Genomic DNA, 144,179 nt, shown 5'->3' with positions numbered 1-144,179 from the left:
TGGTACCTGGTTAAATACAAAGTATACATGTGATTGTGGGTATAATTAAACCTACTTTATGAACATTTCCGTACAAGATGGTTGTTCCCCACCCCCTCCCTTTCTTTATGTTGTACCCCATCCCCCCCTCCTCCATTTTTTTTTGTTGGAAAAAAATACAAGTTATTATTTTTTTGTTTTTTAAGATGATGCTGCTCCTTGTATTGGGTAAATGTGTCAAAGTTTGTCTGTGAGCTTTTGGACAAACTTTTCAATTTCTTTGCAAACTAGCTAATGTTTGTTTGAACCTTTTGTTATGCAGAAACAATGCAGAAGCATACAACTCCGCTACTATTTTGGCTGTTATTCACTGCAAGTTTTGTTTATTGAAACAGAACTTTTTAAGTTCACTTCACTTTTAAGCAAATTTTTGGTTTTGCTTAGTCGCAATTTCGAATCAAATTTTCTTAAAAAGCATATATAAAAAATATAGACGCAACATTTTTTGAACTCCGGTGAATTCACTTCACTTTTGCATCAGATTCGAACTTTGGCAAAAAGGTCACCCATCTCTAACATTAACCTAAATTATCGGCCTTTAATTAAAACACATTATTCACTAAAGTCAAATAACATGACTTTAGCCAGGATTTACACCTGTTAAAATAGTAGTGTTATGTTGAACGGCCATTAATCTTCACGAGACATTAATGAGGCTAAATGATACTCATCAATTCCCTAAACTCTGTTAGGCTTAACACCATGAAGTAACATTATGTTATTTAAGTCATAATTAAATCTGGCATAACACACCAACACAGCCCTGAAATAGGGCCTGGAGAGGAGTAAGTATACCATGACTAAATCATAAAGTTTCATGAAATTTGAGGCATCTGTTTGTGCAATAACGTTTGCTAGATCTGTATACTTGCAGCTATAGCTACTAACAAAATATATTTTTCACTTTTAATGTTTCTAGGCCTGCTATGAGATCTATCTATGAATAGCATATGCATTCACATAAACTAGAAATTGCACTATAGCAGTCTAAATGATAAACAGTGTGGTGCATTGTTAAATGTACTCTGGTTTTTCAGTGAGGAATTTTCGAAGGTCTTTACTTTATGTAATAGGCAGAAAAGTGGTAGTAGCTCCAGGCGAACACAAATAGACAAAGATGCATATTGTAGGGAAAAGGAAGTGCCCAAAGTCTCTCTATTGCTGTGGCGGTCTTTACCCTACTGTAGATTCCATGGAAGATCCTAAAATCTTTTAAATGTGGAGCATTTTGCACTGCGCTGTTTTAATATTAATAATAAGAGAGTGTTCATGACAACTGTAAAAACAACTTGAGAGCAGCACTTGACTTTTTTAAGAATGGAAATATATTACCTCTTGTTTTAATAAACTCACTCCTGTTTGAATGAATAGTACATGTTGTGCCTTCCAGCTATGGATGTGAAGCTGGCGCCATTTCACGTGCTGTTTTTGTGGTGCCACAAATTTACAGTGAGACTGTGAATAATAACGCTTGTATGAAGCTTTTTCTTGCTAGCACATGTAGATTATAATTTGTGGTTTTTGCCAAAAATAAAAAAAAGAGATATTCCTGTGCTTCTTGCTGGCTAGAAGCAAGTTTTGTTTGACATTTATCTGGATATTGTTCTTTTGTTTTGGATTCTTATTGATTCTCACAAATTGTCTTGAAGACAAGCCCAGAAAGTTGCTGGGTGGTTAAAGCTTGCATTGTCAGAGTTTCAATTTGTGTTGGCTCAATTGCCAACTTGTTCATTGTTCTGTCACATGGCATTTCTGATTTTGTTATATGTATCTGTTAATATTTTTGACCTACCTAAGGTCATCTGAGAGTCATGGTCTAAGCAAAAAAAACAGCTGGTAGAGGACTGAGACTATACCTGTAGTGGGAGATCTTAGAGAAAAATAAACCAATTATATATATTTTTTTTCAGGAGAAATGTTAGAATACTGTTAAACATATGTCCACTATAAGAAAAGAGGGGTTCTTTCTAATATCCACAAATGCCCAATAGTTAGAGTGCTAAAGCACCTAAAGTATGAAATGGACAGTTAAAATCACATACCATAAAAGGTTGTGTAAAGTGTGTAAATAAACCCACACCCATATGCATTATAAAAAAAAACCATCATTGTCAACATGGGCCATTCAAAAATCTTTTCAATTAAAAAGCCATTATTCGAGGCTGTTTGATTGAAACAATTCAACTTTGGAATGTCCATCTTATGAACCTTTTGTGTGCAGGAGGTTATTTTTTAGGAATTGGCCTTTGACTAGATATTGTAAGTGTCATTGAAATGTTGTCAAAGTGTGCAATCACATCCACAGGAAGTCAGTTCTAGTGAACCACATGTTTGTAGTGGATTTATTGTAGATAAAAGAAAAAGTGAGTTAAAATCTTTGACATCTAAAGAGTGCATCTATATATCTCACACAGGTTGCATAAGTCTGTCCATATCAATCTATCATCTATCTATCTATCTAACACTGCCCCCCCCCCCCTTTATGCTTTACTGTGGAGGGTTTTTGTCACTTTTTTTACCCACCATAACCTTAATAAGTGTGGTGATTACCGACTCTTATCTCATTTGAGCAAATGCCAGCAACCAACCTCACACTGATGATACCCATCAAGTTTGAAACATGTCTGTGAGTGGGTTTGCTGGCTTTGCATCTCCCAAGCCCTTGCTTAAAAGCTGTGTCTAAAGCAGCATGCATTGGCTAAGGGTTGCTCATGTAATGTGAGCTTGAGATAAAGGGTGGCACTTTGTGCTCATTTGCATGTCATTTCCCAGAATCCCTTGCTGCAGTGGAAGTGCTGTGTGCTGGGAAATAATGGTGAAAGACAGGGTTGCAGACCTGTCTAAGACATGCAAATGAATATACAGGAATATTTACAGTTGCTTTATGCTTTACTGTGGAGGGTTTTTGTCACTTTTTTTACCCACCATAACCTTAATAAGTGTGGTGATTACCGACTCTTATCTCATTTGAGCAAATGCCAGCAACCAACCTCACACTGATGATACCCATCAAGTTTGAAACATGTCTGTGAGTGGGTTTGCTGGCTTTGCATCTCCCAAGCCCTTGCTTAAAAGCTGTGTCTAAAGCAGCATGTATTGGCTAAGGGTTGCTCATGTAATGTGAGCTTGAGATAAAAGGTGGCACTGTGTGCTCATTTGCATGTCATTTCCCAGAATCCCTTGCTGCAGTGGAAGTGCTGTGTGCTGGGAGATAATGGTGAAAGACAGGGTTGCAGACCTGTCTAAGACATGCAAATGAATATACAGGAATATTTACAGTTGCTTTATGCTTTACTGTGGAGGGTTTTTGTCACTTTTTTTACCCACCATAACCTATATATATACAACTGTTACAAAATATATATATATATATATATATATATATATATATATATATATATATAGTAATATTTTGTAACAGTTGCAGGAATGTACTTTTGATGTTGACTGTATATGGAAGAAAGAGTGTATACAGTATTTTCTAGAGGGTTTCACTATTGCAATGCCAGATCATTCACGTAAGGTTGCTTGTACATAGTCTGTCGAAATGATTCAGGCATGATAAATAAATATTGTTGAATAGTCATTAATGAGTTCTAGAATTACATGCTTTATGTGCAAGTATTCAACACAAAAGCTGTTTTTATTTCATACCATATTGAAAATGTCTTAAATGACTATCATTAGTTGAACTAATTTCCAATTCTTTGTTCTCTTTTGAATTTATGGTAGAGTATCTAAATATTGCATATGAGTTTAATTAGTATAATTCTTGAAAGATTGGCTAATGCATGGCAACTCTTAATAAAACACATACACTGTAGCTGTACTTGTAACATGGTTAGTATTATCTGCCTGTCTCTTCTCCTGTAAGGCCTTAGCAGTATAAGGCCTTGCGTCCTAGCAGCACGTGCATGTTGCTTCACCACGATCTGCAGTCTGTAGGTACAGCTCAACCCCATTATAGCACGATTCGCTAGAACGCGAATCAGCTTATAACGTGGTCTGAGCATGGTTCCCGAATTTAAAACCTCCATTTTGCCGCGTAAGGATCTTACCGGCATCTCTCTCCTCACTTCATAGAAGCTCTCCTCTCTGCAGCTGTCGTGTCTAGAGTCTTTTTTTTTTAAACATTCAATTAAATGCTTTATTGACTAACAGACACACTCAAATTGAACATTAGTACATTTTGTATAAGACACATGCAGGGATTGAACTCAGGACCTTCCACTACAAATGCCTTACCTCTTACCTCTACACCATAGGCTGGGTGTGACTCTGTACTCTTTTAACGGTTTAAGTTTATTTCTAGATGTTTGTGACATCACACGGTCCCTGTGGTGTAGAGGAAAGGTTTGCTTAACTAGTATAAGAAAGGTCCTGCGTTCTAGTCCTGTATGATATAGTATAATTAAAATGTAAAATAATTATTATTTTATTTTTATTATATTGTATAATTTATAAATGAATAATAAAGAATAATACATAATAATAATAATAATAATAATAAGCCGGTAAGGTCCTTGCGCACTGCTGGCTGCACTGGGGACCTAGCCTAAGGGTGTGACAGGCCAGTTTGTGGGGTTTTGACACCCTCCTGCTCCCTTTTGAGTAATAGAAGGTTGTGGTGACTCATGGCCTGGTAACAGCCTATCTGGTATAGGCACAGACCTTGAGCCCGCCACTTCTGGTTCCTCTGAAGGGAAGAACCAAAAGTTAGTGAGTTAGTCTGATTCCCTCCTTCTTAGGAGGTGGATGTGGGTTCCCTCTCTCCCAGTTGAGAGGGTGAGGCAAGCCATGAGGCGCCATATAAGATCTAAAGGCTCCAGACTCAAGAGAATGCATCATACAGAAGCCTGGAATCTTCTGAAACCCTGTACCCACTGATATAACTATGCAGTGATGCAATAAAGTCCCTGTTCTATTATATACCTGCCTGGACTGAGTCAGTGAGGAGGTATATGGGATAATGCTTCAGATGGAGACTGCCTCTGGTTCTACCAGAGTTCCCTGAAGCTGGAGGGGCTGACACCGGACCAGATGACATCACAAGCCTGTCCTGATCTCCACTACACCACAGGTCCACTCAGCTCTCCTGGACCAACAGGTATGCCTCAGCACCACACAGAGACAGTAACTAGCCATGTATCTCCCAGTTGGGGCGGCGACATGTGCTACATACTGATACTTTAAATGTATTTGTATTGATATAATTAATTAAACTTTATCTGTTGAGGAGCATTTGATGCATTTTATACATACTGTTTTTTTATGATTTTGTTGATCAAGCAATTGCACTTTTCTTCATTTCTCTACAAGGAACCTCTATTTTTATCATGTAATAGCTGAGACCATCCTTGAGTTATTCATTTATTAAATCCAATAACAAACGTATATACTGTTGCTTAATACCTTTATATTTGTAATGTACATTTACAATGTGTGTTTATTAATGTTATTGTAAATGTACTATTCTTCTAGCATTGGAAATGCAATGCAAGTAAAATGTCTACTCAATAATTTACTACCTTTTTTCAGGGGGGGAGGGGTACCTGCAGTGTCTGATTGGGATATGCATTTATGCAACAAATTAGGTAGAAGGAGTCCTGAAAAAGAAGCCTGTGAGGTTTCAAAGTATGTAGTTTATCATCTATTTGGTGCTATAATAAAAGGAGTGATATTACAGTACCTACTGATTCTCTTTTTATTTGTTACAGTACTTTAAAAAAGCAGTATGCAATAAAGTCCCTGTTCTATTATATACCTGCCTGGAATGAGTCAGTGAGGAGGTATATAGGATAATGCTTCAGATGGAGACTGCCTCTGGTACTACCAGAGTTCCTTGAAGCTGGAGGGTTTGACACCGGACCAGATGACATCACAAGCCTGTCCTGATCTCCACTACACCACAGATCCACTCAGCTCTCCTGGACCAACAGGTATGCCTCAGCACCACACAGAGACAGTAACTAGCCATGTATCTCCTAGTTGGGGCGGCGACATGTGCTACATACTGATACTTTAAATGTATTTGTATTAATATAATTAATTAAACTTTATCTGTTGAGGAGCATTTGATGCATTTTATACATACTGTTTTTTTTAATGATTTTGTTGATCAAGCAATTGCACTTTTCTTCATTTCTCTACAAGGAACCTCTATTTTTATCATGTAATAGCTGAGACCATCCTTGAGTTATTCATTTATTAAATCCAATAACAAACGTATATACTGTACTGTTGCTTAATACCTTTATATTTGTAATGTACATTTACAATGTGTGTTTATTAATGTTATTGTAAATGTACTATTCTTCTAGCATTGGAGATGCAATGTAAGTAAAATGTCTACTCAATAATTTACTACCTTTTTTCCGGGGGGGAGGGGGACCTGCAGTGTCTGATTGGGATATGCATTAATGCAGCGTTTCCCAAATGGTGGGTCGCGACCCGGCACCGGGTCACGGCACCAAAATTGTCGGGTCGCAGCGAGGCTGGCCGCGCGGTGTCTCCTGTCCCCCCCGCTCAAGTAAAAAAAAAATGGCGACGATTCCCCCCGCGCGCTTGCGCAGGGCAAGCAGGGCCCGCTCCCTTCCTCCCGCCCGCTCCCAACGTGGGATGGAGGAGGAAGTACCAGCTCCTCTGCGGCCCGCACGTTACGTGGTACGGAGGGGGAAGTACAAGCTCCTACTGCGGCCTGCTTTCCCCCGCGGCCAGCTTCCCGAGCTCACCTCCCGTGGCACCCCCTCCCGAGCCCACCTCCCGTGCCCCCAAGCCCACCTCCCGTCCCGGGCATCAGGGGATATCGGGGGCAGCAGGTGAAAGCGTCCGGCGGCAAGGTAAGTCACCCACCCAGTCACTGTCACCCAGTGACACTCTCCCACCCAGTCACTGCCTCCCACCCAAGTGTCCCTGCCCCCCCTCCCTCCCAGTCCCCCCCCCAGTGTCTCTGCCCCCCCCTCCTTCTCAGTCCCCCCCCTCCCTCCCAGTCCCCCCCCAGTGTCCCAGTCCCCCCTCCCTCCCCATCCCCCCTTCCCTCCCAGTCCCCCCTCAGTGTCCCTGCCCCCCCTCCCTCCCAGTCCCCCCCCCCCAGTGTCCCTGCCCCCCATCCCTCCCAGTCCCCCCCCCAGTGTCCCTGCCCCCCCTCCCTCCCAGTCCCCCCCCCAGTGTCCCTGCCCCCCCTCCCTACCAGTACCCCCCCAGTGTCCCTGCCCCCCCTCCCTCCCAGTCCCCCCCCCAGTGTCCCTGCCCCCCCTCCCTCCCAGTACCCCCCCAGTGTCCCTGCCCCCCCTCCCTCCCAGTCCCCCCCCAGTGTCCCTGCCCCCCCTCCCTCCCAGTCCCCCCCCCAGTGTCCCTGCCCCCCTCCCTCCCAGTCCCCCCCATCCCTCCCAGTGTCCCCCCCAGTGTCCCTGGTCCCCCCTCCCACCCAGTCCCTCCCCCTCCCACCCCCTCCCACCCAGTCCCTGGCCCACCCCCTCCCACCCAGTACCACCCCCTCCCACCCAGTCCCTAGCCCACCCTCTCCCACCCAGTCCCTGCCCCCCCAGTCCCTGGCCCCCCTCCCACCCAGCCAGTCTCTGAACCCAGTCCCTGGCCCCCCCTCCCATCACTCACATCCGTCGTTGTCTGTAATTCACTGTTTGTGTCTGTGTGCGTATAGAGGAGAGCGAGTGTGTGTGTGTGTGTATCAGTGGCTGTGTGTGTGTGTATCGGTATCAGTGTTTGTGTGTGTATATCAGTGGCTGTGTGTGTGTGTGTGTGTGTGTATCTGTATCAGTGTCTGTGTGTATATCAGTGTGTGTGTGTGTGTGTGTGTGTGTGTATCAGTATCAGTGTGTGTGTGTGTGTATCAGTATCAGTGTGTGTGTGTATCAGTGTCTGTGTGTATCAGTGTGTGTGTGTATCAGTATGTGTATGTATCAGTGTGTTTGTGTATCAGTGTGTGTGTGTGTGTATCAGTATCAGTGTATGTGTGTGTATCAGTGTCTGTGTGTTTGTGTGTGTGTGTAGCAGTGTGTGTGTGTGTATCAGTGTGTGTGTGTGTGTTTGTATCAGTGTGTGTGTAGCAGTGTCTGTGTGACTGCGTGTGTGTCTGTGGCTGTGTGTGTGTCAGTGGCTGCGTGTGTGTCAGTGGCTGCGTGTGTGTGTATCAGTGGCTGTGTGTGTGTATCAGTGTGTGTGTCAGTGGCTGCGTGTGTCAGTGGCTGCGTGTCTGTCAGTGACTGTGTGTGTGTGTATCAGTGGCTCTGTGTGTGTGTATCAGTGGCTGTGTGTGTCTGTGCAGGCCCTATAGGCCAGTATAGGCGATAAATTTTTTAGTGGGTCACGAAGGAGACGTTCAAAAATAACCGGGTCACGGAAAAAAAAGTTTGGGAAACCCTGCATTAATGTAACAAATTAGGTAGAAGGCGTCCTGAAGAAGAAGCCTGTGAGGTTTCAAAGTATGTAGTTTATCATCTATTTGGTGCTATAATAAAAGGAGTGATATTACCTACTGATTCTCTTTTTATTTGTTACAGTACTTTAAAGCAGCGGTGTGCAAATTGGGGGGCGCAGGAGATTTTTCTGGGGGGGCACAGGCGGTTGCAGAGGTCCCGCGCTCTTCCCCAATGCATTTAAATTAAATGCCAGAGGATCGCGTGAGGCCTCTGTGACTCAACTAACCTTGATTAAGAAGGCTACTGTGATGCGTCGCCATGGCAAACGCGGCATCAAACGATGCCGCAATGCCATGTGACATTGCGTCACATGACCGTCACCATGGCAATGCGGCATCAAATGACACCGCAGGATCACGTGACCCCGCTGCGTCATTTGACGTCGGCACATGAGGTGAGGTGGGCGCGAGCACAGAGCGGGGGGAGAAGGTAGGGGAGGCACAACTCTAATAGTTTGTGCAGTCCTGCTTTAAATCATGAAGAAAGGACTAATACGCTACTCACCCTTTTTTTCTACAATGAGTGCGATATGTTGTAGAACTCAAGTGGAGAACCACTGCGCTATAATACGATACTTGAATAATATTCTTGAAATTATATAATTGAATACAGTTAGATATTTTAACTTTTCCAGATTCCCTTCAAGATAATGTTTTTAATTAAGGTAAGGTCTGAAAGTTATACACAAGTATTTGGGTTTTGGGCCCAAAGATTAAATATATTCCCATTTTCAGCTTTCACTATTAATAGTCAATTCAAGTGAAATCATTGTCTGCACAGAAAATGCCAAAGTACAACAGTTTTGTTTGACAGTGCAGTCATAGTTATAAATCATGAATATTCTGCCTTATGAATGTAAACCTGTTTTGAGTTCGATTATCTATTCTTTTATCTCAAGTCAAATGTGAATAGTGTTTTTTGTTGCACAGACATTGCTGACATAGTTGGAATATTTGACCATGATTGTACCAGAACATAAATAATCCTCTCATAAATGACATCGTTATAGTAAAGCACTTTATTGTGGTCAATGTCCTATACAGTGCACATACATTGGAACTTATAGTAGAACTCTAACAAAAATGCATCTGCTAGGAAACATTGAGTTCAAAACATTCAGTGACAAGAGAAACACTTATAAAGATGTGAAACTTTTGCTGGTTTACTGACCACCAAACAAATCAATAAAACTCTTGTGAAGTCAAAAATCCATGTGAGGAAACTTCTATAAAAATGTATTTTTCGTATCACTTTAGGTATTACAATTTACAGTGCATCCACAATTCTTCAACATCACCACAGCTACTAAAGCTCTGGACTGTTTCATTATGGAAACTCATAACATACATAACAGATGATGAGCTTCATTTATACTTGGCATACCAACAGATTTTCTTGCCGGAGATTTTACCTTACTCGGATCTTTGCATCGTTTTCAGTTGTGTAGTCTCTTTATACAGATTTAAACATCCTGAAAGCGAATTTTTTTTTCAAAATGGACATGTCAGTCAAATCGTTCCTCCACCATCTCCTCCCTCTTAAACAAACGAGCAAGAGAAGAGTCAGGGCCCTTCTGTGTCCAGCAGGATAAGATATTCCTGTCAATGTGTAATGCCTGTGACTTTAATAAAGAAGATACAGCTTAACATACTTAGAATGAAATTATGAAAATAAATATCTTTAAAAATGGTGATAGGAGAAGGCAGCAGGCCTTCCTAATAAGTCAAGCCTGCGGTCCCCATTACTAGAGATGAGCAAACCTGTCAGAATCCAATACTGAAGATTTTTCTGGAATTTCCAGCCCAAATCTGATCCTCATGCTGAAATCTGAAGTCAGATTTCATCCACTTGAGTCCACCATTTTAGTCTTTAAAATCCATCCATGGGGCTTGGATTCTCAGATTTGTACAACACTATGGCGTAAACTTGACACCACTATTTATTTGCTTCTACCCATATTATAATTCAGTTTGACGGATTTGGATTCAGTTTGCAGGTTTGGATTCCAAATTTGTCAGAGGGATTATCAGTAATAGGGGGGGAAATTAATCTCGAGGATAAAAGAGATGATAAATTGTTGGGAAGTGATATAAAAGAGGGGTTAGAGAGGCAATGACTGAGAACCTGGAGAAAGCAGGTTATGTGACATGTGGGAGAAGAAAGGAATGTTGAGGGAGCATAATTAAAGTTAGGTTGAAAGAGAGAAAGTGGTGATTAGAGAAAGGGTAAGGAATATTAGAGAGGTCTAAGAGAGTTAAGATGAGAATATACTGTAATGCCAATAGAGTGAACTTCATGGTTAATAGAGCAAGTGCATTAAGTAAGAAGAACAGTGGGGATTAATAAGAGCAGTTGTTGAGAAGCAGAGATTGGGTTTGTTAATAGGAAAGTTAAAATCTCTCAGAATTATAGTAGTGATTGTAGAGGGAGAAAGGGGGTGGCCCGGTATTAAAGGGGTTGCACCCCATTTGGCCATCCCCTGACCTCACCAGGGAGATAAGGGGTTAACTGGGCTGAGGTCCAGAACTGTGATTTAACCCTTGTTATAACATGTAAATGTATTTTCCCCTGTTCCATTGTAATGTCTGGTTTAATCAGTGTCTGCATCACACACACACTAGAATCCATCCGGGAGCACAAGGGTTAATAGTTCTTTAATGATTATAGCTCTTTGTGTAGTTTTCCCGCTTTTTCAGGCACCATTTTGCAGATCCCCATTGGCCGCCATTAGGGCTCAATGCATTTCAATAGAGAATTGTGCTGTTTTAGTCCTGTTTCCTGTAAAGACCAGCAGGTGGCGTCCGAGAGGGAGAGCGGCGGTTTCCCATTGAAAGTCAATGGGCCCATTGACTTCAATGGAGATTCCTCGAGGTAACTTTCGAAGAACGAGTTGGCTGCCGTCCAGACCGCAAACCGCAAAGCGGATACAATGTCCTTTAAAAGGGTTAAAATCACTTGAGTCAAGTTCAACGTCAATTGGCGTGGGAATAAACAGTTCTAGAGCACCTAGAAATAAAATTATTTTTGCCCCTAGTTCCTAGGCTTCCCCCCACTCGACCACAACTGGGTCCCTGAATCCTGGACCCCAGATAAGGGTCAAACCAGATAGAGTGGGTCGCGCCATAGGCTTTGCCGGCGGCGGCAGAAACGGCTCAGAAAAACGACTAAGTGGAAAAAGCTGAAATTTAGTACTCCATATCTCCGGTTCCGGAGGGCCCAGCAGATCAAGGTTTGGGGTATCTGTAGTCACTGTTCCGGCATCACTGCAGAACCATCCTTGACCCTTTTTGGACCATATGGTGTCCCAGTTCCGGCACTGAGAACTGGGAAGTTTGGACCTGCTAGACCCAACGGAACCGGATATTTTAATACGTTTATGTTTTATGTGTAATACTGTGTCCCAAGGTATGGAAAAGACCCAGAGGAAATTCCTTTGCATACCAGGATAGCAGATGGCCCTAGAGGCGACCCAATGTCTAGGACTTAAGTATTGTTCAAAGGGTTTTTTCACCCCCACTGTTTACCTGTGGGCGGAGAAGGCTCAAACCAGAGCAGTTTTTAAGTGTTCCATTTAACACCTTCCAACAAAGGTTTTCCTGCCAGAACTCAAAATGGGTAGACTCGCTGGCATTCCATTTGCATATGTGGGGCTACAGAAATGAGACCCCAAAGTTCTACTGCGCCTGTGTCAGCTAGCAGGGGGGCATGTGTTAAAATATGTTCCCATGTTAAAGATTGGCTGGAGGTAATTGAAAACCAATCACAGGTACTTAATGTTAAGGATGGAGGGACAAAAGGTTTATAAACTGGCTGTCCACCCTACTGCACCGACACACTTTATTCGAGCAAATACCCAGTATGTACCTGGCAGATACCTGGAATGCGCCGCTCCTCACCTCTGACAAGCCCTGTTGCGTTTGCCTTCCCAGCCTGGGTTCATGCCTGGCTGACGGGCGGCTGATCTGTTAAATGATAATGATTAGGATTTAATAGGCTGCAATGCTTTGCGTGTCTACCAGATGGCATAAATTCATGAATTGTAATGCAGTATATATATATATACTGTGCAGTATTTCAGCCAGCGGGAATAAAATGCTTCAATCCCTGCCTGGAAAATACCTCAATGCACTCGGGCAGAAAACAGTCACAAACCTCAATACACCCGGGTATACCCGAATTCGTGGGACTAGCCGAGCTCGAATAAAGTGTGTCACCAGTGTATATCCTTTGTCTTCGTTTGCTGATATGGTTTCCTGATATCATCTTAATGATTACATGATTGCTGAGAGAAATGCTACATCATACTACTTCTCATTCCCCAACCCCTAAGTAAGTGTACTTCTTGTCTTGTTACTGCATTATTTCGTGTGTTCACCTATCCTAAGGAATAAAATCACTTTATTATATCTTAAGCCTCGTTCAGTTCAAACCCAGTTATTTTTGTGTAATATTAATAGACCTGTGTAGGCTATCGTCACAGTGATGTCCAAGAAAAGAAAATGTGGGAGCCAAGCATGAAAGCTAGTTATGTAATTGCATTAAAGGGATAAGGACTCACTTAATGAAATCTTTGAATAGGTGTTAGTTTGTGATTTGTTTAGCACTATGGAAGTTCAGTCCCTATTATTATCTCACTCTTGCAATTAAACTAGTGACATGATGGCACATACAGTAGTCATGAGACTAAGGAGGGTCAATCTGGTACCAAAATGGTTTATGAACACCCAATAGAAGGCTATCATTTGAATAAATGGGGGAGACACACTACACTTAGATAAGGGGTGTAACGTTGATGCCTTCAACCTATTAATTTGTGGTAACAATACAGAACCAGGAGGATAGCTTTCATTTTAAAAATACCTATTTTTCCTCTGTCTCCTGTGTGGTAACTTTGGTTAACCTTGTCTTTGCATCAACCATGAAAGATTACATTGAATTTTAAAACATGATCACTCTCTGTCTCTCTCTTCTCTCTCACTCTCCGCTCAAATCAGATGGAATCCTACTCTGAGTCCTGTCTTTGGAAAGTGATGCCAAGTGTCTGTTAACAACTCAACAAGTGCCAAATGCCAACTAATGGCAAAGTTTGAACACCTAGATCTCTAATTGTAGGCTGTTCTACACACAAGAATAATAAACTTTGGGGAAAGGGATAAGGGAACCTTGCACTGCTCATATAATTTAAATGAGTATTTATGTAGGTTAGGTGCAAGCGCTGGTTCGGTTCCTATTTATGTTGTTCTATTTTAAAATGTATATGTCCGTTGTCTCTAGGGTCCGGCTATTATAAATACTGAGCACTGTAGTAGACTTCAATAGCACAAGGAGGCTTGATCAGAGAGCATACAAAGTAACAACTTGTATACACTATCCAATATCCAGCACAGGCACCTTACAAAAAAAAGGAATGTCAGTCTTGAAAAAAAAAAAAAAAACTGCACACTCTTGGAACAAGAATATGACAGGATAATACACAAATTCCAGTGCTAATGCACAACTATTTAATCCTAGTTAAGATTATGATCTTTATACACAGTATAATTATTTACAACATTGTGATAATAAACCTTTAAATAAAAAGTCCTGCAGCCTAGAGCACTTCCGAATTGTCCAAATCCATCTAATAGATGTTGAAAACAATAGGACAATTGTTTGCAACATCTCTTGGCAAATAGGGGCCATGCATCCTAAACGCATCCCCTCCTTGCATAGACTGAAACAGAGTGTGGGTTGCATTGCTAAGAGAACAAATGTTAGCGAGAATCTGTGTGTGCCAACTAATTGTGAAATGTAATAACCTAGATGTCCCATCATTGACTGTTAAACACACAAAGAAGATAAGAAACTGATTGTTCATTCATTATTTAGTGCACTGTAAGTGGAATATACAGTGCACTAAATCATGGACTGTGAGCTAAATGAAGAACGTTAAGAGACAAATAATACAAATGGGGGTTTAACAACCAGCCTGCCTATGACGCACACAGGAAAGGAAGTAACTTACTCTAAACCATCCCGGTGCACTCTGCGTGGCCGTGACTATATTCTTCCTACATATGAGATTGCACCAGTGCCTGCACAATGCTGCCATTCGTCATTACTCAGCTCACCATTAAAAACAATACTCATCTGTTGTTATCACTTACTACAGTATTATTATTATTATTATTATTATTATTATTATTATTATTATCACCATCATTTATTTATAATGTGCCAACATATTCCATACTGCTGTACAATAGGGTTAGAGCATTAAAAAACAATAAGTAAAAAACATTCAGTGTTACAGTAGGTATGGAGGGCCATGCCCCAAGGAGCTAACAATCTATAAGGAATAGTAAGTGGAAACATAAGCTACTGGTGGGTACATAGGGTATGGGGGATGAGAAGGTTGGTGTGTTTTTGATAGCTGCTTGTTAATTAAAAGGCTTGCGTTTGGGAAGATGTAAGTGGGATTATGCGGAGGTAGAGCTGTGAGTGCAGGATAATGTCTGAAGATGGAAATGCTTAATATGCATCTGAAATACCCTACTTCAACCAAATAATCGATCAGCTGTACCAGCAGCCAAATGACAGCAAACGGTGACACATTTGGCTGCCCTTTGACAGTCGCCAAAGGCAGACACCATTGGGGGGACTCAGGTGTTATGTCCCAGCGATTCTTTGGTAGAGATGAAAACAACAGTACAAAGTACCTAATGGCAGACATTCAGGGGGAGGGGCTACTGAACTCCAGGTGATCTTTGCAGTGCCTCTTTTCCTCATGCTTTTAATCCCATGTAAGATGGCTAAGTGGACAGGGGCAGGGAAAGCATATTGGGGTCCTCTCTTAGGGAGACACCTATGGCATGACTCAGGTGTTATGTCCCAGATTTGTTTTTGTAGAAATGCGGTAGTAGCAGCTTTGCTTGTCTCTGTCTCATGCAATCATTCATCATCACACTACTTCCTACTGCTAGTTGCTGCTAGTGCAACTAACTACTACTTTTTAAACAATTAGGTAATTGAACTTGTCAATATTATTGTCAAAGTTTATAGGAAAAGTTCTTTAAATGATAATCATCACCGAAGTTTCTCATCATCATCATCATCATGATATATTAAGTTAAACAAACTAGTAGTGAGAGGCTGAGAGCCTGATTTTGGACTCTGTTACCCATGGATTTTAAATTTATTGTATCAGGTTTGTGGTTTGATGTTGTAGGGATAACTCCCTTTTTGTTTCTGTTGCTCTGCTATTTATTATAATAATTTATTTTTGTAAAAAAAACATGTAAGATTGGCCATAGTGAGCACATGTTTTTCTGTCAACAACGAAATAAATTGTATGCACATTCCTACGCTGAGCGAGGAAACAAGTGACTATTAATTAAATTGAGTATATGTGCTTGTCAAGGAATGTGTGTTAATCATGCTGTATGTTGCCTTGTTTTAACCAACTCAAATAAATGGACTGTAAGGTGTCTTCCCGGGCCAGAAGAGGCCTCAAGTCAGAAGACTGCTTATTATATGTGCTTCTCATCACTGAAGAGGGTAGCATGCTTTGTACAGGTATGAGCACTCAATAAGAAGTATAGTTCAAAACTAAGTACAGCTCAACCCCCTTATAATGCTGTGCGTGGGATCTAAAGAATCACTTTGCGCTATATGCGGATCGCATTAGAAATAATGTACAATAAAGTATTTAAGTGTAAGGAATCTGGTGTCTCAGCGCCGTCAGCGCGACCATTGCTCATCTCCCGTCGGTACTCAGGCGTCCAAGCGCCTGCAGTGCAATTCCCATATACCCCCGTTGTCTGCCACTGGCATTCTGGCTCCTCGCCATCACAAGATTGCACCAACCAAAGAGGTGCCTGTTGAACCGCAGCCTCTGCGTGTGTCTCCGGCTCCGTGCTCTATGCGCACACGTGCGTCTGTCACTGACCCCATCCGCATACGCGCATCAGTCACCGAATCCACGCACATACGCACGCCAGCCCCAGATGTTATGTGCATGCATTCCCAGCTTACAGAGCACACGCCTAACAGAGCACTTTTAACCACTGCTCCTGCAGTAAGGCGTCACCCCCAAGCATCACACAGTTCCATGCAAATCAATGACTACACTCAACTGGGCTGTAACACCTCCCTCCTATCAGGGAGGACTCCTTGCAGTCCTCCAGGCCTGCCCCCTTTTCCCATTGGCCTGCCCTGCCTTATTATGCCTGTGCTTCCCATCACTCGTCGCTTGACATATTTTTGTATGGAAGCATTTGACTATTCTCTCAGTGACTCCTCAGGTATTGATGCAGATTGGGCGGCTACCCCCTCTGGCTCTCGACTTCGGCTCTACTTGGACTTCGTGACTTCTGGCATCCCTGATACATGGCTTATACCTTCGACCTTCCGCAATTCTCCAATCCCTGACCTTGGCAACTGCAATAACTACTCTTCCTCTACTACCGGTACCGGCAAGTATTGTCTTCCTTGCTATACCTGGCCTGGCAACACTAACAAGTCATTTAAGTACATTTTGCTATATTTCCCTGGAAGGTTTGAGAAGTATCCTGTTGGGTAACATTATTTATTTTCATTATATTTATTGTTTGAATTTGATCACAACACTGTGTATTTATTAGGGAACTGTGGCGCCTAGGCAAGTCATTTAAGTACATTCTGGCAACACTAACACCACACTCCAGACGCGCTCCCTTTGCTGCGGGTGCGTGTATCCCTACGTCCCACCTCAGCACAGGGGACGGGTCTGGTCTGCGGGCAGCACCGGCGTAACATTATGTCGAGCCTACAAGACGCAGACCAGACTGAATTAAGTATGATTTCCATGAATTTGCTTCAGCAGAATCAAGTCATGGCCGATTAAATTGTGGCCGCACTGTCGGTTCAGGTACCTGACGCCTCTGCGCCCACAACCTCCACTCAGTTTGCCGGGGTAGCTACCACATGCTCCTCCGATATGTGGATTCCTAACCTCAAACCTTACGCAGGTGAATCTCAAGATTTTCAGGGCTTCATTAATCAATGTGAGGTACAGTTTGAGATGGCCCCCCACCAGTTTTCTACTGACCGAAAGAAGGTGGCCTACATTTATAATCTGTTGACGGGTAGTGCACTGGCTTGGGCCTCCCCCATCTGGGAGCTGCGAGATGACCTTACCCAGAATTACTCAGCCTTCAAGACGGAATTCAGGCAGGCGTTTGATTCCCCCGCACGTCGGGAGGTGGTGTCTTCTTCTCTTTTACAGATTACTCAAGGGCGAAGACTGGTGATTGAATATGCCATAGAGTTCCGGACCCTTGCCGCAGAGACCAACTGGGAACAGGAAGCCTACATCGCCGTATTCTGGCAAGGACTGTCAGACAGCATCCAGGATGCACTTGCTCTCCAACCCAGGCCAGGTCTTTTGGAGGATCTCATCCCTCTGGCGATTAGAGTGGACCAACGTATTCAGGTACGCCGCACGGAGCACCAGCGCACTCGCTCGGTAACCTCTTTGTCTCCCTCTCTCAGCACTACTACAGTCCCCAGGTCCACTACGCCGCCCTGTCCTTCCTTGGAGTCATCCGAAACCGATGCAGTTGGGGGTTCAATGGGTTCGCACACCAATATGGCAATTCCGCCGCGCCGGGGAATTGTGCTATTATTGCGGACCCTGCAAAAATATCTGACCCAAGAATGTCCTCCATCTCTGGAAAACGGGAACACCCAGTGAGTATGAAGGGGCTCTCCCTGGGTGTTATGTCTCCTCGTCCCCTTCCCCAAAAAGGATTCCCTAAGAAACTCACTATACCCGTGTGCCTCTCAGGCCGTAAATTCCGCGTCTCCACAGTAGCCTTCATAGACTCCGGAGCCGGAGGCAATTTCGTGGATCATGAGTTCGCCAAACACTACCAGATACCGCTCGTGGAGAAAAAGATCCCCATCGCCTTGGTCGGAATTGATGGGCATCCACTCAAGCCGGCATTTACCTCATTAGAGACGGTTCCAGTTGTACTTTCCTCTGATAATCACAAGGAGACCCTGACCCTTGACGTAATCCAGGCTCCTGGAACACCCATAACCCTAGGATTGCCATGGTTGCAACTACACAACCCACGGATCAATTGGGCATCCACCAACCCCATCACTTGGGAACCAAGGTAAGGCGAACCACAGCGACTCATTGCGAATACCACCGTTCCTGAGACGAACCTCCCTATGGTTTACCACCAGTTTCTGGACGTATTTAATAAGGTACAATCTGACCTTCTACCCCCACACAGGTCATATGACTGTCATATTGACCTGATTCCTGGTTACACGTTACCTAAGTCCAAGACTTATCCTCTGTCTCTTCCCGAAACTAAGGCTATGTACGAGTACATCCAGGAGAACCTGAAGAAAGGTTTCATTTGCCCGTCTACTTCACCAGCTGGAGCAGGGTTCTTCTTCGTAAAGAAGAAGGATGGAACTTTAAGACCTTGTATTGATTATAGAGGGCTTAACCGCATCACCGTAAAGAATCGATACCCTTTACGATACCCTTTATCACTGAACTTTTTGATAGGTTGCAAGGTGCCAAAGTCTTCTCCAAGCTGGACCTCAGGGGAGCTTATAATCTCGTACGCATACGTCAAGGAGATGAATGGAAAACGGCCATCAACACGCGTAGTGGCCACTACGAATACCTTGTGATGCCCTTCGGACTGTGTAATGCTCGGCCGTTTTTCAAGATTTCATTAAAGCTGCAGTTCAGTCAATATCCTGCATGTGTGTTTTTTTTAATAAATCAGTTCTGTAGTAAGAAAAAATACTTTTAGCATTTTCTGTTTTTAAAAAAACAACTTTGAAAGACCATTTTTCTTGTATTCTATTTTAACAGCCATTTGCTAAGGCACTGCCCCTTCATGTCCTGTCACAAGCCCTGGCACACCCCTTTGTCAGCCCTGCCCTCCCTCTAGCACATGTCAGTGCAGGAGTGCTCATGAATATTCATGAGCTTCCACTGACTGACAGAAGCAAATAAAAACATATGCCAGCTCTAATTATGTCACCAAATTTCGCCTATCAATACATGAAGAACGAATTGACTGGCAGCTATACAGTTCTTTAGGTAATTAGAGATTGCACACATGAAACTATTGAAGTAAAAAAATACATTTAAAAAAAAAAAAAAAAAAATTGAACTGCAGCTTTAACGATGTCTTCCGCAAAGTACTCAACGACTTCGTCATAGTCTATCTGGATGATATCCTGATTTTTTTGAAGGATTTACAGGACCACATCTTTCATACATCTTACGTGCTCTCTCGCCTTCGTGAATATCGATTATATGCCAAGATGGAGAAATGTACCTTCCATCAGACTTCGACCCAGTTTCTAGGCTACATTATTTCCAGCGATGGTTTCATGATGGATTCAGACAAATTAAAAGCTGTTACTAACTGGCCTAAACCCGACTCTCTTAAATCCGTCCAGCGCTTCCTGGGATTTGCGAACTACTACCGCAAATTATCCGTGATTTCTCCAGAATTGTTGCACCTATCACAGCCCTTACGAAGAAGGGGGCCGGTCCGTCGGTTTGGTCACCAGAGGCCATTACCGCCTTCAACACTCTTAAGGAGGCTTTTGTGTCCGCACCGGTTCTCCATCACCCCAACACTGATCTCCCTTTCGTGTTGGAGGTGGACGCCTCGGATTCTGGCGCTGGTGCCATTCTATCCTAGAGACCTTCACCCCAAGAAAAATTGCATCCCTGCACATTCTTTTCAAAGAAATTTACCTCAGCGGAGAGGAACTACGACGTGGGGAACAGAGAGTTACTGGCCGTTAAAATGGCACTTCAAGAATAGAGGCATCTCCTGGAACGGTTGAGTGAACCGTTCACCATCCTCACCGACCATAAGAATTTATTATATATAGAGAACGCTCGCCGTCTGGGTCCACGGCAAGCCCGCTGGTCTTTGTTCTTTTCCAGATTTAATTTCCAACTGTCGTATATTCCTGGGACTAAAAATGTCAAAGCCGATGCGCTCTCAAGACAACATTCTTCTGAAGAGAGACTAGAAGATTCCATGGAGACCATTTTACCTCACGAGAAGATTTTCGCTGCATCTTCCTTCAGAAGCTTTGACAAGATCGTCAAGTCACAAAGGTCCATTCCAAAGAACCTGAAGGTCCCTAGGGGCAAGCTCTTCGTGAGACCTAATTTCAAACCCGAGGTTCTGGATTGTGGACATGCCTCGAGAGCAGCTGGTCATCCTGGCTACAAAAAGACTTTGGACCTTATCCGTCGCAACTTTTGGTGGCCCAAGATGTCCAAAGACATTTTTGAATATACGCACGCTTGTCCGGTCTGTGCGCAAAACAAGACAATTCATCAAAGGCCTCATGGTCTTCTTCTTCTTCTTCCCATCCCAGAACGTCCATGGTCACACATATCAATGGATTTTATTGTGGAGTTGCCCTGGTCCAAAGGGATGAATACGATTTTAGTGGTGGTGGATCGTTTTTCAAAGATGGCTCACTTTATCCCGCTCAAAGGACTTCCCACCTCACCCGCCCTTGCTGATATCTTCACTGATCATATCTTTCGCATTCATGGTATTCCTTCGTCCATCGTGTCTGACAGAGGGTTACAGTTTGTTTCCAGGTTTTGGAGAACTTTTACCAAAAGACTAGGGATCTCAGCTTACCATCCTCAGTCCAACGGTCAAACAGAAAGGGTCAATCAGTCCCTGGAAAAATACCTAGGGTGTTTCATTTCCAATACTCAGGATGATTGGGCAAAACTTTTGCCATGGGCCGAATATGCTTTTAACTCCGCTACCAACGAGTCCACCCGAGAGTCGCCATTTTTCATCAATTACGGTTTTCATCCCCCATGTCTTCCCGTCTCCAACATTCCTTCCGGAGTTCCGGCTGTTGACGACCGCGTCTCATCTCTGTAATCAGCATGGTCCAAGATTCAGTCTGCTCTTCTTACCGCCTCTCAACGGGCCAAACATCAGGCGGATCGCCACCACCGCCCGTCACCCAGGTACAAGCCAGGGGATATGGTATGGCTGTCCTCAAGAAACATTTATTTGAAGGTACCTTCCCCAAAATTGGCGCCGAGGCTCCTGGGCCCTTTTCCGATAATTGAACAGATTAATCCGGTAGCATTCCGGCTTCAACTTCCCAACAGCATGAAAATACCAAACGTGTTTCACACATCTCTACTCAAGCCATTCGTATCCAGTCATTTCTTCCCCAACCATAACCGAAGGCCTGATCCGGTTATTACCCAGAATAGGGAAGAGTATGAGGTCCAGTCCCTGCTGGATTCTCGCATATCCAGGGGTCAACTGCAGTTCCTCGTGCACTGGAAGGGTTTCGGCCCAGAAGAAAGGTCTTGGGCTCCACTTCGTGATATCCACGCTCCGGTTCTTCTGAAGACTTTCAGGAAGAAGTTTCTGAACAAACAATTTAAGGACCGTCCTGAGGCCATTCCTGAAGGGGAGGGGGGGGTACTGTAAGGAATCTGGTGTCTCAGCACCATCAGCGCGACCATTGCTCACCTCCCGTCGGTACTCAGGTGTCCAAGCGCCTGCAGTGCAATTACCACATACCCTCGTTGTCTGCCACTGGCATTCTGGCTCCTCGCCATCACAGGATTGCACCAACCGAAGAGGTGCCTGTTGAAACGCAGCCTCTGCGTGTGTCTCCGGCTCCGCGCTCTATGCGCACACGTGCGTCTGTCACTGACCCCATGCGCATACGCGCGTCAGTCACCGAATCCACGCACACACGCACGCCAGCCCCAGACGTTATTTGCATGCATTCCCAGATTACAGAGCACACGCCTTACAGAGCACTTTTAACCACTGCTCCTGCAGTAAGGTGTCGCCCCCAAGCATCACACAGTTCCATGCAAATCAATGACTACACTCAGCTGGGCTGTAATCCTCCCTCCTATCAGGGAGGACACCTTGCAGTCCTCCAGGCCTGCCCCCTTTTCCCATTGGCCTGCCCAGCCTTATTATGCCTGTGCTTCCCATCACTCGTTGCTTGACATAGTTCTGTATGGAAGCATTTGACTATTCTCTCAGTGACTCCTCAGGTATTGACGCAGATTGGATGACTACCCCCTCTGGCTCTCGACTTCGGCTCTACTTGGACTTCGTGACTTCTGGCATCCCTGATACACGGCTTATACCTTCGACCTTCCGCAACTCTCCAATCCCTGACCTTGGCAATGGCAATAACTACTCTTCCTCTACTACCGGTACCGGAAAGTATTGTCTCCCTTATTATACCTGGCCTGGCAACACTAACACCACCGACCCCTTTGCTGAGGGTGCATGTATCCCTACGTCCCATCTCAGCACAGGGGATGGGTGTGGTCTGCGGGCAGTACCGGCATAACATTAAGATACCAATAATCGTGTTGTAAAGTATTCATAAATACGAAAATTGGGAGCCACGGTTACATCGCGCTATAATCGGATTTGCGTTGTAACGGATCGTGCTATAACGGGGTTGAGCTGTATAATGTGACTATTATTCTAGCCACCAGCTGGTTTAGCTCACACTGCTAGAGCTGTTGTTCTGAATAACAGATATTATGTAGGTTCAATGTCTGATCCTATTGGGTCTTAAACCATACCCCATTCCTAAGGTGCCTTAGACTTGTCAACTCAATAACACTTTCTGTGCTGTGGGAAGCAAGCTGAATCCGTTCCTGCAGTTTGTAGAATTGTATTTATTTTTAAATAAAGTATTTCAATTCAGTGTGTGTCTGACACTTTGGCAGATGGCACCGTGAATATGTACAGGGCCGCCAACAGGGGGGGACAAAGGATACTGGCATCCCGGGCCCGGGCCCCCCTGCTCCGTCGGGCGCCAGTTAATTACATGAAATTTTTTTTTTTAAATGGCGGTGATTCTCGTGGTCCCCGCACATGCGCAGGGCAAGCAGGGTGTCCTGCCTGCTGCCTGTGGGCCCGCTCCCCGTTCCCCATGTGGGACGGAGGGGGAAGCACCAAGACAGGCCCCGCGCACACAATCCAGCCCTCCCCGCTCCCAACTTGATATGGAGGAGGAAGCGCCAACTCAGCTTCCCCCTTGTGCGCCTCCTGCCCTAGTCCAACTCGCCCCCCCCCCTCCCCAGCTGCCCACCTCCCGCGCACAACTCCCGCGCACGCAACCCAGCCCCCCCGCTATCAACTTGATACGGAGGGGGAAGCTCCAACTCAGCTTCCCCCTCGCACGCCTCCTACCCTAGTCTGCCTTGCCTCCCCCTCCCCCCAGCCGCCCACCCCCTGCACCCTCCTACCCCGAGCCCCCCTCCCGCCCCTGGCAGCTGCCGGTGATATCGGGGGCAATAGGAGGAAGTGTCTGGTGGCAAGGAAGCAGCACCCACCAGTCAAGGTAAGCAAAACCGTCACCCACCGTTACCCACCCACTGTCACCCACCCACCCACTGTCATCCACCCACCCAGTCACTGTCACCCACCAACCCAGTCAGTCACTGTCACCCACCCAGTCACTGTCACCCACCCACCCAGTCACTCACTCACCCACCCAGTCCCTCACTCACCCACCCAGACCCTCACTCAGTCACTCACTCACCCACCCAGTCACTCACTCACCCACCCAGTCACTCACTTACCCACCCAGTCACTTGCCCACCCAGTCACTCACTCACCCAGTCACTCACTCACTCACCCACCCAGTCACTCACTCACCCACCCTGTCACTCACTCACCCACCCAGTCACTCACTCACCCTCCCAGTCACTCACTCACCCTCCCAGTCACTCACTCACCCACCCAGTCTCTCACCTACCCAGTCACTCACTCACCCACTCACCCACCCAGTCACTGACTCACTCACCCACTCACCCACCCACCCCATCACTGACTCACCCACCCAGTCTCTCACCCACCCAGTCACCCACCCAGTCACTCACCCACCCACCCAGTCACTCACTCACCCACCCAATCCCTCACTCACCCACCCAGTCCCTCACTCACCCACCCAGTCACTCACTCACCCAGTCACTCACTCACCCACCTACTCACTCACCCACCCACTCACCCAGTCACTCACTCACCCACGCAGTCACTCACTCACCCACCCAGTCACTCACCCACCCAGTCACTCACTCACCCAGTCACTGTCACCCACCCAGTCACTGTCTCCCAGTCACTGTCTCCCACCCACCGTCATTCACTGTCTCCCACCGTCATTCACTGTTTCCCACCTACCATCATTCACTGTCTCCCACCCACCGTCATTCACTGTCTCCCACCCAATGTCAATTACTGTCTCCTACTTACCTCCTCTCAATGAAACTAATAAGGTTAGTTTGGCATGACCTACCCTTCATAAATGCATGCTGACTATTACTAATAATTTGTTAACCATTAGGTACAGTAGTCTTGAATATTATCCTGCACTAAACCTTCAAGAAGCTTCCCCACTATTGATGTCAGATTTACAGGTCTGTCATTTCCCAGTTGTGATCTCGCTCCCTTTTTAAATATAGGCACCAAATCTGTTTTACACCAAACTTGTGGTACTGAGCCTGTGGAAATTGAGTCATTGAATATTAAATTTAATGGTTTGCTTATTACTGAGCTTAGCTCCTTAAGAACTCTTGGCTGCATGCTATCGGGGCCAGGTGCCTTATTTACTTTAATTTTATCAAGCCACCAATAAACTTCTTTCTCAGTTAACCAATTGTTTGTTAATATAGAGGTTGTGGCTTCCTCCTGCGGCACTATTATTGCAATTGATTCTTCCATCGTAAACACAGATGTCTATTACACTAGAACAATTAGAGGTCTCTGCTTCTTCTGTGCTAGTGTAAACCTTGCCATAGTTTTGGAGAATTTGCCATATGGGCCACGACTTTGGCTACTGGCACCACCACCACCAAAATCCACTTGACTTAAGGACTGACTCTGAGAGGAAGAAAGCGGTGATTGTGACCACTGTGTTGTTGTTGGTTTCTGTGTTGAATGTATGACCACTGAGTCTGCCCTCTGAAATCCTTCATCGTCCTCCTCTCTCTGCCTTTCCTTCTTTTCCAACTGTGCCTGAAAACAATCAGTTAGATTTTCCTTGCAATTAGCCACAGTCTTTTCCCAATGGGGAAAAAAAGTATTTTATTCTGTCTCTGAATCAAGGGTCTAAAACTGTAGGCTGAAGGTATTCCTCTCTCTGTTTTATACTTATATAATTACATAGTTACATAGTAGATGAGGTTGAAAAAAGACATACGTGCATGAAGTTCAACCCATGCTAAATTTAGACAACAGATACTTTACCCTATATTTGTATTTACAGTATATTGATCTAGTCAAAGGCAAACAAAAAATACTGACATCATGGGGATTATTCAACAGGCATTCAAGCAATTTGCCAACATGTCATTATAATCATTATCATTGTCGCCATTTTTATGCTGTATGCGATTAATGTTTTTTTTTTCGAGGAGGAATATTAGAGGGATGATCTGAATTATGTTAGCTTCATTACTGTTTGTAAGTACCAAGCAGGGAATGTATCACACTTTGCAGGCCCACGGTAGATAGCTATGCTGACTGCAACACCTGGCTTCCCCACAGCCTATAATAAGGCACCTTTCTATTAGGTGTGCTTCACAACTCCTTTGCTTCTATGGAGACAAATTGTGCTGCTACTCTGCTACTAGTAAAACTCCCTGGCTAGTTTCCAGCTTCCGCTAAAACCTGGTACCGATTACGGCTTTTTACTCTTCTGCCTGCTCCCTGCTCTGACCCTTGCTTGATTGACCATTATTTTGCCTTCCATCTGCTCTTACCCCGGATTGCCTGACCACTACACCTGCCTGCTACCTTCCCTGGACTTTTAACCGTCTGTCTTTTCTGTAGATCCAAATTCCTGGTTCTAGCTAACCTCAAGAACCCCAGGTACTTATAGACTCTCCTCGTGTATTTCCCTGTTATTTCAGAAACTGCTCACAAAAATTGTGACTTCTTCAAAGGGCCTCAGCAGCCTGCATAGCTCTCCCATCATATGCCACTATCTAGACTGCAGAAAGGCCTGATCTAGCTACCTGGCATGCTCCATGCCATAATCATTGACTGCCTTCTGCTGCTCATGGAGGCGCTCAAGGCTTCCATATAAGGTGGATTTCCAGTGTGTTGGCACCTACATGTTTGGCTGGTGATAAGGCAGGCTGTTTTGCTCCTGTCACATAAATAGGGCTTTGTGGTCTATGTACGATCGGCTAAAGTGAACACTTATTTTTCAAGCTACGGACAAAATGTTCTAGCCAGCAGCACTAGCACGGGGAGCTAAACCAGGAGTAATATCATTGTTACATCCTACGTTTGAGCTGCTTACTGCTCACATATGTAGCTAATCTAGCTATTAGAGTATCTCACAGGTATCTCAGGTGTGCTCCACAAGGAAGATTAAACTGTCAACCAGGAAGTGGAAGTTGTCTTCTTTTATATTAAGCAAGGGGGAGGGAGCTATTACAGGTATATGCACTCATTTTGGTGCTGCCTCATGGATATGCACAAAGTTGGCTACGATACTGTATAACAGAAGAGGGAAACAAATATTCACTGTGCCATCTGCCAGAGTGCTAGACACATACTGAAATGAAATAATTTATTGTAAAATAAATAAACTCTACAAATGGCAGGAAGTGATTTCAGTTTCTTCAAACAGCACACAAGGTGTTATTGGATTAACAAGTCTAAGGTACCTTAAGAATGATGTATAGTGTGGGGCATGGGCAGGATGCCAACGGAGATGGACGTGTAGCAGAGGAGCTCCCCAGACCCTTACATAAACAAATGAATAGTGGCGCTTTTCCCCCCAAAATCCCCCCTTTAAAAACGCACCCCCTGACTCACAGACCTGGCCGGCATGGCAAGCAAGCAAAAAACCCAGGCGGCACAGGCAGTAACTAAATTATTCTCCCCACGGAACTCAGAGGCGGCCACTAAAAACCAAGATGGCGCGGGACCATCGAGCGCACGCTGCCCAAAGCAAAGCGCCCCAATTCAGGACCGACCGGGAGAACCAGCACAGGCGGCTGAAGCGCTCACCCGCGAGTGCATGAAAGAACTTATGGCTGAAATGCTAAACGACTTGCACACCTCATTAAAGGCCGATCTCAGAGCTGCGGTCACAGAACTAAAGCAGGAGATAACAGGCCTCACGGAGCCTCGTCTGCCCTAGAAGCTAAAATGGCGGACACCACACAGGCCCAAGAACTAGCCGCAAACGAGATATACCGACTTGGGGCAGAGGTAGAAAATCTCCGCGAATGCCTAGAAGACCAGGAAAATCACGATAGGGGAGAGAACATACGAATACGGGGAATCCCAGAGTCGGTACTCCCGGGCCAACTAAAGACCTACCTCCTGGACTTCTTCGCCTCATTAAGCGGAGACCTGGAACAGAAAGACCTCGAAAGGGACAGGGCTCACCGCTCCCTGGGCCCACGGTCAGAGGAACCAAACCGGATGAGAGACGTGATAGTCAAGCTCCATAGATTCTCAGTGAAAGAGAAAATAATGGAGATCGCCCGAACCAAGGAGCTCATCACGTTTAAAGAAAACCCCCTACAACTCTACAATGACCTTTCCAAGCACACAGTTGACCGCCGCAAGGAATTAAGACCACTAACTATACTATTGCGGGACAGCGGTATAAAATACAAATGGGGTTTTCCATTCAGGCTTATGGTTCAGCGCAATGGCAAGCTGCTCTCAATTAAGCACCCGGAGGACATGGAGCACTTCGCAAAGGCACTAAACCTCACGCCCCCCTCCAGCTGGAGCGCCGAAGGACCCAGGCCATAAGAACCTCCGATCAGAGCCTCAGAAAGGCTCGCTGGACAGCGGGGCCAGCGGAACAAATAAAGAACCCAAGCCCCCACCCACAGTCTACACAAAGGCACCGATTCCAAAAATGGTTTAAAGACCTCACCATGACAGCACCGCAAGGAGGAAACAAACGCCGCCGAGGATCACCACACCGACACGCCCGTGCCAGAGGGAGAGAAGCAACCTGTAAAGAACAGCACCGCACCCAAACCTTACCTCGATGCCCCTCACCCTGCTTACAGCACTTACCCGAAGCGAGGAACGAGGACCAAGATGACCGGAGACGAGCAGCCCAGCTTCGCACGGAGAAGGAAGGTAGCGGGGAGGGGTAGGGGAGCACACCGGGTCCCCCCACGTCTCTTTATTGTCAACCCCCCCGGCTTTTTGATCTCCAACCCCCTTATATGGGATTTCTGGCCCAGAGAATCGGAACTCCCCGACACCCAGGACTCCCGGGCACAGGACGAATGGCCCCAACAAGCGTAAGTAATCCAAATCCCCGGGTTGGGCTAACAGAGCCAAGCAGGCCTGCTGCAACAGGCCCAAACAGAAGGGGAAGGGGGTGGTCACACAACGGGTTAAAATGGAACCGCAAACCAGAGGCCCCCAGCTAACTAGGTACCAACGGTCATTCCGGGCCCATGGGCTAGTGGAACCCTCAGACCGACCCCACAGCCTAGAGAAGGCGTCACAAGCTACCTATTAAATGAACAAATCCCCACAGACCGGACAGGTCCTAGCACTGGTAGACCATGGAACCAAACCCCCCCCCCCCCACTAGGCGGATCTCTCAGCCGGGACCGAGCAACCAGAATGGGCCTAGTGAAAAGGAGACAAAAATCGAAACGAGACAATTGTTTATAAAGAACCCTCTTAAGCTGCCACCTCCGCTTAAACGCTTAACCATGAGGAACGGTGACCTTAGCCGCACTAATGTCCACGGAACAATATGTACTTTGTAAAAGTGATGATATGCAGGGGTTAATACATGTTAATAGACACGATGTAGATGTTTATTGTTATTAGAACCGCCGAACAAACTGTCAAACCACACACGCAAAAGGAAGTAGACCCAGGGTAGTAGCAGTTAGGAACAAACGCCACACGCAGCTACATCGAACACAGCGCGATCAGATACATAGATAAAATGCAAGAAACACCAGCGCAATCTAAGTAGATCCCCCCCCTCCTCCACTTCCCCCCCTACTCCCCCCATCCCCCCACCTTCCCGGTCCCACCTCCCCCAACCCGCCCCTCCCCCGGTCCCCCTCAGGCCTACCCTCCCTCTCTCCCCCGCAAAGGCCCCCCCCATCCCACCACTCCACCTAACATCCCTTCCGCTCCCCACCATCTCACCCCCACGCAGAACCCAGTCACCCCCGAAACTGTCAAGGAAGATATAAATAATAGCACTTACCCCCACCATAAGGTCTGCTGCGGTCTCAACCCTCACCCAGGGAACAAAAGGTATACAGCTATATAGAGTGGTTAAAAATGTAATGTTAAGCTCTGTTTAAAAATGTTGTGAGGTTCAAGGAGACACTAAGCCCTGCTGAAAATGTTAAGATGCCCAGGGAAATGTCAAGTCCTGTTTAAGATTGTTTAAGAATGTTGTGATGCACAAGAAGATGTTAAGTCCTGCCAACAATGTTGGGATGTTTAAAGAAATGCTTCGCCTTGTTAAAAATGTTGTGATGCCCAAGGAAAGCAGCCGCCCTGGTGGCAGATACCAAATAAAGTTGTTACAATAGACACCCCTCCCTCCCCTCCTTCTCCCCCCCCCCACCCCCCCCACTCCCCTCCCTCCACTCCCCCTCCCTCCACTCCCACTCCCTCCACTCCCCCCCTCCTCTCCCCCTCCCTCCATCCCCCTCCCTCCACTCCTGCCCCCCCCGCTCCCCCCCTCACCCCTGCCCCCCCCCTCCAATCCCCCCTCCCCTCCCCCTCAACCCCCTGCCCCCCCTCCCCTTTTCCCCCTGCCCCTCCCCCCCTCCTTTCCCCTCCCTTTCCCCTCCCCTCTGTGTACACACACACACACACACAGCAGCTCAACACACAACACAGGAGATCTACACACACAAACGTCTGCTACACACACACACACACACACACACACACACACACACACACACACACACACACACACACACACACACACACACACACACACACACACACACACACCACCTCTACGCACACAGTAGCTCTACGCACACAAGCACACCACACACACACACATATATACTGGAGCTCTACACACACAACACAGCACCTCTACCCACACAACACAGCAGCTCTTCACACACACACACACACACACACACACACACACACACACACACACACACACACACACACACACACACACACACACACACACACACCACAGCAGCAGCTCTACACACATACAACACAGCAGCTCTACATACACACACACACACACACACACAGCAGCTCCACACACACACTCACACAGCAGCTCTACACACACACACACACACACAAACACCAGCTCTACACACAAATTCTGCTGCTACACACAAATACAACAGCACAACACAACCACACACACTGCTATACCCATAAACACTGCTACTGACACACACACACACACACCAGCTCTACACACACCGCAGCAGCTCTACACACACACAAAACACAGCAGCTCTACACACACATGCTACACCCATAAACATTGCTACTGGCGCACACACACACACACACACACACACACACACACACACATACACACACACACACACACACAGGAGCTCTATACACATGCACACACATAAGCTCTACACACACAACACACAACACACAACACAAACTGCTGCTACACACACATACAACTGCACAGCACACACACACACTGCTGCTTCTATATCCATAAACACTGCTACTGACACACACACACACACACACACACACAGCAGCCACAATAAAAAGTGCAGCCACTTACTTCTTTGAAGACTCTCTCCCCTCCCACCCCATCCCCCAATTCAACTGAATCTGCTCAGAAAATCTCAGTCAGCTCGGGAGGGGGAGGAGTCAACCCGTGGCTGATACTTCCTGACCAATCCCCTGCCCTGTCTCAGAGCTGTTACTTCATTCTGACCAATCTCCTGCCCTGTCTCAGCTGTCTCAGCTGTTGTGAAAGCTGATTGGTTGGCAATAAACAGATTGAAACTTACACTTTGCAAGCTGCTAAAATTCCAGGCATTACTGATTGGATAATGCCCAGAATTTTAACCAATCAGAGAGCAGGGTTTTCAATAATGCCCTGAATTGTATTGCTTTAGCCTATAATATGAATTAATGCTGCTATATACTAGTTAATATACTAAAAACAGAAACATTTCCAGGAGAGACAGAGCCTCAGGGCACACTTAACTGAAACGCCAGTCATTCAAAGGGTAATTGCCTGGGTAATGGTTAAGCTACAAGTTTTAAGTAAATAATGTATTCATTTTTAAGATATAGTACTACAAAAGCAACAGTCAAACCAAACCACAGCTAAAACCTGCAACAAATGGCTTCAGCTTGAGGCTGCAGCTCTATTTATACTCCTTGGCTCCTCCTGAAGGCGTATTGCGGATCACGTTTTCAGGTTCATACGGTATTATTAATTCACTGAGCGGATTGCCAGTAATAGGAAAAAACAGGCAGATTTCACTTTGAGCAAAAAACGAATGGCGCACAGCCAGGGAGCCAGGTGTGGAGTAAAAGGTTTTCTTTTATTTCAGCATGGTATGAGACAACATCACCCCTTAGGGGACACAGGCAAAATCCTCCTACGCGTTTCGGACCAACGGGTCCTTTATCAAGGAGATACAGGACCCGTTGGTCCGAAACGCGTAGGAGGATTTTGCCTGTGTCCCCTAAGGGGTGATGTTGTCTCATACCATGCTGAAATAAAAGAAAACCTTTTACTCCACACCTGGCTCCCTGGCTGTGCGCCATTCGTTTTTTGCTGCTGGATATTCCTGGATTCTGGATCCTTTTGGCTTGCACGCCGGCTGAGGAAACCCTGGAGATGACGTGAGTGGGGTTCATTGGTTTAGACTATTATGGTTAAGTTTGACTTTGTCACTGATACTTACAAGTCTTGAAGTACCTACCCACTCCCACTGGTTTCTCCAGGGTCTATAATAATATTATTCTACATATTGGATGGAATAGCTGTGAGTTGGAGCACCCCAATTCTTCTACCAGATTTCACTTTGAGACTGATCCCCGGGTCAAAGTAACTGATCAATCTAATTCTAATTCACATCCACACAAAAAAATTCACCCATCTTTAGTTATAGGGTATTTTATTTGGTGTATGTTGTCATATGGTGTATGATGTCAGACCCATAATGATCAGAAGTTGAACACACACAACCTCTGTTATTCAGAACAACAGCTCTAGCAGTGTGAGCTAAACCAGCTGCAGTGAACACTATTTACTAACAGCATACCTAGGGATATCTATTGTGTTGATTTTAACCCTGAAAGCACTTCAAGCACAAGTAATAACATGTACTGAGGGTTATGAGCTACTGAGGACAGGTACAATTAAATAAAAGATGGACAGAACATAGGCTACCTCACTCTACTGGGTTAGAATAAAATGGATGCCACCATCACTGCTCTAGGGATTACACAGTTATAACTACAGCTCAACACGCAAGCACTATTATTATTATTTGTAGATAAATATTCTCGGTACTACCGGGATGTTATTCATTTTCATCTTATTAGAACATATCTGTGCAATCTCATTTATTTAGATTGACACGGGGCATTAAATCCCTTGTATGTACCTATCTATTTAAGTGGCTATGGTCTCTTTCAGGGGGACTTCCACCTCTGAAGAAGCCAACCTGTGATTTAATGCATTTTTAATTTTCCATCTGCATTATCAAACAAGCTCTAAATCAGAAGTCTTTTGTTCTGCAAATATAAATATACAGGCTTTGTTCATTACTTGTCATTTTGCTTAAAGGAACATTCCATGCCATATCCTACATGTTTTTTTTTAAATTAAATCAGTTCTGTACCATTAAATAATATTTACTAAAAAAAGTTATTCAACTCGTAATGCCATTTTTAATGATTTTTAATATACTGAGCATACTTTGATTTCTATAGCAGGTTTTAGCCCACCTTCCCAGGAGTGCAAGATATTTGTAACACTTTTCTGTTTGTGATAATTTGTTGCCAATATTTCTAACAGTTTGTGCTGCAAACTGTAACAATAGATAATGTTACCTTAGTAATATAAGAATACATTGTAGCTGCTGAGTTACACTGACTGAAGGATTGATTGAAACTGAAAGGCAGCCATTTATGAACACTGGAAAGTAGGATCTCTGCTGATCAATCACAGGAGAACTAATCGATCGGCATCTTAGGTAATTTGTTTCAATAAAGGTAATCAAAGGCTGTGTGTGTATATATATATATATATATATATATATATATATATATATATATATATATATATGTATGTATGTATGTATGTACTGTATGTATGTATGTATGTATGTATGTATGTAAATATATATATATATATATATATATATATATATATATATATATTTACATACATACATACATATATATATATATAGACACAGAGATATATTGATATATAGATATATATAGCAGATATTACCAGATGATGTATCAGTAAAGAAGAGACAGCAAACAGCCAAGTAGATGAACACAACTGTATTAATGTAGAATAAACAAGGCACTGTTTATTCTACATTAATACAGTTGTTTCATCTACTTGGCTGTGTGCTGTCTCTCCTTTCCGGATACATCATCTGGTAATATCTGCTTTCTATGTGCATATGGGACAAGCATCGGTTTATTTGCGTTTACAGTGTGCCTTCTGCCCTTGTTTGATATACACACACACACACACACACACACACACACACACACACACACACACACACACACACACACACACACACACACACACACACACACACACACACACACACACACACACACACACACACACACACACACCAATACACATTGTGGTTTGATCACTCTCAGATTATTTTCAATTACATTTTCTTATATTATTCACGTAATTATTTCTCTTAATAAATGTATAACTGTTTAACTCACCAAGGTTAATAAATTGCAGAAGAATTGAAGAGATTATATAAGTAAAGATGAAGAGATTATATAAGTAAAGTTGTCAACACAGCTCTCATGTGTTTTCTTTGCTTTCAAGAACTAACAAAGGGTTTATGGCAGTGCATAGAAGTCTTTATTTATAACAATAAAGTATATGTATATAAAGCAATTCCAAATTCAAACCAGTAAAAAATAAATCAGGGCATACATAAAATTTCAAAACAAATATATACATATAACAACATAGAAAAGTTTTCTTGTCAATTTTCATTGGCCTGCAGTCAGAATATAATTATTATAATTATGATATATAATTATAATTATAAACTGTAATATCGGAAATATGGCGGTACTTGATACTTGCACTTTTTGCTGTAAACATTTTGTTTTTCAAGTGCCATGGAATCATCAAATATAATACCACCATTTCACCAATACAAAGACAAATTGTAATGCTCTGGAACTGTTAAAAGAAATGTCTATGCATCAAATGTTTTTTTTTTTTTTTTTAATATATTACAATGATAATCAACAGACAGTTAATTATTAACAATAGTAGAAAAATAACATTCTTGTGCAACTTTTCTTTCTACATTTAAGTGATGTTTGCTATGTATGCAAAGGCATGTGTAGACTTTATATTTTACAAAGGCATTTCTCTCCAAAATGACACATTTTTACAGACATGTTTTCATGGCAACTGTAGAATGATCTTGTTCATTATATATTACAGTATAAATGTTGAATGTAAATATGCATATAGTTGTATTATTGAAGTTCATATAGTCACATTCATAGTATATATCAGGCCTGCACAACTTGTAAAGTGAAAAGGGCCGAACTGCTCCAAAGAAAACTGATTTGGGCTGCACGGGTAAAATCATCATCATCATCATCATCATCATCATCATCATCATCATCATCATCATCATCATCATCATCATCATCATCATATTTCCTCCAGTACCCCTCATCATATCCTCTCCCCCCCCCCCCCCCCCACAGATCATCATCATATCACCCTCCCCAAACACCCAACCTCAACCCACTGACACTGACCTGCACAGGCACAGACACTGACTTGCACAGACACTGACCTGCACAGGCACAGACACTGACCTGCACAGACACAGACCTGCACAGACACAGACACTGACCTGCACAGACACAGACACTGACCTGCACAGGCACAGACACTGACCTGCACAGGCACAGACACTGACCTGCACCGGCACAGACACTGACCTGCACAGGTACTGCCACACTGCCACACTGCAACAGCCACACTGACACAATGCCACTGCCACACTGCCACACAGCCACACTGCCACACAGCCACACAGCCACACTGACACACTGCCACTGCCACACTGCCAGACTGCCACTAGCTCTGAGGAGCAGCTGCAGGGGGGGGGTCCTACCTTTCACTGTGGAGCATGGCTGGAGGGGGGAGGGGGGGCATATTGGGCCCTGGCAGCAGGCACCTCACTTCCTGCTCTCACTAACAGGCTCCGCTGTCACTAACCCCTCCTCCACCCTCTGAAGTTAGACCGGCCTCAGCTCTGTTCCTTCTCTCCTCTCAGCCTGCAGGGGATCGCATAAAACTGCTGCCGACCCTTCCCTAATTGGCAGAGGGGGTTGGGTGGGGGTGGCCATCAAAATGCTAGCGCTCGGCAGAGTGGGAGGGGGTGGGGAGCGTGTCAAAATGCTGGCGCTCCTTCCCTCCTGTGTCTGCAGAGCGGGCTGGGGGGGGGGGGGGCATCGCGGGACGCACCGCGGGACGCACAGGGAGTCCAGGCGGACCGTATGTTGTGCAGGCCTGGTATATATGATGGACATTTCACCTTTCTCAGTTCTAGTTTTCACTTGAGTAACAAGTGAACTAATTTCCACAATCCTATTTTTTTTAAAATTGCATTCAATAACAAATGTATAATTGCTGTTTGCATATAAGTATCATATAATTTATGTAGTAGTTTTGCTAACATATTGTGGACATGGCTATCATAAGAAGCTAAATAATTCTGTCATATAGAGTATGGTTGCATACATACTGTATGGTTATGTGGATGAAAGTCTGCTCAGATTAATTAATAATCCTTGTTTTGTTTTAATACAATAACAGTTCTTATCATCTATATCCAAACATTCACTGCTGAGGGAGCAATTTTATCTTGTCCAAAGCCACAATGGGTTATTTTTTTGGCTGCTTGTTACAGACAATATAGAATTGCACCATAATTATGGACACCACCATGCAGCCTTTATTGGCAGATGGTTGACTGAATACATACAAACATACATATATATTCTAGGGCGAAATTACCCAGCTTCAATTACTGAATTGTGTTGGTTAATAAATCTGGCACATATTTGACATTAGTGTTACCCCATCTTTGCAGCAGGGACATTTTGATAAAAAAAAAGATTCCTATTTTCTCATCATACAATATTTTACACTTAAAATGGATAGTTAAAAGATGCAGAACGTACTTTGATACCCTGTGTGACCACACTGAGAAAGTGGTTAAAATACAATGCTGGCTTGTGTATGTGTTCCACATGAAAGCTGCTTCGGAACCTACTTTATCTGTATGCTAGAAATAAAAAAATATTTATTTTAACAATATTGATTTGAATGTCAGTTAGTGCTGTAAGATAACTGGTATCAAGTCCATACTTCTTCAAAATCTGCTTCACTATCAAACCCCTCAACTGAATGCAGTGAGAAGTTGGGTGAAGGGAAGTGAATTATACATTGACTTAATTTACTGGTTACCCACTTAAACTATATTGACCAAATGTCCAGTGTCAGAGATTACATTCAGGTATGGACACGTGTGGAATCCATTTTGACTTGAAAAATAAATGCACACCTTCAAGATGTGACCCTGGTAAAAAAAAAAAAAAAGCTGTTTCATGATCAAGCATGAACAAGCATACAAGCCAAATGCAATCTGAGATCATGTTTCCTTCTTGGAAACATTCAATAAATAACCTTTTTTTTCAGTGGCAGATAATATTTGAATGGGCTATCATTCACAAAAGATTTGCAGAAGCTAAATACCAACATAAATTGCAGGTTAAAACATTTGTTGCCATAGGAGCATGAAACAAATAGTCTAAAATCAAAAGCAAATGTAAAGATGAATATATATATATATATATATATATATATATATATATATATATATATATATATATATATATATATATATATATATATATATATATATATATATATATATATATATATATATATATATATATATATATATATATATATATATATATATATATATATATATATATTTTAAATCTAATTCACGAAGAAGATGAGCAAAATAAAAAATTGGACAGGTCAGTGCACAGTTACAGAACAAATCTATTTTGGCCTGCAAAACAGCAGAAATGATCCAGAGGTTAAAAATGCAGATTGCAATCTCTGAACGTATTGAAACTTTCTACAGCTAAGAAACTTTTTTTGCTGCCACAAGGACACAATCTGCCAGAAAAGTATATGCCAGGGGTGCACAAACTGGTGAGCGCAACGATTTCTGGGGGAGGGGGCAGTGTGTGAGGCATCTGTACCTGCCTTTTACCTGCTCTCTGGCAACCTCTTGTGACATGCCGCCATGACAACGTGGCATCAAATGGCAACGCGATATCACATGACATTGTGCATTAAATCAGTGGTGCGCAAACTGGGGGGAGCGACCCCCAGGGGGGGGCGCGAGATTACCGGCGGGGGGGGGGGGGGGGAGGAGGCACGGGGTTTACAGATGCCCGGGGGAGCTGGAGGGCCTCTGTAAATAATCTGGAGATGCGTCGCCATGGCAACGGGTCATGTGACGTCACGTTGCTATGGCAACATGATGTCATGACGCCCAGATGCCAGGAATCAAGGTAAGGAGGAGGAGGGAGAGGGGTCCGCGGAGAGGAGGACATCCGACAGGAGGGCGTAGGGAAAAAAGTTTGCGCCCCCTGCAATTAAATGACGCCACAGATGCCAGAGACAAGGTAAAGGGGGGGCAAGCAGGGAGGTCAAGCAGGTAGTGGGCACTAACAAAAAGGATTGCGCACCTTTGGTATATGCAACGATTTTTCTACAGAAGGACAAAAAGGATTCATTAACATGATACATACAGTACATGCAAATTATGACACATTGCTTTTGATATTTTATTCAAATGTGTGTTGGCATTCATGAATTTTAGGAAAATTAATATTGTTTTTGTCTTATCTCAAAGCAATCTTTTGAACAGCATAATGATGTTCATATAGTTATAACAATAAAATGCAGAAGCAGCAGAACAAATTAAAAATACTTTCTGTTTAGTATATTTCTTAATAGACTTTACTTTAGTAGTATGCCAGTTTCCAAATGCATATTGATATTACCTGCTTTTCTATGTGTTTTTTTTAGTGTATGCAAATAACTTATTTGTATCTATGCTAGGTATATTGTTCATATTCAACACTTCAGTAAACTAGCTTTGCTTGACTGTTTCAAAGCTTTTTTTTTTTTCGATTATGTGTTATTTTTAACTACTTCTGAACAATTTCTGGACAAGAAAACTATGTTTTCCGTGTTGCAATTTTAGGGGTTTATTCAATAAGCTCAGTACAGATGGTTGCAACCTCCTATGACTTGAATGGAAGTTTTTTGGACAATCGCAGCTGCAAAGCTTCGAGAATGAGCCCCTTACACTACTGAATGGGGTAACCCAGGACACTTGTGAGTTGTTTGTTTTTTACTTGCATATAAACAAAAGCTTATAGCAATATTTCTATTGTTGTTCTAAGTGGTTGTAAATATCCACTACTGAAGCTTAGGTAATAAAGCCAAAAGTAACCAGAAAATTCACAGGTTGAGTGACAAAGTGGCAATGCAACCAAAATAAACTAATACACTAATACACTAACAAAATATTGAAACACGTCAAAAGAATGAATACAAGTTATAGTAAATTAAATATACAATGCAACATTTGAATTGTTTATATCCCAATGCCACATTTTCACAAATATTCAATGTTTTGAATGGACAGTAAACTTACTGAATGTATACATTTCTGACTATCATATGTGAGTGTGTGTGTATATACATATATATACACACACACACACACACACACACACACACACACACACACACACACACATCAATATGCACACCTACTTTAAAATCTATGTATATATACACATACACTTATCTTTTAGATACTTTTTATGCTTTTTTAAGATATGGCATTTTGGAAATATATTATAATTCATCTTCTTGCTAAAAAATAGAACAGGAGATAAAAGATACATCAACATAAATAGGGGTGCATTTGTAATGAAGATTACCATCATGTCATGATTTAGGGCACAGGGATAGAATGAGCAAAATGTTATAATAGAGATTTTGTACTAGCAAGGATTACTACTGCCATATGTTGGACGATGGACATTTTATGTTGTGACACCATATCAATAATAAACTGTTTAAGATACTCATTTATACTATAAATAATGTATTTATTACAATCATTTACTAAATGTGTATGCAAATACAAATCACTTGTATGGTAATTCTAACATTTAAAGCATACTGTTACTAAATGTTTTATTGTAATTTAACATTTTACATAGTTTTTCTTTTCAAATGGTACTTTTCAGGAGAAAGCTTTTAGAAAATGTATATATATATATTTTTTTAATAAATGCATTTAGAGCTACATCACTAAATAACTGTTCCACTACAGATTTAGGGGATATTTACTAGGCAGTCTTCTGACATAAGGCTCCTGCTGGTGCTATAATATACCAAAGTCCGTTCACTTGAATGGCTACAAGGTGTATTCCAGTCAGGGCCGCCAACAGAAAATATGGGGCCCAGGACAAATGAAAGGACCAGCCCCCCCCCCCAAATCCATAGCGCACCTCCCATGAAAAAATATTTTTTAGCGTGCAACTTTTACTTAACTGTTTTCTTATTGTGATACAGAAAAGACATTACAATGCAACCTGTTTATTTTAGTGACTGTAGTAACTGGGTGGGTTAGTGACTGGGTGAGTGACTGGGCGGGTGAGTGACTTGGCGGGTGAGTGACTGGGCGGGTGAGTGACTGGGCGGGTGAGTGACTGGGCAGGTGAGTGACTGGGCGGGTGAGTGACTGGGCGGGTGAGTGACTTTTAGTGACTGGGTGGGTTACTTTGACTGAGTGACAATGACTGAGTGGGTGGCAGTGACTGAGTGGGTGGCAGTGACTGAGTGGGCGGCAGTGACTGAGTGGGCGGCAGTGACTGAGTGGGCGGCAGTGACTGAGTGGGCGGCAGTGACTGAGTGGGCGGCAGTGACTGAGTGGGTGGCAGTGACTGAGTGGGCGGCAGTGACTGAGTGAGAATGACTGTGTTGGTGACAGTGACTGAGTAACAATGACTGGGTGGGTGACAGTGACTGGGTGGGTTTGATGGGTGACTGGGTGGGTGGGTGACTGGTTTTTAGTGACTGACTGGGTTGGTGAGTTACTGACTGACTTTAGTGACTGGGTGGGTGGGTGACTGGGTGACAGTGACTGGATGGGTGACAGTGACGGGGTTGGTTTGATGGGTGACTGGGTGGGTGGGTGACTGTTTTTTAGTGACTGACTGGGTTGGTGAGTTACTGACTGACATTAGTGACTGGGTGGGTGGGTGACTAAGTGGGTGACAGTGACTGGGTGGGTGACAGTGACTGGGTGACAGTGACTGGGTGACTGAGTGGGTGGGTTAGTGTCTGGTGAGTGGGTGGGTTAGTGAGTGGGTGGGTGTGTGGTTGGGTTAGTGAATGGGTGAGTGGGTGGGTTAGTGACTGGGTGGGTGAGTGGGTGGGTTAGTGTCTGGGTGGGTGTGTTAGTGACTGTCACCCACTCAGTCACTAAATGTTAATCACTAAAAGTCAGTGACTGAGTGGGTGACTGAGCGGGTTTGGTGGGTGACTGAGTGGTTGGGTGACTGAATGGGTGACTGAGTGGGTGGGTTAGTGACTGGGTGGGTTAGTGACTTTAGTGACTGGGTGGGTGGGGGGGTTAGTGACTTTAGTGACTGGGTTACTGGGTGGGTGACAGTGACTGGGTGTATTTGGTGGGTGACTGAGTGACTGAGTGGGTGGGTGACTGAGTGGGTGGGTTAGTGACTGAGTGGGTGTGGGTGGATTAGTGACTGGGTGTGTGGGAGAAAGTGACTGGGTGACAGTGAATGGGTGACAGGGAGACAGTGACTGGGTGGGTGGGTGACAGTGACTGGGTGAGTGACGGTGACTGGGTGACAGTGACTGGGTGGGTTGCGTGACTGGGTGGGTGACAGTGACTGGGTGGGTGACGGTGACTGGGTGACAGTGACTGAGTGGGTTGCGTGTCTGGTGTGCTGGGGCAGGAAGCGCGTGTGGGAGAAACTGTGTTGGTGTGCGTGCAGGAAGCTGGGTTGGCGCTTCCCCTCTGTCCCACGTTGGGAGCGGGAGGAGGGGGGGAGCGAACCCACAGGCAGCAGGCTGGACACCCTGCTTGCCCTGCGCATGCGCGCTGGGACTTCGGCTCTGCACATGCGCACAGGGAATCACCGCCATTTTTTTAATACTTTTTTTAAAAATGTAATTAACTGGTGCCCGGCCATGCAGGGGGCCCGGGCGGCCGGCCCCCCCTGACTCACGGGGCCCGGAAAACAAGTACCTTTTGTGTCCCCCCTGTTGGTGGCCCTGATTCCAGTCATATGACAAAAGACTGTTTAGTAAATATGGGCCTCATTGAAGTTATAGGGGCCATATTATTAATCATTTTGTTCATATATAGTTAATCACAAAAAATTGTATTCATTTATTCCTACCCTTTTCATCTTTTAGCCATCATAGATCTATCAAACTCTATGTGATACATGTAATATTTATGTACAGAAATGTGTCCATTATAAAAAAATATATTTAATATGACAACTAAAAAAAATGTACATAAGTATATCCTGAATTTGTTGTGCCAGCTTTGTAGGAAAATTGCTCTCAGTAACTAAATAGCGAAAGACCCAGAAATATTGTAGGATGCATCTACTGTAAAAATCATCTTCACACTACTGTTAATAAACTTCATTCTTCAACTGCATCACCATCGATATCCATTGACCGTGCTCTCCGAGCAGAGGCTATGCTTCTGGAGTGTCCCAGGAACAAAGTACCCATTTGTATCGACTCAAAGTCTTATGTAAGCTCACATGTGAAAAGCAATGCCAATGATTAGTCTCAGGAACCTTCCTGATTTTACTTTGCAACCAAAAGAAAAACAAAACACATCTAATTATCCAGTGCAGCTAAGCTTTGTTTTCCATTCTTTCAAGATACCATAAAGATCATATTAATCTTTCAGAAGTAAAAGAACATCCTTGAGCTTTTAATGTTTAGAACATGTTTTGGTTCTTCGTGATACTCCATTCACCTTCTATCAGGAGTGTCACACAGAGCATTAGAAGCTGTATTCAGTTCCACAATAGCAGACAAGACGGAGTCAATGTGAATAATAAACAATTCTGTGATGTACAAATCCTCTTGAAAGTGATGTAATATGTTGCTTGTTTTAAAGTGAAACAAATTAGTTCATATCTGAATCATCACTTAGGAGTCTGAACCAGTTTGTCACTCCAGAAAAGAATGTGTTGCTTTTAGCTACTCCAGTTATGAAGCAAACATAGAACTGTCACCTGTGGGAGGAAATGTAAAGAATAAACATTCACATTGAAGAAAAAGTTACATAGCTTCACTCTTTACAATGGTTATATTTGGCAGAAGTAGGAAAATAGCTGTTATTTCATTTTCTAAGGGGGTTGGAATCTTCTACAACATTTACCATGTGAGGTTTGAAAGCTTGTAAATTGGTCCAACTATCTGTTGATCCAATAAAAGGTATCATACTACCTACTCCTGCTCCCTCAGTTCGTTACTTGAAATAATCTTTTTACTTTTTAACTTATTCATGGTCAGAAAAAGCTTTGGAGTGCTTTTACAATCTTTATCTAATGTGGTTTGGTGATGACTATAGATGAATTGTTTTTTTTATTTGTCCATTGTTTGTATAGTAACAATGTCTTCACTAGTCAAGCAGATAGGCATACATTGCTGATATGCTTGAATAAAAATATGGACTTGGAGACAAGTGGTATTTAATTTTGAAACAGGATGCAAAATGGTAAAACAGCTATTTTAAGGTTGAATTAATTTTTCTAAGAAAGCCAATTATGCAGAGTTTAAAAAAAAAAAAAAAAAAAAAACATATTTTTTACCCCACTGGGACTGTCCCTTTAAGAAACATTAAGGTGATTGGCATCTACAACTGAAGGTTGTTGAAGACTTTTAGCCAGCTAGTTTAAAACTGTAAACAAGAAGAATTTAGCACCCCTCTAATATTTTAATTTTAATCCATATTAAACTATATTTAGTAAAGACTTTACAGAAATGGTTAGGCTGGCACAATATTTTACACACTAGATTATACTGTTGTCTGTCGGTTCGTTGATCCCTTTGTTCCATTAATTAGATACAAATGAAAATGACGAAGAATAATACACTTATAATATATTGAAGGGAGATGTGGACTATTCTGCTTTAACGTAGGATTGGTATTATAAATCAAAAGTCTGTCTTTAATCTACAGCCCAAAAAATTGCATTCTAAAGATTCATCTAGTCTATTTGTAAAAGAAAACAATTAAATTGCACAGGCACAATAGCTTAACACATAATAAATTTGAGATACCGATTTTTTTAATGTCCAATGTAAATTTAAGAAACCTAATTCACATTAATATGGACATAACTGAATCCATACAGGCCAATATTTAAAACAGCAATCCCCCCATTAATCAGACACAAGGCATTCTCCAGGCCTGAATAATAACATTCTGATGACTTTCCTGTTCCAGAGATACTTACTGGTTAAGCACTTAGATTTAAATCTTCCACGGGAAACAATAAATAAAAATACCACTTGTGAGCATATTTGCATGCTTCAGACAGGTCTGGAATCCCTCTCTTTCCCCATTATCGCTTAGCAAACAATGCTTCCACTTCAGCCAGGGATTCTGGGTGATGACATGCAAATGTGCACTCACAATGAGTCACCCTTTACTTCTTATCCATTTTAAAATGGACACCAATAAGGTTACCATATTGCCTGCCGTTTTAGGCTGGGGCCATAGAAGGGGAAGCAGGGCTGGACCACGCTGACGATGAGGCTCGCCTGCTGAAATCTGCACGATTTCATGCCCATGCAGGCGAGCCAACGGGCGTGATCGGAGGCGGGGGGAGACTGAGGGAGGCAAGGCAGTGACGTCGCTGGGCCAATTGCCCGCGACGCACCGACGTCAATGTCACGGCGCCGTGACGTTGATGCTGCTCCGCGCTGATTGGATATTTTCAGCCGACAGCCCTCTCAAGGCATCCTCATTGAGGATGCAGGGGCTCAGCGCGGAGCGTCCGCACGGCTCAGCGCGGCCTGTCCTTCTATGGACTCGGCCTTACACAGCTTGTCAACACAGCCTGGGTTAAAGATGTGCATAGCCAGTAAACCTACTCATAGAAATCTGTTTCAACCTTTTGGGTCTCATCACTGCGGGGTTGGTTGCTGGCTTTGCAACGTGAAGCTGGTAAGTGAGTATAAGCAGACATTAAAAATGTTATGGTGGGAAAAGTAAATAGCTACCAAATGTCAGGCCAATAGGAAGATGCAACATCATTGATTGCTGCTTTATATCGGACAGCCATTTAAATAAATAAAAAAAACAATAACTTTACCGGTAAGTATCTCGGGAACTGATCTGAGGGGATTATTACTAATATAGGCTAAATAATATATATATATAAATAATAAATGCCCCTGCTATTCCAAACAGCTTACAGATCTCCATTCCATCCACCCCCCACTTCAACGCACTTTCTTACGGAATTTCAAATCATATAGTCAATAGTAGAAGTTAATGCAGTGCTACATCTGTAACTTTGCTAATTTAAAACTGAAATTTGAAGTAATCAAAAAAGAAAACAAACATATAATAGCTTGGCTTACCAGTATATGAAAGATGTGCAGCCACTACTATACTAGAGGTACACCATTTTCTGTCTGTCGTAACATGCTAGAAAAAAAAATAATAAGATTGAAATTAACAGATTTAGGCCAGACCGTCATAGTTACATATTTACATAGTAGATGAGGTTGACAAAAGACATATGTCTGTCTAGTTCAACCTATGCAAAATTTAGATGACAGATACTTATCCTATATTTGTGTTTACAGAATCTTGATCCAAAGGAAAAAAAAAAAAAAAACCCTAGTGAAAAATCATCCAATGATGTCTCATAAGGGATAATTAAAATTCCTGCTGATCCAAATAATGGAGATTTTTCCCTGGATCAACATACTTCCCATGTTTACTGATTGGGTATATCCCTTTATACCATATTCAAGGTATGGTCTTACTTATGCTTTATAGAGGGGCATAATTATGTAGTTGGAAAGGCAAATAAGATCTTAACATGCATTAAACAGGGAACGGATGGAAGGGATGTAAGCTTTCCTTACATTCAGGGAACGGATGGAAGGGAAGTAAGCTTTCCTTACATTCATTCCCCATTTAATGTGCAACAAGATAAATTAGTGCAAACTAAGTATCATCCAAGAATAACACACAGTGACGAATCAGTCAAATTGACTTGAATTCAAAATATTGAGTGAAAAAGGTAAAAAAATGGGGGGAAAATCACCATACAAGAGAGATGTGACTGATTCAGGAGATGTTTCCAAACATCTCATAGGGTAGATAGCACAGGACTTCACAGCGCAAAGACACTCCGTGAATCATGAAACAAATTAAAAGAGAGTCTTTGCTATTCAGTGCATTTCCTTTCTGTTTAATGTTTTTACATGGGAAGAGGTTGGTGGGTCCCCAAAGTAGCATTAGACAAATATGTATTCTAATTTCTCCTGTAATTACAGTAACTACCGTAATTACAGTAACTAAACAATGATGCACCAGACGAAATCTATATTTTCTCATAGTATATATCCATACACATATTGGGATTTTTTATTTTGAACAGTCATACTAAGGTGATTGCCCCCTTCTATGACAGATACAATGACAATGTTGTTAGATGCTTCTGCACCAGGTTAGGTGAGGGCGTTTTGATGCCCAACCTCCTCTACCCCTTACCCCTTTTTATTCTTAAAAGTATGGGGATATCCTAAAAGAGAGAGAGAGAGAGAGAGAGAGAGAGAGAGAGAGAGAGAGAGAGAGAGAGAGAGAGAGAGAGAGAGAGAGAGAGAGAACATTACTGTACCAATGTCAATCAAAATTAAACCCATATTTATGGGAATAGGATTGTGCCTGTGAATTCTTGTAAAATAGAACAATTCAAAATCAATATAAATGTATATGCAGCCTCTGTTTAGGGAGTTGATTTTAAGAAGACCCCCTCAGAAACAAGGAAAAGGGGGGACTCCTTCTCAATCATTGTGGATAATACCCCCATAAAGCCAAACATCTGATAATCACAAAGAGTGACAATAGAGTACCCCCCTCCTTGGGCACATAGCATACTTAGAGCAATGAGTAGGGGAGATACCCGGTGTCAATATAAAAAAATATGGATGATGTTTTGGAAAGATCTCTCTCCCCCTTCCCTGACTACAAATGTGGAAAAGGCAGGGGGAGGGTCCCTTTAAAAAAAAAAAAAAAAAAAAGCCTTTTAGGACTATTATTTTCTTTTTAAGTGACAAATCAGACCACTCTTGGGACCAAAACTAATTTTTTAAAGCTTCCAGTGACTGAGCTCCAGATCAGAACCAACGCTAACACCACCCTAACTCCTGTTATTAGTTTTAAATACCTGGGCATATGGTTTGACTCCCACTTAACATTCGGAATGCACATTGATACCCTAACATCCAAAACCTATGCCAAACTAGGTGTACTTTACAGGAACAAATCCTCCCTAAGCCTGCTAGTCAGAAAGCGTATTGCACAGCAGATGCTAATGCCAATTATCGACTATGGAGACATAGTATATGGCTCGGCACCCCAAACCCACCTTGACAAACTTGACACCCTCTACAATTCAATTTGTCGTTTCGTTCTCCAATGCAACTACAGCACACATCACTGCGAAATGTTCAAAGAACTAGATTGGTCATCACTCGAGTCTAGGCGCAAAGTTCACCTTTCCTGTCTTGCCTTCAAATACTTTCTGGGCAAGCTACCCACCTATCTGAACAAGCTCCTCAGCCCTACCACATGCAGCACTTATCATCTGAGATCTGACTCCAAAAGACTGTTCATGGTCCCAAGGCTCAACAAAGTATCTGGCCACTCCTACTTCTCTTACCGTGCACCCCAAAACTGGAACAACCTACCGGAGACTCTCACATCCACCGCCAGTTTAAGTTCTTTCAAAACTAAGGCTGTCTCACATTTTAATCTGGTCTGTAACTGTTACATACGCCTATAATATATATTATCTCTAACTGTGCATGCAATGTATTGTATATAATGTATACCCTGTTCATTTATGTAACTGTATTTGTAACCATGTATTATGTCATATTAACTATGCCCAGGACGTACTTGAAAATGAGTGGTAACTCTCAATGTATTATTTCCTGGTAAAACATTTTATAAATAAGTAAATAAATAACCTTATAAGGAAGTCTGCTCCTCAGACTTCCCTACGAGTTCTGCCGAGGAGCAAATGTAGCCAGTTGAGGCAGAATCCACACCCCATGGATGCAGCAGAGAGGGGGAATGAGGAAGATGTTTATAAACTTTCTAAAGAACATGCAGCTGCCAGCCCTGAGAACATTTATAAATATCCTAAGGGGAGTGTAAAGGTTAACAAAATTCTATAATCTTCTATCCAAAAGCAAAAATGTGAATTAGAAAGTCATGTATATCTACATAAAGATAGATGTAGGTCTATGAACACATACTTTTTAAATTCATTATCTTCTTTAAGTTCAATAGAGATCACAGGGTCTTCAGTCTCTCTCTGGGGTTCTCTGTGTTTAATCTGCATTTGAAACATAAACATAACCATCAGACCATCGTAAATCGGTGCTATTACATAAACATATCTGAATATAATGTAGCTGCAAAAATATGCATTCAGAAAACACTATTTTTCTTTCAACTGGTTGTAATGCAATCACATGGCAAAAAAACGCTATAACAAGAAGTTCAATGTGTGTTAAGTAGGCATTTTGAACGTGTGAAAATGGCTTAATGAATATGGTGAGATGCAAACTGCTATTTTTGCCTTGAAATACTATCAGAAATTGAAATAGAGACATACGTGTGACACGCTTTAATTTCTCTGCTCATGCTTAAACATGTAGGCACATTATAGTGTTGCTGTTGTGCTGCAATACTGCTATGCCATAAAACACTTGCCATTGACAAAAGACACATTACATCCCATTCAAGTGAATGAGACATAGGGGGGCATATTTAGTACGCCATAAAATACAGCTTAGGCAATATGGCCCTTTACTACTCATTAAAGTTAATGAGCCACATGGTGTCTTACACCTCTTACTAAATATGACCCTTTATGACTTCCAGCACCAAAGTTATCTTACAGAGTAACACTTCCTAGTAAATGTGGCGAATAAGGGTCTTCCAGTGTCAACTGATGTCATATGGCATAGTACCGTTTAGCAAACATGAGCTGTAATTATATGGAAAAACAAATACTGTATGTTGTGATACAATTCTAAATATAAAATATATAAATATAAAATACTGTAACTATGGGTTTTGAGCTTGCTAAGATGGTGTATGTCTACTTGTGATACCATTGTGACCTGCAACAAAGGTCATGTAGTACAGTATGAAGATTAATAATGAGTGCTAATAATATGGCACAGGTTCCTGTTATCTTCTAGTTCATCCACTCTTCAAGTATGCCTTTGCATGTGGCCACATGTTTTCTGACAGTTCAGTGCAAATGCATAGGCCAGAATGTCTATCAAGTTGTAGGTTCACATAGCAGTAAATGATTTATTATTATTATTATTATTATTGTGAGTAGTATAACACCATATTACATTTTCTATGCATCGAATCGCTGGGCATCATCAAAGCACGATGCACATCATCGCGGCCGAATTAGCGATATCTGCCATTTACTTTAAAGCAGAAATACTACTCCTCCCACCCTATAACAGGGACTTATCCCTGTTTAAATAAAGCTGCCTCTAGTGGTCTGCAAATCCAGCAGAGAGCTGGTTAATTAACCAGATCCACCTGGGTAATCAGAGGAGGGTAAAAAACACCCTGCTGGGAACAGAACAAGAGACTCCTTAGCCCAGACATACTGTGCTGACATAGGGAGATGATGTCTTGAGTACACAGAAGAGCTGTGCTGTTAACAAGACACCAGACATCTTTTCCTGTACCCAACTAGACTCAAGCTGCAACCCCAATGAGCGTGCGCGAGCAATGGAGCGCCTGGCGGCACTCATGGCTTTCAGCCGAGCGATCTGAGGACTTCAGATCACTTGCAACAGGGAGATGTGGCAATGGCATGCCCTCATTGGCTGAACTGCTGCTGTGACGTGGTCCTCGCTCGGCCGCCGCGCCAAAAGTAAAATGTCTTGACTTTTCAGAATGTAGTCGTACCACTCGCGCTTGATCATGTGCAAGCACACACTGACTGGGGCCGGCCCCATAGAGGGCCGTATTTTGCTCACGTCACATGCGCAGCCATGAGCAGTGGGGATGAGCCTCAGAGACTGCCACAAAGAGCCCCTGCATACAGATACCTCTTGAGATTTTGGGGTGATAGGTGGGTAAGGGGCTTTTTCCTCCAGCCTTGCAGATAGGGACTGGGGAAGTAAGTTAGCCCTTACACAGGGATAGGTGTTTGTTTCTTTGTGTTATGTTTTGCCTTAAGATGCTGTTTTTAAGTGACAGGCTAAAAAAAGCCATGTTTAATTTTCCCAATATCGGTCTCCCTGAGTATACCTCTGCACAGGTCTCTTACACCCCCCTTTTTTTTTTTTCCTTTTCTCCTTTTCTTATATGTATTTGTAAAGCATTTAACAATGTGTAATTCTACAGTCTTACCTAAGCTGGCAATCGTTTGGTGCTCCTGTTATAAAACTGTCAAAATCCTGATTGTGTGACTTAGGCTGAGGTCCCGTTGCACGCGTCCGCACGGCTGGCTTGCTTGCCGGCGGCGCGTGCAACTCGCTGTACCGCGATCTGCGGTCTACAGGCTGCTTTTCTTGGAGCGGGGGGGGCGTGGCCAAACGGGTCGGGGGGGGCGCGGCCATGACGGGAGGGGGCGCGGCCATGACGGAGGGGGGCGGGGTCCAAAACAAAGCAGGGCTCACAGCACTGCAGCAGCTCCACACACTAGCACACAATAGCTGGCTTGCCATTCGTTGAAGGGAGCCAGTCTATGATTGGCCCCTTCGCGTACCATGTGACGCGTTGCAGCAAGAGAACACCATTCTCTCGTGTCTCCTGCTGGCTACCGCGTCACAGCATGTAGCAAGTTAGAAGTGAGGAGGGACTGGGACCCGATCGTGAGTTCAAACAGGAATGGTAAGTTGAGCTCACGTCGCCGCCCGCGCACACGGGCGCAGCGGGTCCCAGCCCTAACACAGGCTGCTTCAGTGTAAGTCAGCAGCTACAATATATCCCTATATTACTAAAGTATCATTATCTATTGTTACAGTTTACAGCTCAAACTGTTGGGAATATTGGCAACAAATTATCACAAACAGGAAAGTGTTGCAAAGATCTCGCGCTGCTGGGGAGCTGGGCTAAAACCTGCTATAGAAATCGAAGTATGCTCAGTGTATTAAAACCCATTACAAATGAGCTTGTTTGATAATGCAGATTGAAAATTAAAAATGCATTAAATCACAGGTTGGCTTCTTCAGCGGTGGAAGTCACCCTGAAAAAGACCCTATACACTTAAATATATAGGTACATATAAGGGATTTAATGCCCTCTGTCAATCTATATAAATGAGATTGCACATATCTGTTCTACTAAGATGAAAATGAATAACATCCTGATAGTAACAAGAATATTCATCTACAAATAATAATAGTGCTTGGGAATATTGGCAACAAATTATCACAAACAGGAAAGGGTTGCAAAGATCTTGGACTGCTGGGGAGGTGGGCCTAAACCTGCTTTAGAAAATCAAGGATGATTTCAAACTCATAAAAAATGGAACTAAGAGTTGATATATATATATATATATATAATTTTTTTTAAGCAGTAATTATTATCTAGTACTGCAGAGCTGATTTATTTAAAAAAAAAAAAACATGTAAGATTTCACATGTTTTTGTGCATTAAATAGCAGGTATTGCTGATCCTGCATGATAGAGTGGATTATGCTTTGACAACACCAGACCAGTGTATTTTAAACTCTTTCCTATAATCTGAAAACAGGAATCACAATATAGAACTATATTACAATTACCTTCCAGCATACAACTCCAAAGATAAATCCAACGAATAGACAGCACAGTGTTATTAATGCTATACTTGTCCACTCTAAAGATGAACCACTGCTAGATTTGGGTTTCTCTGATGAAACTGCAAAAAGAAGAGGTACATTAATACTTGCAAAAATATTGGTTCTAAAGTTGGTTGAATTATAAAAGTATATGTGGCAAAACAATCATTATGTACTATATATACATACATAACTATGGATACATACACAAACTTGTAGTAAGAGATCAGTATGCATGTTTTTCTAGGCAATTTTACTGATCTCATAATGAAAACCCTCTATGGGTTCCATTGGAAAGATTTCCATATTTATTCCACCTAGATAATTGTTTGTAACAATACAACTGCATGAGAACAATGTAATAACAGTCTAGAACTGAATAATCTTGAGCCACATACAAAATTGGCAGTCATTTTTTTCTCTTAATGCTCTGATCACTGATACATTCTGAGATGTGAATAAGACAAACCAACTGCTAATATCATTTGCAGCCCTTTTGACGATACTGTAGCTTGTTGCTGTTTTTTTCTCACTATTTTTTCTACACAACTTAAATTTACAGACATACAGCTGGGAGATTGTATAATCAAAGAACATGCTTGGCAATTCCCGACATTTTGATAGGCAGATAGTAATACGTTCACAGGTTTGGAGATGAAGCAACATACTGTAAATCAACAATTAGCAAGTGCAGCTGACATATTTATTAATAAATGGTGTAAATACTGCCAAACAATATTGAGTTATACAGTTAATGAATCACATTAAAACTTCTCTCATCTCCTCCCCAGTAACCAGACAGAAGTTATCATGATATATTATGAAACATGATGAGTTCCAATACTTATATTTTTGTGTATTAAAAAACTAAAAGCATTACAAGAAACTAGACGCTGTTTCTTTGCTGATTTTAAATAATACAGAAAATGAACTCAAGGTGTAATCATGCTGATTGTTGTGCAATGCATTTTTGTGAAATGCAGTTCCTAACTGTATCTACATTTGTTTTCAAATATGTATGAAATGTCTGAACTATTTGCAAATAAAGAATTAAGATTACAACGCTTCCAGTTTTCACACACAGCTAGAAAATCTGCAATCTGTAGAAACTGGAAATGGTGTACCCATGATTCTACTTAAGGCATTAATTCAGACACTGGAAGTCCATTCAACTCCAATTATGTCAGCCAAACGCATAAATTACTTTGTAGTATTTACGAGAAAAAATGCAAGATATAAAACTCAAACTTTTTATAATACAATCAAAGTGACATTGCAAAGCCTGACACGTAACCATTGTACAGTAGCAGTAAACTTGATTTGAAAAAATAAGGACATTTGTATAATTAGGTTAGGAAGACAGTTGCTGGACTCTCTAAATTACCTACAGCATTACAAATGTGTCTGTCCAGAAAATCAATAGTAGCAACAAAAAAAACTGTTGATTCTATACTTGTTTGATTTAGGTTCTTGCTGTTGCAAAGGGCAAATCAGAGGGCAGTCAGGTTACAGAGTAAAAAACACCAGAGCAAAAATAAAAAGGTGAAATGTGCAATCCCTTATGTGACTAAATTTACCACAATTGCAGTAACATGCTACAGAAGTGAAAATACTGTATTGTTTCAAACTCATTAAACATGTCTGATTAACAAGTTAGTTATTAACATTGCAGAGCTGAAACTTGGAAGTGGTTTGACTTCTTTATTTACCAGTGTGATGTCACTATATTGCGCTCGGACATTCCACAAGCAATGTGGTCCTTCCCCTCTATATCTCCTCCATTTGGTTGGTGCTCTTGCAGTTGTAATTATGGAGATAACTGAGTAGATGCATAACTCTATATGCATTCAGAATGGAAATCTTTTCTCTCTTCCAAAAACTCCAAAACAATTAGTTTCCTTTAAGAATGACTACATTTGTTTAATTAAGCCAATGCATGTTAGTAATGTGCTTATAAAATGTATATCACACATGTTACTGGATTATGTCTTAAATGCTGCAGACCAAGCAATCTACATGTGTTTTTTTTATATAATAAATCAGTCCTGTACTATGAGAAAATACTGGTAGTGTTTAAAAAAATAAAATAATTTAAAGACATTTTTAATGTATTATAATGTAACAAGCATTTGTTGTTTCTATAACAACCATTTACAAAGTCACAGCCCCTTCCTCTTCCGAAAAAGGCTCTGGCACACCCCTTTTTGAGCGCTGCCCTTTCTCTAGCAGTGCACCATTTGTATCTAGTGACTACCTGGACAAGATCTTCCTCACAGAACTTTGCATCTTGGGTCTTCTTCTGCTGCACTGATGGCCATTTCGTGAATCCCCAAGCCAAATCTTCACCGATTGATCGGCAACTTAGCTAATCAATTTGATGTTGAAAAAAAAAAAATTACAACGGCAGCTTGAACTGCTGCTTTTAAAAAATATATTTATTGAGCATTCGATAGGGATATTAAGGTCATGTATCCCTTCCAATAAATAAATGGCCCCAAATAAATCAGTATTACTGAGTGTGAAGAATACTGATGGGTCCAAAATGAAAAGAGAATGCCTTTTACACTCTAAGGCAGTGGATCCCAACTCCAGGCCTCAAGGGCCACCATCAAGCCAGGAATTAGGGATATCCCTGCTTCAGCACAGGTGGCTCAATCAGTGACTCGGTCATGCTGAAGCATGGATATTCTAAAAACCTGACCTGTTGGTGGCCCTTGAGGACTGGAGTTGGCCACCCATGAACTAAGGTGTTTCTAGCATTGACTTATCTATCTAGTTTCTGTTATCCTGATTTTAATTAGCACAGTAGCTCGGAATTTAAATAAAAAGCTTGACCTGAGGAATACAGCTTGAATGCTTGTCATGTTACTTTATCTACTAAACATATTACTATTGTAATACATTTATTTCTCTGTATTAAGATAATAAGTCATCGTTCTTCATTTCAAAGAACTTGCAGCTGGATCACGGCCGGAAACAAAGAGGGGTTTTGTCATCTTGTAATATGATCATTAGTTGGAAATTTACGAGTAAAAGCAAGATTGCATGCCTGTTTCCTATTCATAATTGTATAAAGTGTTTCTCAGTGCAATCAGAAAAAAATGCCAAGTGATATAAAGCAGACGTGAATTATCACCAGTCTGTGGTTGCCATTCAATTTTTAGAACTATGTTAAATGCATTTCTAAACAGCCCACATTACAGTTCTACTGGTACATAGCCGTGCATCAATTAATTATGTTTTGTATTTTAGCAAGTAATTGATGCCAATGTTGTCATGTCAATATATTCTGAAAAGTTATATCTCTTATTCTGCAGTACCTTTGCTATTTTCAGAAGCTATTGAATGATTATGGGATAAATATAACAAATCACTTTTATGCTACTATCTGTCAACTAAAATGATATTATTTACCTAAGGATATGCCCATGTGTTATTTCTGCCTGTATCTTCTAACTTGTATGTTTCAATGTTAATAGTGTAAAAAATATTAATAAACATGAAAGGTTGTTAGTAGTGAAGTAAATTTAAAAGGAAATAAAAAAAAGGAAAGAAAACACGTAAATGTATTCTTTAAATTATTTGAAATATTCCAAAAGTATGGTATATACTCTATCTTGTGTATAGAGTGTAGATTAGTACTATAAGAGTATACAACAGAATGTAAATATTTGAAAAGGTTAGATACACATAGAACACTCATGCATATTGAACTGTATAACATTAATATTCTTTATGTAAATATCATTAAATTCTAGAGTTTTAGAGGCCTGTTTATAAATTTATTTTTATTGGCAGCAGGTACTCTGACAAGAGATTTTTTTTTTTTAAAGGAATAAATTGGATGAATGAATTGGTAATAGCTATACATAATTGTGCAGTATTATGCTGGTTAATTTATATATCCATAGTGATTAATGTATTGAACTCACATGGAATGCCTAGGACATAGGCTTTATTGATCAGACTCCAGTCTAGAATCTCAGAAATTCAACGGTGATCCTTACTCCCAGTAACACATTAGTGTTTTTTCTAATTTTTTTTTTTGTGTGTCACTGGGAGTAAGGATCACCATTGGATTTGCTGATATTCCAGACCAGAGTCAAATCACTAAAGCCTATGTCCTAGCATTCCATGTGAGTGCAATACATTCATCACTAAAGTTATATAAAATTACCATCACAATACTGCAAATTATAATTTTCATAATTTCCCTTTTATCTCTCATTTGGGAACTTCCCTTGTATCGTTCCGTTATAAAAATAGTTTGCGACTGTGGAACAGTCTCTTTTCCAGCAGCAACCACTAAATATTGTAGGGAAAGCTTATTAAGTTACGATTAATCAAGTTTTTGACATATTATACAAAGTCACAGAATAGATGTATGGGTGCATTTTAGTGCTTAGAGGTTATGCGTGTGTATAATGTAGTTCAACATGTCTAAGAATAACTCAGACAGGATTTCATCGTCTCTAACAATTGAATTATAGTCCCTAACCAGAGAGTGCATAAAAATAATTTGTAAAATGTCTTTGAATATTACAATCTCAAACTGTTGACTTTAGCAAGGAAGAATGAAAATGATATAATTATATTATTACTGCTGGTTAGAAGAATAATAAATACAATTTATTGTGAGGCAATTTATTGTGAGGCAGTGAGGCATTTAAAGTGAGGTTTTTAAGTGATACAGTTAGACTACAGTTTGACTAGAGGTGACTGGGGACTGCTTCTTTCTGCAAACTCTTTCACTCAAGACAACAAATGGTAAGCTATTCAGATCACACTATGATCCCATGCTTGTTAGCCTGCATAGTTTAACCCCCCACCCCTTTACAACTTCTTTCACTGCAGCCTCTCCCAAAACTGACTGCACAAAACACTGAAACCCTGAATTGACCCTAGCATTGCAATGCAGCAAAACACATGACAAGGTACAGGTTCACCCCTGCTGTTTAGTCTGCACACACTCACTCTGCTCATAACAGCTCCATGCAACACTGCCTACCTCTGGCATCATGAACCTGCTATGTCTTCTAACTTTTTTCTTTCTCCTGGCCTCATGGAGATGTTACTCCCTCTATCCACTACAAACTCCTCCATCCTTGCCCACACCCAACATCACCATACACCCTGGACTACTCAAAAGCCTTGCACTATCTACTGAATGTTGGTGGAGAACTCTAAAAACCAGCACCCCAACCACTGCTCACTCTAATGGAAAACACCACAAATTTACAACTTGCAAACAACTACCCAAATTTCTACTCATACTATTACTCTCTCTAGCAGGTGATATTGAAACTAACCCATGCCCCTGAGAATTCCACCTTTAAATTCCAAAAAGGGCTATCTGTTGCCCATATAAACATCCGGAGCCTGCTGCCCAAACTAGACGAACTAAGGGCATGGTGCCTTATGCATAAACCCAAAGCCATCGTTCTTACAGAAACATGGCTATCCTCTAAAACCCCTGATGCAAATATCGCCATTCAGGGATACTCCATTTTTAGGAGAGATAGGTCAAAGAGAGGAGGAGGGGTGTTATTTTATATTGCAGACACCTTACAATTTACACTGCTACATTGCCCACCAAGTCCACCCTCTTTTGAAACTCTAGTTGGCAAAATCTGCCTCCCCTTTTCTAAGCCCATCTTGCTTGCTGGCATCTACCGCCCCCCTAAAGCCCTTCTACAATCCTTGACTGATATCACCCAATTTCTTGCCTCCATTTCCTCTCTGAATGAGAAGAGTGAGCTGCTAGTTCTTGGGGATTTCAACTTCAATTGGCTTGACCCTAAAAACCACAAAATCCAGATACAACTCAAGTCACTTAACCTATCGCAACTCATTTCCCAACCCACACGAATAAACCTGAAGTCGCATAACCATTCCTTGCTAGACTGGATTCTCTCCTCAAACCCCAGCAGAATCCAATCCTCTGGCATCCTTCCTGACATTTTCAGTGACCATGCAATAGTGTACTGTGTAAGGAAAATTAAACCGCCCCATTCAAGCCCCAAAGTTCTCCTCACTAGAACATTTAAAAACTTTAACCCACAACAGTTTCTGGATGACCTTACCAACTGCCCATGGCACAGAATCGATTTAATTCCCGACCCTGATTCTGCGCTCGACTATTTCCAATCCGAGTTCTTAAAACTCTGCGATACCCATGCTCCACTACGCAAAATAAGGGTACGGGGGGCCCACCTTCCATGGGTTACACCTGACCTTATAGCACTCTACCAGTTCAGGGATGCCTTGTGGAAAAGCTACAAAGTAACTGGCACTACCAAGGATCTCAATCACTACAGATGCCTGCGGAACGTGTGCACAAGGCAAACAAGGCATGCAAAAGCACAATATTACTCTGACAATCTCCTCCAGAATACATCAAACCCAGCTAATTTCTGGAAGGTTATCAACAATATATTCCAGCCTCCTAACCATCAACAACCAAGTAATATCACTAAGGGGGATATTACTCTGACAAACCCCACTGACATTGCAAATGCATTCAATGATTACTTTGTGGGGTGTGCCACTAACTTATTAGCGAAACGCAGCACAAACCCCAAACCTGAATCTCATCCTGGGAGTACCCCTATAGTCCCACCCCCTCCCAACACTGCCCACAATTTTCAATTTAGCCCAGTATCTGAAGAGGAGATTACACAAGCGCTCCTCAAACTAAAACTAAGCAGCCAATGTGGACCCGACTTACTACAATCTAGGTTCCTACGACTTGGTGCCCCAGCCATTGCCAAACCAATTGCGTCCATAGTCAACTCTATCCTGTCTGCAGGCCATATCCCTAAGACCTGGAAAACTGCCAGAGTTGTCCCAATCTTCAAAAGTGGGGACAAAAACACTGTCTCAAACTACAGGCCAATCTCACTTCTCCCAATTCTATCCAAAGTTATGGAAAAATGTGTCCACTCCCAATTAAGCGAGTTCTACACCAAGACAAATTTCCCTAGCCAATTCCAGTCTGGGTTTCGTCCCAAACACTCCACCGTAACTACCCTGCTAAAAGTTTGCAATGAAATCCAGTGTGGAATGGAACGGGGACAACTCACTGGTGCAGTATTCCTAGATTTTGCAAAGGCTTTTGACACAGTTGATCATGCTATCCTGCTTAACAAACTCCAGAGCTCTGGAATAGGGAAACATGCTTTAAACTGGTTTCAGTCCTACCTATCAGGAAGATCCCAACATGTGTCCATCTCAGGCTCTAACTCCAACCCCCTGGATATCACCTGTGGTGTCCCGCAAGGCTCTGTTCTGGGGCCCCTACTCTTCTCAGTGTTCATTAATGATCTTCCCACAGCTGGTAAGGAAGCCTCAATACACATGTATGCAGATGACACAATCCTGTATGCACACAGCCATAGCCTCTCTGACCTTCAACACATACTTCAGTCTGACTTTTTGAGACTCGAAAACTGGATTTCCCAAAACAAACTGTTTTTAAACACTGACAAGACTGTAACAATGGTATTTGGGACCAAGACTAAATTTGTAAAGCTTCCAGTGACTGAGCTCCTGATTAGAACCAACGCTAAAACCACCCTAACACCTGTCACTAGTTTTAAATACCTGGGCTTATGGTTTGACTCCCACTTAACATTCGGGATGCACATTGATACCCTGACAACCAAGACCTATGCCAAACTAGGGGTACTTTACAGGAACAAATCCTCCCTAAGTCTCCTGGTCAGAAAGCGTATTGCACAGCAGATGCTAATGCCAATTATTGACTATGGAGACATAGTATATGGCTCGGCTCCTCAAACCCACCTTAGCAAACTTGACACCCTCTACAATTCAATTTGTCATTTTGTTCTCCAATGCAACTACAACATACATCACTGCGAAATGCTCAAAGAACTAGATTGGTCATCACTAGAGTCTAGGCGCAAAGTTCACCTTTCCTGTCTCACCCTCAAATACTTTCTGGGCAAGCTACCCAGCTACCTGAACAAGCTCCTCACCCCTACCACATGCAGTACCTATCACCTGAGATCAGACTCCAAAAGACTATTCATGGTCCCAAGACTCAACAAAGTATCCGGACGTTCCTCCTTCTCCTTCCGTGCACCCCAAAACTGGAACAACCTACCAGAGACTCTCATATCCACCACCAGCTTAAGTTCTTTCAAATCTAAGGCTGTCTCACACTTTAATCTGGTCTGTAACTGTTTCATACGCTCATAATATATATTTTCTTTAACTGTGCATGCAATGTCTTGTATATAATGTATACCTTGTTCATTTATGTAACTGTATTTGTAACCATGTATTATTTGTTTTACTCTGTGCCCAGGACATACTTGAAAACGAGAGGTAACTCTCAATGTATTACTTCCTGGTAAAATATTTTATAAATAAATAATTGCAATGGTATCAGACCAAAAAATATTTATAACAAGTTAAATCCCTGCATGACCTAAGGTCAGTTTAAAATAATTTACCCCCAAATAAATGACCTTTATATGGCATTCCATGCTCTGTTCTTTATAAACACAATAGTGAATAATAAACCAGTCCTGTAGGACTTTGATATTAGATAGATCTAATAGTGAAACGACAAACATTTCTTCAGAATTTCAGCATTTATTTTAACTCTTAGAATATTCTAATTATGATATACATTATACACATTTATTTTTCTCTTTGATTATATGATGGAAAGCAACTTGTATAAAAATAGTGCTTGTCAGTGAATCTCCCAGGACTGAAATATTTTGCCAAGGTATTTTTTATAAGGTATACAAAAGGATCCGTAGATGACCGTGAAAATCAACATACAAAGAGACAAAAGACAAACGTAGAGAAAATGCCTCTTCAAATAACCACATAATGCTCAACAAATAACTTAATTCTGTTGATAGGAGCCTCCTTACTAACTCTTGTATTGTGATAAATTCTAGTAAGCCGTGACAAGCCCTGCTCTTGATTCTCAAAAGTAACAGGAACATTGGAAAGAAAGTTAGTCGAGAGGTAGCAGTATACAGGCAGTCCTCGGTTATCCAACGGGATCTGTTCTGGAAGTAGCGTTGGATAGTAAAACCGTTGTAAAGTGAGTCTCATGTTAATCAGTGGCAGTGAGTGTTTGATAACGCATTCAGGCGTCGGATAACGCATTCCGGCATCGAAAAATTGCCCATAGAGTTGCATTGTAAAGCATTGGATGTGACATTTATTGTGAAGTGAAAAGTTGGATAGCGAGGACTAAATGTATTGTACAGTATATGTGGACAACTAGCATGACTGATAAGTACTGTACCCAATATCACAGAATTACATTTTTGGTTAGGAAAAATGATTGTAAACTGTTAGAAACTGTAAATGTCAATTATTTTATTGAAACAAAGCTGGATGTAATTACAGAAGCAATGTAAATGAGAAAAAGTACCATGACAGCCACCAGCATGCTAGCCCGCAAAGTTCAGTAGACGTTGTAAGCCTTTATTAGGTTATTTTACCTAGCGTACCATTTTACTGTTTCTTTTGACCTTTTTCCATCATTTGGTAAAAATCCAAAACCAAACAAACCAAAACCCCAAAAATATTTAGAACCAAAACTATGCTCAAAATATGGACTTTTTTTGACCCAAAAGACGATTGAATGTGTTCACGTTTTATATAAATGTGTAAATATATCAATAATGGAGATTAATATGTTGACCGTTATAAATAAACAAGATAGAAGGTAATGGAAAAAACTATTAAGAACACATGCCCGACCAGCTCCTGGAAAACAAGCATTTTGCCATGATGTTACTGGTACATCAATTATGCCTCTGGCATGCCAGGTTCTCATGACATACGACATACATTATTAGGGCACTGAAAAGGTTCCTCATGGGACAAAATAGAACTACTGGTAATGACATATTAAACTTAAAAAGAAAAAATTATACATACGTATAAACTTGTTAATTTAAAAAAAAAGTCAGACAAGTACGAGTTCTTTTTTGATATTTTTTTAAAATGTAAAATGTCTCCATAAAAACTACTTTGGAGGGCTTGTATTATCTTTACCGTGTGCGTGTATATATATATATATATATATATATATATATATATATATATATATATATATATATATATATATATATATACATATATATATATAAGCAAGCTTAGGCCTATAGGCATACAGTAATATTTCCATTTGCTATATATATATATATAGCAAATGGAAATATTACTGTATGCCTATAGGCCTAAGCTTGCTGCATGGTCACAGCTTTGAGCACAGCCAGGGTTAAGATGCATAGCCAGCAAACCCACCCACAGGCAGACTGTTTCGACCTTAATACGTCTCCTCAGTGTGGGGTTGGTTATACTGGCTATGCAAAAATGAAGCAAGGGATAGGTTTTGTAAACATAAATGTGTACCTAGAGGAGGTGCAGAAGATCCCTGATGTAGGCGCACTGCAGACCTTTATATAATAATATTATCAGAGGTGAAAAAAATGTATATATAAAAACATTTTATTGATTAATTTGTACTTAAAAACGATGTACACACTCTAATAGCGTATACGTCTAATAGCTAAAGTTACTCAGTATCAATGTTCACTGTATCAATGTTCAGTAGAGCTTAGGCACAGTATATACGGGGTATAAAGGGGCCGACAGGGACACAGACACGCCCACCCCGGAAGAAGTAGCAGATAGCGACGAAACATGCCGCATGTCGGGTCTTAGCCGATTATTATTGCTATAAGTCTAATAGTTTAATAGTTTACTCAGTTCATGAGCCAGTCCCAGACCGTTGTTGAGACAATTTATCCTTATACTCTAGACGTTACAATCGTCTGAGTCCACTGTTTGGATATCTCGGAGACTTTCTGAGATATCACGGTATCCGCAACAGGCAGCTAACCTGCCTTATTAAAGGCAGATGATACAACACTACCGAGCAAGGTTCATCCACTTTGTTGTTTTAAAACAACAGATTTACCATATGTACATTCACCACGGAGCACACACAGTAAATAAGCTCACCACGCAGTTCATTCACTTTAGCGTTATACTCAGTTTCACGAGCATGTCTTGTATCGCGCTTGAAACTACTTATGTATACCTGATATACTAACATCATATGTATTCATGTGACCACGTGATAACATACTACTATTGCAGCAGGCAGTAGACCTGCCCGTTTGAAGTTCCATCCATCGTGCTTCAACAACAGATTTTCACTATATCTGTTACCAATTACGGAGCATGCGCAGTGAATATCCTACCGTGTAGATCACCTACTACAGTGCAGGAAAAACGCCACCACGCATTGCTTGCATTTTGAAGCTCCATAATTACATTAAAATTGACATCACTTTTCCAGAGTTTCACAATTTACACTCTATATATGGTAATCAGGTGTACTCCATTGGCAATCTTATAGATTTCATCAGTATATTTGCAGCAGGCAGCAGATCTGCCTCTCTCTAGGCGAAGGGCATTGTACCCCATACAGGCGTTTTTTAATGTGTATTGAGCAAAAGCTTCATTATTCTCTACCTACTACGGAAGATGCACAGCTAACAGCCCCCCACAATTTCTACCTTAGTTCAGGGAAACATCCCTAAGCATTGCTTACATCCTGAAATCTGTATACTTACACAGTTTTTTGAACACATGTTCACCACAGTATACTCACCAAGAGACCCACCTCCGTCATAACATAGTTATATTATCCTATAAAGCACTTACCACGAAGATGGGCACACCTACATAGGATTCATTATTTACTTTGTGTATTTCTCTGGTACACACTGTTCTCATGATACCTCCATAGGAGACTTACATCTCCATTAAACAACACAACCTGGCTACTAGATATACTGTGCCTAAGCTCTACTGAACATTGATACAGTGAACATTGATACTGAGTAACTTTAGCTATTAGACGTGTACCCTATTAGAGGGTGTACATCGTTTTTAAGTACAAATTAATCAATAAACTGTTTTTCTATATACATTTTTTTCACCTCTGACCATATTATTATATAAAGTTCTGCAGTGTGCCTACATCAGGGATCTTCTGCACCTCCTCTAGGTACACCTTTATGTTTACATTTGCCACTTTCCCTAGGCAGCACGCATTTACCATCAAGGGGTGTGAGCAAGGTCTCTCTGCACAGTTTTAAGGGATAGGTTTTACCTTACTTAGTTAAGTTATGTTATGGTGGGTTAAAAAATGTGACAAAAACCCTCCACAGCAAAGCGTATAGCAAATGGAAATTACTGTATGCTCATTTGCATGTCTTAGACAGGTCTGCAACCCCGCCTTTCAAAATTATCACCAAGCACACAGCACTTCCACTGCAGCAAGGGATTCTGGAAAATGACATGCAAATGATCCTGTGTCTCCCCTTTTGCACCAAGGAGTGGTGTCCTAAATTATAGAGATAAACCCAGCACTCACAGGGTGGGGTTCAGGCAGTTCCCCTTCCTCTTCAAAGGATGAGGATGTAAGTAAAGTCTCCTCCTGGCTGGGGGGAAGACATGTTCTCAGTCCCTCATGGGCTGTTGTGCAATTACTACTCTAGTAAGGCCTCATCATTACCAGCAGGCCTGTACCATCCAGGAGCCTGGAAGCTATCCTGACAACTGATTGCAATTGCTGTAATAACATCATGCAGTGGCTGCAGAATAAAGACCATCCCTTTTTATATATCTGGCTGAGTTGCAATCTATTGGCCAAATGTATTGGGATAAAAGACTATCATGGTGGGGATTACCATCAGTTCTACTGGAGCTCACTATGGCTGGAGGCGCTGAGGCACCAAGAAAAAACATCCAGGATCACTGTGAGCCTGTCCTGTTTCCCCACTACACTGCGGAACACTTAGCATCTCCTGAGCCAAACAGGTACCGAGCACCATATAGGACTGTAGCCAGAGTAAATCTTCCAGGGGGGGTGGAGGGGGGGAGGGGGTGCTACATATTATATATCGTTAAATCAGACTTATTCCCTTTGTTACATTTTTACAAACCTAAAGAAAGTAGAAATGTACTCACTGCTACACAAGAAGAAAGTTTAGAGGCTTGAAAAGTTCCAAGGAATTTAATTACATCAATACTTTTTTTATTGGCTGCTATGTGGGACTGTCATTGTTAGTGTGCAATTAAAAAAAATGAACTCACTACTGTTCTTTTTCCTTAATAAGCGAGATAAAAAGTTTTTTTTCTCACAAATGTGTGGTACATATAGAGGGTAAGATATAGTAAACCCATAGAAGTAATTTGATTCACCATATTTACTACAGCCAGCATCCTTCACTTTAGTTCATTAAGCAAATATGTCTATGCAACTGTGCAATTTTCTCTTTAACTATATAACGCTTCTGGCCCTGCCACACCTAAGTGCATTAAAATATTTGTAGATTTTAAATTTTACTTTGATGTCTTCTTTCATGGACTAGATATGGATCTATTGGTAAGCCATTAAAAGGTATCCCACGGCAAATTAATTTTAACTTTAGAAGCTTGCTGGTTCCTGTTTTTAAAATAAAGAGAATGGCTTTGAGTTTCAGATGACTACATTACACATACTTTAGTTTTACTTGCAGTGATCACTGGCAAACAGTCCTTTTGAAAAACGTTTCTGTCTGCATAGAATATCAATACTGATGTAGCTAGGTTCCCCTTTACCTCCTGGTCATCGGGGAGAGGGGACAGCTGCAGAGGTGCACGTGGGTGCTGCCAGAGTGGCGAGCGGACCCGTCGGGAGTAGGGAGCGCCGCGATAGGGTTGCGGGCAGCGACCGGGTCCCAGCAGCCCCCGGGGCTGCACACCACATGGGGGAGCACAGCCAATAGGGCTGCTGTATCCTCGGTCCGAGAAGAGATACATTTGGCGCGGTTGGGACCATGCTTCAGTCGGGAGCCGACGCAGAGGAGAGAGGTAGTGTCCCTGGTGCCAGTAGCCCTGGGACTAGGCCAGCTTAGCCCTGTAGGCCCCAGCTTTTCCCCAACTCACTGTAGTACCTGTGTGTATATAGGTAAGGCCCTTTTAGCAAGGGACACCCCTTTAGCGCTTGGTAGTGATACTGTATCCGTGGACAGACCCACACAGTGATCTGCGGCTTGCGGTCTTGGACCAGACCACAGGCAACTAGAGACACTCATAGGGATACACTCCAGCGGGAGCTCCCTCAGTGCAGATGCCTTTTTGGAAGGACCAGACAGACCTACGTCGTGGGATCAGATGGGTCTTTTGTGTCATTCAGTGGTACCCAGGTACTGGAGTGCCCGGGGAGGTAAAGAGCACCAACGGTCCACAGGGGTAGCGCTACTCCCTACACTGGGGTGGGACTGACTCTAATTTGAGAAAGTACACCAGGGATATTGTTGCCAAGCACCCTAGGTACTTTGGGGGACACTCACCCTGGTGTTGTATTATTGTATGGTGTGAGATATATATTGCATAGTACCGTTATATTGTTTATATGTCAGTAAATATGTTGCTATATACCCTGCGTATGTTTACTGACTATTGGTTCCTGTGAGGGGTTATCTTACTATGATAGGATCTCTCAAGGGTGGAGGCACTGTATACAATGAACATGATCATCCCTGGGTCCCAGCGGCGGAGGATCAGGCCTCCTGTATGCCAGACAGGTATCCAGCATGAGTGGTTCCCCTTAGACAAGGGGAAAGGGGGCTACAGATATAAAAAAAAAAGAACAAAAACACAAATGACATATGCTGCTCACAAGTTGTTTGAAAAATAAGTATTGGGTTATGGATTCGTCCACAAATGCCAAGATTGGTATCGGGTGCATACTATGAGCTATATATGATAAATATATAAAAAATTAGAAGGAAAGATGTTTTTAACACCTATACCTTCTAGCTAGAAGCTCATTCAGTGTAGCACTCCTGGGACAGTTAAAATATAACTTTTATTAAGTCTCATATAAAATAAAGTGTGCATATATTGAAATTAAAGAATACAATATTCAAATACAATGGAGGATGTTGCAGTGATGGAGTGAGGTTGGAATAAATTACCCAATAAGCGTTATCTAGATATATATGAATAAATACACACTCAGGGACAACCAAAAAAACAAATTCTAGAAGGATAAGGTATCTCAATGCTGTATAGGATTATGATATAGAAATGTGCAATATAACAAAAATGCAGTCACAAACACAGCATACCGATCAAACCAACCTATGATCGCTAAGTGTAAAGTCCACCACTGTTTATACTAATGGATACTGAAAATGATAAACCTATGCCTATGAGAATCACAATGTATGGTAAACAATATCAATTAATATAGGGTGGAGACTGACATACTGCAATTGAGGTAGAGGACTAAACACAATCATAGGTTGGTGGTATGTGGATTAATCCTGTGTGTTACTGCAAAGGTGCAAAAAACATGTGATATGATAACACTATGCAGTCAAATTGTATTCACCCTATATCCCAGATATCCTCCCAGTCGTCCCTATCTATCCAACATTGAGGTCTTCAGCCAATTATAGCATGTAGTTATGATCCAGAGTATTTACTGACTGCTCTATTCCAGAGTATATTCCTGATATCAGGCCTCTCTGGTAGGTACCTTTTTTGCAGTATGTTTAAAATTTTGTAGATTTGGAAAGCTCGCTTCATGAGAAGTCGAAGTAAGGACATTTCTAATTTGGAGAAATTTGAAAATATGGAGATCATTTGTTTGGCATTTGTTTTGAAGTTCTTGGAAAGACACAATCTTCACCTTCTCTACCAGATCTGCTACTATTTTGATATTGAGATTTTGAAATTAGGTGAATTGTCTTTTGGAACATCCCAGAGGGAACTCTGGGCTATTGAAAATAGGGTAAGCGGAGATGGGGAGGACGTTAGTGCATATTTCCCCTTATTTTTGGACCATATATTCCACGTGCACCTCATCGATCCCAAGTCAAACCTCCCTGCTAGCGTCTCCCCGATCCCCGAGGACCACAGAGCCGCTGTGAGACATAGGGGTCTCGCGTAGTAAGCTTCCATTGATAACTAGCAGCAAGTTGCTGGGTCATTATTCCATACCACTACTACTTTTAATTGGGCTTCTTGATAATATTTAATAATATCCGGAACACTCAAGCCTACTCTTGCTCTTGAGGCTAGCATTACCGACCTTGCCACTCTCGGTCTTTTATCTTTCCATATATATTGAAATATCCTATATTTTTCAGCTCAGTCTGAGGGATATTTATCGGGAGGGTTTGAAAATAATATAGTCTTGGGAGAATGTTCATTTTAGTGGATATAATTCTCCCTATCTAGGATATCAGGAGTTTATTCCATGCTTGCAAATCTTTTTTAATTTTGTCAAAAAGGGGAGGGAAATTACACTGGTAGAGGGATTCGTACGAGTTTGCAATCTTAATTCCTAGATACTTGATATAGGTGGAGCTCCATTTATAATTAAAATTCGATTGTAGTTTAATTTCTGAAGCTGGGAGAATAAAGTTCAGGGCTTTAGATTTATCACTGTTATTTTTTTAACCGGAGGCTTCTAAAAGAAGTTAGGAGATTGGGAAGGAACATCAGTGGGCTGGCTAGAGTTAATATAACATTGTCCGCAAATAGTGAGATCTTATAAGTTATTCCATCAATGGGGATTCCTTGTATATTGTCCTCCTCCTTCATTTTAGCCGATAGTGGTTCAATTGATAATGCGAAGAGAAGTGGAGACAAGGGGCAGCCCTGACTCATTCCATTTTTGATCACAATTGGATCCGCGTTTCCCCCTGGAAGTTTGATGTTGTAAGGAATCCGTTCCTGGTTTTGGCTAAAGCTCACTCTTGCAGAGTTGGTGAGCTCTCAGAACAGACCTTCCCTTGGATTTGCAAGCACTTACCTGTGCTTGCAATCACTGCAGCTCTGTCTCTCTGCTCTGGCATTGGAGGAATTCCCACACATCCCTGTCTTGGGATTGGCTATCTGTCCTTCTTATACTGGCCTCCCTTTGACTCATTGCTGAGCATAACCCTAGATTGACTAGGATGTAACTGTGTTTGCTACAATCTACTTTGCCTTAACCTTGCCTTGTTCATGAGACCTGCTGCATTAACCCCAGGCAGAGGTCTGTATTTTGGTTCTTGTACTGAAGCATTGGATCTCCAGTGCTAGTCTTGCCTTGTTACAGAGACCTGCTGCATTCACCCCAGGCAGAGGTCTGCTTCCTGGTTCCTGTGCTGAAGCGCTGGTCCTCCAGTGCCAGCCTTTCCTTGTTCCCGAGACCTGCATTCTCCCCTTGCAGATAACTTATCATGGGCCGCTCCCGCTCATCGCGCAGAGGCCATTCCCACACTTCAGCTGCTACGCTGAAGCAGTGTGCTCCTGACTTCCTGATGCCGAACTCCAGCCTGGACATCGATTACTCTACCGTCTCCAACCCTGACCCATCAAAGGATTACCCTGGCCTCTCCAACCATGACCCTGCTACAAATGACTACGAAGTGCTCAATCTAGAACCGGCTTTGTGGTCTAACATCAGTGTATTCACATCCCCAACTCAGCCCCGCGGTCCGGTCCCGGTTTCTTGCGAGCATGTCCATTACAGATGTATGCTGTGGACTTCTGGTAAAGGGCTCATACACCCCCCAGAATTGGGCCCCAAATCCAAATTTTAGCATAGTTTGATCTAGAAATTACCATTTTATTCTATCAAACGCTTTTTCAGGGTCTAGGCTTAATAGTATAGCCTTTGCACCGGTGAGGTGCACGTGGTCAATGATATTTATGATCTTTCGGGTATTGTCTGAGGCCTGTCTACCTGAAACAAAACCCACTTGATAAATGTGTATTAGAAGTAGTAGAATCGGGTTCAACCTGTTCGTCAGGATCTTACTATAGATTTTCAGATCTGTATTGAGTAATAAAGATATTGGTCTAGAGCAGCGGTGCGCAAACTGTGGGGCGCGACCCCCAGGGGGGGCGCGACACTGCCGACGGGGGGCGCGGGTTTTACAGAGGCCCCGCGCGCTTCCCGAAGGCACTTAAATTAAGTGCCGGGGGAGCTGCAGGGCCTCTGTAAACCTAACTTACCTTGGCTCCGGCGGCTTCCTCCCTGCGGCGCCATGGCAACGCGGCGTCAAAATGACGCTGCGAGGTCATGTGACGTCACGTTGCTATGGCAACGTGATGTCATTACGCCGGAGCGCGGGTAAGTTGGGGTTGGGGGGGGCGCGGGAGTGAGGGGACAGCCATCAAGGGGGCGCAGGGAAATAAGTTTGCGCCCCCCTGGTCTAGAGTTACTACATTGGAGTGGGTCTCTATCCTCCTTATGAATGATGGCTAGGTTGGCCATAGACATTGAGGTTGGGATTGGTTCAAGAATTGATGTTCGATTCCAACGCAAGAATCGAACTTCGCAATAAATTTTCAAATCAGAGTGAAATTTGATCCAAAACCCAAGAAAGCTTTGTCCTCATACTAATTTATTGGTGTTTTGAAAAAAAATTAAATGGTGACACTTATTATTTTTTTTTAAAGAAAATATAGACGTTAAAAAAAAATATGTGACTAAAGTTAAACCTTCACAAATTCTATATACAGTATATAATTTTCTTTAAATACAAAGCAAACTCAAAACACAATAATGTATCAGAGCCAAAACGCAAAGTAAATTTTATAACCAAAACAAATATATCAGTGATAGTGCCCAGCCTTAGATATCAGTAAACCTGCCCAATACGCAAGGAAATACTATTTGTCAAGTTTCAGTGTCACAATTTTTTTTAATCTCATTATGTGTGAAACGTATACATTTTCGCGAATGTTTGCCAACGTTTCCAAAAACATTAGTCAGTAGTGATTTTTAGAAATATGTTCTCTGTAAAATGTCCTGTCTTTTCTAAAGTTGACAACAGCATAACAGAACTCTGCATTCAAGTTTTAGCACACAAAAAGAAGTTTATTTTGAAGATAAATACTCACATACAAAAAAAAGTACAAAAATAGCGGTGATGTAAAATACATTGTACTATCTTCAAAACTGTTTGCATAATTATTCTTTTCCTGGTGTTAACCCTCTGTCTGGTCTTGGTAGTATATCTTCTTTTCCGATGTTAACCCTGTCTATCTTTCTCCTTCTTGGTGTAATCCTTCTCTTCTACTAGCTAAATCTGCCATTGCTGTAGTTATCCAGAGAATATCCCTTAGTCATTGCTTCCTTCTTCCAATACTATGACCAAATAAGGTATCTACATGTGTCCTACAGCTTAACATTGATGTCATATTTGATAAGGAACTGCCCATCCTCCATACAAGGGAATAAACTTATAATACAGAAATGATTACCTCAGCGTATCATCAGTTATCAATTGCAACTGTTTGTCGATTGTAACTTAAATGTCACCCACAGGGCCCTTCCCCAGACATTTCAAGACAGCTGTATCCCATTATAACTTTTAACCCTATCCTTCCTAATGTAACAATGAATCTACAAAGAAGATTAATTTACTATTGGAATAATTCAAGTATGCTACATACTCCTTGATAAAGGACCTGTTGGTCTGAAACGCGTAGGAGGACTCTATCTGTGTCCCCCAAGGGGGTGAATTTGTCTCTCACCATGTTGCAATAAAGAAAAGTTTTTTACTCCACACCTGGCTCCCTGGCTGTGCGCCATTCGTTTTTTTCTACAAGTATGCTACATAGTCTGTATTTAAGGAAGAATCGTTGCAAATCAGAAAACTTAATCTGTTTGGCATCTTGTTTTTATACAACAGATTTAAACCTACTGTAACTACAATATATTAATGTAACTGAACTGGAATCTAACATTCTCACATATAGAAAACACTTAAAAAATTATCAGTAAAGATAAGGGGTCACTGAAGGAGCCAATATAAAAAAGGAGAAGGGTGGGATTATTAATAAGAGAGTGGACACAGCAGCAATGAGGGAAGGAGGAAAGAGAGGTGACGGTCTGATTATGTCTCGGGGGTAGGGGGGAGGGGTGAAGGTGACAGTTCAAGCACACGAGGCCGACGTTCTGATCCAGCAAGCCTCCTAACATCACTTTGTATATATCTATACCTTACAGATAAGATTGAAAGTATATATATATATATATATATATATATATATATATATAAAGGTTATGGTGGGTGAAAAAAGTGACAAAAACCCTCCACAGTAAAGCATAAAGCAACTGTAAATATTCCTGTATATTCATTTGCATGTCTTAGACAGGTCTGCAACCCTGTCTTTCACCATTATCGCCCAGCACACAGCACTTCCTCTGCAGCAAGGGATTCTGGGAAATGACATGCAAATGAGCACACAGTGCCACCTTTTATCTCAAGCTCACATTACATGAACAACCCTTAGCCAATGCATGCTGCTTTAGACACAGCTTTTAAGCAAGGGCTTGAGAGATGCAAATCCAGTAAACCCACTCACATATACATATTTTGTCCAGTATGGTGGTTTTGGCGCTGTGTCTGAAGCTTTCAGAAGGCTGCGTCTTAAGGAGTTCTTCCACAACAGACACAACCAAGATTATGCCAACACTGCAGAAGGAGAGCCGCTGCACATGAGCAGGGAGAAGCAAAAATCCAACTGGATCCCACAAACTGGGCGCAACCCCACATTGGACCGGTACATTGAAAGCTTCAGACACAGCGCCAAAACCACCATCCTGGACAAAGTAAGGAAACAAACATATAATCTGACACTGATGGAGAGGAAAGCCATAGAATCGCTAAAGGCCAACCACAACATAACAATCAAACCTGCGGACAAGGGAGGAGCAGTGGTCATAATGAACACCACAGACTACCTGCGGGAAGCACACAGGCAACTCTCTGATTCAAAGTATTACACCCAACTGCAGGAGGATCCAACTAAAAAATACATGCGAGAACTCAACAGGATCATTAAAACACTCCCGATCCACACAAGAGAACAAATTCTGGACCTGATACCAGCTAACCCAAAACCTGGTACATTCTACATGCTCCCTAAAATTCACAAAGAGGGTAACCCTGGGCGCCCTATTATCTCTGGATCTGGCACACTTACCGCGAATATTTCTGGCTGGGTGGAGGGCATTCTAAAACCACTTGTCAGGAACACACCCAGCTATATCCAGGATACCACCGACCTGCTAAACAAACTGAATGCCATTGGCCCACTCCCAACAGGAACACTACTAGCAACTATGGATGTAGAGTCACTTTATACAAACATCCCCCACGAGGATAGGATTTCAGCCTGCAGATACTTTCTGGGACCGCAGGAGCCACTCACAGAGACAGTGACTAAATGCATCGAATTTATTCTGACCTATAACTACTTCACATTTGGAAATGACACATACCTCCAGACAACCGGGACCGCTATGGGTACTCGGATGGCGCCACAGTATGCCAATCTGTTCTGCGCAAAACTGGAAAGTGACTTTCTTTCCGCCTGTCACTTGAAACCCCTTACATACCTTCGCTACATCGATGACATCCTCCTGATTTGGACCTCTGGCGAACAGGACCTCCTACAGTTCTATGACAACTTCAATACGTTCCACCCTACCATCAACCTCAAACTCACCCATTCTCCGGATGAAGTACATTTCCTAGACACCACCATTACTATAAAGAACAACCAACTACAGACTTCTGTATACCGCAAACCTACAGACAGAGCCAGCTATTTGAGGGACAACAGCTTCCACCCGACACACACCAAACATGCAACCATCTACAGTCAAGCCATACGATACAACCGGATATGCTCCGACACAGCAGACAGAGACCAGCGGATTAAAGCCTTGAGATCAGACTTTATAAACCGTGGGTACAACCACAGAATTGTAGACCAGCAAATTCACAAAGCCACCAGAATACCAAGAATTGATCTCCTTGAATACAAACAGAAGGAGACAAGCGACAGGGTACCTTTGGTGGTCATATATAACCCATACCTAGGAACCCTACGCAAGATCGCCAGGAAACTACAACCCATCCTCCAGGAAGATACAAGACTGCAACAGGTCTTCCCTGAAGCACCCTTATTATCATACAGACAACCCCATAATCTCAAGAATATTATGGTGAGGAGTAAAGTATTCAGCAGTACAACTGAATGCGGGACAAAACCATGCCAGGACCCAAGATGCAAAACCTGCGCAATGCTCTACACAGCGGACACAATACAAATACCACACAGGAATCGGGAATACAAAATCAGAGGAAGGTTCACCTGTTCCTCCAGAAATGTCGTGTACCTCATCATGTGCATGAAATGCCCAGGGGGCTGCTACTACATAGGTGAGACTGGGCAGGGGCTAAACAAGAGAATGAACCTGCATCGCCCACAGCATCACACGCGGAACAAGAGACAGTCCTGTTGGCGAACATTCCTCTGACTCTGGCCATAAGATGAACGATCTGAGGGTTGCCATACTCAAAGGTAATCTTAAAACACCGAAAGAGAGACGGTTGCATGAATACAAATTTATGCAACTGTTCGGGACACAAGTGAACTCTCTTCCCATGAGCGCTATAGGCCATGTCAGTACATACTGTGCTATATGTATGCACACACAGCTGTCTCTCACACATACTTATACTCCTTGTTTTCCATCCCTATACACCAATAGGGACCACATAGTATCCACACACACTTTTAGTTATGCTACTAACTCTCACATTTCCACACCCACCCACACCATTTATATCCGCTCCCACTACACACACACCTTTTGTAAAGCACTGTATATACTGTGGGCTCTCCATTCATGTTAATTCACACTGATACACATACACACTCTTTCATCACTTGCGTTCAGGAACCTTTTGACACCTCCAGCCATAAAACACATCCACACCGGGAGAAGGACCAGCACAGATAACATTCCAATAGACACTGTTTATAGTATAGCATTTGCTTGCTTCATTCATTGTAACATCGCCGGAAGAAGAGATAAGTGTATCTCGAAAGCTCGCACAAATAAAAGCATTTCGTTAGCCACATAACGGTATCATCTATTTATTTTTTGATTATTGAAGCTCGGCTAACACGGTACTGATACCTCTACATGTATATATATATATATACATATATATATATATATATATATATATATATATATATATATATCTGTCAAAAGGAGTGCTACTGGGCGTGGCTAATTGTATAAAACATGAAACAAGAAGTCCAGAGCAACATCCAATCCTGTGTATTTTTGTCACATTGGATGTTGCTCTGGACGTCTCTATTTTTATGGCCAGTGTATAAGGTGACAAATTCTTCTTCTACAACATTTGGGAAGATAAGTATTTTGTAACATTGATCATTGATCTAGACTTTTACATCTAGAATGTATAGACACAAGGAATCCATCCACCAAAGGGTGAAGATAGAGATGCAAAACCAATACAAAATGATACATACTTTAACATTTAGATTTACTAGAATCTATTTACTTACCAATTCTGCTACTGTTTTTCCGGTTACTGGGAACATAAGGAAACCCTTGATTTGTGTCACGATTAGAGAAACCTAAACAAAATATAAAGAAATGTACATTCTCAGTCCATCACCCTCTTCTAGTACAGTTTTGTGATACAATTACAATGTGCTGTGCCTGTATCTGTTGATTGCACCTTACCGTCCTCAGGATTTCCTGTTGTAGGTAAAACACATGTACTGTCATAGTCTGTGTTGTTAATTTCTTTGAAAACTTCAATTGTTCTGGTCACATAACTGAAAAATTCTCGGGGATTTAAATTTCCTGCTCCAAGCAGAGAAAATTCTTCTATAAAATCCTATAAACAAATAACATTAGATATTACTGTTAAATAACAGGTTAATAGAAGTCACAAAGAGTTCAGTATTGTCTAGACATCTCAGCTGGAGATATGCCCCTATCATTCACAAAATCAAATAAGCAAAGATTAATCATACAATTATGCTAAAAGCAGGTCTACTCTATTATTTCAACTAGAGATATAATGTTTAATGAAAAATAAATGCCTATAACAATTTGACTTACTAAAATACTAAATTGAAATGCAAAGATGTATTTATTACATCATTTTTTATTAATGTATTATTACATGTATTATTTATAATTAGCGAATTATAACACATTTGTAAAAATCAGCGATAATTTGTAGTGGAATTAATTAATATTCAAGGCAAACACTACAAGCTTATATAAAAAAAAGTGTCCAGATGTTCATTTTCATGTGCCAGTAAATGTATAGAAGAGATCAGTGAGGTTTTAAAAGCTGTGCAGACTGTAGTATAACGTCATCAATTAAAAACAATATTGTTGTTTCATTAAAAGGTATCATAACTTATAATATATCTACAACCCATTGGATTAAATGGGAGTTTTTAGCTGACTGTGCTGACATCAGCCTCTTTGAGGCTTATTGAATCAGCCTCTACTTGAGAATAGGTTTCTAACCAGACTAAAATCAGAAACCCCTAAAAATATGCACATCCAAGAAAGAATACTTAACTACTAACAAATATGTTTCTAGTAGTATATGTGTTCAAAACAAACTGCTTTCTAACTGGAAAAACAGGTAATGTCTATTATTTGACCAGGGCAGTTAATTCAGAGGGCAGTTGCATACTTTTATGAAAAGATTATGAAATTCCTATCTACTAACTAAAGTGGCAATTTAGGACCAAAGTGAGCTAATGCCAGTGGCATGTTTAAGTGGTTATATCTGGGTGATTGTAACTGTCTTTAAGTAGTGAAACTTTATTGTATTGTATTGTATTGTATGTCTTTATTTATATAGCGCCATCAATGTACATAGCACTTCACAGTAGTAATACATGTGGTAATCGAATAAATAACAGATAATATAAATAACAGATCACTTTATTTTGTAAACACCATGAGCTTCACAGTAGTAATACATGTGGTAATCGAATAAATAACAGATAATATAAATAACAGATCACTTTATTTTGTAAACACCATGAGCTGGCTACTCCCATTTTTCTGATGTAGGTTTAATTAACAACTGTTTGTATAACTCCCTCTCTCTTCTTATTTGTACTGGCTCTCTGATAAGAACAGGGTGAGATAAGGATAAAGAAAACACTTTATTTACAAACAATTCCCCATTCAGAGACCCCACAACAAATTTAGTTAATTGAAGAGAATGGCCTTAACTTGTCTTCCCGCACTGGAAGGTATCGCTTAGTAAGGGCTGTTCTATACAGCATGCGGCCGTGCGTTTTTTCATGGAGCTGCAGGTTAGTGTATATATGTGTATATGTGTATGTGTGTATGTGTGAGTATATGTGAGTGCATGGGTTGTGTGAGTGAAAGTAAGTTCTAGAGAGGTTTTTTTAAAGAAAAAAAAAGTTTAATAAATATTTTTTTTTTGTTTTACAATCCTTGACACACACACACACACAAACACACACACACACACACACACACGCATACATATATACATACATTTGAGCGCAGGTAGCAGCGCGAAAAGATGAATTTCTTCATCTTCTCCGCTGTTTGTCGGCTCCCCTCTCCCTGCCGTGAGCGCGCGCAGCCGTTCTATAGAAAGGCTGACTGACGTCAGCCAACTGAAATTCCGTTGCGCACGGCACTATAGAACGTGCCTAAGAATACCCCTGGGTGGTTTGTAGTCCTTCAGCAATTATGAAGATTTGTCATAGGAAGATTATTGAAGAAATATGTATAATAACCAACACATTGGGGCCTATGCAGAGAGCAGCGAATTTTAAAATTGGCGAATTTATTAAAAAGTAGCTTTTTTGGAGAGTTTTAATCTCCATATGCAGAAAAGTGCGAATTCTGCTATGTTTAACATGGATGCGTGTGGCGAGTTTAAATTGGCGAGATGCGCGCTTCAGAAATGTGTTAAAACAAATTCGCGGCTTTTTTTTTCCCTTTGCAATGGCCGCGAGCGGCAGTTTTTTTCTGGCGAGTTAAAACTGAGACAATCGCGCCATTTTATTGGCGCGAACAGCCGCTAGATGCCGTTCGCGCCTCTCTGCATACGGATATTTTTAAAACTGGCGAGATTGAGGTTCTCGCCAGCCGCGAGGCGAGTTTTATAACTAGAAAAGAAAAATTGGCGCGTTTTTCGGAACTCGCCATTTTCTGCTGCTTTCTGCGCGATTTTCTCCAAAAAATGGCGAATTTCGAAATAGCGCTGCTCTCTGCATAGGCCCCATTGTGTTATATGTTTGTGTCTCTCCTAAGGAAAAGTTTTGAAGGGCATATAACGAGAGGTAACTGTCAATGTACTACTTCCTGGTTAAACATTTTATACATTAATAAATAAATACTAGATGTAAAAATGATTGCAGAATATTTATGTAAATAGATTATATAATTTAGCTCTTTCCTAAGAATTCATTTTGTTTGGGCTTTGACCCTTTTAGGCTTTATCTCTCACTAATCCTAATGATTATCGTGACTGGAATCCATTTGCATTATTTGAAATTAAGTTTATTTGGCAACTGTGCACATTGAAGGGTGTAAGGCCCGTAAGTGCACGTGCCGCACACTTTTTGTGTGTATGCTGTGAGCGACAGTGAGGTACTGTGTTTGTGTATGTATGTGTGTGTATGTTAAATACGTTTATAATAAATAAATAAATACCTTGGTAAATAAATTATTTATTAACATTGTAAACATACACACATACACATACATACATTTCAGGGGCGGTAGAGACGCAAAATCTTTATTTTCCCTATCTTCCCCCCTGTCGGCCGGCTCCACACTCACTGCCGTGCGCGCATGCGGTCCTATTATAGGAAGGTTGACAAACCACAGCCAACTATAACTTCCGCGCACGCGCACGGCGCAGCAAGCGCACCCTTTATAGAACAGCCCTAAGAAGTTAAGAAGCTGTCTGTTATTTAAGGGACATGAGACAAATGCCCTTTCAGAACTTGTTAAATCGAATTGTTGTCTGAAGACTGTTCGATCTTCCTTTCATTTTGACAGTCACTAAGTGAACAACAGCTAATCCATATTTAAGTGCTGAGTCGTCTAAGGATAATTAATGACGTGTCAGTTGTAAAATGTGTATGGACAATTTCATTTTGAAATTCCTCTCAGTAATTACAAAAAAAATGATGTCCAAAAATTAGAATATGTTTCAAATAAATATTTTCTGTACATAAATATTTAAAAGGTCACAGGGGGTCATGTTGTTGCGACTGGGGTAAGTTTTTGCACCTAACTCCTCACACAACAAAGAATGTATTGCTTATTCCAGCATTTAAATCTTGCCCTGCAGCTACTTTTTGTACTCAGTGGGGGGCCTTCTAGCATACTTTAAAGAGTTTATTTTCTGCCAAGTGTTGAATTCCAAGACATTGGTAAAGCATTCACAAACCATTACCCTTATTTTACACATAGTTCATTTTAGAGGTCATTAGTCAAAGAAGTAACAATTTGGGGCGTTATTGCACCTCAAAGGTTAAGAAAGAAAGAGATATGGGAAAGAGATATTAACACACCATGTTAATATAAACTTTATCTACAAATAATCTGTAATCTGTAGTTTGTCGGCCTGGCACACTGTCTTCTAAATTATCAGCACACATTATATTACACAATTCTCAAATATATCAAAATATCTCATGAATGGTAAACCAAACAAAACAGATACAGTATACCAACATAAATGCATAGTATATCTTCCCTTATCGAATTAAACTTTAAGATGTAAAATAGACTTTTGAAAACATGAACACTGAACACAATTGCAAACATCATAAATTGTGATTTCATTGAAGAAAATGCGAAAATCAAATGTGCAAATGGAATTGTAGGCTCATATGCATAGTCTGTGCAGAATTTGTGTCTGTTAAAGAAGCAAAACATTCAATATCCTACATGTGCATGTGTTTTTTTTTTTTTTTAAATAAATCAGTTCTGTAGTTTTAGATAATACTTAATGCATTAAAAAAAATTAAACTCTTGATGCCATTTTTAATGAGTTTGAACTAAGCATCCTTTCATTGCTATAGGAGGTTTTAGCACACCTACTGCTGCGGCACAGTTTATTCGAGCATTTGCCCGTTCTGTGCCGCTGCAGTAGCCTGGCGCGCGCCCGAGTGTGACGGGCGCGCGCCGAAGCAGCGGAAGAGCGCCCTCCGATCGGGGCGCTCTCCCTACCGCTGCCGGGTCCGCCGGGTCCCCCGGAACCCCCTGCCGCTGTCCCGCGATCGCGGGACACCAGGGCTCCCTCGGGGAGCCCCTGGACACGCGTGCAGGGGGCGCACGCTCCCGATGACGCGTGACCGCGCCTCTATGACGCGCGGCACGCCGAGGGGCGGCCACTAGCAAGCCGGGAGATTTCCCGGCTTGCGGTACCGACCACACTTCAATAAAGTGTGTCGGTAGTGTACCCAGTAGTACAAGATAGTTGGCAACAAATTATCACAAACAGGAAAGTGTTGCAGTGTTCCCAGAAGGAGACTGTCTGAGTTGTAAGTTTTAATAATAGACAATGTTACCGTAGTAATATAAGGTTACAGTGCATTTGAGGCATTCCACTGACTAAAGGATTGATTCAGTGTTGGCCATTATGTGAACCCAGAGAGCAAGCTATTGGCTAATCGATTATAGGAGAACAGATCGATCGACAGCTTAGGTCATTCATTTTCATTAAAGGTAATCAAATGCTGCATGTGTTAAAACATAAGAAATAAAAAAAAGTGCTGCGAGTAATGCTACTGAATAGAAATATTTTAAAAAGTTACAAAAAAACAAGACATCTTTCTTTAGTAGTAAAGCCAAACACATGGTACACATTCAAGTGTTTTAATACATTACCATTTGTTCATTGAGTCGAAGACAATTCCTGATGCCATGAAATATCAAAGAAAGATTGCTTAAGATTAAATAGTTTTGTGATGAATTTGAGAATTTGTGTAAAAGTCTATCCAGACGGATAGACAGTTCATCCACCATCACATAAAGCCAGCAGTGTTTTGGCTAAAATGGAGGGGGAAAAAAACAAGAATTACCATTCATGCTTAGTAATATGTTTCTAATAAACATACTTAAAAATAAATAAATAAATACAGTTTTTCATAGACTGTGGTGCTTGTGTCTGGGTTAAAATGAACAATTTATCTGACAGATAATGTAGAACTATATTATACAACAAAATGACTCTATACATTTAATAGAAAAGCCAAATTACATATCAACACAGTTGCCATCTGGCAGGTTGTATTTAGCCCAGATGTTCATTTTTTTTCCATGCAAATCATTTAATTTTCACTGGAAAGCAGATATTTCTACAAACCTAAAAATACTTTGTACAGTTTCACAAGTGAAAATAACTCGTTGGAGATGTACAGTAGAAAAAAAAATGTCAGACCTTTTTTCTCTGGCATAAACCACAAATCCTAAAAACAAGAAGCCAAGAGAGCATCTCATATTTAGCATCTGGGCGGGAGTGGGAATGTAGAAGCGAAAAATGATCTTCTAACAGCCCAATATTGTGGGGGAAGTGTTGAAATTTTGACAACACTGATTATCATATGCTATGAAATATAAAGATGCTTAGCTTTGAAAAAGGATAAAACGTTATATATTTGTTAAAAACATGGCCCTGTGCAAGGCAACGGCATGGCAGTGGTATATAAAAGCAGACATGTCAGGTATCACTAATTTTCAGCAAGTTTCACTTATTTGTCAGACCAACTCATCACTAACAGTGCTCTCACTGTCTCTCACCGACTTGAACAGAGTATTGTGTACTGAAGTTAGTTCCCAACATTCATTTACTTGGTTCCTTTGAAGTTGACATCTTTGTATGTTATACAATTAATTCATCATTACAAAGCTTAGGCAAACAAAAGCTGAAAATCAAAACATGGATGTAATGAATTTCAGTTTAGTCATGTAAATAAAAGATAAATATGCATGGGATCCCAACAGCAATGTCTCGTAACAATATGCCATATACAGTTCCCAGTCTCGTCCCGCTATTAAAAGAATTCTAGGGAATGGACTTAAAGCATACACAGAAAGTTATAAGACAAAGTGCAAAACAAATGACCTCCATTTGATGCAGCCTGTGTAGTCTACATGATGCGTTTTAGGCCAGGTCCAAAGTGCCTGCTGCAGTCCGTGCTATGGCGTGCGCTGCAGGAACTAGAACCGCCCCTCAATGTGTCGGCCCACTAGCTGCCTTGGCGCTCAATTTGCCGCTGCATTGATCGACAATATTTACTGAAGACAAGAAAATTGTCTTCAGAAATGGCGACGGAGTGCTGGCCACGGCCCCCGGCGGGTCAGCCAATGAGGGCAAACCAGCCGAGTGACATAATGGCTGCGCCCCCATCACAATCTCTTGTAGCACAGCCACAGACTGGGAGATTGCGGTTCACACAGCTGCATGCGCCGCCAGCCTGCCAGGCGCACTTGCAGCAGCCGACACTGGGGCTGTAGCCTTAACAATAGCTTTAAGCTGTGTGTTTCCAAACGATGTGGTCTGTTCATAGCTGTATGGTTTCCATGCAGTTTGTATTTTTAAATAACCTCATTCAATTTGATTATTAATCAAATTAAAGCCACATTAAAGCAATAAGCTACGTGTTTTTTTTTTTATAAATAAATCGGCTCTGCACTATGAGAAAAAAACTGTAGCATTTTTTAACATTTAAAACAACTCTGAATGACATTTGTAATGTATTATAATGTAACAAGCATGTTTTGATTCTATTGCAACCATTTACAAAGTCACATCCCCTTCCTCTTCTGAAATAAGCTCTGGCACACCCCTTTTTGAGTCCTGCCCTCTCTCTAGCAGTGCACTAATTGTATCTAGTGACTACCTGGTCACATGGTCGTCCCCACAGAACTTTGCATCTTTGGTCCTCTTCTGTGGCACTGACAGACATTTCGTGAACCCCCAAGCCAAATTTTTGCCGATCGATCACAGGAGAACGGATCGATCGGCAGCTTAGCTAATTACTTATCATTATGTGGATTTAATTGATGCACATATTAAAGAAGAAAAAAACGACAGCTTGGACTGCTGTTCTAAACTACATTGATAAGATTAGCAGCTCTTACTGCAATGGGTTTTATGAAATATACTGATGATGTTTATATACTTTGTGAAGACATTACCTTCATATTGATGTGGCAAGCATTACATATTAGAAAGTTGCCAACCATTTTCTTACATTTGACACCATCTCTAAGAAGTGTTAGCTCTGAATTGAACAGTTAGTTAGTGGGGTTGCCGAACATGTTTCTAATGTCGTGATCTTTGCAGGCTACTTTAAGTGCAATACACTTAATTTCATCCATAGAGATGCTGGCAACATTATCAAAAGTATTTATTTATTTATTTATAAAATATTTTACCAGGAAGTAATACATTGAGAGTTACCTCTCGTTTTCAAGTATGTCCTGGGCACAGAGTAAGACAAATAATACATGGTTACAAATACAGTTACATAAATGAACAGGGTATACATTATATACAAGACATTGCGTGCACAGTTGAAGAAAATATATATTATGGGCGTATGAAACAGTTACAGACCAGATTAAAATGTGAGAGAGCCTTAGATTTGAAAGAACTTAAACTGGTGGTGGATGTGAGAGTCTCTGGTAGGTTGTTCCAGTTTTGGGGTGCACGGTAGGAGAAGGAGGAACGGCCGGATACTTTGTATGCATTTTTTATGTACAGTATGGAGGATCTCTAATGACAAGAATTAACCAATAAGCCTGAAAAAAACATCCCTGCTCCAAACAAATAACATTATGCTTTTTCAATAAATACAGTGCAACTTTTAATTTCATGCAGAGTTAAACTTGCCACAAATTAGGTTGGCTTACAGTATGTAGATAATTATACATGTTGTATGTTTGATGATTTTTTTTACCACCCTGTTTTTATTGCAGCAATGTTGAAATATGAAAAGGTAATTTAATATAGTCTTTTAATACAGAAGTGAGATTATATTAAGGTTTTTCTTTTTTGTTTGAGGATACAGACCGAGAGAAGTTCAAAGTTAGCTTTTACTATTACTATTCAGTGTGATATATGGCAACTTTGTTATATATACATATTTGTACAGCACCGCCAGCATTGTATCACACTATGGTTTAATGCTATAAACAAATGTGAAAAATTACTGGAGTACTTTCAGAAAATTGCTCTTGACAAAAGCAAGCACTTTTTTCGCTCCCCATAAATTGCCCCTAAATGTATTTTGGAGTTCCATTTTTATGAATAAAACGTTACAACTTTAATTTATTACTCTGTCCTACTAAGTTACTTTCTGGAAAAAAAATATTTTTATATGACCAATATCCTCAGAGATAATTAAACATAACTTGGGGCGTATTTACTAAGAAACCCTATAGCAGGTTTTTATTTTTCCTTTTTGTGCACTGTTACTAACTGATGTACATCAATGAAAGGAACTGCACCAAATGTATCATTAAATTTATACTTGCCTCATAAATTAACCAGTAAATGTCAACATAAAGCACACCTTTATAAATGTTTTTCTACACACATATGTACATATGCTTAAGTAACACGGGTTGACGTAAGTTCTACAGGCACAACTAAATATGTCACTATGCAAGTTTCATAATTGTTTTTATGATTTTACTGTATTCCAATTACAACACTTTTTTTTTTTTTAACATTTTACAATGCTATTTTAGAATTTTGAGGGTTTCCCCCCCGCCCCCCCATAATTTGGTAATAATGCAAATCCAAACAAATTGAGTTTTGGTAAAACCAGAACACAACATTATTTTTTAGAAACTAAACAATGTCCAAAAGAAAAGCACAATTCTTTTAATGAGACAAAATATGAGTGGAAGTGCCACCCTTCTTTACTGTTACATTTAATGGACATAATATACAGAGTCACAGCTTACTGAAAAAAATACAGAAACATATTTTTCATGTATTATAAATAACAATTTAAAGTGATCATTAGGAAACTTAAGTTTTAACACCAGCTTTATATATCACTGATTAAGATCTCATATTCTTTATCTCTTTACCAGCATTTGTTTTGTGGCAAAAAAAATCCCACATTTGCTTAAAACACTCAATTTGGGATTCTAGTTGATCAACTTTTTTTTTAAAGGATCAATTAAGGTGGAACCCAGGAGCTTCCTTATTTTCTATCACCCGCAGAGCTCAAATTCCAATTTGACTTCTACAGGCACTTTATGTAAGTGGGTTGGGCAAAAACAATTACGTTACAAGTCAAACTTGGCTTTAAAGACATTTGACACACAGAACTTGCTTAAACTAAATACATCTGTGTTTCTATAATCAAAGCTCTTTTATACATGCTGCATATTTTGAAATACATGAAATTATTTGTGTTACAAATTCATTACCACACTAAAACAGTATTTTATAGAAAAGGGAATGCTATAATTTAACAAATGGATGACGATCATAAGATACGTAATATGTTTATATTGTGGGTATAACCTGGGTAATAATTCATGGGAAAAAAAATATTAATCTGAAACTTATGTCACAACAGTTTCAAGACGCAGTTATGCGCCTCTGATTCAAAACCTGACCTTTATAGATCAATGCAGTGCACTCCAAACCAGTGATGACACTCCCGTGTTAAAACTGGTCAGGTGATCCACATTGTGACACATTTAAAATATTTAATACAATTATAGATTTTTCTGACTACATTATATTGAAGTTGGAAAGTAATTTTGAATTTCTGAAATGTATGATTTATACTTGTTGTCCGGAGTATCATGCATGGACACAAAATCCTGAGATGTTACCACCAACTTTGTTACATTATAATAGAGGGTACCTGTAACAGGGGACTTATCCCTGTTCCCAAATGTGCCTCTAATCCAGCAGTGTGGTGGTTAACTGCTGGTAGGCAATTAACTAACACCACCTGCCTGATTAGATTGCTTAGAAAAGCCTGTCTTTTGAGACAGGAAGTGAGACTCCTTAGCTCACATCTGAGCTGAACTTTGGAGACAGAGCAGAGATTCCATAGTCCACAATGGGGCTGAACCAAGGAAGGGCAGATGTCTTGAGCGACAAGCTGACCACAAGACAAAGGGGACAAGATTCTAAACTTTGAGCCTGACATTTTCTGTGCACACAAGGGTGCTGTTCCAGGAGAGCAGAGAAGCTTCCCCTACAGCAGCCCAGCTAACAGATAAGACTTTTTCGTATAAGACTATTATCTATGTCTGTGTATTGATAAATGTCTCCATGATTTGGGGCTGGTAAATAGCTTAGCTAACCAACCCAGTCAGAGAGGGCTGAGCTACATGTATAGATAGTCTCCAAAGCAGAGATAGGGGTTTTTGGTTGGCTCACTATTTCGCTGATGTTGATTTTTTTTGCTGTTTAAAGCGACAGGCACAATAAAGCCTTGATATAATTTCACCTTACAACAGTCTCCTTTGTGTACCTCTGCACATGTCCTCCTACATATGGTGTCAGAAATTTGGGATGAGAGGTGGCCTTTGAAGTGTAAAGGGCCGGAGATTGCCTGTGGAATTTTTTTTGTGCTTTTGCCTACATACAGTCTTGCAAACAAACCTGAGCAACAAAAACAAAGATTCACCTGCAGCAGAGATCAGAATTAAAGGGATACACACCCAGGCAGGAAACTTACACTGCACTGAAACCTACAAAACCACAGATGGACTCTTTTCCCCAATCCCAAGAGGAGAGAGAGAGAGAGAGACATGCTGAAGCAGGTAAACCTTTATTTGCCTATCACAAAGTGTAAAATGGTAATTGAAATAGGGGTTTTGCCTTCTAGCCATAGTCAGAGTTCAAGAAGTGAGTCAGCCCTTAAAAAGGGATAGGTGTTTGTTGTTTTCAAAAGTTTCGCTGAAGCAGTGAATACAGATGGTGACCCACGAGTACTGATTTTGAAAATTAAGGTTGCCACACCGCATAGGACTACCAGCTGTGAATGGAATATATGCAGAAAAGTATGAAAATTGATGTGACTGTGCTGAAGCAGGGGAATTTTTAGCAAACAAATTCTGAGTGTAAAATTGCCCTACAGGGGAAAAAGGGATTGCTGAACTGTGTAAAAGGTATTCCAAAGCCAATTGCTGAGTGTTGAGTAACCCTGCCGGGAGTGAAATAAATATTCCACTGCAAAGAATGTTTTTTTTTTCTGCAAGTAAAAAAAAAAAAAAAAAGTCTGCCTATGTATCTTGGGAGAGTGAATGCCATAATACCCAAAGAAGAGACTGAAAATTACTGAACTCAAGCAGAAAACCAAATTCTGCTGCTGAAGCGGAGAGATTGCCATAGCAAGTAAATGGTTTAAAGCAAATGCCTTTGCTGAAGCCAGAAAATGGGCAGCTAGCAAGCATTGTATTTAAAGAAATAGAACCTTGGGAATTTAAAATGGCCACCCAGCTGAAGTCAAATACAGACTCTGTAAAAATAAGGAAGAAAATGTGTTCCTGGTGTAAAGAACCCCACCACACGGAGCAGTGTCCCTTCAGGCCTTATTCAGACGATGAGTGTGAATGCATGCACAGTAATGCTAATGTTGTAAAACTTACTAAAGGAAAGAAAAAGTCTACAGAGATGCCTGTGAGAGCTACGACCTCTACAAGCAAACTATGCCCACCTTTAGGACTAGAACTGTTGGGGGTTCTAGCAAATACAGTGACAACAGCTGCAATAGCGCCTCCTGAGGTCAGGAAGAAAAATATACCTGATAGCCCCAAAATGGAGGACAAAATACAGCATTCCTGTAATGAACCCTACCCCACGGAAGAGTGGCCCTTCCAGTCCGATGAGGAGGAAGACATCTCTTATGGAGAACCCAAACCGAGTAACACCCACAAAACACCCCAAGAATGGTGGGGGTGCGTGAACTCGGTAAGAACCGAAAAGACCGCTCCCTTTGTTGACGAATATGATCGGCAGGAGAAAAAGCGGGAGCAGTGGATCACCGAATATTTCCGTCAGCTATTACAGTTGCAAGAAAAGCCAGGTGGATCCAGTGACGCTGCTAAAATTTCAAATGAAGATGGAGACCCCAGTATCCCTGAGGGGACGGTGTCATCTAAAACAAAAAGGCGAAAAAAGAAAAAGAAAAGCGGTTCTTCACTTACCGTGGAAGAAACAGACACATCTGCAGATCTTGCGGAGGAAAAGGGGGTCCGAAATGCCCTGCAGCCTAGAGAAAATGGAGAAGTCGTCCCGCGGACGACCGAATATCCAGAAGGCCCAAGGCAGAAGTCGTATACCCCAAAGAAGTGTCTGTCCGGTGCTAATAGTGAAAAAACCTCAACCAACCATCCCAAGGAAGCGGAGCCGGAACCGGTGAGTGATGATCCCTTGACCAGCCCTGGGGATGCCCTGAAGGTTGCCAGGCATGACTGTGATCGGCTACGGGAAAATAACGTGAAGCTACAGAAAGATGTGCTCACAATGTACTCTTTGGCAAGGACAGAATTGGACGATCTCAAGACTGAGCTAGATACTGCAAACTCTACTATTACCGCCATGGATGAAAAGCAGAGCCAATCTGATAAAATGATGGCTAAGCTGAAGCGGAAGTATGAGGAGGCACTGAAGCAGATGACAGTCTTCCAGCAAGAGATGCACACTCTTCGCATAGAGCTGAATGCCTCACAACAGGAGGTCAACAGTGTCCGGACAGAGGTAGACGTATCTCAGAAGGAGGTTCATACACTCCGCAGAGCACTGGAAGCCTCACATCATGAGATCAACAGCTGCCACACAGAACTGGAAGTCTCCAGAAAGGAACTTCACAGTCTCACTGAGGAGCTGGACATTTCAAGGAAAACTATCCTACATCTTAACTTAGATCTCAAAGTCTCTCAGAAGGCGCTTCAGAACCAAAACCTGGACATGGAAGACTCACGCCAGGAGACAGCCCGCCTCCAAGCAGATGTGCAAAAATGGAAGGTGGACTGCAAGGAGGCCCTGAATAGTACAGAGACTGAAAAAAGAGAAAATTTAAGATTAAAAAAGGAAAATTCTGAGTTGACAGAACACGTCAAGGGAAAGAATGAAAAGCTGCACGTGCTTAAAGAAATAAATAAACTTTTGAAAGATGAAAAGTTTGAAGCAGAGCACCGACTGCAGAACCAACTGCAACAGGCACAATAAAGCCTTGTTATAATTTCACCTTACAACAGTCTCCATTGTGTACCTCTGCACATGTCCTCCTACAGTACCATATCTTTTCAGAAGTAGCCCATCGCATTGCCACTAAAACTCTGTCACATAATATAACCCAATATTATGCTGTGAATGTCAAATGAATGGACCATAGAGCTTCCCCCAATGGAGAAGCATTTTCACAGCATATTGATTGGGGGTCCCAGAGTTTAGCAAAAGGCACCAATGGAGAACATGTATAAGAAAAGCGGGAAAAATGAGATACTTCTGTTTCAAGAAAAACACTATGGGACACATGCATGAAGTGCCAGGGCAGGATATCGTACCTGCACCAGCAATAAACCCAATTCAAGTCAATGAAAATTAACGTTGAAATGGATGCGATAACCCATACCGGCACTTGATGAATATGCCCATTAGCGTTTTATTTTTAATCACATTTTCACAGAGACACGTACAATTACCACACACTGCAGCAGTTCACTGTCTCTGAGGTCAGGGTTGGGATCTGCTGCTTAGCATGTATGCTAGATGTACATGGTGTGTTATGTTGAACGTCTTAATGGACCTAAACATAAGCATTTCCAGAGACCAGAATATTTTTTCATTTGTTTTTGATTTAGGTGTCTTGAGAAGACTGAAAAGTCTATTTGTGGCCCCTAATAGAAAATCATGAGATTTAGTCCTGAACTGTGTAAAGATTTTTTTCACTTCACTAAAAAGGTTAAGTTTTTGTTACGAGAATCTAGTCCAATTTAAGAAAAATACTACTAGGAGCAATGTTAGTCTATAAAATGTCCTCCAAAACATAGGGGAGCGTTGATAAAGGCCATTTAAAAAGAAAACATATGCCGGAGGTCATGAACAATGCAAAATTGGTCCTTTTGAGTCGTGAAAAAAGTTGCGGCTGAGTCAGAGTTCGCCAGCGATTCGCCAAATCAATGTGCATTGCATTTTTTTGTAATGTGTTAAATCTATATAAACACTATATTCATTTAATGCTGAGATTACAAATTGGCCACACCCACACCATGTTTCGCTCACTGGTAGAGATGGCCAAAACCACCCAAATCTGTTTCCCGGATCTTCACTAATGTTACCCCCAAAATCTGTTTCGCAGTCTAAAATCCGCAATCTGATTTGGTTGATTTTAATCCATGCAGATTCATCAAAAACTGCCAGGGGATACAACCCAAGGACGGATTTGTAGAATTCAATCCACGGATTCAGCAATCTGTGCTCAAGAATCCGCCAACAGATTACTGAATACACGGGTTGCGGAATCTGCGAAGTGTATTGGTAATAATAATAAAAATCCGCAAAACACGAAGCGCCCTATGTGAGACTGATCCGCTGAAATCCGCGGAGCAAACAAACCGGCAAATCCACTGCGGATCCAAATTCACCCCCAAAAATTCACCCATGTCTACTCATTGGTGATATTTCACTGAAAGTTCTAATTTAGCAAACATCATTAGACCTTTGATGCTTGGTAACATGTTTTGCATGATCCTCTTCATCCTACTTTATCATTGATTGTTAAATAAAAGCACAAAGTTCCATAGATCAGTGCTTCCAAATCTTGGCTACAAAGTAACAGTCATATAATTGGCAAAGAGTATCAACTTGCTTATAGAAAGGTCTATCAAGGCATCATGGAGTCTGATTAGTAATAAATGTATAATGCTCAGAAGGAAAGGAGGTGCAAATATAATATCCTGGTTGATAATGCTTTTGATAAACAGCACTATCTGGTTCTCTTCCTAAGTGGACTACTATAACGAGTGCTCACTACAAACAGGACGGGACCGCAATGCTGAGGTGCGGATAGTGATATACACCGACCTGTAACCGCATCCGGAGTGCAGAATGAAGGCCGTGTAGCCGGGTCAGGGTAGGAGAGGTCAGAATAGTTGTGATACTCGGCGTGGTCTAGGATTGGAGAAGTTGGATGGTCATTGTGTGTAGCCGGGGTCCAGGAGTAGAGAAGGTGGGAGTCCAAATGCAAGCCGAGGTCAGAGGTCAGAGAAGGCAGCGGTCCGGGTACAAGCTGAGGTCAAAGGTAACAGAAATCAAGACAGAATGCAAGAGCAAATGCAGGGCAGCAGGATGTTTGAGGCAAGCACTTCGACACATAAACAGAAGTATATGCTCAGCCAATTTGCCTCAGGGCTGGCTGAGCATATAACGAGCAGGGAGCCAATGGGAAGGCTTGCAGGCAATGAGTCATGAATAATTACAGATAGGTGGTCCAGTGATAGGCAGGGGCGGAGTGCACCGCAGTTGTGGAGTAATTAATGTTGTTAACCCCTCGCATGTCCCTGGCGTCGCGGCACTGGCGTGGAGTGTGAACAGGAGAGCCCTCCGTTGCGTCACGGGACGTGGTGCTGGGGCGGAGCCAAACATAAGTTACTTAGTGCAAGAAACAATAACAATGCATAAAATTAAAACACATGATGATCTAAATCAATTGAATTAAAAAACAACAAAATCAATTGAATTATAAAAAACAACAATGGAACTTACTATGAAACAAGAAAATTGTATAGAGACAAGCAAACAAATGTAAATATATTCTCTAAATAACCGATGTAGATCAGTCTAAAGTGATAATTATAAAGGATACATGGTGATTATTTGCTTCAAATTGATAAACAACCAAAAACAATAAAGTTTCAAAACCATGGATCTATATAATATTATACTGTCAATATTATAGTTATATATTAGCATTATATATTAACACATGTGATGTGCCGTGTATTGCTAGTGGAATGCAAAGGCAAATAAATACATGTTGGATGAATAGGACTAAGGTAAAATAAATACTTAGAGATGTTTTGGAGAGAAGCTCCATAACAAACAAAACTATATTAAGTCCTATAGTACAAAAGACAATTTACAAGGATGGGATAAATGGTATCACATCCTAATAATAATATGTATAGATGAAAATGGACCAATCAAATTGCCTCGCATTCCCAAATAGCACAGTAATAAAATGAATTATTTGGATCTACATCTGTATGTTGATATTAATCTAAATATACAAACAGATATTTTCCAAAAATCCAATTCCCACAAATCCCTGCTAAGGGCCAACAGCAGCCACCCCAGATCACTGCTGCAGAGCATTCTGAGAGGTCAATACCTTAGATTGAGACGAATCTGCTCGAACGAGGAGACATTTTTGAAACAATCTAAGCTATTGAGTAAAAGGTTCAAAGATAGAGGTTATACTGACCAGGATATTGATGAAGCTTTTGAGAAGGCACTTCATGCTAATAGATTAGTTCTATTAGAAAAAGTTAACAACAAAGATAAGCAGAGTTATAGAGAGGAACATCAGAAGTTCCACTCTTTTTTACCACTTTTAGCAAACAAGCCAATCAAATAAGAACAATTGTGGAAAGACACTGTAGGTGTTGAGACTGGACAGAGATCTGGGGAGATATACTAAATCTAATCCCAGATTTGTATTTAGGAAGGCCAAAACCTTCGGTCATCATCTCTTTCCCAGTCTTTTTAAATCTACTGTAGGAACTAATTCTAATATCAAAACTCATAAAGGCTTCTATAATTGTGGCAATAGTAACAATTGCAAATATGCCACTCCGCTTATATACTGTATCACATTTTTCTAGAACATATTAGATCATTGTGCAATCTATGGTCTCACTATTTTTATAGTAATACACCATTGAGAGAGATCTACATTTTTGTATTCATATTATTGTTCCCTGTTGGATTATATATATAATTATATATAACCTTTCCGGATACATCATCTGGCAATATCTGATTATATATATATATATATATATATATATATATATATATATATATATATATATATATATATATATATACATATATATATATATATTTTTCCCTTTATGTTGTGTATTTGCTATTTGGGTATGCAAGGCAATTTGATTGGTCCATTTTCATCTACAGTTGTGTGAAAAAGAAAATACACCCTCTTTGAATTCTATGGTTTTACATATCAGGACATAATAGCAATCATCTGTTCCTTAGCAGGTCTAAAAATCAGGTAAATACAACCTCAGATGAAGAACAACACATGACATATTACACCGTGATGATTTATTTAACAAAAATAAAGCCAAAATGGAGAAGCTATGTGGGAAAAACTAAGTACACCCTTACTTCTTCCATAGGAATTAAGATGCTAAGTAGCAGATAGGTGCTGCTAATCAAATGCCCTTGATTAATTGATCATCAGCAAGTGTGACCACCTCTATAAAAGCCGAAGTTTTAGCAGTTTGCTGGTCTGGAGCATTCAGGTTTATGTTAACACAATGCCAATGAGGAAAGACATCAGCAATGATCTTAGAGAAGCAATTGTTGCTGCCCATCAATCTGGGAAGGGTTATAAGGCCATTTCCAAACAATTTAAAGTCCATCATTCTACAGTGACAAAGATTATTCAAAAGTGGAAACATTCAAGACAGTTGCCAATCTTCCCAGGAGTGGACGTCCCAGCAAATTCACCCCAAGGTCAGACCGTGCAATGCTCAGGGAAATTGCAAAAAAAACAAGAGTTACATCTCAGAATCTACAGGCCACAGTTAGCATGTTAAATGTTCAAGTTCAAGACAGTACAATTAGAAAAAGACTGAACAAGTACAGTATGGTTTGTTTGGAAGGGTTGCCAGGAGAAAGCCTCTTCTCTCTAAAAAGAACATGGCAGCACGGCTTAGGTTTGCAAAGTTGCATCTGAACAAACTACAAGACTTCTGGAACAATGTCCTTTGCGCAGATGAGACCAAAGTGGAGCTGTTTGGCTATAATGCACAGCGCCACATTTGGCGAAAACCAAAAACAGCATAGCAACACAAACACCTCATACCAACTGTCAAGAACGGTGGTGGAGGGGTGATGATATGGGCTTGTTTTGCAGCCACAGGACCTGGGAACCTTGCAGTCATTGAGTCGACCATGAACTCCTCTGTATACCAAAGTATTCTAGAGTCAAATGTGAGGCCATCTGTCCGACAGCTAAAGCTTGGCCAAAATTGGGTCATGCAACAGGACAATGATCCCAAGCACACCAGCAAATCTACAACAGAATGGCTGAAAAAGAAAAGAATCAAGAATCAATGGCCCAGTCAAAGTCCAGACCTCAACCTGATTGAAATGCTGTGGCTGGACCTTAAGAGAGCTGTGCATAAACAAATGCTCACAAACCTCAATGAACAGAAGCAACGTTGTATAGAAGAGTGGGCCAAAATTCCTCCACAACAATGTGAGAGACTGATAAAGTCATACAGAAAATGATTACTTCATGTTATTGCTGCTAAAGGTGGTTCTACAAGCTATTGAATCATAAGGAATGTTTTTCACACATGGCTTCTCCATTTTGGCTTTATTTTTGTTAAATAAATCATGACACGGTGTAATATGCCATTTGTTGTTGTTCATCTGAGGTTGTATTTACCTAATTTTAAGACCTGCTAAGGAACAGATGATTGTTATTATGTCCTGATATGTAAAACCATAGAATTCAAAGAGGGTGTACTTTCTTTTTCAGACAACAGTATATATATTATTATTAGGATGTGATACCATTTATCCCATCCTTGTAAATTGTCTTTTGTACTATAGGACTTAATATAGTTTTGTTTGTTTTGGAGCTTCTCTACAAAACTTATCTCTAAGTCTTTATTTTATCTTAGTCCTATTCATCCAACATGTATTTATTTGCCTTAGCATAAATACTTGGACAAGTGACTAGAAGAGGTCACTAAAAAGCCCTAATAACAGCACTCAAAGTCACCATACACAGGTAAGTATATGGTGGGGATAGGATATAAGTGTATTCACTAGGACCAAAAAATGGAGGTATATAAACCTCCAGCCACAAGACTAAGAACAGCAATTAAAACTAAAAATAATAAAGTTTTATACATATGTTTTCTCGCTGCACCCCCGCTGATCGCGCTATACGCCGTTTTCATCTTTGATGCGGGGTGGTGGTATAACATCTTTAGCAGCGCTTTATGTTGCGCAGTATGACCGCTATCATTGTTTAGCAAGTCACCTGTATATTTATTGCACTGTATGAATAGACCCTTACTGTGCAGTCTATCTACCTTCTACACCATAGTGTATCTCCTCCAGATATGTGTATTCACACATGAGCCTGTCTCACACATTACCCCACCACCGTTCGTTCCGTGAGGATTTTAATATCCAGTGTTTGTATATATATGTACCCCTTAGTTGTTAAGTTGCGTCGGTCGTTATATTAATAAAACATATAAAGGAACACCTGATATAAAGTGCTGTCATCGCTGGACAAGGCAGCCTAAATCAGCTATTACTTATCTCCTGGAGTCCAGTCAACTGTTGCATATAGAAACCAGCGTGTCGCTGTGTCTGTATTGATACTACCTTCACTGCATGTCTCTGCCCACACAGACCGTTCTTCCTGGTGTGCGTCAAGCGTCTGACGTCACCATACACCGACGTAAGTTTCACGTGCTAGGCACGCTTCTTCAGGGGGAGGAGTCACTTAGCATTCCACTAGCAATACACGGCACATCACATGTGTTAATATATAATGCTAATATATAACTATAATATATTGACAGTATAATATTATATAGATCCAAGGTTTTTGAAACTTTGTTTTTGGTTGTTTATTAATTTGAAGGAAACTAAAATAATCACCATGTATCCTTTATAGTTATCACTTTAGACTGGTCTACATCGGTTATTTAGAGAATATATTTACATTTGTTTGCTTGTCTCTATACAATTTTCTTGTTTCATAGTAAGTTCTATTGTTGTTGTATTTTATAATTCAATTGATTTAGATCATCATGTGTTTTAATTTTATACATTGTTATTGTTTCTTGCACCAAGTAACATTTATGCTGCCTTGGTCCCGCACACGGAAGGTGTCACTGTCAATAGCTAACAGATTTCCCTCTGTCGGCATCAGTCTCGCTGATATTATCTTCACACGGCACGTCACTTCCGGTCGGGGGAGAAAGCTACATAAATCACTACTTCCAATAGAGTTACATACTCTCTGACGAAGCGCTGAAAAATGCGTGAAACGCGTTAAGGTAAGTGAACTCTGTGCCATGTTCTATTTTTTTTCATAAAATTGATTTTAATCTAGTCTCAGTATTGTAGCCCTCCTATTTTTTCGCTGCTGTGCTCCGTTTTTCCCTTTACCGGATTCTCTGCATTTATCATGGATTGCACATGATGTCGACAAACATAGCTGGGTTGCTCATACCTGCTGTTTTGGCCAGACATGCCATTACGATACCAGCAGGTACCACCTTTGGGTCCTCTCAACCTAGAGTCCCTTCCTTCCTGGCAAGAACTTCCCTGGACCTCAACAACACAGTTGTCATGAGAGAAACCAATATCATAGTAACATTTAACTGATTCTGTGCTGCATTTCCTAGAAGCTGAACAATTCACAATATGTGCAATGATGCAGTATAATAGACGCTAGGTTCTTGCCACAGCGGTACATAAACACAGTCCATACCAACCTACCTGAATATAGTGACACCACATGTAAGGTACATTCATTCATACAGTACGGTCATAATAGCAGCTTACAGGAGGGCCAAGAGAGAAATTGTCCTACGTCACAACATCTGGAGCTAAGTTCTTACCTCCCTCCCATTTAAGTATTTATCTCTTCTCTAAATGTAACCCCTGTACCACCGAAGGGGTAATTCACCCTGTGGCCATGCGCCCTAATAACTGTCTCCTATTATTAAGTCTTTCATTTAATTGTACTGTATTTGTTATGTTTTTCCTCCTCCTCCCCAACCCCAGACATCCAACAATTACTCTGTTTAACTCACCTACACCCTGTTTAACACCCATAACACAATTTAACTGGCTAACATCCAGTAGTTTAATTCGTAGTTCATTTAAATAACTTCCTTCTAGCATGCTTAGAAGGGCAGCAGAGCATGGTCCCATGTTTGTTTAACAGGATTTTTTTTTCTATCTGGTATGCTCATGTGTATGAGGTGATGTGATTTTGTTCCTTCCAATATGCAGCCCTATATTTATCATTGGGGGAACGGGAATGGCAGATGATGTTCACATCAATAAGCATATATACCATGCATTATTGTATGTTTACATAAGTAGCCAAGTCCTCCTTGGACTACTGATTCCCTGGCACCTCTAACACTGTAAGGTCCAGTAAAGAGTGAGCAGTGTTGGGAGTAGATTATGCAGGGCCTATTATATTGTTCTGTGTGCATTATTAATAAAGTTCAAGAATATCCTGTTATTGTAAGGGGGGCCTATGAGTATAGGAGGCCGGCTTACAAGCCACTCCCCTGGGAAGTAGGGGGTTTCCTCTAGAGGTATGAGTGTAACAGGAGTTCTGTTAGTAGGCTGAGGCCTTGCCCCACTAGGGGGTAAGGTTAACCAAGAAGGGGTTATTCAAGGCCATAAGTCTGATTATTGCATTCAGGGACTATATCCTGTGTCTCATCATGCTGTACCAATAAATCCCAGTTATACCCAATCTGGTGTACTACTTGAACTGATCACCCAAAGAAGAAGTGCCCATGAGGTCCATCCTGGTCGCGCCAGGATCCTCTGGGGCTGGAGGCGCTGCCACTGACAAAGAACCATCCGTTTAGCCTGTCCTGATGCACTCTCCATACAACCGCAGAGATCTCCAGCCTCCTGTTACACCTCACAAGTACGCATCAGCACCAGAACACACCGGTAGCAACACTATCTCACATAGGATGGGGAAAAGGTGCTACACATACAAAGATACCTATTTATATTTTACATAAATTCTTCTTACCAGAGCTTCCATCATTGGATCATACTTCAGAGTCATAATGTAATCATTTGGGAGATTTCCAATCTATAATAACAAAAAAATAGACAATTAGAACTGATTACATGGAACATAAAACTGGAACTTGTCTCTGTAATTACTGAACATGCAATATAACATGATCTTCTCTATATTCTAACATCTGTGTATAAGTGAACACATACTGAGGGCCAGCTTCACTGCATTGTACGGAGGTAAAATAGAATTCAGTGTCAGATTCTGAAATCAAGTGTCTCTTCAGCTGCCAGTTGATTAGATATGAATTCATTGTTATGATATGGACTTAGCTTTCTAGAAGCATGTATTGTCATCAACAAAGTCACCCAACAACTAAATGGTTGGGCCAGAAGGTGTCTTATGGAATAGTACTGGTTAAAAAAATATGACCCTATATGTCTCTCGGAAAACACAGGGGGGATGGGGGGGGGGGGAGAAATCCAATTGACCAATAAATTTGCCACTTCTTCTTTGTTACTTATTTAAAAAAAAGTAAAATAGCCGTACATAAAGTAATAAAAAAATCTCATAAAATTATATGGTTTGAATTTTTAAATGCATTATTTTCGTCTGTCATATAATTCCACAACAGCAAGAAGAGGGCAAAACTTTCATCAAAATCATACAGCATGCCGTACAAAACAAAAGCTCTATTGGTGTCAAAAAATCTAATAAATCCATGACAAAAAAAATAAAAATGCAACTGTTGGCATGAGCAAGTTAATAGTTAGGCTTTCCTGGGGAAAAAAAGAAGGCTGAAATTGTGCACTAAAGCCCAATAAATTAACGCCTCAGTAAGTGCTATGGGGCATCTTCAAAGCTCCCTAATACAGTGTTAAGTGCTTATTTCAGTCATAATGAACCCTTATGTTACTATAACAACTGTTAGTGCTAATGATATGAAAAGGAGATGTTCACTCTAACAATGCCTAGTCACAGAGCTCTGTGTGTGTATATATATATATACACACACTTTTTGAGCACAGATGTGTGTTCACATGTTTTTTCTAATTCCACCTTTAGGTAAGACAGGCATAACATGAGTCATGTTCAGCTAACGCAAGGTAGTGCTAACTTAAAATGGTATTAAACCTATTCTAATGAGACCAGTAAAGTCCATTGTTTTTGCATATAATTAGCTTTGTGGATTTGCGTTTATCTCAGGGAACATAACGTTCATGACTGATTTTGTAATATGATTTTATGAGCCCTAATCTAACGGTGCTTTGTGCATTTGAGTGTAATTGATTTGCCATCAAATGTTGTTCCGAACAAAACAATATTAATGGCAAACAATAATTGTGTTTCGTGGACAATTCCTTTGTGTTTAACATAGTGTATGAAAAACAGAACAAAAGCATATAATGAAATGGTTTATAAAATTCTTCAACAAGCAAATAAATGTAACCGAGGGTTAAAGAGTTTCAATACAACTGAGTGGTTGTAAACAGCGATACAGAATGACTATAGACTAAGTAATATATTTTTTCCCCTTTTGAGATATCATTGGATGATATTTCACTGGGGTTTCTTGCTTGCCTTCCTTTGGATCAATATACTGTATGTATGGATACAGGATAAAGTATCTAATCTAAATTTAGCATAGGTTGAACTTGATGGACGCATGTCTTTTTTCACCCTCATCTGCTATGTACTGTAACTATGTAATAATTTAATTCTATATTTTCCTTGTTCTATAATTTGTTCCTTTTAACTTGTTCAACAATATAGGAGCACGGAAGATCAAAGTCTTAACTTCAATCACCGGATTACTGCTTGTTTTCCTCCTATGACATAATAAGGTATGGAAGATTTCAAAGGGCTGAAGAGGAGGTGTTCATATTTTTAAAGTGAAGTTTCAAAGCTCGAGAAGGGAAGTAGAAGCTCTGTTATTGTGGGTCATTTTAATCTAAGCCATCATTATTTTTGATAAGTGTTCATTGCAGAATGTGTGTGCGCCATGCACTATGTGGGAGTATTAGACACCAACACAATTTTTAAGTCCCATGCTAATTATATGACATGACAGAGGTGGAATAACAAACTAAATTGATAAGATTGATTGATTTTTTTTGTAGCACTGAGCGTCAATTGAGCATGAAAGGATACTCTGTTTGAGCAACAGCTACTCAACACACTCCATCCATGACGGCCATAGAACAGAGCCAAATTTCAGGATTAAGATCTTGGCTGCAATACTTCCATTATGCTACATGTCTGGGCAACAGGTTCTCTGGCGCCTGGCCAAACATGCAGGAGAGGATGCATGACAAGTCCACAAAGGAAGAAGAGTTATAAAACCGAAAAAGTTATGTCTTTGCAGTGTGGGCCATGTGCCTTTTACTTTATCACGCACCACTGGCTTACATGTGCAATGAATTATTCATTTGCCCTCAAAGCAATAAAAATGTATACTTATATGATTACAAAAGTTAATATCTAGTGGATATGATATGATAGAGTAAATACTGTTCTGTCTGTCAAAATATTACAATACATTACAAGCAAATATTGCTAAATATTTACAATGCCTGGTATAAGAAAGAGTGGCTCAGTGAGTAAAGACACTGAGGCTTATTCTGTAAGCTCCGTTAGCGCTGTACCGAGCGGTCTGCATGGAAAGCTCCATTGACTTGAATGGGGCTTTCCGTGCAGAATGCACGGTAAAGCGCTAATAGAGCTTACAGAATAAGCACCACTGACTGTAAACAATGACACTGAGTTTGAAGCAGGGGAACCGGTATCAGCTCCTTGTGACCTTGAGCAACTCACTTAATCTCTCTGTGCCTCAGGCACCAAAAACATAGATTGTAAGACTGTGTCTCCAAAAATGTTTATGTGCCTCGTACTGTGCACTATACTGTAATTGTAAAGCGCTGTGAGTCTCATTTTGAGAAAAGCGCTATACTGTATGAAATAAAGTCATTATCTTTTCATGGAGCAAAAGAAAAGTTATGACTAAGTTGCCTATAGATTTTGTGGTTTGCCAGCAAATGCCTCTGAATCCAACAGGACAAATGAGTAGTTTCCTCTGTAAAAGAGTAATTGAAGTGGCAGTCACAAGCTATTTCTCTTTAGACATTACCAAAATAATAAATAAAAATAAGCTCTAATTTCTTAGTTTTTATTACTATGTGATTATATTTCATGAGGCATTAGGAAGGGCAAAAACACGATGAAAAGTTATTTCCTAATTTATATTGTGAAATATATATTTATAATCATAATTTGTGAACCAACATAATTAGTAGAGTTGTTAGGGTAAATGCTACTGATAATAAAGTCCTACGGGTAAATGCTACTGATAATAAAGTCCTACGGGTAAATGCTACTGATAATAAAGTCCTAAGGGTAAATGCTACTGATAATAAAGTCCTTCAAATGCCATCTAATACATGTATATTACTTTAACAATTCTGTAGAGTACAACAATAACCTCCTAGGACCAGAGACATGTAATGGGTCTCATCTGGTTAAATCTGACACCAGTAAGTAATTTAAATTTGGGAGGGGTTGGATTTCCTCTGTCTGTGATGTTCCTGTGTCTTCAGCAATTGCTTGTAAAATTCTTTCCACTTTCCCTTAACTTTATTGGTTCTCTGATAATGACAGGGTGAGGAGAAGGCTTGTCCTATAGTAGGTGTGAACGCGCGTGCACGTGACGCACACTTTTTGTGTGTATGCTGTGAGCGAAGGTACTGTGTGTACATGTGTGTATGTGTGTATAGATTGTGTAAGTTAATAATGTATTAAATAATATTTTAAAAAAATAAATAAAAATACATGTTGCACAATACAAATAATTTTTATTTATTCAACTTTGACACATACACATAAATACATACATACTGTACATACATACATTTCAGCGGCGGTAGTAGCCCCAAATCTTTTTCCCTGTCGGCTGGCTCCACGCTTACTGTCGTTTGCGCGTGCGGCACCATTATAGAAATCCTGACTAACCACAGCCAATTATAAGTGCCGCGCGCGCACGGCACTATATAACAGTCCTAAGGGTAAAGAAACCCCTTGTTTGACAAAGACTTATGTATGAAATTCAGCTGGTCGATTTATGTGGAATTGTACCTTTAAACCCAAAACATAGACTAAGGCCAGGTCCCCGCTGCAGCACCCTTTGTTGTCCCTGCTGTGGAGACAAGAGCCGCCCCTCAATGGGGAAGGGTCCACTGCAAGGGGTGGCCGCCGCGCTACACGGCCAGTTTTTCCTGCAGACAAGAAAATTGTGATCAATACTAGTGATGGAGCGCTAGGCCACGCCCCCGGCCAATGAGGGCGAACTTGCCGGGAAAAGTCATGGCCCCCGTCACGCCCCCACGTCTTTCACCCTGCAGCTCACGCAGACCGGGGAACTTGACTGCACGCATCGCCAGCGCACATCAGCGTAGACAGCGGGCCATAGCAGTAGGGGCCTATTCTCATAGAACCGAAGTGTGACAAATTGCTTCTAAATTGAACTATAGAAGCGATTGGCATGCTTACTAATCTGTAGACCCTTATTGTATGTCCAAGAAGCTTTTTTAGAAGCGGTTTTACTCTTGTTCTAACAATCCAATCGGTTTGTCAAAAAAAACCTCCAACTTGCAATTTTTTCCCACTACTTCTATTCTTGTAGCTCAGTTACGCAAACCGCTTTGAAAAACGTGCACATTTTTAAAGAAACGTAAAAAATGCTGTATGGTGCTCAAAAACATGGATCAAAACGACAATAAAGTCCTTTAACAGAATAATTCCATCTGTAAAAATCCTAGGGGTACCAGGAGAATAAGACCAAAAAATCCTATTGGATATGACACCTACTTCCACTATGACACGATGGCCTGGATGGAGTTCCACTAATGTAAGTAACAACTCCCACTAGCTAGTGTCCAGTCAGATATATCGCTGTGGAGCAGTAAAAGGTGTAAGAGTAGTATTACTCACATCTTCATGGTCTTCATGGTATACCTCCTCTGGTAGGTGCATCCGGTCTTCCAAGGGTGACAGCAAGGCACCTTGATAAAGAGCGTTGCTCGAAACGCGTTGGTGGGGGCCCGTGGGCTCACTGTATGTATATGGTTTGATCCATTAAACTTTTTTATGGGACACACACTCTCTCGCAGATTGTTTTTCCTTTCCTGTATTCAGTTGTGCTCCAACCTTCCTACACTGCCTCACATTTTTAAAGAGGCAATCCAAGCAGTTTAAATAAAAACAATGTTTGTTTTAACATATGCAGCCTTTGATTACCTTTTGTAAAGATCAGGGAGTCACGCTGCCCTCAGCGCGCTCCCCGCTCACCTCCGCGGCTCCCGCCTTCCCCACTCCCGCCGCTGCTGGGGATGCCGCTCCTTCAGGGACCACTTCACGGAAGGCACGCATGCGTGCGCACCCCGCTCCAGACTTTATGCCTCTTCTTCCGGCTTGCGTCCACACGCCGATGTCGGGGACGCGCACGCAGTGCACGTTCGTGGCACGTAGCACGCTTTCGGCCCGCACGGGTCCCGCCACCTCAGACCTTGTCAGGAATCATCATCCCACCCGATACCTGCTCCGGATTCACCAACCACATCCCTCGCTGCTGACGCACCTCCACGCTGCAGGTTTCTCATTGGTTGCTCTCTCTTACTTATGCTCAGCTGCCCCACTGGCAAATTGGCTGAGGATAATTCAATGTTCCGTTGTGTTCATTGCTTCCTAGCCTTGCAGTCTTGTCCTCTTGATCGCAGCTATTTTTATTGACCCGGCTTGTTTTGGACTCCGCCCTTCTGTACTCCTGACCCCGGCTATCTACGACAATCCGCACCTCTCCAACCCTGACCTCGGCATCCGTACAACGACTATTCTCATCTCCAACCCGGACCCCGGCTAATAGTACCTGCAACGATCCGTACCTCTCCAACCCAGACCCGGCTACTTTGACCAACCTGCACTCCAGACACGCCCACGCGGATGTGGGTGCTGTTTATATCCATCCCCACCACGCCCCCGCGGTCATGCCTTGTTTGTGGTGAGCATATCGTGACACGTTTATTAAAAACAAATTACCTAAATTGCTGATCAATTAATTCTCCTGTAAATCAAATCAGCAAACTCCTGCTTTCTAGGGTTTACTAAATGGCTGTCTTCAATTTCAAATCAATCCTTCAGTCAGTTTAACTCAGCAGCTAGAATGTATTCTTATAATACTAAGGTAACACTATCTACTGTTACAGTTTGCAGCTCAAACTGCTGGAAATATTGGCAACACATTATCACAAAAAGGAAAGTGTTATAAAGATCTTGCACTGCTGGAGAAGTGATCTAAAACATGCTAAAGAAATCAAAGGATATTAAAACTAAATAAAAATGGCATTAACAGTTGAATTTTAAAAAAAAGTAGTAAGTATTATCTATGTAGACGTGTCCCTTCATATCTCCGGTGCTGGGGAGGGGGATGGCTGCGGTGTATGGGAGCGGCGGAGCTCCACGGCGTACCTGGCAAGCGGGGGCTGCCTTCTTTTAGTTCGCGCATGCGCAAATCCATACATGCGCATGCGCAGAGAGGCGAGAACCATCGAGGTAGTGTCCAGGGAGCAGTGCTCCCCTGGACAAGGATTAGGTTTGTCCCTTAGGTCTCAGCTAAGTCCTAAGTCCCCTTCTAGATTGTGGCTGCTATAGGGTCACTACCATTTAGCCTTATAGTCTCAGGTGTAGCACCAGTGAAAAGATCACGCGGTGAGCTGCAGCCTGTGGTTTGGGAACAGACCACAGGCAACGATAGACATTAAGGGACACCCTGCAGTTGGAGCGCCCTCAAGAGGCGGATGCCTATGCGGACCAGGGAGAGAGGATTAAGCAGACGTCGTGGGATCAGACGGATCCTTTTTGCTCGCGGTACCTGTGTACAAGAGTGCCCAGGGAGGTAAAGTGCACCAACGGTCCACAGGGGTAGCGCTACTCCCTACACGTGGGTGGGACTGACTCTCTGTGTTATAATGTATGGTACCGTTATATCGTTATTCTATTGTTAGTAAACCAATTGTTATATACTGGTGTGTGTATAATTTCACTGTAAGTGGTCCTGAAAGAGGTTATCCCGCTGCGCTGGGATCCCTCTGAGATGGAGGCGCTGCACCAAGGAGAACAAGAGCTCCCCCCATGCTCCCAGCTGCCGAGGTTCAGGCCTTCTGTGAGCCACAGGTAATGGCATTGCGCGTTGTTCCCTCAGACATGGGGAAAAGGGGGCTACATCTAATATTACGGAACTGATTTATTTATTTAATTTAAAAAAAACACTCATGTAAGATATTACATGAATTGCTCCTTTAACATCATCTAAAGAGTGGAGAGATTGGTGAGTTACATCCAGAGCCTGAAATATGCATTTAGCTGAGAATAAAACCCCTAAATCATAGTGGGGATGAAGTTAGCACCACCTCAGGTCATTACACTTCTAACGCATGTACAACCTGTGTGGTTTGGCTGTTAAACCATCCGGGGTGTCACAAGACGTGGTTTAGAAGAAGTGGTTTCTAATAGAGGATAGGTTTTTATTGTTCCTCACATTTCATTACGCTATTTCTAAACATGCCAAACCATGCGGTTTGGCAATGACAACTTCAGAACTACTAGAATAAGCCCCTATGGGTATTAAAATACATCACAGCAACCAGCTGAGCAAGGTATTTTGATTAATTAATTAAAACAGCGTGTCAGAGAAAACCAACACATACTAACAATATAGTCCAAAGAAGCTATTCAGGGCAAAAATGGCCAATTCAAAGTATATTGAATTTATCACTTAGTTAGCTATGATATCGTTATTAGCCAGCTGATAATTATCAAAACAAGTTTTTAAAGGGACAGGCCCTCTGAGGAGCAAAGTGAAGTAATGGCAGCATCATGTTCTTTGTGTAAATATAGTTGATTTACACAAATTGTAAATTAATCAGAAGTAAATTATTTTAATATATATATATTTTTTTACTTTTAAGGCCTCCACAGCAAATAAATATTTGAGTATTTTCCCAATTTGGACCTAGACCCTTTTGTAATTAAAACAGTTTAAACTATGGAAGGTGATTTTTCATCCAGACTCTTTCCATTTTGTTTTCTTTGGCTAATTATGGCAGCATAATTAAACAAATAATGGGCACATTCTTAGGGTTCTTCATATATTAAATTACAATGTACAGAGCTTATGTAGCGCTATTTCCCCCACCCTATGGAAGATGTGGCGGCCACTGAGTGTATGTTGTGCTTTACCCTCGGCTCACAGGAGGCCGGAACCTCTGCTGCTGGGAACCTGAGGTGTACCTGGATCATCCGGTGACAGCGCCTTCACCTGTGAGGGAGCCAGACAGCGCCGGATAACCCCTTCAGAGGACCCAATGCAATAAGTATACACAGTGTATATAATAACAGGTTTGCTGACATGCAAAGGGTAACACAATATGACATATAACTCAGGCCTCGCACGGCTTTACCCATACACCGCATTCCACTGTCCAACCACTAGTCCGCACCTCGGTGTCCCCAATGTACTAAGGTGCCTGGGGCACCTACCCAACCGGGTGTCCACAGTAGCCAACCCACCCGGAAGTGTGTGACAGTGCTGCCCACAATAAGTGTTATAGTTGGTGCACTTGTAGATGATGTAATACCTACCAGGTGCTCCAACACCCGGTACCACAAGCTGATGATAGAACTGTCTGATCCAGCGCTGTCTCCATCAGCAATGGCATCCAACTCCACGTGGGGTGGTATCCAGCTGGAGGGTCCCACCTTGATAATCTCTATATGCGGTGGTGGTCTGGTCCCAGACCACAGGCCGCAACTGCAGCACAGCGTTCTGCTGTGTCCTTGACACTAAAGATTCTAATTGGGCAGTGTTCCTATCTAAGGGGCCTGTCCCTGTAGCAGCCACAATCTTACAGGGAGTCGGGGCCTATCGGGGATCTCTGGCCTAGTGTAGGGGCCACAGACACCCTGCACATACACCCTCACCCTACAGTGTCCCAGCTCTGACTGGTGTGGCTTCTAACACGCCAAATGTATCAACTCTCCTCAGCAGGGAATCCGTGCAGCTCTATTAGCTGTGCAGCGCCGTGTGGTCTCTGCCCCTGTGCATTATGGGGCTTGTAATTCCCCTGCGGCGCTCCGAATGTAATGACCGCCACTCCTGGAGGGTATTGCGCATGCATAAGCTCTTTAATGGCCACCACAACCTCAGGCCAGCCTCCACATGCGCAACGTGTCGTCTGCACGTGCGTGCGCAATCCAACATGGCGGACTCCACTGTCAGGTGCGCCCGCACGCTGGGGTCCCGCTCGCCATCCTGACATCTCCCTGCACGCGCCAACTGTTCCCCCACTCTAATGGAGGTAAGCGGGGAACCAAGGGGAAGCCCAGAGGGAGACCTGGCCACACTTACAATAGTGTTCTACTTCAAAAGTACAGTATTCGACAATACACTTGAAGAAGAAACCTATAAGGTCTTGCAAGCTGTGCACACTATCATTTCTTCTGTGAAGAATCCTACATGCGGATCTCTTGAAAGATATCACAGCCTACAATGAATCTACATTTCTGCATGACCAATATGATTACTAGAAGTTTAAACTACAAAGGGCTAATGAGATTTAACAATAATTACCAGATAACACTAGAATTAAACAAACGAAAGTAAAAGAAACAGACTAATTTTCATACAATACAAAAAAGTGGAAATTGCTCTTAATAGGTGATTGAGTATTGTGGAGAAACCCAGTTACATGGATAAGCTGTTTAGAACATCCCTTTAGGACAATGCTGGCCGACACTTTGGTACACTTAATACTGATAAACTGATATCTCTTTGTACAAAACAATCTCTCAAGATTACTTACCTTAAGCAGTAAAAGGAATTAATTCGTATCAAGAGATAAAATCTGTAAATTACTAACAGTTGATAGCCAAGGAAGATATCCTATAGATTCAAATATGCATGCCTTTCCTTTCAGTGTAAAGATGCCATTCCTTGTCTGGGTGTTACTTCTTTGCACTATCACTTAAAATCTATCTCTACTATAATGTATATAATACTTGTTATGTGGGATTCTACTGATTTATTGAACAATGTTATTGAATGTGGTGGCAATCATTAGATGTATGTATATCTTTATTTATATAGCGCCACTAATGTACATAGCGCTTCACAGCATATACACGTGACAATCATATAAATAAATAAAACAAATAACAAATAATAGGAAGAATTGCTTCAGACATAAAAGTGAACTTAGGGAAAGGCGCCCCTGTCCCGAAGAGCTCACAATCTAATTTTTAAGTAGGAAGAACAAACAGAGGCAGTAGGAAGGTGTTCTGGCAGTCATGCAACAGAGGAACTGGTGTTTCTTTGTAATATTGCAGAGGAAAAAACGGCACGTTTCTGCTACCTTTTGAATGTGACGGAAGAATGTGAGAGAGGAGTTGAGTGTGACCTCTAGGTAGCGTGCTTGTGCTACTGGGGTATGATAGTGCTTCCAACAGTAATGTAGAAGGAGGTTTGGGAAGAAATATGAGGAGCTCTGTTTTTGCCATGCTAAGTTTAAGTCAGCAAAGGGCCATCAAGGATGATATATCAGAGACATTCGTAGAGACATTCAGAAACTTTGGTCTGTACAGCAGGTATAAGGTCAGGTGTTGAAAAATAAATTTGTGTATCATCAGCATAGAGGTGATATTTGAACCCAAGTGATGTGATTAGGTCACCTAGAGCGAGTGTGTAAAGAATAAAAAGAGTTGAATTCCTAGGACAGAGCCCTGGGTATGCCTAGAGAGAGATCGATAGAGGAGGAGCTGTTAGCAAAAGAGACACTAAAAGTATGATGAGAGAGAGGTAACAGGAAATCCAGGATAGAGCTTTGTTACGGATACCAAGAGTATGGAGAATGTGAAAGAGAAGAGGGTGGTCCACAGTATCAAATGCTGCAGAGAGGTCGAGTAATATGAGCAGAGTGTATTGACCTTTGTCTTTGGCAGCATGTAGGTCATTCTTATTTTAGTGAGGACTGTTTCAGTGGAGTGAGCAGTGAAGATCAGTTACGATACATCCTCTGTGACAGTGGAAAAGAGTCAAGGAAGAAAGAAAGGAGAGTTAGGAAGAGGTGTATAATGGGAGGAGGATGCAGAGGGGATGTCCTGACGTATGGATTCCACCGTTTCCTTGAAATAGTCAGCAAAGTCCTGAGGCTAGATGGAGGAAGAAAAACAGGCAGCAGAGCCCACACCCACCCAGTCACTCACTCACCCATCTAGTCATTCACTCACCCACCCACCCAGTCACTCACTCACCCACCCAGTCACTCACTCATCCACCCACCCAGTCAATCACTCACCCACCAAGTCACTCACCCACCTAGGCAGGCAGTTACCTGTCTTTTGTTGAAAATATAAAAATAAACAGGTTGCATTGTAATGTTTTTTTCTGTATCACAATAAGAAACTTGAATATGTCATGTATTTTAAATGCATTTTGAGCTGGTTAGTTGGCCATCTATTTGCATTTCTTTTGATGTGCTTGTTTGCTCCGAGCAGTTTAAGTTGGGGTGTTTGAAAAAGTGACAATTATCTGCTGTGGATTTTGATACTCATTCTTAAATGGAAGTTTTTTCTCTGAAATAGCTGTTAGTATAGGAGGAAATATGCCGTCTCCTCCCTTGAGAGATTGAAGTGATGGTAAAAAAGGAGAAACATGTTTTTGTTTAACAAATAACCATATATAGTAACATTGCTTTACCACAGTACGCATATGTTTTGATGAAAAATGATTCTTACCAGTTTATCAATATCATTCACAGCATCAGTGACTGGATTTCCACACGGACTCCCAAAACAAATGAAAAGAAGTTGAAGATAAATACATGTGATAATCCAAGTCTGTGGGGAAAACACATAAAATAAACTGCATTTGTAGAAATGATTGGGGGAAAATACATACAATAAAATGGGTCTGTAGATATGATTGTAATGAGTCATCTTTATCTCTCCCAACAGGAACCCATACAAGACAAAATGTCAGACACTTTTCTATTAAAAAAAAAATTGCATAATTTATTTGACTCTATTAGCTTCTAAAGTGAGCTTCTCGCCCTAAAATTTCAACATATCCATATCTCGGATATGTTTTTATAAGACATTCTATAATCATACGTCTACCCAGTAATGCTCAATATCTCATCACACCTTACGTTCTCCTAGTACAGTCTCCATGACATTACCTTGTCTTCACACACTCGCCTAGAGATCATCATATTACTACACAACACCTTCAATCCATCTGCTAAAGTTACTTTGTTTTGTTGTTATCTGCTAAATATGTAAAAATATATATATATAAATATATATATATATATATATCATACTAATATAGAATCCTCTTAAACTTCAATGATCTAGGAATGAAGTGCTCTTTCAAAGCTTTCCATATCAAATTACAAAGATAAAAGGAAAGCCTTTATCTTCAAAATGAATGCTGTACTGCTGTTGAATACAGCTTGCAGCATTGTAGGGGGATGGAGCTAGTTTACCTGGAGACAACATTTCGTCTTGTAAGGAAATAGCATACATAGTTGTGTCCTCAACTGCGGACGTGTGCTCCAACATCACCCGCTGAGCAAGCAGAATAGTTACATACTGTAGTAAATGAGGTTGACAAAAGACAGAGAATGTCATCAAGTTCAACCTATGCTAAATGTAGACGTCAGATACTTTTCCTATATTTATATTTACAGTATGTTGATCCAGAGGAAGGCAAACAAAAAAAAACATTTATGATTTCACTGATCATTACAATCCATTTTAATATGAGATAATCCAGTTTAATGTATTACATATTACTCAGTATCAGGATGAAAGTGGGCACCAAGAATTTCAGCACAAAACTAATATGTACTTTTTATATATTACACCTCAAATGCATTCTTGGGATAAGAAGATAAATAATTAGAAAAAAAACAAAAAACAAACAAATGGTCAATGAAGCCGACGTGTTAATCCCTTCACTACCTCTGGCCATTAGTGTTTTGTAGTCCCTTCTGACATATGAAATTTAACTATCTTTTGAGCCTGAAATTATTGACTGTTTACAACCATAGATCTGCAGCGATGGATGTTTTTGTATCACTAAATCGTTATTACATAATTTTTAGGGGACGAATAAAAATGGCTGTGCAGTAAAAAGAAACCATTGATTAATTGTAATAGTGATTTGGGGACTGGTGATTTTTTCTATTCCTTTTTTTTCCCCAAAATATTTTGTGGGAGCAATTACACCTCTAATTTACTGACATATTGGAGAAGATTATTTTTGTACTTCCAAAGTCATTGGATGGAGTATTTTTGGGATACCTGTAAATGGTTTTGTTATGTTAGTAAACTGTTTTATAAACATGATGCTACTATTTGCACACTAACCACATCTTGAGGGTCCTTTGAGCATGCCCCCCAACAGGCGCAGACTGTGGCTGGCCCATAGAGGGCTGTCTCTTTGTTCGTGCCGTGCATGTCATTTTGATCACTGGGAACGATGCCTTAGGCCTGGTCCCCGCTGGCTACTGCAGCGCCCACTGTGGCGGACGCTGCCTGGACGAGAGCCCTCCCCTCAATGGCGCCGGGCCCCCTGCGAGGGGGGGGCCGCAGCGCTGTGGCGAGAGTTGCTCCGGCTCTCAATAGAATTGAGAGCAGGACTCGCGACGGAGCGCTAAGCCACGCCCCCCGGCTGTTCAGCCAATGAAGGCGAACCTGCCGGGTGACGTCATGGCCGCGCCCCGTCACTCCCCCGCCACGCCCCCTCCCCCCCGGTCTCTCTTCCTGGAGACCGGGGAATCGGCTGCACGCGCCGCCTGTCTCACGGGCGCGCGTGCAGCGGAGGTACTGGGGCCTCAGCCTAAGTCTGCTGGTCAGAAAGCGCATCGCACAGCAGATGCTCATACCAATTATAGACTATGGGGATTGTAACAGGGGAGTAATCCCTGTTCAAGTAATGTGCCTTTAATCTAGCAGTGTGGTGGTTAACTGCTGGTAGTCAATTAATAAACACCACCTGCCTGAACTAGTTTGCTTACAAATGCCTGTCTGTTGAGACAGGAAGTGACTCCTTAGCTCTGAATGAGAGCTGACCTTTGGAGACAGAGGAGTGTTCTTGAGTCTCCCAGGAGAGACTAACCAAGAGAACACACATCTCTGGAGCTGACCAGTTTTGAGCTCTGCCCAGCATAGCTTATTGCAAGACATCAAATAAGACTTCTAAACCTGGATGCTGATATTTTCTGTGCATGCACGGGTGCGGTTCCAGGAGAGCAGAGAAGCTTACTCTACAGCAAGAAACAGATAAGACTTTCACTATTAAGAGACTGCTTATATCTGCTTATTTTATGATATATGTTTGGGGCTGCGAGACATGCTTGACTTAGGGAGTTGTGAATTAATTGCATGGTATTTTCACTAGAGATACTCCCAAGTGAATAGAAGCTTTGTTCCCCCCCCCTGTGTTTGGATGATTTCCTGATGAAAAGGAAAAGGCACAATAAAGCCTATTATAATTTCACCTTATAAAAGCCTCCAATTGTGTACCTCTGTGAACGTCCGTCTACATATGGTGTCCGAGGTGGGACAAGAGGTGTCTTTGTAGTTAAAAAGGACCGGAGATTTTTATGTGAATTTTTTTTAATGCTTTTTGCCTACAAACAATCTGAGAAACTTAGAGAAAAACAAAAAAAAAACAGAGATCGGAATTAAAGAGATACACACCACTGAAACCTTAATTTGCCTATCACAAAGTGTAATATGGTCATTGAAATAGGGGTTTTGCCTTTCAGCCATAGTCAGGGTTCAAGAAGTGAGTCAGCCCTTAAAAAGGGATAGGTGTTTGTTGTTTTCAAAAGTTTCGCTGAAGCAGTGAATACAGATGGTGACCCACGAGTGGTATTGATTTTGCAAATAAAGGTTGCCACACCGCATAGGGCTACCAGCTGTGAATGGAGTATATGCAGAAAAGTGTGAAAATTGATACAAGACTGTGCTGAAGCAGGGAAATTTTTAGCAAACAAATGCTGAGTGTAAAATTGCCCTATAAGGGAAAAAGTGATTTCTGAACTGTGTAAAAGATTTTTCAAAACCAATTGCTGAATGTTGAGTCACCATGCCGGGAATGAAAGACATAGTCCACTGCAAAGAATGTTTTTTTTTCTGCAAGTAAAAAAAGTCTGCCTATATATATCTTGGGAGCAAAAACAGACATCCAAAGTGTGAAGCGTGAATGCCATAATACCCAAAGATGAGACTGAAAATTACTGAACTCAGGCAGAAAACCAAATTCTGTTGCTAAAGCGGAGAGATTGCACCTAGCAAATAAATGGTGTAAAGCAAACAGAAGTTTTTTCCTAGCAACTACACATTCAGCATACCTAATGAGAGTTTTACCTAGCATCTGCACATCTTGTATACCTGATGAGAGAAAATGCATGCACAGCACTGCTGATATTGTAAAACTTATCCAAGAAAGAAAATTCTACAGAGATGCCTGTGAGAGCTACGACCTCTACAAGCAAAATATGCCCACCTGTAGGACTACCACAATTGGGGGTTCTAGCAAATACAGTGGCAACGGCTGCAATAGTGCCTCCTGAGGTCAGGAAGAAAATTACACCTGATAGCCTAAAAATGGAGGACAAGATGCAGCGTTCCTGTAATGAACCCTACCCCACAGAAGAGTGGCACTTCCAGTCCAATAAAGAGGAAGACATCTCTTATGGGGAACACGAACCGAGTCACACTCACAAAACACCCCAAGAATGGTGTGGGTGCCTGAACTCGGCAAGAACAGAAAAGACCGCTCCCTTTGATGACGAATATGATCAACAGGAGACAGAGCGGGAGCAGCAGATCACCCAATATTTCTGTCAGCTAAAGCAACTGCAAGAAAAGCCTGGCGTATATAATGAAGCTGCTAAAATTTCAAATGAAGTTGGAGACCCCAATATCCCTGAAGGGACGGTGTCATCCAAATCAAAAAGGCGGAAAAAGAAAAGCAGTTCTTCACTTACCGTGGAAGGAACAGACACGTCCGCAGATCCTGTGGAGGAAAAGTGGTACCGAGTTGCCCTGCAGCCTAGAGAAAATGGAGAATTCGTCCCACGGTTAACCGAATATCCAGAGGGCCCAAGGCAGGAGTCGTGTACCCCAAAGAAGTGTCTGTCCGGTGCCAACAGTGAGGAACCCTCAACCAGTCATCCCAGGGAAGCGGAGCTGGAACCAGTGAGTGACGATCCTTTGACCAGCCCTGAAGACGCCCTGAAAATTGCCAGGCGTGACTGTGATCTACTTCGAGAACAATTGAAATTTGAGAGAGCAGATAACACAGAGCTACAGAAAAATAACGTGAGGCTACAAAAAAATGTGCTCACAATTTACTCTTTAGCCAGGACAGAATTGGACGATCTCAAGACTGAGCTAGATACTGCAAAGGCTACTATTTCTGCCATAAATGAAAAGCAGAGCCAATCTGATAAAATGGTGGCTACGCTAAAGCGAAGTATGAGGAGGCACTGAAGCAGATGACATTCTTCCAGCAAGAGGTTCACACTCTTCGTATAGAGCTGAATGCCTCACAACAGGAGGTCAACAGTGTCCGAATAGAAGTGGACGTATCTCAGAAAGAGGTTCAGACACTCCGCAGAGCACTTGATGCCTCACATCATGAGACCAACAGCTGCCGCACAGACCTGGAAGTTTCCAGAAAGGAACTACACAGTCTCACTGAGGAAATGGACATTGCTAAAGAAATTATTGGTAATCTTGGTACAGATCTCAAAGTCTCTCAGAAGGAGCTTCAGACCCTCAAACTAGAGAAGGAAGTCTCACGCCAGGAGATTGTCATTCTCAAAGCAGATGTGCGTAAATGGAAGGAGGACTGCAAGGAAGCCCTGAAGAATACAGAGACTGAAAAAAGAGAAAATTCAAGATTAAAAACAGAAAACTTAAAACTGAAAGAAGAAAATTTTCAGTTGACAGAAGAAGTCAAGGAAAAGTTTGAAGCAGAGCACCGACTGCAGAACCAACTGCAAGGTCTGCGTACACACCTCCAGCATTCTGAGGAGAAGCAGCAAACGCTGCAGGAAGAAAAGCTGCAGGCTGCTAAAGAAATTCAAGTGCTGCAGGAACGTCTGATGACCCAGTATGTCCCCGCAAAGCAGCATGAGAAACTGAAGGCTACCCTGAGCATCACCAAAGCAACGCTAAAAGCCAAGCTTAGAACCCAGGTGACGCGACACAAAAGGGAGCACAAGAAGGTCCAGAAACTGAAACAAGTAACTGTGGCCCAAGCAAAGAAGTTCATAGTGCTTCACAATGCAATAAAAATGTGGAGGCAAGCTCAGAGAAAGCAAAGCATGCAGATAAATTCCCTGAGAAGAGACTTGCAAGACGCACTCAAAAAACAGGGATCTCTCGCGGATGAGATTACAGTCCTACAAGGACAAGTATTGACCCTGACTAAGCGGCAGTATCCCACAGCCTCAAAAACCCATGAAGACAAGGGTACAGTGAGAGCTGGGAATATCGCTCATCTGAAAGACAAGGTTGCAAAATTTGAACCACCTAAACAAGCACTAGCAAAACCTTCAGCCACCCAGCAGGCAACAAAATAAGGTATACGTGCTGAATTAAAACCAGAAGAATCCATAGCTGATGAAGCTGAAAAGATGGGACATTCTCTGGAAGTGGGTGTGGAATTGCAACTTAATCTAAAAGGGGCTGTTTTTAAACGCTCTGCAACTGCTGCCATACAGTATGCCTACAATAAGACGAGCACCCGATGCGAGGGAAATCTCATGACCGCGCACGTAGAAAAAAGACTATACTTGGAGAAAGTCCTCCTCGAGCGACTGAGGGGTGCTGATCTCAAACACCTTCAGGAGGAGACACAAATAAACTGGAGAAAGGGCTCCAATCCCAACAGGACTGAGGGTTCTCTTCCTCCATCCACTCTCATTCAAGTCACTGAGATATCTAGAATGAGAGTGGAAGGATGGGCTTTGGCCGTGGCAAGCCCGAGCTTCCCACAAAAAGGGGAGGTATGTAACAGGGGTGTAATCCCTGTTCAAGTAATGTGCCTTTATTCTAGCAGTGTGGTGGTTAACTGCTGGTAGTCAATTAATAAACACCACCTGCCTGATCTAGTTTGATTACAAAAGCCTGTCTGTTGAGACAGGAAGTGACTCCTTAGCTCTGAATGAGAGCTGACCTTTGGAGACAGAGGAGTGTTCTCGAGTCTCCCAGGAGAGACTGACCAAGAGAACACACATCTGTGGAGCTGACCAGTCTTGAGCTCTGCCCAGCATAGCTGATTGCAAGACACCAAATAAGACTTCTAATGGATGCTGATATTTTCTGTGCATGCACGGGTGTGGTTCCAGGAGAGCAGAGAATCTTACTCTACAGCAAGAAACAGATAAGACTTTCACTATTAAGAGACTGCTTATATCAGCTTATTTTATGATATATGTTTGGGGCTGCGAGACATGCTTGACTTAGGGAGTTGTGAATTAATTGCATGGTATTTTCACTAGAGATACTCCCAAGTGAATAGAAGCTTTGTCCCCCCCCCCTGTGTTTGGATGATTTCCTGATGAAAAGGAAAAGGCACAATAAAGCCTATTATAATTTCACCTTATAAAAGCCTATAAATTGTGTACTTCTGTGAACGTCCGTCTACAGGGACATAGTACATGGCACAACACCCCTAACTCACCTTAGCAAACTTGATACCCTCTAAAATTCAATATGCCTCTTTTGTCCGCCAATGCAACTACAACACACATCACTGCAAAATGCTCAAATAAGTAGATTGGTCATCATTTGAGCCTAGGCACAATTTTCATCTTTCCTGTCTTGCCTTCAAATACTTTCTGGGTAAGCTACCCATCTATCTGAACAAGCTCCTCACCCCTTCACTGGCCAGGGATCACAGGACACTGCAGGTTCAATCAGTGAATTTATGCAAGGGAAAATCTGGGCAAAAACCATCACACATGAGAAAGAGAACCCATTTGGCCGCATCCATGAAAATAGAGGCAAGGGATGGTATTATTGATCACATTGGTCCCATACGGACCGGTGTAAGCATATAGAGCTTAATGCCACAGCTTGACAGATATTGAACCAGTCCTACATTTCAAGAATGTCACTTAACTTGGCCTTTCACTTCAATATATATAGGTCCATTTGCTGCTAAAAATCAACATTGAGAAGCAATTGCTAAATTGGGAAGTTGAGCCCCTTATCTAGACAAATATAATTTAAGAAATCCTCAAACTATTTCATAACTGAGGGGGAGGAGGCAAAATGAATTGACATAATAAAATATTTAAACTGCAGATACCAAAAGAGCTACATTGCAGGCACAACCTTTTTACTCCTGCAAAAAAAAAAAAAAAAGACGACAAGATTTTTAACGTGCTCTCCCGATATCAGGTCTTTGACTTTGACTAATACCTGGCTTTTTTTCAGGCTACAAAACCCAGAGACCTCTAATCCTGTGGTAAATTTGGGATTCTGAAAGAGCAAGATCATGCCAGTAAGTAAAGAAACAGGTTGCCATTAAATCTTAATAGATCCCCCAGTGAGTGGAAATGTCAAATTGTTGGGTAGGAGAGTGCACCTGGAGGCCTGTCTTGTTTAGTAAGCCAAAGGAGTGAGTCAATTTTAGCTGGGGAAATTATATGGTCTTCGATCTCTATGCTCCAGTGTTACACAGGAGTATTTGACTGCGCTGGGATGACTGTGATATCGCTGCTTGTCAGGTGAAATATAAATGAATGCTAAGGAGTTTGACTAGAGGCTGAGTTAGATTTATATTCAAGGCCAGAGACTTTAAACTTGTTTATCTTGAAACCACAAACGCCCACAAAGTGGCCAAGTGCTTGAAATAGATTGGAGAGGATCATAAGTGGCTTAGCCATTGTCATTAATATATCGTCAGCAAACAGCGACAATTTTATCTGCTTTTCTTTAATTGCCGCTTTGTATTTTTTTGTTGGAAAGAAATAAGGAAGCAATGCTGACTGGATAAATATGATTTGCCAAAACCCCCCAAAATAAAAAAAAAGTGCAATGTAACTTACATTGTACAACATATTGGATCATAATTAACTTATATGTTCATCGACACACTCTTCTAAACAACTTATCTAGCAAAACATTTCTATCATTGAATACAAGTCAAACACTAAACCTAAAAAAAAAATAAACAAGCGAGTAAAGCCAATGTATTTTTTAAATATCAGGTATTCATGTAAAAAGGACCCTTTTATAAAGGTACACATCTTTTTCGTAATGTCTGTAATCAAACACTAAGGATCAGGATATCAAATACACCACGTTATGTCACCGTTTTAAATCCAAGAAAGAAACCACATGCAAAGTTCAATACATGCTATAGCAAGAGTTATGTTCATGGAGGCTTAGAGGGGTAATTCAACAGTTAACTGAATAAAAAAGACGGGGAAAAAAATGAAAGAACATTGCATAAACAATGCAAGTGACTTATTTAAACACTTTTTGAATTATTAAAGTAAAAATAAATAAACCCTTGTTTTATTTGGAAATAAAGTATTTATTTTCTGAAAAAGCACAATAAAAGTTAATTAAGGCTTTCATCTATCATTAATCACCTCTTTAGGGCAGTACAAGAATATTTGGCACCCTAGGCGAACTTTCAGCTTGCTCCCCTCCCCCACTCCAAACACACAATTAACTTTCAGATTTTTTTTCTGACAAATTAAAATGTTATACCTAATAGATTTTTTGTAACATTCATATACACGCCCCTCCTTTCTCCGTCATTCTCTTTCCCCCCTCTTTCCCGGTCACTTTCCCCATTTTCTCTCCCTCCTCTGTCCCATTCTCTCAACTCCCCCCCCCTTCTCTCATTCTCCCCCCCCTTCTCTGTCATTCTCCCCCCGCTTTCTCTGTCATTGTCCGGGCTCCCCTTCTCTCTCATTCTCCCCCTGCTTTCTCTGTCATTCTCCCCCCTCTCTCTGTCATTGATATCCCACCCCCTGACGCAAACATACATACACACAGGACAGTGAAAGTCACAGAAAATACAGGCACACCAGGACACAGCAGAACACAGTGACACACACACACATCCCCTCCCCTCTCTGGTCCACTTTGTTTTCCTTCTCTGCCTGGTCCCGCGCCCAGGCTCCTTTACACCTCCTCATGATTGGCTGCTTTACCCAGCAGCAGCCAATCAGGATGGAGGAAACTTCCCAGCTCTCTCCCTGCTTAGGGAAATTCCCCTGCAGTGTTAAAAATCTGCCGCTCCCCAAATTCAGCTGTCCTAGGTGGCTGCCTGGCTGGTCTAATGGTTGAACCGGCCCAGCACCTCTTCAGTCAGAGGACAAAGCAAGAAAAGTTACATAGCTACATACAGATGTAGCCGCTCTTACTGTCCTTGGCCCTGTGACTGCTCCGATTGGAACCTGGAAGGATTAATGATGCACTGCGGGAGGTCCTATTGAAAGGAATGGGGAGCTAGCAGCACCTTCGCAGCAACCACCTCCCCAGGCCCGCATTTTTATTTGGATGGTTGGGGCGTTGAAAATACTAAGAGCGGCTATATCTGTAGTAGGAGGTGGTTGAAAAAAAACAAATGTCCATCAAGTTTAACCTATGTTGAATTTAGACGACAGATACTTATCCTATATTTGTATTTATAGTATTTTGGTCCAGAGAAAGGCAAACAAAAAACCCCAGTGAAACATTATCCAATTCTGTCTCATAAAGTTAGCGGTTAGCCACTAAGGTAATGAAGCTGCCTGTAAATGTATTTTTATTACGTAGTATGGCAGAAGGGGTTTCTGGAGCTGATATTAATGCGTGTCAGCTCCGGAGACTACCAGCTACAAACCGATCCAGTACAAATATATTTTTTCTTCTAGCGAATCCCATCTCGCCACCCTTGAGGTGGTGAGATGAGAACTGCGTGTTGTTTGCGAGTTGCAGCCGTGGTGTGATTATCAAAGCTACCTGAAAAGCTAGATTTCTGAAAAAATGCAAGTTTGAGCATTTTTTAATCTCCTGGACGGTTTGTCTGAGTAGGAGAGCCACCGATCGGGAAGAAGCACTTTTCAAGTGAGTTTGACATGCTATCAAAGCTTTCTGAATAGCTACCTATGCCACCTCGTTCGAAAAGTGATACAAATGTTCGATGAGTTAGTTATCGAACCTACTAGAATGAGCCCCTTAGTGTTATAAGTAAACACGGAGACTTTACTCTATATGCCAACCACAAGGTCATTAATAAACAAATTAAAGGGCAGGCATTCTATGTCTCAATAGACCAGTCTTCCACAGGTGCATGATAAAAAGCCTGCTACAGTTAGGCTCCCGGCTCTCCCAGCAGTTGCCTCCTCTTCCTACACCATCCTCTCTTCTGCCGGTGTGCGCCGGAACCTGGGCCTGACTTCCGGGTGCACCCAGCTTCCAGCGGTAGAGAGAGGCCCAGCATGGGAAGAGACAGACAACAGCTGAACAGAACAGGAGCCCCAGCTCTCCCCAGCTGCTGCCTGTCTCTTCCCATGCCAAGCCTCTCTCTCCTGTTGGTGCGCACCAGAAGCTGGTTGCACCCAGAAGTCAGGTCCAGCTTCCAGCACGCTGCGGTAGGAGTGCCAGGCCCAGCATGGAGTGCCGGCAGCAGCTGGAAAAAACAGGGCCAGGCGGCCGCAACCAGAGGTAAGTGGTAATTATATTTGTGGTGTGGGGTGGTAATTGTATTTGCGGTGGTGGTGGGGGGGGGGGGTAATTATCTGTTGTGTGGGTAGGAGGTTGGTAATTGTATTTGTGGTGTTGGGGAGGAGTGTGGTGATTGTATCTGTGGTATGGGGTGTAGTAATTGTATTTGTGGTGTAGGGGGTGGTGTTCGCATCTGGGGTGTGTGTAGTGGTGTTTATCTGGGGGGTATAGTGGTGTCTGTATCTGGGGGGCTAAAATGGTGTCTGTATTGAGGGGTATAGTGGTGTATGTTTTTTGGGGATAGTTATATCTGTATTTAGGGGGGTAGTTTTGGGAGGGGGTATTGTATGTGTATGGGGGTGGGCTGTGTGGGTGGGGGAATTATATTGTTATTGGGGGGGAATTGTGTGTGGGGCATGTGGAGGAGGGGGGAAATGAGTGAGGGGGGGATTGAGGGAGCAGGATTGAGTGAGAGGGGTAATAGAGTGATAGTGGGAGGGGGAGAGTGAGTGAGGAGGAAGAGAAGGGGGAAGAGTGAGAGACAGAGGGGAGAGAGACATACTGGTGTGAATGGGGAGGGCTCACAAGGACGCTGACATGAGTGGGAGGGGGGTGAGCGGGGAGTACGGTAAACGACATTGGGATTGAAGCTCTAGTTCTGGGCCATAGAAAATCTGTTTCGGACCTGTCTACACACAGTTGGGGCTGTGTATAAAAGGACGCAATTAGCCTATTTTCCTTCAAAATTACACCAATCAATGTTGTGCTATGTATGGAAAATGACATAATTTGCATCATATTTGTTTAATGTTTTCTTTTTATCGGTGTAGGGAAATGTGATGCAAAACTCAAAGTGACAGAATATTGTCACATTCATTAAATCAATGGAACTAGAATGCAAATCACTGTTTGCATTCGAGACTGTACATCTGCAGCACATATTCATACATACACTCTCATAAAAATGTCTATGTAACTTATGTATACATATTGCGAGGGAATTCAGTATTCAGGTGTAGACTTGGATGCTGTATTGTACTGGATGCTGTACATAGGCTTTTATGTTCTTTGCCAGTGTTTCCCCAAAACACTGAATATAATAGGCACAAACTGAGCCACCCAAAAAGAAAGAAAATGACATAACATGACATGCTTAGACCCAGGACCTGTCTGACCAGTGATTCCTGTGAGTAGCCTTTTATAGCTCCCTGAGTTCCCCATGCTCCAGGTCGTAGCTTAAAATACTCATACAATATAAATATTTTTATATCCCCACTTCAAATAAATATATTGGTGCAAATACAAATAAACAACGCAATTTAGTATAATAGAAAAAGGAAATAACTAACAAAAGCGAATAACAAACAACAAGACAAAAACAACTGGGTATACCTGTTAAACCCATATAAGCCCGTCCCTTCTCTTTTTAACTTTCTTCTAATAGTCTTGAACAGTGTTATTATTGTACTAAAATTAGGCAATAATTAGGTTAGCAAAAGACTAGGGGAGGCGAGCCGTATTAAATTTTTGTAAAGGTTTAGGTTTTGTTATTTGCTTAGTAGCTTGTAACCGTTTACTGAATGCCACGTGCGCCCAACAGTGCAGTTTCTACTCCCTTATTTCTGATGCTAGCCCAGGAAATGAAAACAGAAAAAAAGGACAGAATAGGCTCACCAGCGAGAAACACGTTAGAGGTTTCTCTTTTAACTAGGCATGATGCCTCAATAAATCTTTTTGTTATTTTTCTATTTTTGGCCTCCAGTCCTCTTTCTTTACCTAGCAGTGCTCCCTGTCTTTTCCCTTTTTTTATTTTATTTTTCAGAATAGGAGTTTGCTGGCTAGCAGATAGAAGAAAGCTCTCCTTAAAGATGCAGACATCAGAAACTTGACTGCAAATACAAACACCCACCAAAAAGTTCTACAAAAAGTGTCTTTCAATGACACAACATTTTGGCTAGCCGTTGCCAAGAGCTCCAGAGTGTAGCCAAAATGAGGCGTTAATAAAAAAGACACTTTTTTTGTGGAATTTTATGATGTGCCTATCTTTATCTTTTTATATACAATACTTGTGTGGTAATATGATAGCAGCCCCCATTCCAGCACTCTGATTTTACCTGATTGATGTGCGCCCCAAATCCCCTGACGTTTATTATATAGATGTAGCCGAGCCCCCTTACCTCCGTGGCGGATGCGGGAAGGGGGGGGGAGGCTGCAGAGGGGTCGGGTGCTGCCGGAGCTCTGTGGCGGACAGGCAATGCAGGGCGTCGCCATGTTAGGTCCTCTCACATGCGCATAGAGTGCCTAGCGCATGCGCAGTACAATGTTGTGGCGGCCATTTAGGAGACTGCTCCGCAAGGGACTACATGTCCCAGAATCCCCTAAGCAAGAGGGGAGACAGTGTCTTTTGCATGAAAGGACCGTGTGTGCCAGTCCGACCGAGGCAGCTGAGGGAGTAGGTAGTGTCCGGGTGCCAGTGGCTCCTGGAGTAGACCAGATCTCCCCCTCAGGTCCCAGCTAGGCTCCTGAGCCCTGTTAGATTGTGTGTGCTGTAGGGAAGTCCCTAGATAGAGATGCTTCCCTTAGTGCACAGCATTAGTAGTCCAGCGGTGACCGGACGGCCACGTGGGGATTTGCGGATTTGCGGATTTGCAGATGAGTGAAGAGCCATAGAGGGATAGATAGATAGAATGTTGCTGGTATAGTGCACTTACAAGGCTGGGAGATAGCGGGATACTTTAGGTGCAGATGCCTGGATACAGTATGTATCAAACATAACATAGAAGAGCAGGAACTCCATTCTTTTCAAATTGCAAATGTATTTCAATATTTCAGCTCCCAATAGAGCCTTTGCTTACACACACACACACCATTTTTATGTTATATGTGTAATAATTGTATAGTTTAAAGTCCTTGTCAAATACTACTTATAATTATGGGTGAGACACATTCCAACTACCGTCTTCAGTACTGAACTTCTGAACTTCTGGCTATGAATTTCACATTTTTGCAAGTGTGTTAGGAGGATATTGTTGTGTAAAAGTACTTATAGTGTGCAAGATGTCAGAGGCAATACAAAAGGAGCAAATTATATAAAAAGCTGATTTTAGGGTATGACAAATATTGTTTTCCACAAATAAACTGGACAACATTTATAAAAAAAATAAAATTTACAAATTTCACATTAATTTGGAGAATTTGATAAGTAACCACACCATGTGATCTTCTTTTTTAAGAATAATGAGCCAGACAACTTTATTTGGAAACTCTATATTATCTGCTTATAACAATATTGCTTGTACCGGATCTACACAATCCTACACAGTGGAACAAAACAGTTATGTGACTTGCATGCTTTATATTTACATGGAAATGAAAAGGGAATAGTAATACAGGAAGGAAATACTAATGTAATAATTAACTAGAACTAATCAGTGATCTATGGTAAATGGCCACGGGGAAGCACTTGATTAGAAAGTCATGGGACAGTTCCATGACATCCATCCTTTAGCACAGCGTTTCCCAAATGGTGGGTCGTGAACCGGCACTGGGCCACGGCACCAAAATTGCCGGGTCACAGCGAGGCTGGCCGCGCGGTGTCTCCCGTCACCCCGCTCAAGTTAAAAAAAATGGCGGCGATTCCCCCCGCGGTCCCGCGCGCTTGCGCAGGGCAAGCAGGGCCCGCTCCCTTCCTCCCCCCCGCTCCCAACGTGGGACGGAGGAGGAAGTACCAGCTCCTCTGCGGCCCGCACGTTACATGGGGCAGGGTGGAAGTACAAGCTCCTACTGCGGCCCGCTTCCCCCCACGGCCAGCTTCCCGAGCTCACCTCCCGTGGCTCCCCCTCCCGAGCCCACCTCCCATTCCCCCAAGCCCACCTCCCGTCCCGGGCAGCAGGGGATATCGGGGGCAGCAGGGGAAAGCGTCCGGCGGCAAGGTAAGTCACCCCACCCAGTCACTGCCTCCCACCCAAGTGTCCCTGGCCCCCTCCCACCCACCCAAGTGTCCCTGGCCCCCTCCCACCCACCCAAGTGTCCCTGGCCCTCTCCCTCACACCCACCCAAGTGTCCCTAGCCCCCTCCCTCCCACCCACTCAAGTGTCCCTGGCCCCCTCCCTCCCACCCACCCAATTGTCCCTGGCCCCCTCCCACCCACTCAAGTATACCTGGCCAACCCAAGTGTCCCTGGCCCCCTCCCTCCCACCCACCCAAGTGTCCCTGGCCCCCAAAGTGTCCCTGGCCCCCTCCCTCCCACCCACCCAAGTGTCCCTGGCCCCCTCCCTCCCACCCACCCAAGTGTCCCTGGCCCCCTCCCCACCCACCCAAGTGTCCCTGGCCCCCTCCCACCCACCCAAGTGTCCCTGGCCCCCTCCCTCCCATCCACACAAGTGTCCCTGGCCCCCTCCCTCCCACCCACCCAAGTGTCCCTGGCCCCCTCCCTCCCACCCACCCAAGTGTCCCTGGCCCCCTCCCTCCCACCCACCCAAGTGTCCCTGGCCCCCTCCCTCCCACCCACCCAAGTGTCCCTGGCCCCCTCCCTCCCACCCACCCAAGTGTCCCTGGCCCCCTCCCTCCCACCCACCCAAGTGTCCCTGGCCCCCTCCCTCCCACCCAAGTGTCCCTGGCCCCCTATGTGTGTCCCTGGCCCCCAAAGTGTCCTGGCCCCCTCCCCACCCACCCAAGTGTCCCTGGCCCCCTCCCTCCCTCCCACCCACCCAAGTGTCCCTGGCCCCCTCCCTCCCACCCACCCAAGTGTCCCTGGCCCCCTCCCTCCCACCCACCCAAGTGTCCCTGCCCCCCCCCCTCTCCCACCTAAGTGTCCCTGCCCCCCCCTCCAGTCACTCACATCCGTCGTTGCCTGTAATTCACTGTTTGTGTCTGTGTGCGTATAGGGGAGAGCGAGTGTGTGTGTGTGTATCAGTGTCTGTGTGTGTGTTTATCTGTGTGTATCTGTATCAGTATGTGTGTGTGTCTGTGTGTGAATCAGTGTCTGTGTGTATCAGTATCAGTGTAAGTGTGTGTAGCAGTGTCTCTGTGTGTGTAGCAGTGTCTCTGTGTGTGTAGCAGTGTCTCTGTGTGTGTAGCAGTGTCTCTGTGTGTGTAGCAGTGTCTCTGTGTGTGTAGCAGTGTCTCTGTTTGTGTATCAGTGTGTGTGTGGCTGCGTGTGTGTCAGTGGCTGGGTGTGTGTGTCAGAGGCTGCGTGTGTGTATCAGTGTGTGTGTCAGTGGCTGCGTGTGTCAGTGGCTGTGTGTGTGTGTGTATCAGTGGCTGTGTGTGTGTGTATCAGTGCCTGTGTATGTGTGTGTATAAGTGGCTGTGTGTGTGTGTATCAGCGGCTGTGTGTGTGTCTGTGTGTGTATCAGTGGCTGTGTGTGTGTGTGTATATCAGTGGCTGTGTGTGTGTCTGTGCAGGCCCTATAGGCCAGTATAGGCGATAAAAATTTTAGTGGGTCACGAAAAAGAAGTTAAAAAATAACCGGGTCACGGAAAAAAAAAGTTTGGGAAACCCTGCTTTAGCACACCAAAGAAGCAAACATTTCGAGAGTGATGGATACAGAGCAGGAAAAAAGTGCTATAGGTAAAAAAAACGCTCACGAAAACTAATGAATATGGATGATACAAGTAAAGCAACATTTCAGGCTTTACTTGCAGGTTTAGGATAATTGTACATTTTTATTCAAGGAAGGGTAGATTGTAAGTACATAGGTACTGTACATCATTACAGTGCTTTTATGCTCTTAGCTTAGCCAAATACTAAACATAAACCTAATGCACAAAGTATGAACATTTTACTTTCAAAGCACATTACTTAAAATGTGTCACTTTATGCCCTGTAGACTTTACAAATTACAGTTATATGTTGGTGCCTGAGACATAGGTGGATAAAGTGACTGGCCCAAATTCACAAAGAGTTGATACCAGAATTTGTACCACACTTGCCTACTTCAAAGTTAGTGTTATTGATTTCAGAGTCAGTGCTTTTAATCACTGAACGACTCATTCAGCACATGCTTTCATATAGAACAATACACTTTTTTTTTATTTTGCATCCTCAAAGAAATACATTTCATTATACTCTTTACTGGTGCAAGTTAAGCAGGGTTAGTTCAATTCTCACACTGATTCCCATCCCAACTAATCATCAAAAAAGATCTGATTTGTAACATGAAATGAGCCAAGACAGAACTGCCTATTTAATTGAAGTCAGCTGGAACTAATCATTACTACCATTAATGTCAGTTTCTCCAGTGGGCATACATTTTGCAGTCTACTTATCAAGGATACCACAAACTCACACTTATTTCCCATTCAGACACCTATTCCTTTGGGGATCTCAACACTATTTACGTCTATAAAACTGATGAATTGCATTCACAGATTTCTCCCCTTTGATATTATGTATTAAATACATCCAAATGCTAAACATTATTATTATTAGCATTATTAGTGGTAACAAACTAATGGCTAGATCCACAAAACTCAAGTCAGGGCTCATAACGTGACTTTGCCAAAAATAGGAATGGGCATTTTGTTTCCTGAGTTCATATGATAGTTTCAAAGTTAATTATATAAACAACCATGTACGAACAGCATGTCATTAGCACAGGCTTACCGCAATGTTGTGCTACAATAACATAATGTTATCTTCCAATACAATAAACTTAAGTACGTCTTATCGTTTATCCGAACCAGAGTCTGAAAAAGGTCTTTAACTCGAGAAAATGAGAAGAGGGAAGTTACGCCAGGGAATAGCGCTATGTTAGGCACGATTTTGCCAACTATGGTGGTACACCCATCCAGACCCTGCCAAAGGCCTATTTTAGGGTCTGGATGGGAGTAACACAAAGTTTAGCTTTGAATTAACTGATGTAACATTAAGTCCCCGCGTTAACTTAAACATACGTTAGTGGATAGGCGATGCCATGGTAATGTTTAATTTGCATATCATCACTAATGTCCATTATAGTTAACAATATTCTCATTACTGTGAGAAAACATGACTTAACGTTATTGTCCTTTTAAGATTACATTTTATTATTCTAGTTGTGCCAGTGATTTAATGGAGCGTTGGGGATCTGGGTCTTAAATTTCCCACCAACTCAGGCTTAGATTTATTTTTATCATCATGAAAAGATCACTGAAAAAGCTCAAATACCAGATATAGTCAATCCATTCTTGCAACAGGCTGAAACTGTCACAATGACATTTTATTGCAGAAGCTAAAAAAGGTTACTTTTGTTACTGATTTACAATATTAGTTTAAATTCACTCCTGTCTGATTGAAACAAATGGATTTGTTTGATGTTTGTGACTTTATAGCAGAGTGTAAACTGATATACGGCAGTGTGTATTAAAAAGGTGCTGAGAGAAGCTAGCCAAACAGGATGAAAAATCACAGTGCTCCTTTTTATGAACCATGCAAGATGTTTTTCTAGTTCAAAAGCACTTAATACAACTTTGCATACTCAAGGAGTGTATTATTTACTCTGCCACTACAAAGTATTCCCTCTAGTGATGCAATGTAGCTGCTCATAATCTATGTCCCTATTAGTACCATAAACATATTCACGGCAAGGTTTTTCAGAACACAATATCATTTCTTTTAACATTTTTATTAATTTCCTAGACGTGTTCAGAGCTCTCTTAATTGGAAATAAAGCCATTGTTTAATCTTATTGTGCCATGGTCATTTTCAGTATCTTTTGCAACAGTTTACATTGATTGCACACGGAGCCAACAACTTTTTTGCAGGCATCTCCAGAAATAATGTCTAAATCCTATTTTCATGTCTGTATAAGCTCTATTGTTTGTCACTACATAAATTGGCCAACAACTTATTTTGCAAAAAAGAGAAAAGTAAAGTAATACATGTGCATATGGTATAACAATATGTCTTTAAATTAATGAAAGCCTGCCGTTCACAGATTCAACTGGAAGAGTGACACTATTTTCACGTTACTCGAATACTAGAAGGTGGACTAAGGACGATCGTATGGCAGTATTCCTAAAATGTTTCCCTAAGGAGGTGCACTTTGGTGACTTTTAATAACAGCACAGAGAGGTGTGCATGGTAAATAGAGCTTGGTAAGGTCAGGCAGCAAGGAAGAAAGTTTGGCAAGAATTTGCTGGCTCCCTAAAATTCTAAAAACCAACGCTAAAAATATTTATTGACTTCTATTGCAGTGGACTACACTTGCTAAAGGTTTGAACTCTAAATTTCTCATGATGTTGTTGGACTACACAGGCACTCTACAAAATGTTGAAACCATATTGAAAAAAAATAATTATATATCACAAAACACAAATGGAATACCGCAATCAGAACAACCGTTATATATAACTGATGTCTAAACAGAACCACAGAGTCCCTTAAAGCAGATATCCTCAACTCCAGTCCTTAAGGCCCCCCAACAGGTCAGGTTTTCAGGATATCCCAGCTTCAGCACAGGTGGCTCAATCAGTCTTCGACTGAGCCACCAGTGCTGAAGCTGGGATATCCTGAAAACCTGACCTGTTGGGGGGCCTTGAGGACTGGTTGAGTAGCCCTGCCTTAAAGTAATACAACCTCTACTGGCGGTGCTGGAGGGTTGAATGAATCTGAGAAAACCACAAAAAAGAAAAAAGGAAATAGGAACAAGAAACCCCCTATATATAAAACCACAAAGGGGACAAAGTACCCGATGTTATTGTAACAGGCCGGTCATGAGCTAAAGAGGTAATCTTGATACCTATAACTGTATAGCTGCAGAACTAAGGCTGATAATAAAGCCAAAGCTAATTGCTATGGAAACACCCAAAAGGACACCAACAAACATGCATCAAAAAATGTGTATTGTACTCCAATCATACTTACTGTACAACAATGCGTGTGTTAGATGACAATAACCCCCTAGGATACTAAAGGCTGCACACACTGCCCAAACAGGGGGGGGGGGGGGGGATGTTTAGAAACACAACAAAAAAAAACAAATAGATAATAACAAAGCTGTCTTACAATATAAAGCCACAAATGTGACATGCATAAGGACAGCAATGATCAGCATGATGTGTATACTTAGCTCGTAGATGTTTGTGGAGAGAGATGGAGAAAGTGTCCTGATAGGGGTAACCACAGATGAAGTGCAGTAGAAAAAACACAAATCAGCAAAGTCCATAGAAATTTGCAAAATGTCCTGGATATAGCAGCAGTCAGCATCTGGTTAACACCACTAACGCGTTTTGCCCTCAAGGGCTTTTTCCCAGAGTGGCTGTGTTATTATCTATTTGGTTCTTTTTGGTATGTTTTTAAACATTTGTTCTTCCCTACTTGGGCAATGTTTGCAGCCTTTAGTCTCCTAGGGGGTTATTTTCATTAACACACACATTGTTGTACAGTAAGTATGATTGGAGTCCAATACACGTTTTTTGATGCATGTTTGTTGGTGTCCTTTTGGGTGTTCCCATAGCAATTATGTTTGGCTTTTTTATCAGCCTTAGTTCTGCAGCTATACAGTTATAGGTATCAAGATTACCTCTTTAGCTCATGACCGGCCTGTTACAATAACATCGGGTACTTTGTCCCCTTTGTGGTTTTATATATAGGGGGTTTCTTGTTCCTATTTTTTTGTCTTATTTTGCAAGTCCTATTTATTTGTCCTTGTTATTTAAGTTTTTGCACTCAGGTTTTTCAGTCAGTTTTTCATGTGTGTTATTTTAGATTGTGTTATTTGTTTTTGTATTGAGTTATGATCATTTAATGTATTCATAAAAATATTTTTTTTGTATTATTCATGATATGTCTGAGTGCTATATGTGAGGGTCCTTTTTTCTTTTTTTGTGGTCTACACACACACACACACACACACAGTATGTAATCCGGCACTCCTGTAGTGATGCAGTAATAGACTGGTGCTCGTACCATCAAAATAGACAGCATACATTACCAGCGGTGAGGTGGTAAGAAGGCAACAGCACTTAGCAGGTATCAAAAGTAGTAATTGTATTGAGAATACTAGCACATAGAACTAACATTTGGTCCCCAAAATGGGACCTTACTCAGGGGGGACCGAAACGTTGGCCAACTTCTACCTGGGACTTCCATTTTTTTATTCATGCGAGTACATATCGTACACCTTTTAGCTCAATTAAATTCCTTTTTTTAGAACGCTGATACACTATACACACACACACACACACACACACACACACACACATACACACTCACAATTCTACTTGTCCTAATTGCAGAAAGTAAAGATTATTCAATAATTTCTCAATATTATACTTATTGGGGAAAATTATTAGATCCCTTCAGTAATTATAGGTGCTCACCATACATTCTATTCCAATTGTTTTATGACACTTTGCCAATAATCGACTATTATTTTGTCTTGGAATATTATCTACAATATATAAAAATTATTGCTGCACTTCAGGTAAGGGTGTGTATGTTTGGATTGCTTTCTCTAGAAAAAACGTGCTCTGCAGGTCGGAAAAAAGTATATCCATGCAGTTTTACTGAATAAGACAGGGGTGCGCAAACTGGGGCGTGTGAATTTTAAGGAGGGGGCGCGGTGGTTACAGAGGCCCAGCGCTCTTCCCCAAAGCATTTAAATTAAATGCCAGGGGACAGAGCAAGGCCTCTATAAGTTCCCTTACATTGTCTCCGACGGCTTCAGACTGCGCGTCAATGGCGTTATGGTCACGGGATGTCATGTTGCCAAGGAAATGTGACGTCACGTGATCGTGCAGCGTAATTTGACACCGGAGACAAGGTAAAAGGGGTCGGGCACAAGCAGGGGGGAGAGCAGGCAGGGGGCGCAGACTGGAGTTTGTGCACCTCTTGTATAAGACAACTTTTTTATTCTTGGGGGGGGGGGGTTGAGAGAGAGAATATTTTCCCCAGACTTGACATAAAAACTAATATTATATGATGGTAAAAATATCACAAAGGTTGGATGATGACTGATGTTATTTACTGTATCTGATTCATATTCTCTTAGATCAATTTAGATGGCTAATAAATGTTAGGGTTAATCCAAATTGTAAATTACACCTTGATAGACTTCAGGTGTGTCCTTTCCAAACTAAGCTACAAACCATAAAACGACTCAAAGAAAAAGCCTTTTCTTTTTACAGTCTGAAATATGTGTGTGGGAGTCTTAGCAGATCAGTAACCAATTCATCTTTCAAAAGAATGCTTGCACTTGGCACAAATGTGTGCTGATAAAATCTAAGGTTTTAAAAAACGGGCACGTCAAAACAAATGGTTTCAAGCAAGGTACTGTACAGTGAAAGATTGTGCCACTATTGCTACTAAAAAGAGCTATAAGCCAGTAATGCGGTGCGTGGGTGATCTACAGGCATACCCCACATTAACGTACGCAATGGGACCGGAGCATGTATGTAAAGCGAAAATGTACTTAAAGTGAAGCACTACCTTTTTCCCACTTATCGATGCATGTACTGTACGGCAATCGTCATATACGTGCATAACTGATGGAAATAACGCATGTGTAACAGGCTCTATAGTCTCCCTGCTTGTGCACAGCTTCGGTACAGGTAGGAAGCCGGTATTGCTGTTCAGGAAGTGCTGACAGGCGCATGCGTGAGCTGCCATTTGCCTGTTGAGCGATATGTACTTACTTGCGAGTGTACTTAAAGTGAGTGTCCTTAAACCGGGGTATGCCTGTATTGTCTGTTAATATTGCGTGTTGCTAGGGGTGACCAAACTGGGTAAACAATCAATATCAGTAAGGGCATGGTCAGCATATGCAAGAGCATATTTAGGTGGGAAAAAAATCATTTTTTAGGGCCTAGAGTAGAAACTGGAAAAAAATTAGATTAGAAATTAATGTTGTAGTTTAAGGCAGGGGTTAATACGCTATATAGAGAGCGGCAAACTAGTCTAAATCTGTTTCCCGGATTTTCTGAATTTTCCATTCAAAATCCGTTTCCCTGTGTAAAATCTGCCGGCGGATTGTTACAGCTTCAATCTGCGCGGATTAATCCAAAATCACCATTGGATACAATCCACTGGTGGATTGCAAAAAGCCATCCGCGGATTCTGCAATCCACTAACGTTTTTTAAGAATCCAATCCGCAGATTCAGCGATCCACACGCAGATCGCTGAATCTGCGGATGGGATTCTTAAAATCCGTCAATGAATTGCGAGAATCCGCGGATGGATTGCCGGTGTTAATTAAAAAAAAAAAATCTTTTTGAGACTGATAAAGTGAAATCCGTGGACCAAAGGAACCAACCGATCTGCGGCAAATCCGGCAAAAAAATAAATAAATCTATAAAAGGCATATCAAGTCAAAGTTGCCAAATAAATGTGGAATACGTCAAATCTCCCCTTTAATATCTGTCAGCACCCTCACAGCCTGGTAAAAAGTATGTAAATGAGGTTCTTATACTTTATATCACTTACATTATCTTTTTTTTAATCACAAAGTTTAATTGCATAGACTGAAACAACTACCCTACAGCTATAAAAGAAAAATGGCATAAAGGTAAAAGGGCATTGCTTTGTGCAAGTTCCTCTTATTTTAAATGCTCATTTATCTTCCACTTTAAATGTAGGGCCTCCCATTTTAATTTTGGCTAATCAACATTTATTGAATTCACAATAACACCTTCCCAATAAATTGTAATAATTATTTTGCAACTACAAAAATGTATTTAGAAAATCACAACAGCCATGTTTAAGTAAACCTGAAGCCCACAAAATAAAAAATAAAACTGCATAAACTTCCCTCCCCCCTTTTGATGTTAGGGTGGGATAACATTGGCCCCATATGTCTTTGCTGCAGCACAGGTGGTATTTATGCATAACTGGATTGTGCATAGATTGGTTAGTTCTGATTGATTGAGACCAGTGTCTGTACAGTCATAATTTTGGCATAGTCATTGGGCAATAATAGAACAGAAAATACAGCATCACTTTCAACTGCAACATATACAATCTCTGAAGAATACAAAATAAAATAAATGTACTAACCCATCACTTAATACCTTGGTAATCATTTGATTGTGTGAAATTGTCTACAATTCAATGTGTGCCAAAAACCATACTATGTTATTAAGTGTGAGAAACAGTTAAAGTAAATAAGGTTTAACATTCTTGAAATATCGAAACAATATGGTTCACTGAAACCAGGCAACAGACCCTGTATGAGATATGTATATAGTCACACATAAAAACAGAACTAAGGATTTCTTATCATAACATTGGCATGACTAATTACTCAATAATAAATCCTTATTTTGGTCCATAAGTGTGCCTTTATACATAGCTTATAAGTACATGACATAAAATAATCACCAGAACAGGTGACGACAACTCTAATGATCCTTTTTCACAACTATGGGATAGACTTTCAGATGTTTTAGTTTCAATTTCAAACCTTTAATTGAGCTTGTGCTATACTCTTAGCATGAGCAGTTAAAAAACCACAAGCCAGCAGTATAAACCACTAGAAAAGAATAATGTTTCTTGGTGTCTCACAGGCTTAGGGATTTTGCATTGCATACACAAATCTGAGGCTACACTTGGGAATAGTATAGAAGGTACAGTACCTGTGTTAATATTTGACAGTAAGACTAAACATTCTAGATACAAAATGTATGCTCAACACAAATCTATACACAGCAAATGTCACCTTTGCACATTTTAGTTTGACGGTTGCAAGAAAGCTAAAATCATGCTCATGGAAACAAGTCCTTAGTTATTTGGGAGATTAAGTGTCTATAGTTTACAGTTTATAAATTATCTCTTTTTCAGTAACTAAATCTGACAAATGATGGCAGCCTGTACAATATCAAGATAGCTATGTGAGCTAAACAACACACTTATTACATAAATATTGAAGTGCACAGATTGGAGACATGCTTTGGCAAGATAAAAAATGACGTTCCACTTTTCTGTGGAAAACATGAATATGCATTCTGCTTTTAAAAAGTTAAGATACCAAATAAATCAGGTTTGGTTTTGATATATATTTTAGGAAAACAGAATAGATTGCTCTTGAGTATATTAATTTGAACTGTCTCAAGTGTGATAAGGGCCATATGAATTATTTTATGATGCTATGTTACTTCTTCACTTTTCAAACTACATTTCCTGTACTGTAAGCTGTGAATAAAGAATGAGTGACAGCTCTGCATATCTCTAAAAAGACAAGGTAGAGCAGCACATTGGCATCTGTTCAATTCACCTAATGTGTCTTCTAGAAAGACATGATTAAGACCTAAGAGTATTGATAACCTAAATTCTTTGGCACCTAGAAGGCTGGACTAAGTAGTTTAACTCAGGACAGAAGGTCACCCAACAGATGTGGCTTGATAATATTTTTGATCATTATAGACCGGAGGTGAATTTTACCTCTCACCTCTAACACATTCCAGCTTTGATGGTAGCCCCAACAATTCTGAGGAGTTTAAATTGTACTTAACACAGTTTATTATACTCCACTTCAAAGTAATTTCAATTAAAAAAAATATAGACCTCCTATACAAACATTGTGAAATCATATAATTAATAACTGGCAATTAGAATACATCCTGAACATACACATGGATTGTTACAGAATCTGGGCAAAACAGAAAAAAAATTAATTATGAAAAAAAGAGATGTAATCTTGTAGCAGAAGATAAGTCCTGTAGACCAGTAGAGATACTGTAATTACAAGCAGCTTTTTCTGCTCTAGTTTGCCTAAATTAGTACAGTACTTTTGACAATATCCTTTATACCACCCCTGGTCCCAGGCTGCCCAGCAATGTTCCTTCAGCCATAGAGCACAGGCTCAACTATCAGGCTCAAACTGACATACTTTAAACTTGCTGTCCAAAGTATATCTACCCACCAAATCAAGGCAATCTGAATAAAGCGCTAGGCCAGTGTTTTTCAGCAGTGGCTCCTAGGAAGCCTTGGGTTCTATAGGCCTCCCTAAAGAGTTCCCTGTAATTTTCAGATTATCTGAAAATTGTACCAAATACAGAAGAATTTACAATGCATCTGATCTAAGACGCTATTAGTGAGGGTTGGGGTTCCTTACAATGCATCTGATCTCAGACGCTATTAGTGAGGATTGGGGTTCCTTACAATGCATCTGATCTCAGACGCTATTAGTGAGGGTTGGGGTTCCTTACAATGCATCTGATCTCAGACGCTATTAGTGAGGGTTGGGGTTCCTTACAATGCATCTGATCTCAGACGCTATTAGTGAGGGTTGGGGTTCCTTACAATCCATCTGATCTCAAACACACTATTAGAGAGAGTGAGGGTTCCGCAGAATTTCACAATATAATTGTAACGTTCTTTAATAAAAATTTAAAAAAAAAAAACGTTAAAACCCCTGTACTAAGCTTCTGCAAAACATAACTATAAACTGTAAATACGCTGCTGCTTACATTTCATTATATCAAAGAGTTTCCATATTTAGATTAATGTTTCTAGACTACCGTGCTTCAACATTTATCATCGCTGCAGGTTAGAAGCTGTCACTGATATCATCAGCTATGCACGCTTGTTACAGTCTTGAATTATTTAATACTTATGGGGAATGATTTACACTTTGGGATCAAAAATGGAATCGACATTTCCAGTTAAAACTGTAAAAGACGGACTACGGGGTACCTACCATGTCAGAGCATTTCAATGCAGGGTATTGACAATTCAGGTATCTATTCCAGTCGGTGTATTTGTGATCATCATGGCAGCGACATACAGAAGTTGGAATTAAAAGACCTCGTGGAAGTAGAATTTCAGGTTTTACGGAAAATCAGCATGAATGAGTAGTTTTTAAATTATACAACTCATTTCTGCTGCTGGCAGTCATTCTGCGTACAGCTTATATGTTTAGATCTGTTATGCATAGATGCCATTTCTTAAAGCAACTTTCAAAACTAAAAAAAAAAAAGAAGAAAAATAAAAATAAAGCTTAATCTCAACTGGAAGTTGCTGGAACCTTAAGACAGTTTCTTATTACAATCTAACGATCTCTGCATGATGCATTGGAAGCTGTTGGGCATACACCGCTCTCCCACTGAATGGCCAGCATTCTGCATGTATTGTACTGCCTTTACACAGCATTTACAATATATAATGCCTCGTCTGTTGCAAGAAAGTTATCAATAGGAAATGGGACAAGAGCTAATAATTCTTTTAACACTCCGAAACCCAATGCAAATAGTAACCTGGCACCTCTCCCTTGGAAATAAACACTGCTCCAGTTTTGTTTCCTTTCTCCGATTCCCAGCCAGACAGAACCTCGGTCACCCACTGTCAAGAACTCACTGCCCCTCCTCAGAGTCCTCACTGCTCCCTCTGGCAGAGCTAGTGCTGGGACACCTACTCTAACAGCAGGTGGCGAGAAGGGGGTCTGCTTTCAGTGATACTGTCCATCTGCCTTTTGTATTCCAGATAAATCCAGCTGCATGAGCAGCTAGAAATGAATGGATCCAGAAGTCAGAGCAAGTACAACCCTGACTGACCCGACGTGCAGGTAATGAAAGTAACGTTTATTTTACCCCTTGCCCTCTATGCTTGGTGCAGCACATCCACTTGATGCATGTTTCTCTTGTAAACGTGCATTTTCTCACAGTTGCATACTGGTATTGTAATGCAACCCACAAAAAAAACAGTAAATCAACATCAAACCGAAAATACAAAGCCATACAGCAGATCCCGTTGAAGAGCTCCACTGATTCCCAGTCCCACGACCCTGTTTGTAAAATGTGCAGGAAGCACCGATCACAGCCCTCCGTGCACGGTTTAAATGAGATCTACTTACTTTTGTCTTCTTCATAAGGAAAGGCTGCAGCAATCCAGTTCAGGTAGCCTATATAATATCCCTTTAGCTGTTCTGGAGCCCCAGCATATTTGAGCTAATTCGTGCATTGGATTTCCTTGTGGTTTGTAATCACTGAACTACTTGACTTCCTCTAATTTTGTAATCTCCGTGTAAACCATTCACAGTCAGCTTCTTGGATTGTGCACTCTGATCCCGAGCTCTGGTTTTATAAGAGATTTCTCCCTCCTCCTGCAGCTAGAGGGTAGACACGCCTAATCCTCCCTTCCTCTGACGTGTTAACACATTTATCTTTTAAGGCATCATATCTTCAGGGAAAAACTATAGGTCAGCATGGAGCAAGTGCAAAGTGAATTATGGGTACAGTCAGGGGTGCTGAATGATGGTTGGATATGTTTCATTTGGGGTTCACAGCATAAAAAAAATAACAATTGTGTTTACTTCTTGATTCACTGTGCCAATTTTCTATTATTCATTAGAAAAGTAAGCAAATTCTTAAGAACTGCATAAGAAGCAATAGTTATTATCAATGATGTATTATCATTGATGAATATAGTGGCATTTGTTTAAACTGTGACAATAGTATTCTTTTATTATGATACTATATTTATATTCTCCATTCTATTGTTATATTATTTTAAATCATGTATCCTTGTTTTTTTCTTCTTATGCACTGGCAGAATATCCAATGCAGATCTCAAACATACTACCCTATTCTTTCCAACATGTTACATTACAGTATTTAAAGTATCATCCACTTTCCTTGTAATTGTGTATATTTTATCATCTCATTTGAATTGGGGTGGTCCACAGATATGACTCATAAGGAAATCTGCAATTAAGGGTAGATTCACTGAGGAAGTTGGGGTGCTGAGTGTTGTCACTGTCATACAATGTTGCAATAATAGAATGTATTGTAGGTAGTGATGCTGTTGACTGACATTTAGATTCCCCATATACTCAGCATATCTCTGGCAATGTTCTTCTGAATTGGGGATCTCATGGTATAAGTAATCAGTGGTCCTGCTTCATGGAAATTGTGATTTCACATAAAGTGAATACAAATCCCATCCATAGAATGCATAGGTATGTATTTTGAGCTGATTTATCTTTTGAGTACAAGGGTGTTTGCCACCTACATGACTAAGGGGTTAGACATCGATTTCTCCATTTTGCGGTGTTTCCTTCAATCCAGTTTGCTCTTGTACAGTTTGAGCACTCTAGCGGTGTTTGATCCATTATTATTATCGTTTATTTATAAACCGCCAACATATTCTGTGGCATGGTACTGTACAATGAAGGAACAGAGTATTATAAATTACACGAATAGAATGACATGCCAAATAAGGACAAACAAGGGCAAACAGATAAGAAAGGTAATGAGGACCCTGCTTGTGAGAGTTTATAATCTAGAAGGAATAAGAAACAGTTTTGAAACAGAAGTTAAAGATGCTTCTCATTGAGGGACTGAGTATGCCAGTGTGGTCTAGCCGCACAGCTAGTCCAGTTAAGATTAAGATGTGTGGATGTCATGGGGTGCCAGATGGCATACTGTTGAGTTTAGTCCAACTGCACAGCTGGTCCCAATAGGGTTGAGGCGTGTATGTTAGGGGTATGCCTAATAGGTTTCTGTAAAAAGATGCGTTTCAGTGAGCTTTTAAATGTTTGAAAGGCAGGAGTGACTCTGATGATGAATTGTAGGGAATTCCATAGAGAGGGTGTGGCACAGGAGAAGTTTTGTAGGTGGGAATGAGAGGAGGTAATAAGGGAAATAGTGAGGTGGGGCATAACGGACGAGGCATTTAGGGGAGTATTTGTAGACCAGAGCTGAAATGTAAGGGAGCTTTGCCATTGAGAGCTTTGTAAGTCAGAGCTAGTAACTTGAATTCAATTCTAGATGATATGGGAATCCAGTGTAGGGATTTGTATAGTGGAGCAGCAGATGTGGAGCAGTGAGTTAGGTAGATGAGTCAGGCAGCAGCATTTTGGAGGTGAATGCAAACTATGAGACTGCAATAGTCAAGACAGACAAAATGAGTGAGTCAATTAGTATTTTAGTTGTGTCATATGAGAGGATGTATTCTAGCGATATTTTAGAGGTGGAAATGGCAGGAATAGTGAGGGATTGAATGTGAGGCATGAAGAAGAGGGCAGAGTAAAAAATTACTACTAGGCAGCGGGTTTTAGGTGTTTATGAGATTGTGGTATTATTGACAATGACGAAGAGTTTGGGTGTATGGGTGACAGTGAAAGGGGGAAAAATTAGTAGTTCTTTTTTTAACATGTTACGCTTCAGGTAATGGTTGGACATCCAGGAGGAGATTATGGAGAGATACTTGGGGACATGACACAATTGAGAGGGGGAGAGATCCGGTGAGGAGAGGTAAATGTAGGTAACATCACCATAGTGATGACAGTAGAAGCCAAAATATTGTACTAGTTCAACGAGAGAAGAGGTATAGAGTGAGACAAGCAAATGGCCAAGGACAGGGTTTTGTGGGAGACCCTTACAGAGAGAAGGAGTGAAGAAGAGGAGACAACAGAGAGGGAAGCACTGAAGAAGCGGTTGTATAGGTAGAACATGAGCCATGAGAGGTCTGTCCATCATGTGTAAACTATATTTAGTCATAATGATTAGCATGGCAATTAGTACCTACTGTACTGGTATTATTAGTACGCAGAGATATGGGAATACAGAAAAAAAAACAATTGTACTGTAGTTAAGTATTGTATATGGCTATGCAAAAGTTCTTTGGGTGAGCCATAATGAAGAAGTCTGGTTAATTTGGAATGTTGTCTTCTTTAAGAGAAAACATATTTTACTAAAAATTCTTCTTTGTTTAGTTAATGTTTTCATAAGAGACAAGAATGGCGAGTTAAAAATGGCACTATACTGTATTGTGATGCACCACTTTTTCTTACATAAAGAAACAATGAGGCACTCACAAATACATTACACTTTCTGAAAATAATCAGGCATGCTGGAATGATTATACATACAGTATGTGACTTCACATATAGGGGCCTATTGACTAAACTTCGATAAACTCAGTGCATTGCTGCTAGACTTTGCATTGATTTAAAAATGTTGGTAAAAACGGTATTCACTAAGAAAAAATAGAATTTTTGTTAAATTGTTTAAAAAATGCAGCATCGAACGACTTGTTTTTTTTCTAAGTGCTATCGCGCTATAATCCTAGTGATTGGCAACTGATTCAAACGGCAGCCTGGAAGAGCTGCATGAGATGGGTGGGGGGGGGAGGGGAGTTGCAGGGAGTGGGTTGTGTATTGGTAGTAGGTATTTTAATGTTTATTGGGGGTAGAGGGTTTGGGGAAGGGAGTACTTGGCCCAGGGTGGGTGGTTAGGCCTACCACTGAGGGGGGGGGGAGGAGATACCCTTTCATTGCTATGGTAATGAAGTAGTTAACTCCTCCCACAACCTTCCCGGTAGGCTTAACCTCCCACCCTGGGCCAAGTACCACCTTCACTCACCCCCTCTTCCCCCAATAAACGAGGGGGTTTCCTGAGCTTAACCTCATTCATTTCAGCATCAGGGAACACCTGTTTCCCGAGATATAGGCCCCAGTATGGGGTGCCGATATCCCCTGTGCGTTTAAACCATGACGCGGGAGGTACCGGCACCCATAGTAGTAACAGATACAGAACAGTAGTGGGCAAAATTACTATTATCCATATATGGATAATAATGCACCTAGAGACCACTGTACACCCGTGGGGACCACCCAGAAACCCCAGGATACCCGCAGAAACCATGGGGACCACCCAGAGAATACCAGACAACCGCGGGGACTCCTCAGAGACCCCTGGACACCTGCAGGGACCTCCTGGAGACCCATGGACCCCCACGGAGACCCGCGGGGACCCCTCCGGTATCAATCCTGTGCAGAAAAAAAAGAAAGACAATGCTTTTATGCATCTTGCAATATCTTTAGCGCCAACCTTTAGCTGGTGACAAAATATGTCTGTGTAAAGATTGAACTGGACTATCATCGCTGTATTATTTGTTCGTGTTGTCTTTTGAGCACCGGATTCTGGTTTATGCATTAATCCTACCCACCAATTGGTGCCAAAATATTGCAAGATTTTAAAGTTCGATATGGTTATCACTGTTTAGTGATAGCAATTACTGGCAAAAGAAAAGCGATTTTGGCTTTTTTTTGGCTTGTCGGACGACTTTTTTTCCTTGGGCTGTTCAAGGTCTTTAAAAAGCCATTAGAGCGCGATACTGCACTCGTATCACTGTTTAGTGAATAGCAAAGCAGGCAATATCGCACTATAAGGGCATTTATCGTGCATTAAACCACTTATCACTGTTTAGTGCAGTGGTTTTCAACCTTTTTTTGGTAAGAGAACACCAGATTCAGTTTTGAAACCCCAAACCTAACCCCCTGTCTCTTGGCCCCCGTCTCTCCCCATCTCTCTCCCCTTACGCTCCCTCTCCACCTTGCGTGCGTGCACACTCTCCCACTTACACACACAGCCATTTACATTCACACTCACATTTAGACTCCCACACTCTCCCACTTACACACACAAACACTCTTCCACTTATACACACACATACTCCCATTTACACGCAGACAAACTCCCACTTACACCCACACTCTAACACTCTCCCACTTACACACATACTCTCACACTCTCCCACTTACACACAAACACACACACTCTGACCCCCTGTCCGGACCAGTTCAGGAGTGAAGCTCTTGGAATGTCCCCTCCCCCCTCTTCCTCCCTCCCTGTTAGGCTGGTTCTATAGTGCGGGCGGGTGCCACGCCATGCGCGCACACGGCAGCTTTAGTTGGCTGAGGTTAGTCAGCCATTTTATAATGATGCCGCGCGCACGGCAGGGAGAGTGGCACGGGCCGACAGGGTGGAAGATGAGTAAAAGAATGAATTTGTGCCGCCACCGCCGCTGAAAATGTAAGTATATATGTGTATGTGTGTATTTGTGTATATGTGTATATGTGTGTATGTATGTACTGTATGTGTATATACAATGTTATTAAAAAAATTATTAAAGGATTTATTTATTTGAAAACTTATTTAAACACACACACTTACTGTATATACACATACATACACATACATACACATACATACACATACATACACATACATACATACAGATATACACTCGCACACAGTATACACAAAAAATGTGTGCGGCACGTGCACGCGCCTTCGCACAGGCACGCGCGCGCACGGCCGCACACAGTATATAACAGCCCTTAGAGGGCACTCTGAGCAAGCAGAGAGAAGAAGAATAGCAGTGAGCTGCCGGCTGCTGCTGCATAACTCGAGAGACGCCGAGTCACTGCTATGTGGGGGTGCTGCCGCGCTGGCAGTCCTGGGACAGCTGGGAGAGTTATCCCGGCTCTCCCCCCCTGGCGGCCGCGGAACTCCCGAGGGGCGCTCGTGGAACTCCGGGGCCGTTCAGAACCACTGGTTTAATGAACAGGCCCCATAGTCTCTTTTTATTATGGATGAAGTCTGGTCAACAGGTTTTCAAAACATTCCCTGCAACAGTTGAACTCACACAAACAGAGCAGCACCCTTAATTTGTCAGATTTAACAAGTTGTTACATTGTTTTTGAAATTTTATAACATTTAACAATGTTTCCACCTTTTTCAAATGTATTTTTGTTCCAGGACAATGCAGGAAATTGCAAACAATTTGAATTAATTATACCTAATACAGGAAATTGACATACAGTACTTTAGAAACAATTATACTAAATAGAGAAAAATAACATCAATTTTGCTCTCTTAGGCACATTGTAGGTAATTGATACATAATTCATTCAATTTAATTTCACAGTGGTACTAGTTTCACCCCGTGGGAGTTAGAGTTTTGTGGCATATTATGTTTTGATATATTGTGTTAAAAAACTGCAAGCAAGCATAATCATAAGATCCAGTGAAAAGCCTGTGAAATGTTTATCCATGCTGCATTACTGTGCCAGCGACTGGCACAGGGCACATCCGCAATCTGCTCCCTGTGTAGTGTAGAACAGGGGTGCTCAACTCCAGTCTTAAGGCCCCCCCCCCCCCAACAGGTCAGGTTGTTGGGATAACCCAGCTTCAGCACAGGTGGCTCAACCAGAGGCTCAGAAGACTGAGCCTCTCATTGAGCCACCTGTGCTGAAGCAGGGACTTATTGAGCCACCTGTGCTGAAGCAGGGATATCCTTAAAACCTTACCTCTGGGGGGTGGGGGCTTTAGGGCTGGAGTTGAGCACCCCTGGTTTAGAAGCAGGACTACAATGCTCGGATGCCGGCAAATTTCCATTTGCATTTCAGAGCAGTAGAAGAAAACTGATATTACATACCTACACATTATAAAAACAACTGTATTATGATTTTGATGAACCCATTCTGTCTCTAAGAAGGAGCAGTGATGATGACATTCCCTCAGTCTTGCTAGGACCATCCACTGCGGTAAATCTATTTCACTGTCAGATGAATGTCGCCTTATCTTGTTATTTACTGTTGCACATATCCCCATTGTTTGTCATTTATTTACCTTGTATTGTAAATTTTAAAGGGATGCGCACATTGTTGGCGCTATATAAATTAT

General features: G+C 41.6%; 1 protein-coding gene across 1 annotated transcript; it reads right to left on the bottom strand.

The window, feature by feature from the left end:
- Positions 1–38,960: 38,960 nt before the first annotated feature.
- KITLG (KIT ligand) lies at positions 38,961–137,773 on the bottom strand. The gene is made up of 10 exons (XM_075600463.1): positions 137,561–137,773; positions 109,829–109,930; positions 98,000–98,062; positions 80,829–80,990; positions 75,651–75,807; positions 75,470–75,541; positions 51,974–52,089; positions 48,459–48,538; positions 45,543–45,609; positions 38,961–43,183 (listed from the first exon to the last, which is right to left on the bottom strand). The coding sequence occupies exons 1-9, from the start codon at positions 137,573–137,575 to the stop codon at positions 45,570–45,572; spliced, it is 807 nt and encodes a 268-aa protein (XP_075456578.1). The 5' UTR covers positions 137,576–137,773; the 3' UTR covers positions 38,961–43,183; positions 45,543–45,569.
- Between the last annotated feature and the right edge of the window lie 6,406 nt (positions 137,774–144,179).

The sequence above is a fragment of the Ascaphus truei genome, chromosome 5 (assembly GCF_040206685.1).
Source record: "Ascaphus truei isolate aAscTru1 chromosome 5, aAscTru1.hap1, whole genome shotgun sequence".
NCBI classification, from domain to species: domain Eukaryota; kingdom Metazoa; phylum Chordata; class Amphibia; order Anura; family Ascaphidae; genus Ascaphus; species Ascaphus truei.
This window is presented reverse-complemented; position numbering and strand designations above follow the sequence as displayed.

Bases quoted from the DNA above. Each gene is read 5' to 3' on its own strand.
- KITLG (XM_075600463.1), bottom strand. The intron at 80,991-97,999 runs GTAAGAAGAATT...CCTCCATTTTAG, and splicing joins ATCCAATGATGGAAGCTCTG to CCAAAACACTGCTGGCTTTA. The intron at 48,539-51,973 runs GTAATTGTAATA...TTTCAAATGCAG, and splicing joins TTGGAGTTGTATGCTGGAAG to ATTAAACACAGAGAACCCCA.